Source organism: Papio anubis, chromosome 11 (assembly GCF_008728515.1).
Source record: "Papio anubis isolate 15944 chromosome 11, Panubis1.0, whole genome shotgun sequence".
Taxonomy (NCBI): Eukaryota; Metazoa; Chordata; class Mammalia; order Primates; family Cercopithecidae; genus Papio; species Papio anubis.
The window spans coordinates 25,727,774-25,871,952 of NC_044986.1; the positions used below are offsets into that span (position 1 = coordinate 25,727,774).

General features: G+C 37.1%; 1 long non-coding RNA gene across 6 annotated transcripts; it reads right to left on the bottom strand.

Annotated features, from left to right (window-relative positions):
* Window positions 1–1,836: 1,836 nt before the first annotated feature.
* On the bottom strand, window positions 1,837–66,863 carry LOC110744168. 6 transcript variants are annotated; one of them, XR_004176895.1, is made up of 10 exons: window positions 65,796–66,863; window positions 61,137–61,283; window positions 48,999–49,064; window positions 41,546–41,661; window positions 39,846–39,962; window positions 28,965–29,090; window positions 27,123–27,291; window positions 23,428–23,584; window positions 2,600–2,747; window positions 1,837–2,082 (listed from the first exon to the last, which is right to left on the bottom strand). It is a non-coding gene; the product is annotated as an uncharacterized LOC110744168 (long non-coding RNA). The 6 variants fall into 6 exon arrangements; XR_004176896.1 differs by lacking the exon at window positions 48,999–49,064; XR_004176899.1 differs by lacking the exon at window positions 27,123–27,291.
* Window positions 66,864–144,179: the final 77,316 nt, after the last annotated feature.

Here is a 144,179-nt window from a genome sequence, read left to right on the forward strand (position 1 = left end):
TGTGTGTGTGTGCGCGCGTGTGTGTGTGTGTGTGTGTTTTCTACACAGCTTCAAGCTGGGTTGCCTAGTATAAGGAGATTTAGAGTTGTTTCTCTGAGATTTAGACTAACTAGCAGTGGTCATCAAAGCCTAGGTTTTATTCTGGAGCAATTATCACTGTTACAAGCAGGAAATGTGATTATATGGCTTATTGTTTTCTTCTGATGATTAATTTATTTGGGACATTTGATGCTGCTGCTGATGATGATAATGATAATTTGGCATTATCAATAATAATAATAGTAATTATTATTTGGCCCTGCCAAAAATCTCTAAATTCCTGCTCCTTTTTAAATGGAACACTATGTAGTGAAAAACATGGCATCTGTCATTTTCACTGAAAAAAAATAAAATAAAATAAAAATCTGTCCTTTTAAGTCATCTCAATTGAAGGCAGAATTTAATAATATGCTTTTGCTGACTGCTGTGTAATTGAAAAAGAAATAAAAATAAAAAACTTTAAAAATTCTAACAAATAAGAAAGGCATATTTCTTTATCTCTACCCAGACCCCAACCTTCTCAATGAGATGATCTGAAAACCACTCAGGCCACTATGCTCTAAGATAGCCAAGATAGATGAGAAAAAGAAACCAAGGATGACTCTGAGTCACATTCTAAAATCAAGATTATGATCTGCCTTTAGCACCCTGTTAGCTAATTTCTATGTCTAGGACAAGGCCATTAGAATTGCCTGTATTCCTCTCTCCCAGCACAAACACACAGGCACACATTGTTCCAGTTACCTATCACTGCTACTTGAAATTTTAGTAGTGTAAAATGACAACCACTTCATCAGAGTTCACACCTTTGTGGATCAAGAATTTAGGCAGCATTTGCTGAGAGATTCTTCTGTTCCATGTGGCATTGATAAAAGTCACTTCTGGTATACAGCTGGCAGACAGAGTAGTCTAGAGAGTCCATAATGGCTTCATTCATAGTCCTCACACCTTTCTGAGGATGGCTGGAAGGTTGGGTTCAGCTGCAGCTATGGTCAGGAGACCCTACATGTGACCTTTCCAGCATGGAAGCATCAGAGTAGACAGACTTTTTATGTCGTGGCTTATGGCCCTAAGGATGACTCTGTCAGTGAACAAGGAAGTCATTGTATGTTTTATGTGGCCTACACATGAAAGTTACATAATGCACCTCTGCCATACTTGATTGGTAAAAGCTGATAGAAATATACCCATAGTTCAGGGTATAGGTCTCACCTCTTAATGGAAGGAATATTGACGAATGTGTGTCCATGTTTTGAAATTGCCACAATTAAGTACACACAATCTTTTTTATTTCAAATCCCAAGATCTGGGTATAAGCAGGAAAAATGTCCCAGCAGAAAGGAGTCAAAGTTCGTATCTTTCTCTCTCTTGCCTTCATAATTGACTTCTTTCTATCTGTCTCAGTTTCCATAAAAAACGTACCACATAAAGAATATTTATAACTGAAGATCTAGTCTGGAACTGGCTCTGCTAATTTTGAATTGTATGACATTAGATGAAACATTTGCTGTTTTAGCCTTAATGTCCCCATCATGAGAATGGAGATGAAAATGCTCATCCTCTCACATGGTTTTGTAAGAGCAAAACAGGATAACATATGTCAAAATGCACAACAGACATTAATGTGTTTATTGCTTTTATTCGGTAAAAAATTATATGTTGTATAAATAGTATTTATATAATACTAAATACTAACAATACATTTGAAGTAACTAAAATGTAGAGGAGAGGAGATTTCCCCTTAACCAACTGAGCGACGTCTTGGCTTTCTGGGAAATTAAAGAAGCAACAAACTTACCCTTCTCACATTTACATTTTATTTAGTGGAGGATTTTTTTCACTTTCCCTTTCTCCTTAATGTTTTGTCTTATTTCAAATTTGTCAGGTACTACATGATATCAGGAAATAGTCCTAAGAAGCAGTTTAGCTCTGTTGATGGTGAAGTAAGTTGTTTCTCTTCTCTCACTGTCCCTGTATCCTCTTAAACATTACAAGTTGAAATTTGAACACAGTCTTTTGTGGTAACTCAAAGGGATCTCAGACCTATAGAAAATATATAGGATAGATAGTCAGACCAGTGAAATTTTGATATTCTCCCAAATCTTACTAATAACTAGCTGTTGATTTATTTCTTTTCTGTCATAGAATAGGATACTCCTTTAGCAAAGAAATGAGTTTATGTGGCTCAGGTTCAAGTACACCTCATTATTGTGGGATGGTAGATGAAGGAATTAGCAGGCTTTTGTGTAATGTTAAGATCATGAGTTTTGGCAGAAAACAAACCCAGTCTTAAATTCTGGCTCCACCAATTACTAGTCATACTGCCTTGCACAGTTACTAATTTCCTAAGCTTCAATTTTCTCATCCAAACAAATGATGATGTTAATAGCATCTTTCTCATGAGGTTGTTGCAGGATAAATGAAATATGTCACTGTGGACTGTATCTGGCACTCAGGGAATATGCATTAAATCATGGTTAATACAATGAAATCGCTGAAATCACTGTTATTAATAGTTGTAATTAGTAATAATAACATTCATATGTAATAGTTAAAAAACCTTATCTATCCAGGACTCGTAGGTTACTCTGCTATTTCACTTAGCTCCACATATGCCTTGTCCTCTTTCATTCCATTTTCACCAGGGGCTTCCTGCAGGTCACCTGAAGGCCTTCTTTGAAGACAGCTGTCCTCCTCAGTGAGTCAGGCTGAGCACAAAAGATTGTAATTTCATTAGATTGGTGCCTGGAACAGCGAAGCCAAATCTGATCATCAGATTACTCAGAAAATCTGTCCCTACAGAGATATAGCCTGAATTCTGCCAAGAGAGGACCCATATTGTTTTCTTTAAACAACAGCTTATTCATTATTGATAAGATTCAAGGACATCTCCATCATCCACTACCCTAATTTAATAAAATATCTTGTTCAGTAAAATGGTGATGCACAGAATGGCTATTGATTCCAACTTTCACCTGGGGACAAACTGATTTCCTCTGAATAGGAATTTTACTATGATAAAATGAGATGAATGCTTAAGTATTTCTGTTCCTGGTCCATGGAGTCACAATTGCTTAAAGTCATCAGACATAGAAAATTTAGACACCACTAAACAAAGAAAATATTCTTTATGAAATTTCTGCAAAGGGGAAAATGAGCAAATACCAAGGCCTGTGCCTCCAAATTAGAACCCACATCTTCCTACCATTGCTACCTTTAGTGTATTGCTAAGCAAGAAAAGACAGGGGCACACTGGATCTAACTCTCGCTCAACTCTTGTTAGAAAGACCACTTGGTGGACCTGGGGAGAAGCCAAATGTTTTACCCTAAGTGGACACTTAACCAAGAAAACCAGTGTAATAGTCTATCCTCAATTCATTCAGAATCCAGTAGAACAGCGGGCCGTTGTTTGTTGGGTATCTCAAAATCTCTAAAACATTGTATCTGCTCTTCCTCTATTCTCCTCCAAATTCACTCATTATGGAAAAGTACTCCCACCCCCTACACACCCAAAAATGGCATGTTTCCTTTAATGTACCTGATTCCCCCCATTCACTCTGGTTAAAGAAGCAGCTACTCTATTTGATACCGATACTGATTTTTCCCCTAGCAGGAGAATGTAAACTGGCATCTTTGTCTATAAATCATAACCTCTTTTTCCTCTGCCAACTCTCCCTCCCTGGGCCTGCTGTCCTTGTAATTCCTTTTTCTTTTTTCTGTATCCTAGCATAGATAAGTACATTTGTTCTCCAAGCAGGAAGATGATATTTCACTTCATCAAACCTTACTTTGACCAGAACTTCCTTCATTTGTTATATCAAGGTTGGAGACTCTCAGAGTTCCCCAGCTGACCCTACCCCAGGACATTGTAGGCAGGAGAATCTCTTTCTTTAAGGCCCAGACAAATATATGTCCCTCCACGGAGCATCTGCTTTTCCCTTGAACAATCAGCTCCTTACACTTCTCTGTCAAATCATGCTACTTGCAACTTTTTTGAAAATTTGTAGTGTTCTACTTTTTTTTTTTTTTTTTTTTTTGAGACAGAGTCTCCTCTGTTGCCCAGGCTGAAGTGCAGTGGTGTGATCTCAGCTCACTGCAACCTCCGCCTCCTGGGTTCAAGTGATTCTCCTGCCTCAGCCTCCCAAGTAGCTGGGACTACGGGCACCCGCCACCACTCCTAGCTAATTTTTTGTATTTTTAGTAGAGACAAGTTTTCACCATGTCAGCCGGAATATTCTCGATCTCCTGACCTCATGATCCACCAGCTTTGGTCTCCCAAAGTGCTGGGATTACAGGCGTGAGCCACTCATTCTACTCTTAGTAGTGGTTTATGTTTCTGTTTTTAATTACTAAATTGTGAATTCCTTAACCTCAAGTTATATGTCATGTTTTCCCTTTAATCCCTTGAAAATCTGGTACAATGCCAAGTAGTGTGTGATAAATGTGTATTTCAAGTGAAATTCTTTGGAATCTCTTGTTATTATTTTTAATCATGCAACTAATATATACCACTGTAGAAAATTAAGAAAATATAAGAATGTAAGAAGAAAAAAGTAAAATACCATATTTGTTGTATGTTAACATATTTAAAAATAAGTTGGAAAAACAGAATTTTATACATAAATAACACTTATAACATGAACATTTCCAAATGTTATTTAGACAAGTAAAATACAATAAAGATACTCCAATGGACTTACAAATACTTTAGCACTTTCAGTTTTACTACAGACTACACTGAACGTCTTTATGTACAAAGGCTTTCTGAAGTTCACAATCATTTCCTTAGTATTTATTCCCATGCTAGAATTACTGGATTAAAATTACTAGTAATTGTATAATTATTTTTTACAAACATTTTATACAATGTTTACGTCAACTTCCTTTAATTGCTCTTTGACAATGGTTTTTATCAAATTTCAATATGTTTATCTGTAAAGAATCTTTGTAATGATATAAAATTATACCAATATTTTCAAATTTCAAGGATGCTTGCATAATGAACAGTTTTGGAAGACAGAAATAGCAAACAGCAGCTTGCCTACACCCTTGGACTATGAGAATACTATTTCTCTCTGACACAAAAGGGCCAATTTTCCTACAACACTCTGTTTAAAAATTGCATTATCTAACCTTAGGGATCTTCTGCTGTAGTATACCCCTAAGAATGTCAGGGATTGAGGAACCAGTGTAAATGCTAGTATTCTGGCATCTGCAATTGCTACGAGAAATAAACTGTCCATCGTCTTTGACCCAGACGTTTCCTGTCTTCTACTAGTATCCTAAGTTAAACTCTGGCTGGTTACTTGATAGCTTGCAAGTAGGGTAAAACTTCAGACTCTTTATAGTTCTTGACATTTTTGTGATTTGTGATCACATTTTGTAATCCGGTCACCACAATTATTAATTATCAATGACGTCTTCCTCCTTTGAACATATAATATTTATGGTTTTGACAATTATATTATGTAGCAGTTGGTGCATGGGTTATGAAACCAGATTGTCTTTGTTAAAAAGTGGGCTCCATCTCTTTTTTTTTTTTTTTTTGAGACGGAGTCTCTCTCTGTCGCCCAGGCTGGAGTGCAGTGGTCGGATCTCGGCTCACTGCAAGCTCCGCCTCCCGGGTTCACGCCATTCTCCTGCCTCAGCCTCCCGTGTAGCTGGGACTACAGGCGCCCGCTACCTCGCCCGGCTAGTTTTTTGTATTTTTTAGTAGAGACGGGATTTCACCGTGTTAGACAGGATGGTCTCAATCTCCTGACCTCGTTATCCGCCCGTCTCGGCCTCCCAAAGTGCTGGGATTACAGGCTTGAGCCACCGCGCCCGGCCTGGCTCCATCTCTTATATTGTGAGAGGCCTTAAAGAAGTTTATTAAGCTCTTTTTACCTGTTTCATTATCTCTAAAACTGTAATGACAACAGCATCTATTGCGTAGTCTTACAGTGAGAAAAACAATTAATATGATTACCACTGCAGTGCCTGACAAGTAATTTTGTTATTGTGCTGTTCTGTTGTTGTTTTCTTTGTCTGTTCATTTGCTTGTTTTGTGTGTATAAATTATATCAAATGAACTCTACATTTTATGAGGACAGAAAATTGTTTTAATCTCATCTGTCTCCCTGCTCCTTCCTACTATTATTGTGTGTATGTTTCTTTCTCTTTTTTAATTCTTATAGATATCCACTCAAGGCAAATGCTAAGAATTTTTTCAATGAATAACAATACAAATAGATAAGTAGTGATTTTACTCAACTGCACATTAAGTCTCATTTCATCTTTCCTTCCTTCCTTCTTTTCTTCCTTCTTCCCTTCCTTCAATGGATTAATATTTATTGAGCATCATCTGGGGATACAAGATGAATATGATCTGGATCAGCAGTGGAATCATGTGTAGGTGATTGGAATGTGGTAAGAACAGTGCTACACAGATGATGAAATAACAACTGTTCCCTTGATCTAGCTATGATCTAGCTCATAGCCTCCTGTGAGTACACAGAAGTAAGGCAACTGACCTGGATAAAACCAAGAGAGGCTTATACATATCTAGATAAGGGGACAGTTGTTATTTCATTTCTGACCAGAGCTGCCCTAATTTAGTACTGAGGAATAGATGGCAGGTGAAATTGAATGATTTCGAAACAATTCTCCTCTTGGCAAGAGAACGAAGTCAGCAATGACAGTGTTTCTTGAATGCAAGAGGGCCCAGGCTTACCCAGCTAATTATAGTGATGGTTTTCCTATGCAGATGCATATCATAAAAGGGAAAAACAAAAAGAACAAAGTAATCATTTTATATTATTAATATTCCTATCAGTGTCCACTTACTGAAAATAAAAACTTTGAAAATATATTCACAAATATTTTAGCTGAGTCAAATACTTTTATTTGGTGCCTGTTCAGGCAAAAACAAGGCAGCAAGCCACTTGTGGCTTAATTACTGAATCATATTAAAACAAGGCAATTTAATTGTGATTAGTGTTACAATAATTTATTCATAAAATTCTAGTATATGTATTTATTTCCTAAAATTCATTACTTCCAGCCCAGAACTATATGTGCTCCATTAAATTAAAAAGTACAACAAGGTCATTAACCCACAATTCTGCTTACAATCCTGTTTTTAGATTGCATTCTCTTTGCTCTTTAGTTAGGATTAAATTGTTAAGTCCTCTTAGGTCATTTATCCTTAACTGTTTAATTTCTGTGTGATCACCTAAAGGCTCATATTATTGCTAATAAAACAGGTGTGACCTGCCCAGAAAACAGTTGTCTTTCGCTGAACATCTGGTGGAGATCCAAACTCTGGTCAATCCTCTTTAGCATGCATTTGTCCCCTATGCTTAACTCCAGTCATCAGTGGTTCTGAAATTGTAATACATATCTGCATTTTCACGATTATTAAAGTTGTAGGGACTTTTACCAAGAGCATTTAACACATGAAAAAGTGCACACATATCAGTACTATTTTTTTTTCTGAGTCCAGACTATCTCCTACTTTTGGGTGGGCACAGATGGTTAACTGAACAAAGAGGTAATGAATCTAAAATTGTGGAGTAAGGCTTCCAGGCAAGTGGCTTCATATAGACAAAAACCTATGTTTTACTATCAGAAAATGCATGTACCACACAGTCAAGGCCAGCCATCTATATATCTCTCTGAGTATTTGTTTAGAGGGAGTAGATGGCTCAGTCCAAACCCATCCCCACTGCCGACAGAGTAGCTGCATGATGGTAGAAGCAGGAAAGAAATCCAACTTATTAAGTTTCTCCTACCAGTATAGCAGGAAACTTTGAGACAGAGGTTTGAAGATCTTTGGACGCAGGCAGATTTCCCAATTCTTCAAGAGAGGTATCAGTACAATTATATACAGAGGAAGAAAGTGAGACATGGATATAAAGTTACTTGCCCAAAGTAGCTAGCATGGAATTAAAACTAGCTTTCTAGAATTCAAAACCTCAGTGCACTGTAGCAAATTCTATCTTTCCCTTTATCATTAAGATATGCAGAACAAGCAATCACTATTCTGGAAACTATTCTGGAAAATAGTTAAGCTATTTTAATACTAACCACATTTTGCCTCTTCTTCTCTATTATACCTTCTTGCTATTCTCTAAACATGAAATTTCCTGAGAAGCAGGGAGAGAAAGTGTTAGGTAATCAGTACTATATATTGGTGGTGTATCCCTGAGATGGCCCTTTAGGACTAAGGTATCCACTAATCTAACTGCAGGGAATATTGCTGCTGGTATATCTCAGCTGAATTTCTCCCAATAAACTATCCTTGCCCAGAGAGCTGCTTTACCCATCTTCTCTCCATGGCACCTCCCTCCCACATCTAAGGACAAGTCAATGTAGGGATACAAACATCTGGCTCTTGCCTTAATTAGGGATATCTCTGAAGGGACATCTCAAATTTATAGCACTCCATTTGATTAGCTGAGGCCTCTATTATGAGTGAATTACAGTTCAGCTTTCACCCTTGTCGTTTCCTGCATCCCTTGCTCCCAAATAAAACACCAGCATGCCCATCTGTATCTCAGAGTCTGTTTTCCAGGAAACCTGACTTTGACACTTGGAGATATAAGTGGTCAAAGTGAACATTCTAAAACGGTATTTTGGAGCATGATCACCCACTAGCTGGCAGTAAAAATGCCATCATTGATGAAAGATGGAGCCCCTTCACAGACAGCCCCTTTGCAGTATATGTATTTAATTTTGACCAGTAGTGAAATGGGATGGGATAATTGTGAAAGGAAGTGCACCAACAGGTTCCATATCTCTGGTATTTGAGAGGTACAAGAAAGTAGTCATTATAGGACAATAGAAATACGATGGCTATGTGCAGAGTTGATCATTGTATTGAAGACAGTGAAATGCTAAGGGCTATTAATCACCAGTTTAAAGATAAGGGTGATTAGTTTTGCAATCAGAGGACAGAAAACTATCTGAGGATCAAGTGCCATGCACAGTTATATGGGAAACAGAAGTCCAGAGAGGGTTCTCAAAAATATTAAGTCTGCTCTGTCAGGCAGAGCTCTGACTACAAAGGGGTAGCAAGACCCTAAGAACAAAGATCAGATTATTTGGGTAGAAAAACTCATAAATTGAGGAGTGGTGAGACCCTAAGAATTGGGGTAGGATTTTCTGGGTAGATAAATTATTAAATTTTGAATCCCTACAAATCCCTAAACTGGGCCTGAAGAAGTGGAATATGTCAATAACTAGTGTCCCCATTGTTTGAAGAAAAAGAAGAGTCCTCCAACTTGCAAGACAATGCAAATCTCCTTTAAGCATGTACCCTCACCATCCCTCCTGGCCACAAGACCAATACGTAGGATTAAGTCACAACATAAACTAGTCAGGGAAGCCTTAGCCTATTAAACTAAGCTCTGCCCCACAGAGCTGCAGGAGCTGCTAAACCAAGCCAGATCATACTGGCAGTAGCCAGAAGAGTATGTGAGGCTGGATCCTGAAGATTCTTCACCTAGGGAGAAGAACACACAGGTAGACAAGAATAGGTTACTGACCTATAAGCATTATCCCAAGATACAGGATTTAACAACCAGCAAGGACTCTGGGTGCTAATTTGCTGGTAGAATAGTTCTTGAAAATTTTGATGGGGAGATGACTCATAATAATTGAGGTACAAATGCCAGAGCTATTGAAGTAGGTGTTGGAAGAAAGGATTAAAGGGCTCAGAGAAGTGGAAATATGAGAGTGTATATACTATGAAAGGCCAGTTGGATTTGTTCTGTGAAATGGCCAGAGGACTCTGTTCCAAAGAAATAAGGAATGTGCTAGAGAGACAAGCCCAGAATCTTGAGAAACTCATACTGACTGTCGTCTTTAGGTCACGGCTAATGAAAGGAAGTGCTGTTACAGAACCGGGCTGCCTAATAACAATGCAATGATAGGATACCAAAATTATAGGAGCCAGGTTGCAGTGCTCAAACATCAGTCAGGTAGACACAAAGATCACGATGAATGTCAGAATGACAGCCAGGGCCGGCTCACTCATAGAGAACTGTGCAGATTTAATAGCACAAAGTATTTGCCAGGAGCAAGAGGATGGGCAGGAATAAGCGTATTGTTCAATCTATACAATCAAAAGAAATGAAAAATAAACAAGAGACTAAGGAACATCACCTTAGTAACAAAATCATAGTCCTTTGCTCAATTTAGGGAATGGAGCAAATTTTCAGATACATTATACATTGATTGGTGAAGAGATTGCATCCTCAGGTGAAAGACCACGTAATATTACAAAAAGGAAATAAAGTAATGTTGTCACTTGGTTCTGAAGAGACCTAAGATCACAAACACTGACTGTTTTTCGCTAGGGAAAGGGGGATATAAAGAAATTTTGGGAAGTGTTAAACAGAGAACACAATTTGACATTAAAATCTGGACTTCAGAAACATCATATGGCCCTTGTATTAGAGTATAGTTTGTGGGCTGGGTCAAAAGTAAAGTTCTGGATCAGGTCCAGCTTACGTTGGGTCCATAGACACACCCAGTGATCTTTCCCTTGGTCCTCAAACTTATAGTTGGCAGGTACACTTGTGGTTGTTGGCAGGATGTTCCACTGATTCACTGGCATATGTGGCAAGGACCGTCATAGTAGGGGAAGCCAAGTACACCAAAATTTTAAATTAAAAACAATATTGCATCCTAAGTAAAACCAGTACTATGATGAAGCCAGTGAAGTACCTAGGGCACAACATTTAAGAAAGCATTCACTTTCAAGCTTGTGCACCCTAGTCCTGGCCCTGAATCTGAGGCAAGGAACAGAAATTAGTGGCATATTTAGAATCCTAAAGGATGAAGGGGAGATGATCCCAGTTGTATCCATATTTAATAACCCTACTCCAAAGTCAGATAGACATAGGAAGATGCCAATAAATTATTGCAGCTCCAACATGTAACAGATCCGATTGCTGATACTGTGCAGATGAGGTTTCTTTCCTAAAAGAGATTGAAAAAAGCCTCAGATACATAGTATGAGGTTATTGATCTGGAAAATGTACTCTTTTCCATCCCCACCAAGGATGAGTACCAGAAATATATTGCATTTATGCAGGATAAATAACAGTATACATTTATATTTATCCTCCAGGGCTATGTTTATTCTCTTGTCGACCGGTACAATAAAGTCTCACATGATCCCTACATCATGTTGTTCCACTATATTAATAACATGATGTTAATCACACCAGATAATCAATAAGTAGAAATGAGATTGGAAGCCTTGGTTAGACACATGCCCTCCAGGTTGGGAGGGAAACCCTACAAGAGTTTAGGAACCACACACAAAATTGGAAATTTTAGGAGTCCAATGTTCTGAGTATGACAGAATATCAGCTCCAAAATAAAGTATAAATTATTGCTTCTTGCATCTCATACCACTAAGAAAGAAGCACAACCTGATAGCCCTCTTTGGGTTCTAGAGGCAGTATATTTCACACAGAATACAATCACTTCAGCTTATTTACCAAGTGACACAAAAGGCCACCTATTTTGAGTGGATCCTAGAGCATACAAAGGATGTGGTCCAGGCTCTGTCACATTGCCCTGGATATTCTTTGCTACTACATTTATCTGTGATAGGAAAAAATGTCATGTGGATTTTATGTTCAACCTCAGTAAAATAACTAGAATGTATTTTAGATTCCCTGTATTTCTTGAGCTAAGCCATGACATTGTGTGGCTACATGACCTTAACGACTCAGCATGAGCTGACTTCTCTTTGACACAGCAATTCATGAGCCTGGACATTATTAGGTAAAAACAGTGACTCCCAGATCAGGCAGGAGTAGGGCCCAAGTTAGCTGATCAATTGGGCTGCCCAGAAACCCATATCATCTATCAGTTTTACTATAGTGGCTTACTCTCTGCTAATATCTATGGTAACCAGCCAACAAATACAATGAAATGTTGGACTTGATTCATGGGTGAATTAGCTCAATATGTTCATGCATGCTGAAAATAGATGACAAATGTACTATAGACTTGCAATAGTGGCCCTGAAAGATGGCAGTGAGGGAAAAATTATTCTAACTGGCAGGCCCTCAAGTGCAATGCCTCACAATCTGCTTTTGATGGGAAAATGTGTCCCTAAATATGGATGTATAAACTCTCGAACCAAAGGACTTGACTAGTTAGTCAAGGACCTAGAAAGAGAGAAAGTGGAGGATCAGAGGAAATATAGGAAATAATGTAGGAAAGAGGCCTATATTAGACATCATGGGGTGGGCAAGAAATGTGAAGATCATTGGTGTCACATGCTAATATCAACTGGAATGCATTCACCGTAGAAAAATTACTAAACAATCAAGTAAACAAAACAACTCAGCTGGTTGACCACACTAATGCAGGCATGAAGTCTACAAGGATTGCACAGCTACAATAGCAGGAATGGAGGCTACACACAGGCCCAACAACATGGTCTAGCACTCACCAAAGCTTGTCTAGCTCTTACCGCTGCCAAATATCCACCTCCAACAAAAACAAATGGTGAATTACAATGTGACACCATCTCTCAAAGAGATAAGCTATTCACCTGGTGGCAAATTGATTATATTGGATTCCTTCCATCCTGGAAATTGCATAATTCATCTTGACTGGATTTGATACATATTCTGGGTATGGTTTGTTATTCCCTGCCCACAGAGCATTAGCCAGCAAAATTATCCAAAAGTCTTACAGAAAAGTAACCATTCTATGAAGCTATGGCCCCTAAAGGCTGAACATAATCTAGGAATCAAGGCATGGACATAGAAGTGACTCTGCTTACCGGTAGTCTCAGTGATCCACTTGAGGAATTATTGCTCCCCATTGCCACAACTCTATTTTTACAGATTTAGGGGTCCTCAATAATCTCACTTAATTTCCACTGCTGCAGTAAGCACATGATTAAATGAGGTGATTTCTGAAGAGGAATTTTTTTTTTACAGTGGTCAACATATAGTGAACACTTAATATCATTTATCATTTAGGTATTCTATTAAGCAAGGATAAAATCTCTTTTCACAATTTCAGGTTTATTTTGACATGAAAATTATCTTTTAAAGCTAAAATAGCTCATTTGCTTACATTTGTATTTAAGTGCTTAAATTTAGTGGACTAAAATACACACTAAGATGAAAATGAGTAACAGCTGCATTTGTTGGCATCCTTATACTTTGTAAAAAGGAGAAAGCTATTGTGTGGGCTAAATTGTGCCCCCAAAAAAGTTCATGTTGAAATCCTAACCCCAAATACCTCAGAATTTTACTGAATCTGGAAAGAAGGTATTGATTTATAGAGGCAATTAAATTAAAATAACGTAATTAGGGTGAGCACTAGTCCAGTATGACTGGTGTCCTCATAAGAAGAGAACATTTGGAAAGAATACATTCAGAAGGAAGACAATGTGAAGACACAAGAAAGAAACAGCTGTCTACAAACCAGGGAGAAAGGACTGAAATAAATCCTTCCCTCATAGGCCTCAGAAGGATTCAACTCTGCTGACACCTTGTTCTTGGACTTCCAGCCTCCAGAACTATGAAAACATAAATTTTTGTTTTTTTAAGCCACTCCAACCATGGTACTTTGTTATGGTGTCCTTAGCAAATTTATACAATTAGCAAGGCATTTTGTCTCTTGCGTTTGCTCTTTTCTTTCTTTCTTTCTTTCTTTCTTCCTTCCTTCCTTCCTTCCTTTCTTTCTTTCTTTCTTTCTTTCTTTCTTTCTTTCTTTCTTTCTTTCTTTCTTTCTTTCTTTCTTTCTTTCTTTCTTTCTTTCTTTCTTTCTTTCTTTCTTTCTTTCTTTCTTTCTTTCTTTCTTAACATAGCTTTATTTTCCTTTTTGCCTTCAAAGCAGGGACTCCTACAGGTTATACCTCTTCAGGTACCACAAAGATTTCTCTTGGATGATCAGAGTTAAATATTGAACCAACCAAGAGAAAAAGGAGGAAAAAACTGTTTTCTCAGCAGAGAAAGACACTATCTTCAATCAAATGATCGATACATGGATCTTGTTGATGTATTTATGCTCATGTTTATATTTATACAACACTAAATTGATCTTTTTAGTGTAAAATTCTGGCTTTAAAAATGTTTTCATTTGGTATTCACTTGCTATTATTTATTTAAGTATAATCTTAGTTACTTCCATGGAATTTCAATTAAGCAATATAATCACTGGACATTAAAAAATCAAAATAATCTATTCCTTTCATTTTTATTTCTTTTTTAATTATTATTATTATACTTTGAGTTCTAGGGTACATGTGCATAATGCAGGTTTGCTACATATGGCTACTTGTGCCATGTTGGTGCTGCAGCCATCAACCTGCCTCTGAAGCACCCATCAACCTGCCCACACCATAACTCCCAATGCAATCCTCCCTCCCTCCCCCCATGATAGGTCTCCGCATGCCCTCCAGTCCAGGTGACCATTGTTCAGTTCCCACCTGCGAGTGAGAACATGCAGTGCTTGGTTTTCTGTTCTGCAGGCTTGCTAAGAATGATGGTTTCCAGCTGCATCCAGCGTCCCTACAAAGGACACAAACTCATCCTTTTTATGGCTGCATATATCTCATGGTGTATATAAAGCTACATTTTCTAATCCAGTCTGTCACTGATGGACATTTGGGTCGATTCCAAGTCTTTTTGCTATTGTGAATAGTGCCGCAGCAATAAACATACGCGGTGCATGTGTCTTTATAGCAGCATGATTTATAATCCTTGGGTATATCCCAGTAATGGGATGGCTGGGTCATATGGTACATCTAGTTCTAGATCCTTGAGGAATCGCCATACTGTTTTCCATAATGGTTGAACTAGTTTACAATCCCACCAACAGTGTAAAAAGGTTCTATTTCTCCACATCCTCTCCAGCACCTGTTGTTTCCTGACTTTTAATGATCGCCATTCTAACTGGTGTGAGATGGTAACTTCATTGTGGTTTTGATTTGCATTTCTCTGATGCACAGTGATGATGAGCATTTTTTCATGTGTCTGTTACATGTATGAATGTCTTTTGAGAAATGTCTGTTCATATCCTTTGCCCACTTTTTTTGATGGGTTGTTTTGTTTTTTTTTCTTTGTAAATTTGTGCGAGTCTTTTGTAGGTTCTGGATATAGCCCCTTTGCTCGGGATGAGTAGATTGCAAAAATCTTCTTTCTCCCATTCTGTAGGTTGCCTGTTCACTCTGGATGGTAGTTTCTTTGCTGTGCAGGAAGCCTTGTTTTAATTAGATCCCATTTGTCAATTTTGGCTTTTGTTGCCGTTGCTTTTGGTGTTTTAGACATGAAGTTTTGCCCATGCCTATGTCCTGAATGGTGGTACTACCTAGGTTTTCCTCTCTAGATTTTTATGGTATTAGGTCTAACACTTAAGTCTCTAATCCATCTTTAAATTACACTGCATAAGGAGTAAGGAAAGGATCCAGTTTCAGCTTTCTGCTTATGGCTAGCCAATTTTTCCTTGTGCTAATTATTTATTAAATAGGGAATCCTTTTCCCATTTCTTGTTTCTCTCAGGTTTGTCAAAGATCAGTGGCTGTAGATGTGTGGTATTATTTCTGAGGACTCCTGTTCTGTTCCATTGGTCTATATCTCTGTTTTGGTACCAGTACCATGCTGTTTTGGTTACTTGTAGCCTTGTAGTATAGTTTCGAAGTCAGGTATGTGATGCCTCCAGCTTGTTCTTTGATTTAGGATTGTCTTTGAGATGCGGCTCTTTTTGGTTCCATATGAACTTTAAAGGTGCTTTTTTTCAATTCTGTGAAGAAACTCATTGGTAGCTTGATGGGATGGCATTGAATCTATAACCTTTGGGCAGTAGAGCCATTTTCACGATATTGATTCTTCCTATCCATGAGCATGGTATGTTCTTCCATTTGTTTGTGTCCTCTTTTATTTCACTGAGCAGTGGTTTCAGTCCTGAAGAGGTCCTTTACATCCCTTTGTGTTGGATTCCCTAGGTATTTGCCCTTCTTTGAAGCAATTGTGAATGGAAGTTCATTCCTGATTTGGCTCTCTGTTTGTCTGTTACTGCATAAGAATGCTTGTGATTTTGTAATATTAATTTTGTATCCTGAGACTTTATTTCTAAGTTGCTTATCAGCTTAAGGAGATTTTGGGCTGAGACAATGGGGTTTTCTTAAATATACAATCATGTCATCTGCAAAAGAGGGACACTGACTTTTTCCTAACTGAATACCCCTGATTTCTCTTGCCTGATTGCCCTAGCCAGAACTTCCAACACTATGTTGAATAGGAGGGTGAGAGGGCATCCCTGTCTTGTGCCAAGCCAGCTGAATTTTTCCAGTTTTTACCCATTCAGTATGATATTGGCTGTGGGTTGCTCATGGCAAATAGCTCTTAAGTATTTTGAGGTACGTTCCATCAATACCGAATTTATTTGTTAAGCTTCTAGCATGAAGGGCTATGAATTTGTCAAAAGCCTTTTTCTGCATCTATTGAGATAACGCGGTTCTTTGTCTTGGTTCTGCTTATATGCTGGATTATGTTTATTGATTTGTGAATGTTGAACCAGCCTTTGCATCCCAGGGATGAAGCTTTCTCCACTTGATCATGGTGGATAAGCTTTTTGATGTGTTGTTGAATCTGGTTTGCCAGTATTTTATTGAGGATTTTGCATCGATGTTCACTTTCAGGGATATTGGTCTAAAATTCTCTTTTTTTTGTTGTGTCTCTGCCAGGCTGGTATCAGGATGATGTTGGCCTCATAAAATGAGTTAGGGAGGATTCCTCTCTTTTTCTATTGATTGAATAGTTTCAGAAGGAATGGTACCAGCTCCTCCTTGTACCTCTGGTAGAATTCAGCTGTGAATCCATCTGGTCCTGACTTTTTTATTGGTAGGCTATTAATTATTGCCTCAATTTCAGAGCCTGCTATTGGTCTATTCAGGGATTCAACTTCTTCCTGGTTTAGTCTTGAAGAGGTAAGTGTCCAGGAAATTATCCATTTCCTTCTAGATTTTCCAGTTTATTTGCATAGAGGTGTTTATAGTATTCTGATGGTAGTTTGTATTTCTGTGGGGTTTGTGGTGATATCCTTTATCATTTTTAATTATACATTTGATTCTTTTTCTTTCTTTCTTATTAGTCTTGCTAGTGGTCTGTCAATTTTGTTGGATTTTTTCAAAACCAACTCCTGGATTCACTGATTTTGGAGGGTTTTTGTGTCTCTATCTCCTTCAGTTCTGCTCCTGATCTTAGTTATTTCTGCCTTCTGCCAGCTTTCTAATGTGTTTGTTTTGCTTCTCTAGTTCTTTTAATTGCAATGTTAGAGTGTCAATTTTAGATCTTTCCGCTTCTCTCTTGTGGGCATTTAGTGCTATAAATTTCCTCTACACAATCTTTCTTTAAATGTGTCTCTAGAGATCTTGGTATGTTGTATCTTTTGTTCTCATTGGTTTCAAAGAACATCTTTATTTCTGGGCTCTCATTTTGTTATGTACCCAGTAGTCATTCAGGAGCAGGTTGTTCGGTTTCCATGTAGTTGAGCGGTTTTGATTGAGTTTCTAGTCCTGAGTTCTAGTTTGATTGCACTGGTGGTCTGAGAGACAGTTTGTTATAATTTCTGTTCTTGTACATTTGCTGAGGAGCTTACCAATTACGTGGTCAATTTTGGAGTAAGTACGATGTGGTGCTGGTGAAGAATGTATATTCTGTTGATTTGGGGTAGAGAGTTCTATAGATGTCTATTAGGCCCGTTTCTTGCTGCAGAGATGCGTTCAATTCCTGGATATCCTTTGTGCCAAGTTTCTGTCTCTGTTGATCTGTCTAATGTTGACATTGAGTGTTGAAGTCTCCCATTATTGTATGGGAGTCTAAGTCTCTTTGTAAGTCTCTAAGGACTTGCTTTATGAACCTGGGTGCTCCTGTATTGGGTGCATATATATTTAGGATAGTTACTCTTCCTAAGTTGAATTGATCCCTTGACCATTATGTAATGGCCTTTTGTCTCTTTGGATCTTTGGATGGTTTAAAAGTCTGTTTTATCAGAGACTAGTATTGCAACCCCTGCTTTTTTGTTCTCCATTTGCTTGGTAAATCCCTTATATTTTGAGCCCATGTATGTCTCTCTGCATGTGAGATGGGTCTCTGAATACAGCATCTGGATGGTCTTGGACTTTATCCAGTTTGCCAGTCTGTGTCTTTTCATTGGAGCATTTAGTCCATTTACATTTAAGGTTAATATTGTTATGTGTGAACTTGATCCTGCCATTATGATATTAACTGGTTATTTTGCTGGTTAGTTGATGCAGTTTCTTCCTAGCCTTGATGGTCTTTTTGCATTTTGGCATGTTTTTGCAATGGCTGGTACTGATTGTTCCTTTTCCATGTTTAGTGCTTCCTTCAGGGTCTCTTTTGTAAGGCAGGCCTAGTGGTGACAAAATCTCTAAGCATTTGCTTATCTAAAGGATTTTATTTCTCCTTCACTTATAAAACTTGCTGATATGAAATTTGGCTTTAAAAATTCTTTTTCTTTAAGAATATTGAATATTGGCCCCACTCTCTTCTGCTTGTAGAGTTTCTGCCCAGAGATTCGCCAGTAGTCTGATGGGCTTCCCCTTTGTGGGTAACCCGACCTTCTCTGGCTTTCTGCCCTTAAGATTTTTCCTTCATTTCAACTTTGCAACTGGCAATTATGTGTCTTGAGTTGCTCTTCCTCGAGGAGTATCTTTGTGGCTTCTCTGTATTTCTGGATTTGAATGTTGGCCTGCCCTACTAGGGTTGGGGAAGTTCTCCTGATATCCTGAAGAGTGTTTTCCAACTTGGTTCCATTTTCCCCTCACTTTTAGGCACCCCTAATCAGACGTAGATTTGGTCTTTACATAATCCCATACTCTTGCAGGCTTTGTCTACTTTTTCTTTCTTCTTTTTTTCTTTTGGTTTCTCTTCGCTTCATTTCACTCATATTTGATCCTCAATCGCTGATACTCTTTCTTCCAGTTGATCGAGTCGTTACTGAAGCTTGTTGACGAGCCACGTGATTTTCGGTCATGGTTTTATCTCTTCTATTTCATGAGGACCTTTCTCTGATTTCAATTACTCTAGCCATCAATTCTTCCACTTTTTCAAGATTTTTAGTTTCTTTATATGCTTGGTACGTAATTCCTCCTTTAGCTCTGAGAAGTTTGATGACCGAAGCCTCTCATCCTCGCCAAAGTCATTCTCCTCGGTCCAGTTTGATCAGTTGCTGGCGAGCGAGCCATGCCCTTGCCGGGATGCCTTATTTTGAATCTCCAGCTTTCTCTGCCCCTGCTTTTTCCCCATCTTTGTGGTTTTATTCACCTCTGGTCTTGACATGGTGACGTACTGATGGTTTGGTGTAGGTGTCCTTCCTGTTTGATAGTTTTCCTTCTAACAGTCAGGACCCTCAGCTGTAGGTCTGTTGGAGATTGCTTGAGGTCCACTCCAGACCCTGTTTGCCTGGGTATCAGCAGCAGAGTCTCAGTTGAAATGCAGAAATCACTGTTCTCTGTCAGCTGGGAGTTGGAGACTGAGCTGTTCCTATTCGCCTGTCTCTCATTTTTATTTTCTTACAGATTGGCTTTGCTCACTTCTGACTTAGGGAAAGAGCAGGGAAAATGGAAGATTTATATGTCACATATGTTGAACTAAGTTGGTCAATTAATTTACAATTTAGACAAATGAAGGCATGTGTTGTTATAACCAGTTCAAAGATTATAAAATAGGAGTTCAGTGGCATGTTTAATTTTCCAATGGCCAGGAGCTAGTAGATGATAGAGACCACTGAATTTCAAGCCATGCTCTTCTTCCTGTCTTCTCTCAGTGACAATTAAATGCTACTGCTTCTATTGTAATAGCAAAACTTTAAGCTCCTCCACCAACCAAACTTATTTTCCCTTCTTTATTCAGGCAGACCAGCAAATAAACTTCTTTTTGCCTAGTAAAGAAGCCATTTGCTGAAATTTTTGCTTTCTTCCCAAGCAAAGGAAACAAAGTCATTTCTAACAAAATAATAGCATCCACATTTTCAATTTCTGGGTAGAAACTTTTCTTTTGCTTCATCACTAGGCAAACATGTTTTCCTCATAGATGTCAGTGATCTAATTTTGTGGTTGCCTTTATCAGTAACATTGCAAAATCAATATTTATTCCTTCTTTCACTTATTCATCCCTTTGGAGAACTTGGTATAGGCCTGCTGTCTGTTTGTTTTTCAAGATATAGAGGAGCATTAAACCTGTCTTTGTCCTTGAAGTTTCATATTCCATGAAAAAACAGAAACCAAAAATTGCAATATGAGGAGACACTTTAAAATCGATGCCTCTGTCTGCTGCAGTCAAGCATGATGAGGGCACAGTAAAAGGGACTCATTGGCAGAAGTGAGAAGAAACATGGGACAGCAATTCTAAACAGCTGGGGTATATATGGGGTAGATTCCAGGGGATACAACTGGAGGGAAGAGTAGGGATCACATCATGAAAGCTGAACATCAAAGGTATGGACATTTACCAGTAATCAGCGGGAAATCTTGGAAGCACTTTAACCTCTGTTGCTTGCTTTGAAGTCTCATAATTAGCAGTCAAATAAAATAACAACTTTAGACACTGCCCTGTTTTGATGTCTAAAGGAAAGTCATACTCCTACAATAGGGGGGGGCAAAGAATGATTTACTAGAGATATACGAGTTTGATGATCATGTTTTCAGAGCAATTTTGCATTTATGTCTTACCACAGGCCAGAATTATTTATTTGTTTTTCTTTTCCAGAGTTTCGCTCTATCCCTCAGGCTGGAGTGCAGTAGCGCAATCTCAGCTCACTGCGACCTCTACCTCTTGGGTTTAAGCAATTCTCATGCCTCAGCCTCACTAGTAGCTGAGACTACAGGCACCCACCACCATGCCCGGCTACATTTTGTATTTTTAGTAGAGACAGGGCTTTGCCTTGTTGGCCAGGCTGGTCGCAAACCCTGACCTCAGGTGATCCGCCCACTGCAGGCTCCCAAAGTGCTGGGATTACAGGCGTGAGCCACCATGCCTGGCCTCAGAATATTTTAAATTGAAATGATGGGAAGAAATCTAGGACAATGTACTACTCTTTAGTGCTTTTCAGAGGTAGTGAATTGGAGTACTGTGTCCTTGTCATTCTGTCCAGCAGGTTGTGTCCTATTCAATTTGAATCTGCATCCATCTAGCTTTAAAGTCTGAATGCTTAATAATCCTGCAATTCTGACACGGTTTTTGATATTGTGTGATTTTGTAGGGTTCTTCCTTCCTGGCCTCTATACTCACAGAGTATATGTTTTCATCACCACCATTTTGAAAAATGAAGTCCCTCGGGCTTGTCTGTAATACTAGCTAGACTTCAGAATCACCTGGTAATGGTTAAAAGCCCTGGTGTCCAAGCCAGACACATGGCCAATTAAACAGAATATTTGGAGATGGGACCAAGACATCATTAAGTTTGATTATTTTTAATTTCCCAGGTAATCATTATGAGCAGTTAAAACTGAGAACAACTGCTGTGTGATCATCAGCCATGAATCATTTATTTTGTTTTAAATTCATACACTGTGTGTTCACTGTGTACCTGCTAGGCACCTGCTAGCAAAGTGTTATGCAATGATTGGAACAAAAGAAGAAATAATACAGAGTCTCTGTTCTATGGGAGATGACATTTTAGATTAAGGCCCAAGTCAAATTTTTTTGAAAAGGTTAAAGAAAAATCAAAAGATCATAGTAATAAGTTGCCACATATATGCCCCCAGGAAATATACTTTATGGAAAGACTGATCATATATTTAGATTTGCCCAGTGACAGGCATGGCTTATGCCTGTTCCTTACTCTCAAGTTTTCTAGTTTGGATGATAAATTATATGCACACTTTAAATATTAAATAATAAAGCAATGGGAAATCATAGCATGGGCCATAGATAAAGCAGGCATTAATGGGAAGTTGTGGAGGAATTGGATACGAGAGAAACAGAAAGTGCTAGAAGGATATATGTGAGTAAGTGCTCAGCTGATAGTGCTCATGCCTGGTACAAAGGCAGTGAGCGAAAGTTCTGGCCAGCATGAAGGAGATCTAAAGAAATGAATCCATCACCAAATTAGAAGATTGAACACGTTAGAAGGCAAAGATATTTCTGACAGAGATGAGAGGTAAATTTAATGTCAAATACTCATCCTTTGAAGGGAGTTTTCCTTACAAGGAGAAAGTTAGCAATCAGCTTTGTCCATGTCTACTCTATTGGAACATGGAGTTTCCACAATTAACCTCTTACTGTTCGCTTTTGCTCAGTTCAGTTCAAACATCATTCTGCTGCCTCAACCTCTCAGCTTGGGTTCCTAATCTTCGATTTCCCTTCTCATCTCTTTTCCTGTCTCCCTTTTCAAGGCTATCTTCTATTCTTTCTAATAATATTAATTTAAATGGCATATTTTTAATGAGATGATCCCTAGTTCCCAAACCAGGTTACCCCTTGAGAGGCCAGCACTGAATAAGTCCTAGGGGTTGGCTTGGATCAGTGTCTATGCAATTTGGGATTTACATAGAGTGACTCTCCATTCTCATTTGCCCTCGTGCCTTCCTAATGTGGTTTAAAGTTCTATAACCTTAATTTATGACTAAGTCTCCTTTTCTTTGTAGAGCTTAAGTTACTACTTTGAAAAAAGGCAAGCATTAGAATCACCTTTTATTTTCACAGCAATAAAAACTCATTTTGCACAAACGAAATTGCAGCTCTGGCTTCTGCTTTGATTTTCTTTCCTCTTCCTGCAATAACTGTCTTGTGATGAGGCTGTCACTTTCCTCAGTGCCCACAGCCTACTCTGGATTCCTGTCTTGGTTCGCTCAGCATCGATTAGCCCACCAAGGCTTTTAAAGGATTTTTGTATAATAAGATTGTCGTCCCCAAAGTAAAGTGATTTATTGAGAGATTTGCAGGTCCATCACTGACAATGAAATGGCCACATTGGAAATACAGGGTTATCAAGAAGTACCTTGGAGAAAGTTGCTATTCAACAGGCTGAAGAATAGGTAGGTGAGAGAGTAAAATGTATCTACAGGTGACACTTTTTCAAGAGACAGTACCTCTCCCTTACAGAGTCAAGACAATCATATGAAGTTAATTAATTCTACTTATAACTATTAAATATCAATAATGTGCCCAGTCTGTGCTCAATCCTAAGCATACAACTAGACCTTTAGTCCCTGTTTTCTTAGACGTAATGGTCTTTCTGCCTCATGTTCTGCACAGAAGCCTATATAGAGTTGTCCAATAAATCATGAAACTAAGAAAATTATTTTCTACTCTGCCACAACACATTTCTCCCCACTGGTCCCATGATGTGAGGCAGCTAAAAGATGCTGTATTCAAAGCACCAGATCTATATTATACTTACATATAGAATCCATTTCTCAGCATCTTCCTCAGCCCGTGAGCATGTGGAGCTGTGTGTTCAAGGACAATTTCCATGTTGACATGTTCAAAGAAGCTGAATAAAATCATCAACTTCAACCTGAAATTTCTTCTATGATATTTAAGGCAGCTTGAGAACTCTGTAACCAGATGAAACAAAAAAATAGCTAATGTATCCCCTATCACAAAACCTCTTTCTCAAAAGAGAGTTGTTTCTGAGGTTGGCTAGTCAGGAGTCACTGGAAGATAATTTATCTGATTTCCTCTAAGCCAGTGAGTAAATCATTTGTCTTCAATATGTACATGTGGCCACGCTATATTTAGATGGCAGGGTCAGCTCAATCTTGAAACCTGTTTGGAATTATTTTCCCTTTCTCCTCCCTTGCTCCCTCCTTCCCTCCCTCTCAGCCATCCTCCTTTCTTTCCTTTCTTCCTTTCTCCCCTTCTTGCATGCCTTTCATCATCTCTCTGATTTCAGTTTTGTTTGTACTTTAAACCAAACCATTAGCTGAACAAATAATAGGTGAACTAGCAATTATTGTGGGTTGCCAATACAGATTCACTAAAACATGAGGCATGAAATGCAAATAAAATATTAAGCAAAGCATGTGAAACTAATTGGTTTACTTCCTGGAAATTCTTCCCAACAGTTGGCTGTCCTTGCATTTTGTTGACACAGAGCTGGGCTTAAAGGCCACTCTTGCATTCTAAGTAACAATTGCATCAATAGCAATTTATTTTCTGTTAACACCTATTAAAATGAACAGCATCACAAAGGTGGAGAGTGTGAAGTGCCCCACGCAATCAGAAATTACAGAAATAATAAAGTGGTAAAGGCATAACCTGTTTATTCAACACATATTTATTGTGCCTCTGTATCTTGGGCAGTTGCCTAAGCTTGGGAGATAGATGTGAGACATCACTCTTGTCTCCTCAAGAAGCTCACAGGCTACATGGGAAGAGAAACATACAATTACAAAAGTGATATGAGAGGGAAAGAGGGGTGCGGATGGGGATGTAATCTCATCTAAGGAAATTGGAAAAGCTTTCTGGGAAGGAAAGACCTCAGAGCTCAGACCAGAAAGAAGAACGATGACAACCGAGAGGCGACAAAGGGGTGAAGAGGAGAAAGTGTCCTATGCAGAGACAGAGGCAGAAGAGGTCACAGAGACAGAAGAGATCATGACACAGCGGGAAGCATTAAGTAGTTCAGCATGGCAGGAGCGCAGAGTTCAGGGAGCCGAATGGGACAGATGTGGCGAGAGATCTGGCTAGAGATGTCAGCAGAGCCAGATGACACAGGCCACTAGAGGAAACTCAATGGGAGCTTACTAGTCACAGAACCACAACACCCTGGTCATAAATATTGATAGTCCCACGGATGGCATCATCAGCATTTATTATATCTAGCAGTGCCCATAGGGCACTTCCCTCAATTGATGGGAGTATGGCATTAGAGGTGAGGGTTGCAGAGGTTGATGATACAAGAGGTGCTTTTTACCCAAAACTGTGGGGTTTCATGGCTGTAGAATCAAGAGATAAGCCAGAGAGTGGATCTGATCAGGGAATTATACAACATGGGGTGCTGGATGCAATTAACATTTTAGAGGACACTCCTGGACAATTTTTGACCCATGGGTTAGTGTCTGTGACTCACAATTAGGTCTTCTGCCTTAGAATGACCTGCTAAATGTCAAAAGTTGAAGAGTGAAGGAGACCCTTACACCCCTTAATATTACTTCGTCACATCCTAGAACAGAATTCCCAATATTGTTTCACTTGGACTCTACCCTTTCCATCCACCTTGACTTTCATTTGATTGGCACAGAAACTTACAGATATGTTATTTCCTTATTCTCTATATCCTTCTATGGGTAAACACTATGTTCTTACACAGAAGAGACTGAGCGATACTTCCTTCCTAGAATGTTTCTACCCAGAATGGAAAACTAAATCAATAGCTCTAGTCTTTCCAGCCTGAAAAAGTACTAAATTATAAGCAGGGATACATCTAGCTTGAGTTTAAGGTCCATTCTACATGTATGCCTGACAAGTCATGGCTGGCAATGGGACAGTCCACAATTACATATTTGTATATGGGCACAAGTTACATCACAAGAGAGAACTCATATTTTTGGAGAGGGAGTTGGACTTACAAATAAGTCTCATTCTCAGGGAAGAAGGTTAATTCTGAGAAGAGCATAGTTTTTGCTAGGTAGTTTCCCCCAGTCCAGCCTTCATGGACTCATATCTGGGTCCTGAAGAGAGATGTGCTTTAAGCAAAAATAAAAAGATTTGCTTACATTAAATGGTTTGTAAAACATTGGAGAATAAAGTAAGATCCTACTTGACAATCAGGTGGCAAAATTAACACAAATAAAATCCCTGTAGCCAGGACTCAACCTGCTTTAAGACTTCCAGGATTTCAGGGGCTCCAAGATTGCAGTAGATCACACGTTGGCAGCATAGCCTGACAGGACAAGCCACGCTGTCTGTGACATGAGTTGTAGGAAGAGATCATTAGAGGGTCTCGGAAGCTATGAGCCTAATATACAAAATTGTCCTTGGGGAGAGAGGGGTTTGCACTTAAGCAACTTCTTGGGCATCAGAAATTCAGGTGGAAGATCTGTTGTGGCGTATTTATTAAAGGGCATGTGACGCCCCTGATGGGGACTACACTGTATAAATGAATAAAACTTTGAAGGATACCAAGAGATATAAATGAATAAAACTTCGTTTATATCTTTGGGTGGAAACAAGAGGCAGAAAAAATCATATTGGTTATTATACCTGTTATGTTATTCTTAACTCTATCCTGGTACAAACAAAAGAAACATAGTTTGTACATATCAGAACTATTGAATCCTAAGAAAATCACTGAAATAAAAAAAATGTGCAAGATTTCAAGACAGAATTTAGGTTAGAAATATGTTTCTGTTTCTCTATTTTTTGGAAAAAATAATCATGTTTCAGAAAGTCATGTACTTCTATGCCCCATATATAAACATTTATTCATAAAAACACAAAATATGAGTTAGATATGAAAAGTGCTCTCGGACAAGAGGGTATGATCTTGGTTTGAGGAAATTAGCAGCACTCCAATAACCACTTAGGGAATGACCCTAATTTTTGAAAGAATCAAATATTCCTCCCAAAATATCTAGTACCAAAGATAGGGTAAATTGTTTAATGAAAAGCATAGTAAGATTAATGCCATACTCAAAATATGGAAAGACCAATGAATTATTGGTGATTAGGAAGTAATCAGGCTTCAGAATGCTTCTTTGTTTTCCTCCTAGTTTTATTCAATTTTCATGATACATTTAGAATTGGTTAATGGCTTTTTAAAATTTTTTAATTTTAATTTTTTTGAAACAGGGTCTCGCTCATGTTGCCCTGGATGGAGTGCAGTAGCACAATGACAGTTCACTGCAGCCTCAAACTCCTGGGCTCAAGTGATCCTCTTGCTTCAGCCTACTGAGCAGCTGGGACTACAGACACACATCACCATGCCCAGCTGTTTGTTTGTTTGTTGTTTGTTTTGTAGAGACAGGATTTCACTATGTTGCCCAGACTTGTCTTAAACTCCTGGGCTCCAGCAATATGCCTGCCTTGGAATCTCAAAGTGATAGAATTACAGGAGTGAACTACTGTGCTTGGCTTGATTAATGAGCTTACATTCTGATGTCTTCCTTTGGAGACACGAAGGCAGGCAACCATATGAAGTTTTCAGTTTTTTTTTTTATTATTCATTCATTAAGAATGTATTTATTGAGAGCCCAGTAGTGTCCATGTAGCAGGACAGGTACAGATACAAAGAGTAAACATGGCCTGAATTCTTAGTTTCCTAAAATATAGAAGGAGGATAAAGGGAATTATTAAAATTGTAAAAGAACACAAAATTATTATATTATAGATGTGGTGAGTTGATGAATTATAAATACACTCAATTATAACTATAATAATGTATTATCCTGGAGGGATTTCACTGTGTAGTGTAAGGAGAACTATTTGGAATATTGGGTATTCCCTATGCTTTGAAAATTTTATAGAATCTTAAAATTTAAAGGGTTATGAAACATCATCCAGCTTAACTGTATTTGTAACTGATTTTAGGACATATTTAAATGGGCTTTTTTGTTATTGTTATTTTCTTGTGTTGAGTATATTTACTTTTTAGATGTTTTAGTCCAATATTAATTTCTGAGAAGTGAAGAGAGAAAGCCTGAAGATATTACTTAAATAGATGCACATATGTCTGAAAATATACTTTCCATCTAAGAGTTGTGGGTGAAAATTTGTTTGGGAAAAGGATATTTATATAAAATCAAAAATATCTCCCCACAAATTATTTATTAAACAAAATACAGAAACATATGAACTTTGAAATGGAAAAATGTGGAAACTATGAGAACCAGTTTATCAAAGTTAACATCACCAACAATAGGACAACTCAGTATAAGATGCTTCCTGATAGAGAAGGATAATCACTACTAACATGGTTTTATGGCCCAAGGTACATAATATGAATGTACTTATGGCTGAATTATCAGAAAAACTCAAATGGATAGACATTCTACAGAATAAGCGGACTATTCACTTCAAAAAATGTCAAGTGTGTGAAAGCTGAGTGTAATGTGAAATATTTCCAGAATATAGAAGACTAAAGAGCCATATCAACTAATAGCTATGTGCGATACTGACTTATATGTTGAACCTGGAAACAAACATATAGAAAAAGTTATTAAAAATATTATTGTAGGCCTGGTGCTATGGCTCACACCTGTAATCCCAGAACTTTGGGAGGCCGAGGCAGGCGAATCACGAAGTCAGGAGATAGAGACCATCCTGGCTAACATGGTGAAACCCTGTCTCTCCTAAAAATAAAAAAAATTAGCCAGGTGCTGTGGCAGGCACCTGTAGTCCCAGCTACTGGGGAGCCTGCGACAGGAGAATGGTGTGAACCCGGGAAGGGGAGCTTGCAGTGACCTGAGATCATGCCGCTGCACTCCAGCCTGGACGACAGAGTGAAACTCCGTCTCAAAAAAAAAAAAAAAAAAAAAAATTATTGTAAAACTTGGAGACATTTAAATATGAACTATGTATTACAGATGATTATTAAATGCTATTATCTTTTTGTGATTTTGCTAATTCTACTTTAGTTATATGATATGACTTTGTTTTTAAGAAATATACACTGAGACATTTAAGGGTGAAAGAGTATGTGTCCAAGTTCCTGTTCGGTATTTCAGAAAAGAAAGTATGTGTGCGTGTGTGTATTATACATGTGTAGATAAAAAGACAGAACCAGAGAGACAGAGAGAGAATGATGAAACAAACACATCAAAATGTTAATATTTGATAAATATGGTTAAAGTGTATATGATATTTTATTTTTTATACTTGTTAAGATTTTGTAAGTTTAAAAATATGTCAAAATAAAAAGTCTCAAAATAAAAAGGCCACATTCAACCCATTAAAAAAATATCAGGAAGTCAGTTTTCTCTAAATATTTATTACCTGTACTCAGTTCTCCCAGAAACTGTGCCAAGATCTTGACTCCCTCTGTTTGTTAGTTAGTCAAATTCTCTGTCACAGTGTTGGCTTGATGTCTCAGAATCCTTTGACTTTTCTGTAAGAATGTTTCTGGAAAAACACGTTTAATTAGTATGTCCAGTAGCTTTCTGACATGGTTATATACATTCATTTATTTGTCCACAGAACTTCCTACAGTTCTTGGTCTATATCTTTCTGCCCTAATGCATATCTTTACTGTAGAATATAATAAGACAATATGTAAAGAATATAAAACAACCTGACAACACTTGAGTGTACAGCATCATTTTAAGTAACGTTTTACCTTGATTTGGAATTTTGCTTGTCTACCTTCAGTATACAGTACATGAAAACTCTGGTATGTCACGCTAAATATATTTTATGATTTAATAAATTTGAAATAATATGTTAGATGCAAAATAACTTCCTACTAAACTAAAGAGAGTTCTTTTTATTTTTCTAGTTTTCATTTTATCAATTTAGCACAAAGCTAATCTTAGGTATACTGAATGAGACACTAAATTCATTGTGCTGCTCTTCTTCATGTCTCCTAAGCCTTAACTATATAGACCATATTTTCTACAACAAAATCTATGCTATTTTGTGTGATTTTCCTCCCAGATTGATAAATACATTTAAACAAAAATTTATAAAAATGACAATCTATTGAAATATTTAAACACTTTGTGGAAATATAGTAATTGAAATTACCTTAAATTGGGTTTTCCTTGAGAGTTAATAATTTAGTATAAGCATGGTATATTTCCTTGAAGTTTTTTTCTTTGCATGTATGCTGTAAATATACTTAGCCAACACCATAGTTGAAGAGACTCAATTAACACATGTAAGACAACAGGAGGAATGTAAGATGATTATATCCACAGTAACTGGTAAAATGTATAGTCTTGACACCAGTTCCCTAAGCATGGATTTTCATTACCCTGTGTAGAATTCTTATCCCAAATTAAGATGCGTTTCATTTTACCTTTACTTTGGTCAAGTATGCAGCTTTTATTAGATTCTCAATGGAATTCACAAATAAAAATATTTCATTAAAACTGACAGACTAGTTTCCTCATTTTAAAATTAGCTTTCTTGAAATAAAAAATGGATATAATAAAATACACTCATTTAAAATATACAATATGTTGACTTTTGCGTGGTATATACAACTGTGAAACCATCATCATAGTTGTACACATCACACAACATATTCATTACCCCAAAAATACCTCTTTACACCCCTTTACCTCTAACCTCAGGCAACCATTGATCTCCTTTGCATCACCATACATATATTTTCTTTTTCCAGAATTTATGCAAACTCTGTCGGTACTACTGTGTGTGTGTGTGTGTGTCTGTGTGTGTGTGTGTGTGTGTGTGTGTGTAATTTTAAGGAATTGACTCACACAATTGTAGAGTCTGGCAAGACAAAAATCTGCAAGGTGGGCTGGCAGTGCAAAGATCCACGGAAGAGCCGATATTGTTGTTACAGTCCAAAGTCAGTCTGCCGGCAGAATTTCTTCCTCTAAAAAGATCACCTTTTCTTTTCTTTTTTTTGTTTTTTGGAGACGGAGTCTCACTCTGTTGCCCAGGCTGGAACACAGTGGTACGATCTCGGCTCACTGCAAGCTCCGCCCCACCGGCTTCAGGCCCTTCTCCCACCTCAGCCTCCCGAGTAACTGTGCTTGGCTTCTTTCACTCGACGTAACAATTTTGAGATTAATTCCTCTTATTGACTTTACAGATAGTCCATTAATATTTATTAGTGAATGTTATTCCATGGTACAATTTTTCCACATATTGTTTATTCATTCACCTCTTAATGAGCACTTGGATTATTTGTGGGTTTCGTTATTGAGAATATAGGTGGTATGAACATTCCTATACAAACGCTACTTGAGTAAAAACAGAATTGCAATGGCTGTTATATAATAGGTGCATTTTTATTTTATTTATTTATTTATGTATTTTAAGACGGATTCTTGCTCTGTCGCCCAGGTTGGAGTGCAGTGGCGCGATCTCAGCTCACTGCAAGCTCCACCTCCCGGGTTCACGCCCTTCTCCTGCCTCAGCCTCCCGAGTAGCTGGAACTACAGGCTCCCGCCACTAAACCCGGCTAATATTTTGTATTTTTTAGTAGAGACGGGGTTTCACCGTGTTAGCCAGGATGGTCTGGATCTCCTGACCTCGCGATCCACCCGTCTTGGCCTCCCAAAGTGCTGGGATTACAGTATAACAGGTGCATTTTTAGTTTTTGAAGATGATAACTAAGACTTTTCCGAATCACTCGTATCATTTTACTTTTCTTTTAATAGTTTATAAGAGTTTCGGTTGCTCTACATCCTTGCCAAAATGTCATATTAATGACTAATTTTCACCATTCTAATATTTGTATGGTGATATTTCATTTTGATTTTACTTCTATTAATCTGATAATTTATGAGGTTGAGCATTTTTAAGAGCTTATTGCTCATTCTACATTAGTTTTTGTAAAGTACCTGTTTAAATATGTGTCCATTGTTAAATTAGCTTGTTTTTCTTACCATGGGGTTGAAGGAGGATTTTATATAAATATTAATATGCATATTTGTTGAGATGTATGTATTGCAAATAATTTATTGTATTCTATGGCTTGCTTTTCTATTTAATTAAGGGCTTTTAGAAATTATTTTATTAAGATATAATTCAAATACTATACAATTTGCTCATTGTATTAGTAAGGTTCCTCCAGAAAAATAGAAGCTATAGCGTCGTGTGTGTGTGTGCATGTGTGTAATTTTAAGGAATTGACTCACACAATTGTAGAGTCTGGCGAGACAAAAATCTGCAAGGTGGGCTGGCAGTGCAAAGATCCACGGAAGAGCCGATATTGTTGTTATAGTCCAAAGTCAGTCTGCTTGCAGAATTTCTTCTTCCCCTAAAAAGATAGCCTTTTCTTTTCTTTTCTTTCTTTTTTTTTTTTTTTTTTTTTTTTGGAGACGGAGTCTCGCTCTGTCGTCCAGGCTGGAGTACAGTGGTGCGATCTCGGCTCACTGCAAGCTCCGCTCCCCAGGTTCACGCCATTCTCCTGCCTCAGCCTCCTGAGTAGCTGGGACTACAGGCGCCCGCCACCACGCTCAGCTAATTTTTTGTATTTTTAGTAGAGACGGGGTTTCACTGTGTTAGCCAGGATGGTCTCGATCTGACCTCGTGATCCCCCCACCTTGACCTCCCAACGTGCTGGGATGACAGGGGTGAGCCCCCGCGCCTGGCCGAGATCAGTTTTTCTTTAAGACCTTCAACTGATTGGTTAAAGTCCACTCACATTAAGGATCAAAGGTAATTCACTTTATTCGAAGTCTACTGACTTAACTGTTAATCTTATCTAAAAATTCCTTCACAACAACATCCAGACATGTTTAACTAAGTATCTGGGTACAATGGCCTAACCAAATTGACATACGTAATTAATCATCTAGTCCATTTGAAATGTGCTATTCAAGGTTTTAAAAATATATTCAATAAGTTTTACAACCATCATTACAATCGATTTTACAAAATTTTATTTCATAATCCCCAAAAGAGACCCACCAACAGCCATTCACTGTTTCTCTGGGTCATCCATCTGCCCAGCCCTAAGCAACCATTAATATCTCTGGTTCTGTAGATTTGCCTATTCTGAAATACTTGTATAAATATAATAATGTAATTTGGAGTCTTTTGTGCCTAGTTTCTTTCACCTCACATCGTCTTTTCAAGGACCATTCATGTTTTAGCATGTATATTTTATTTATTTTTATTCCTGAACATTATTGCATTGTATGGACATATTTCATTTATCCGTTCATCGGTTGATAGATGTTATTACCTCTTTATGGCTATTATAAATAGCACTGCTATGATAATGTGTATACAAGTTTGTGTGGGCATGTGTTTTTGTTCTCTTGGGTATTTACCAAAGGAGTGGAATTGCTGGCCCATATGATAACTATGTTGAACTTCCTAGGGAACTGCCAGACTAGGTCGAAAGTGTCTGCCCCATTTTACATTCCCACCAGCTATGTACAAGGGTTTCAATTTCTCTACATACTCATGTTGTTTTTTATCTTGCTTATTACTCTTGCTATTATGTGTATTTTTGGTATAATTGTGTTAGTGAGTATGATGTAATATCCAGTTTTGGTTTTGATTTGCATTTCCTTGATTACTAATGATATTTAGCATCCTTTCATGTGCTTATCAGCCAATTGTATCTTCTCCAGAAAAATGTCTATTCAATTTTCTGTGTTCATTTTATAATCAATTCATGTGTCTTTTTATTATTGAATTATGTGTCATAGGTGTCATTTATTCCTTGAATATTAATACAATTTGCCAGTGAAAATACCATAACCATTAGTAATTTTTTCAGTTTTTATTATATCTTGTATTGACCTTAGTGAGTAACATTATTCAAAGAATTTGCCTGAATCATTGTCTTTAAAATATTTGGCATAAAGGTTTTAATAATTTTTTTTCATTTTTTAATGTCTCTAAGGTATGCATTGTTAACATTTCTTTTAGTCTTGATGATAGTATTTTTGTTCTCTCTCTTTTTTCAGTAGTCTATCTACAGATTTATTACTTTTGTTTATCTTTCCAAGTAATGAGGTTTTGTTTTTGATAATTTTCTGTATTTCTGATTTTATTAATTTCTGCTTAACTTTTTGACAAATTTTACATTTATTTTGCTCATTATTTTATGACTTCTTAAGATGAAACCTTATGTCATTAATTTTAGGTCTTTTTACTTTTCTAACATGAACATTTTTAGTCATAAATTTACCTGTTAGCCAACTCACAGAGATTTTGTTGAATTTTTCATTAGTATCCAATTAAAATATTTTCCTGTGGTTTTTTCTCATATCTTCTTCATTCCATAGTCTTCAAAAATGTGTTATCTAATTTTTAAATATGCTTCCCCAGATTTTTTCATTGTTAATATATTTTATGTAAATCTACTATGATCAGATAACATATTCTGAATGATTTGAATCTTTAAATTTATTTGAAACATATGGCTTATTTGGGTGAATATATATGGGGAATTCCATATCATATTTAGTTTGCCATTATGTGTAGGGTTCTATAAATGTCAATTAGGCAAACAAATTCAGTAAATATATAGGATTTAGCAAAGTTGTAGGATACAAAATTAATATACAAAAGTCAGTAGTATTTCTGTATGCTAGCATCAATCTGAAGATGTAATTAAGAAATCAACCTCATTTGCAATATGTACAAAACATCTAGAAACAAATTTAACCAGAATAAAAGATCTCCATTAAGAAAACTATAAATATGAATGAAAGAAATTCAAGACAATGAACGATCTCTAGAAAAAAACTATAAAGTATAAATGAAAGAAATTAAAGAGAATATACAAAAAGTGAAAAGATATGCTCATGAATTTTAAAAAGTAATATTATTAAAATCTCTACACTAACCAAAGTTGTCTACAAATTCAATGAAATCCCTATCAAAATACCAATGACATTCTTTGCAGAATTTAAAATAAATTCTAAAATGTGTATGGAACTACAAAAGACCCTGCATAGCCAAAGCAATCCTGAGCCAAAAACAACACAGCCGAAGTATTGGACTAATTTCAAACTACACTCTGAAGCTATGCTAACCAAAACAGCATTCTATTGTCATAAAAACAGACGAAAAGACCAGCAGAACAGAATAGAGAACCCATAAATAAATTTGCATATTAGCAGCAGATTAATGTTTGAGAAAGGGGCAAAGCAATACACTGGGGAAAAGACAACCTCCTTTAATAAATGGTCCTGGGAAAACTGGATATCTATATATAAAAGAACAAAGCTAAAACCTCATCTTTCACCATATACAAAAACCAACTTAAAATGGACTAAACATTTAAATGCAAGACTTAAATTATGAAACTACAGAAGCAAATATTGAGAAAATACTATGGGATGTTGGCCTTGGCAAAGATTTTTTGTGCTCAAAAGTACTGGCATTAAAAGCAGAAATAGACAAATTACATCAAGCTAAAACACTTCCGCACAGCAAAGAAAACAATGAAAAAAGTTAAGAGACAACTTACAAAATGGGAGAAAATACATGCAAGGTATGCATTCAACAGGGGATTAATAACCAAAATATATAAGGAGCTCAATAGCAAAAAAAAAAAGAAAAAAAAAAAAAAACCAGTACAATTTAACATTGGGGAAATGACTTCAATAGACATTTCTCAAAAGAAGACATACTAATGGCCACAAGAAGTGAAAAAAATTTTAAAAAGCTCAACATTACTAATCAACAGGGAAATGTAAATTAAAACCACAATAAAATTTCATCTCACTCCAGTGAGGATGGCTATTATCAAAAAGACAGAAGAGACAGGGCACGGTGGCTCACACCTGTAATCCCAGCACTTTGGGAGGCCAAGGAGGGTGGATTACAAGGTCATGAGATCAAGACCATCCTGGCTAACAGGGTGAAAACATGTCTCTACTAAAAATACAAAAAGTTAGCCAGGCCTTAGTGGCAGGCACCTGTAGTTCCAGCTACTCGGGAGGCTGAGGCAGGAGAAGGGCGTGAATCCGGGAGGCGGAGCTTGCAGTGAGCCGAGATCATGCCACTACACTCCAGCCTGGGCGACAGGGCAAGAATCCGTCTCAACAACAACAACAAAAAAGGCCGGGCACGGTGGCTCATGCCTGTAATCCCAGCACTTTGGGAGACCCAGACAGGCGGATCACGAGGTGAGCAGATTGAGACCATCCTGGCTAACACGGTGAAACCCCGTCTCTACTAAAAATACAAAAAATTAGCCGACTGACCCGAGATAGAGCCACTGCAGTCCAGCCTGGGTGACAGAGCGAGACTCCGTCTCAAAAAAATAAAAAAAATAAAAAATAAAGGCAGAAGATAAAAAAAAATGCTGGCAAGAATGCACAGAGAGGGAAACGTTCATATGCTGCTGGCAGGAATGTAAAGTAGTATAGCCATTACAGAAAATAGTACGGAGGTTTCTCAAGTAACTAAAAATAAAACTACTATATGATCCAGCAATTCCACTGCTGGGTATTTGTCCAAAAGAAAGGAAATCAGTATGTTGAAGAGATGTCTACACTCCATGTTTATTGCAGCACTATTCACTATAGTCAAGATATGGAATCAAGTTAAGTGTCCCTCAACAGATGAATGGATAAAGATAATATGGTATATATACACAATAGGATATTATTCAGCCATTAAAAAGAATGAAATCTCGTCATTTGCAGCAACACACATGGAACCTTAGGTCATTGTGTTAAGTGAAATAAGCCAGGCACAGAAAGACAAATTTCACATGTTCTTACTCATATGTGAGAGTTAAAAACATGGATCTCATGGAGGAAGAGAGTAGAATAGTAGTTACCAAAGGCTGGGAGGAGAAGAGGGGGATAAAGAGAACTTGGATAAAAATACAATTAAATAGAAAGAATAAGTTTTAGTATTCAGTAGCGTAATAGAAAATTTTCAGTTAATAATTTGTTGTATAATTTAAAATAACTAGAAGACAGGATTTATAATGTCCTCAACAAAAACAAACAAAAAGAACAAAAAGAAAAGATAAATTTTAGAGGTGATGAATGTCCCAATTACCCTCATGTGATCAATACACACGATATACAGATATCAAAATACCATAGGTGTACCCCCCAAATTTGTATAACTCACATACCAATTTTTAAAAATTTTTTTGACAAAATAAAAATTAATGCCAATTCTCAAACACTTTGAAAGAATTCAGGAAACAATTCCAAACTAATTTTATGAGGCCAGCAATATCCTAATACCAAAGTCATGCAAAGATACCCCAAGAAAATAGAACTACAGGTCAGTAACCCTGAAATATATAGTTGCAAAAATTCTCAGCAAAATGCTAGTAAACCAAATCAAGCAATACATTAAAAGGAACATACACCCCATGGCCAAATGGCATTTACTCCAGGGATACTAGGAACGCACAGTAAAGAGACTTTGTAATATAACAATACTTTTACTGTAGTTCAGATGCCATGTGGAGATCGAAGATGAGTCACCTCTCATCTAGACAGAGCAGCTAGGGTGTAGGTGATTTTGCCACTGCTCAGGCACAGTAAATATTGGGAAAACCACTGTCAAGGGTGTCGAAAACCACCGCTTTTAATGCCCTGCTTGCTTTCTCCTTCCTCTTGCACGTGTTCCTGTAGGGAAGTGCCGCACACATCTTGGTGGGCGTATCAATCAAGAAGCCTGGCCCATCATGGACACAGTGATTGGTTCAGAAACTTGTACATCACTTGAAAGAGCATAATCAGGGTTATTATCTTCATGGTTTTCTGATGGACACCTTTTTGCCTTTTAGAGCATGAGCTGTAAGATACTGGATTTGGAATTTCTAGCAGTTATCTTTCCCTCTGTGTAGAAAAGTTTATCAAAATCAGAAGAGAATAAAGCTGATATGCAGAGAGGAGCAGAAATAATTAGGACAAGGACAGAGATTACATAGATAGATGGATAGATAGATAGATAGATGATTGATAGATGATAGATAGATGATTGACAGATAGATGATTAGATAGATAGATAGATGGATAGATAGATAGATGATTGACAGATAGATGATAGATAATTGATAGATAGATGATAGATAGATAGATAGATAGATAGATAGATAGATAGATAGATAGATAAAACAACAGATAAAACGGATAGTCCTGCTTGTATCAAGCCCATATATGAAACCGTGCCTGAGAACAGATTCACCCTTGGACTATAAAATAAGGAGCTAATGAATTCTTGTTTTTTATTAGACTACCTTGAATCAGATATCAGTCATTTGGAACAAAAAGAAGCCTAATACAATTATACATACCAAGACACTATTTTAAAAATAGATGACATGGAAGTATATTGAGTCACTACCTTGTGTCCGACCTGAAGAAAGAAACAACCAAAGGTGAAAAGAGGCATCAGAGAATGTGAACTCAGGAAGCCTGGGTTTCAATCCTGCTTCACGACTTAGAATTGGTGTCTTGCTAGACAAGCCATTTAACTTCACTAAACTCCCATTTCCCTACAAATTTTTAAAAATAATGAAATGGATAATGATCATGAATGCTATAAAGGCATTATGTCCTAAGATTTTGCAAAACCAAAAAGCCACAAAGGAAAAGATAGGCATATTTGAGTATATAAAGAATAAAATGCTTTGTATATCAAAAAGCATCATAATCAAATCAAATTAAAAGTATAAGCATAATGTGGAGAAAGATTTGAAATACAAAACGTACCAATATGAGCTGAACAAGAGTAGAAGCAGAGAACGTGAGCCACCAATTCTTGAAAAAGAAATCATAATAAGTTATAAACAGATGAAATATTATCAAACTCAGTGGAAATCAGCAGAAGTTAGTAAATAATGAGATCTAGTACTGTGTCATTACACGTTTATTTAATGTAATTCTGACTGTGGAACTTAACATAAATCTTTCCTTCTCATGTTCATCTTCCCTCCAGTACTACTAAAAGTAATAGCTACAAACATGAGGGCAAGAACACTTACTTGGTAACACATGAGGAGATGTCAGTTTTCAAAAAGCACGTTTCTGACTTTTCAAAGAGCAGTAAGAATATGTATCAAATTTGGCACAATTTAGATTCGAAGTCAGAAACAGCTATACAGCACTTCTTAATCTAGATCTCTGATAGGTATTTTATATATTAATAATTTTTGCAAAGATAAAAATGCTTAACATTGAGTAACATTACAGACTTAGTAAACACAAAATAGAATAAACCCTGAAGACAAGTAGAAATAATTTACTTTAGAATTGCATGTCCTGACCCCACTCACCCTAGAATTTGGTAGTTATCTTAAAAGCAGAAGGATCTCCGTTCCTAGACATCTGCAATATAAACTTTCTTTATTTTCTTTCTTTTTTGTGGCTCAGTATTTCTTGTGCTTAGGGTACATAAGAATTACAATGGAGGGTTGTATACCCCCCAAATTACATTTTATTTATGATACTTCAAGCATGATTCATGGAACACCCTAGGACGATTTTGATTATATTTTTCCTTATGTATCAACTCTAGAATATAATTCCACTACAAGATGCAAAACCATTGTACAATTTCTCTTCCAAAAATTGGGAAATTATTTTTTAAACATTATAGTTTCAAAGGTTTGCTAGACGGGGTGTGAGTTTCCAGACACTGGCTCAGATGAACAATTAGTTACCTTTCTGGAGAGTATTTTGTTAATATCTCTGAAAATGTAAAATGTGTGAAGCTGGTAATTCTATTTCTAGCGATTTAACATAAAGAAATACTTGCACACTCATTTAAAGATGTATGTATAGTTATTCAATGCAGCAACAGCGTAAAAAAATACTGGTGTTAATGGACATGCTGCTTAAAACTCATAGATGTCGGCCGGGTGCGGTGGCTCAAGCCTGTAATCCCAGCACTTTGGGAGGCCGAGACGGGCGGATCACGAGGTCACAAGATCAAGACCATCCTGGCTAACACGGTGAAACCCCGTCTCTACTAAAAAATACAAAAAACTAGCCGGGCGAGGTGCGGGCGCCTGTAGTCCCAGCTACTCGGGAGGCTGAGGCAGGAGAATGGCGTGAACCCGGGAGGCGGAGCTTGCAGTGAGCTGAGATCCGGCCACTGCACTCCAGCCTGGGCGACAGAGCGAGACTCCGTCTCAAAAAAAAAAAAAAAAAAAACTCATAGATGTCATCACACTGTATTTAATATGAAATCACAATTTCTTAACATGTGATGAAAGTCCTGCATAATCTGGCTTTTTCTTACCTTGTCAGACTCATCTTCTGCTTCTCACCATATTTCATGCAACCATCAAATCACTGGACAACATCTAGTCATTGAATGTTCATTAATCAGGAAATGGCTAAATACTCATACTGAGGCCTGGAATATGATGCAACACAACATGAGTGTAACACTGACTTGGATGTAAATACTGAAAGATCTCCAAAGAAATGTATAGTAGATCCTCATTTATAAGTGTGTGTGTGTATATCTGTGTGTGTGTGTGTGTGTGTAAGAGTGAGGAATGGAGGGAAGCAGGGAGGGAGGGGGAGAGAGAGAGAGAGAGAGAGAGAGATTACTGTCTCATGGTTCCATGGCTTTGTTAACGGTTGTTCTCAACAGGTCTTGATAGAATACCAAAAGAAATTAAAATCCACTCTGCACATAAATTTTGTACTAAATTTTAACAAAAATATTAATAAAAATATCAAAAAGTTATCAAGTGCATCTTTGTGTAAGACACTATATGAAGCACTTTGTGTGCTTCTCCCCACTTAATCCTCACAATAGTCCCACAAAGTAGGTGGAGTCATTATCCCCAAGTTTTGGTGTGGATTTAAAATTTTAAATCATTATTGGTCGTATGCTAGTAAGTGTCAAAGTTAAGCTACAAACCCAGGTTGTGTTATTCCTGAGTCCACTGTCTTAATCACTAAACTGTCTGATACTAAGAAATGGACCTTGATGCTTGGATCTTAAAGATAGCTCACTGCTCTTTTGGTCTGTCAAAAATGACACACTGCCAGTGGCACATGAGAGAGAAAGCACCAGGCTTCTGGATTGATGTTGGAAATAGAATGATCTTACTGTCCTGCTCTTCCCTGTCAGCAGGACAAGGAACTCGGTGAACTTTCTCAGATGTTGACCACAGACGTGGTACTTTTTCACCTTGACTCCACTTTCAGAGTAGACTCACCCTCCTGAATACTCAGTCACCCTCAGAGTTACCAGAAATGAAATGCACCATAATGCATCTCCTTCCCAGCATCTGAGTTCACAGGGCAGGCCCCTGCCTTGGTCTATGATTATTCTTTGCTTTTTCTCAAGGACACGATGTCTGGAGTAGGTACTACAAACACACAGGCCTATCTGTGAATAATAACCTTATGTCATTCTTGGCTCATAGAAAGAACATGGACTTTGGTCTCACCCACATATAACCTGAATCAAATCAATATCTTTTACTTGGGTAAATTATTTAACCTCACTGATGTATCTCTTTATCTATTTGCAGATTGGAGATACAAATAAAACTCACCTACAAAGGTTGTCAGAAAAATTAGCTATTGCCATTTTTGAGTGTAAGCTGAACTACACATGTAACTGCAAGTACCTGATGATAGGTTCCTTGGATTCAGCCTATATTAAGCATGTGCTTCTAATGTTTTGACAGCTGGGGCCTTGATGAATTTGGAAAGACTGCCCCTCCCAGAGCCAGTCAATTCCTAGAAATAGTAAAAGGCTTACCTTTAAGGGAGTGCACTTTTCAAATACAAAATAACCAATCCAGAACCCACAGAACCCAACACTTTCTCTTTTAGGCTCTTACAGTCAGAGTCATTATCCACCTGCCCAAATCATCCCAGAGGCAGGTACCGTGCAACTAGGAATAACCCCTATGCCCCATGATGTACTAAAATTATTCAAACCAGCCAATCCTAAAGCTGTTTACTATATCTCACCTGTTCCTCACTGCAGAAGCCAAATTAAAGACTCTTGTCCATTTTCCCAGCTCTCTGCCTCTTGACTGACCATGGCAGTTCCCCACATGGCTCTGTGTGTTGCGGCACAGCCGCCCCTTTTGGGAACCGTAAGTAACAGATTATTTTTGCAATTACCATCATTTTCTGATCTTTTGGCTTAACCAGAACTGAATAATGATGAAACCTACATTTTAAAACATATCCTGGGGCTCAGAATCACTCATTTGATTGGTTGTTGGCATTTCACTTTGGTTCCTTACAGAGCCACTTGTTCTTCTGGTGATATACCTAATCATAGTGACTTTTCCAATTATATATCATGGACTTCCCCATTGTCTTTAGAAAACCCTATTCACATTCATAGCATATTTGCAACAGGAGAGGAAAAAAAATTATTAGTTAACAGCATTTTTCTTAACATTCCCTAGGAACAGTTTTCATATAGTCATGTGTTGCTTAACAACAAGAATATGTTGTGAGAAATGTGTCATTAGTCTATTGCATTGTTGTGCAAACATCATAGAATATATTTACATGAACCTAGATAATATAGCTTACTGTGTCCCTAGGCCATATGGTAGAGCCTATTGCTTCTAGGCTACAAACCTGTAGAGCATGTTACTGTACTAAATACTACAGGCAACTGTAACACAATGGTAGTATTTATATATCTAAACATAGAGAAGGTACAGCTAAAATATAGTATAAAAGATAAAAAATGGTATACCTGTACAGGGTACTTACCATGAACAGAGCTTGCAGGAGTGAAAATTGCTCTGGGTGAGTGAGTGAGTGAGTGGGTGAGTGAGTGAGGGCTGAATGAATGTGAAGGCCTAGGATATTACTCTACCCTACCACAGACTTTATAAACACTGTATACTTAGGCTACACTAGTTTATCTGAAAATTTTCTCTTCTTCAACAATAAATTAACTTTGATTGTAAATTTTTACTTTATAAGCTTTAACATTTTAACTTCTTAACTCTTTTGTAATAACATTTAGCATAAAACAGAAACAGTATGTACAGTTGTACAAGAATATAATTTTTCTTTTTTATTTACTTATATATATATATATTTTTGAGACAGAGTCTTGCTCTGTCACCCAGGCTGCAGTGCAGTGGCACTATCTAGGCTCACTGCAACCACCACCTCCCAGGTTCAAGCAATTCTCCTGCTTCAGCCTCCCAAGTACCTGGGACTATAGGCACACACCCCTCGGCAGGCTAATTTTTTTTTTTTTTTTTTTGCATTTTTTAGTAGAGACAGGGTTTCACCATTTTAGCCAGGATGGCCTCAATCTCCTGACCTCATGATTGTCCTGCCTCCGCCTCCCAAAGTGCTGGGATCACAGGAGTGAGTCACCATGCCCGGCCCAAGAATATTATTTTTCTTTATATTCTACTTCCATAAGATTTTTCCTATTTTTTAAGCTTTTTACTTTCAATTTTTTAAATTTGTTAAAAAGTAAGACATAAACACTCATTAGCTTCAGCCTACACTGGGTCAGGATCATCAATATCACTGTCTTCCACCTCCACATCTTGTCGCATTAGAAGGTGTTCAGCAACAATAACACACGGACCTGTCAACTCCGATGATTACAATGCTTTCTTCTGGAATCCCTCCTGAAAGACCTCTCTGGGGCTCTTCTTGAGGAGATGTCAATCTTTTCTGAAGTATGTTCATGTTGGTTTGCTTAGTTTGTTTCTTTTTTAATCATAGATTTGCTTGTAAGCAGCTAATGCACCATGACCTTTCGGTGTTGGTGGTCCATGTTTTTAAACTTTTTAAGGAGCTTGTTGAGGTCTGCAAGAGCTTATACTAAACTCTTCATTGTGGATTTTTTTTTTAAGGGTTATTCTGCTCTTTCTTCTCCTGCACTCTCCTTTCCTCTTGCCTCTTATTCAGCAATGCATTCCTATTCCACTTCCACATTCATGAGTCAGTTCCTTAGGAACCACCTCTAGGAGCTCCTCTATATCATCCTTGTCCACACCCAGGTTAAAGTTACTTGCTATCTCAATCACAGCCTTTTCAATTTTTACAACCCTCTCACTCTTGGCAAATTCTTTGTAGTCATGAGCAAAACTCTTGAATATTTTCTTCCAGATGCCATTCACACATCCCTGGCTGATATCACCCCAAGCCCAAGCAAGATTCTTGATGCAATCATAGATGTTGTAATCCTGCCAGAATTGCATGAGTGTCTTCCTCAGTTGCAGCAACAGCCTTAGCAACAGTCCTACTCGGGCAATAAGCCTTAGAAATCACTATGACTCCTCGACCCACTGTTTGGGTCAAAGAATTGGCATTTGGAGGGAGATATGTCACTTTGGTATGAGGAGGAAGATCACCAATAAAGGAGGATGTGCAGGAGCATTCTCAACAATAAGCAAAATCTTGAAAGTGTGTTATTTTCCAAAGAGGACTTCTCCATTTTGCTGACATAGCAATTCAGGAGGGAATTTTGGAAAAGGAGCTGACTGATCCATCACTTCTTATTGCTCTGGTTGTACACTGGCAATGTGTTCTTACTGATGTGCTTGCAGGCTCTGTAATGCTCACCGTGCCAGACCACAAAGGGCTCAATGTGTAATATACAACACTACCTTCCAAATATGACTGTTATCCTATCCTTAGAGAGCTAGAAATTTGGCATTGACTTGGCCTTATGGATGAAAGTCCCTTCATGCATTCACTTCCAGAATAGAGAGATTTCAGCCATACTCCAGATTTGCTTCGGCAAGTAAATTTTCTCCACGATTAGCTTATCTAGAATTGACCAAAATTTTTCAGCTGCCTTCACATCAGCACTTAGAAACTCACCAGTTACTTTCATATTAGGTAATGAGTAATGATTCTTGAATCATTTAAACCACCCAGACCTAGTAGTAAATTCAACAGCATAGTCAAGTCAAACCTTTTCTTTCATCATTGCAAACAACTTTTTGCTTTGGTCGTGATTATCATGGTGATGAGAGGAGTACACTTCTGTGTCTGGCCTTCAATCTACATCATTAGAAGTTCCTCCATATCTGACATAAATATCAGGCCCTTCCCAAATTTTTGTTAGTCTCGTTGCCTTCAGTGAAGCAGATTGTCTCAGAGCTTCCATCACTTATTTCTTGTACTTTAAGATCATAGTTACAGTGGAATGAGATCTGTCTGATTGGTGAGCAGTAATCATCATTGACGTTCCACCTTTGTAGTTCTTAATCACTTCTCATTTTGTTTTCAGGTCAATCACTTGATGTAGCTTCTTATGGCAATATTAGCAGTGGGCTTTTTATATTCAGAGGCCATGATGAACAAAATAAGATGAGATTAAATCAAGCACAAAAGAAAATGATGTAATTAAGAGACACAGTAAATAGGAGATATATGATCCTGCTGCTAGAATAACACAGCATGCTGTTTTTAAGTAAGCTTTATTTTAATAAGTAGAAGGAGCATATTCTAAAATGACAGAAAAAAGTCCCTACATATATCAGTAACATAGCTGTTTATTATCATTACTTAGTATTATGTACCACACAAAATTGTATGTGCGACATTTTATATGACTGGAGGCGTAGTAGATTTGTTTATGCCAGTATTAGCCACAGATGTGTGACTAATGCATTGCACTACAATATTATAATGGCTAAGACATCACTGATAGAAAGTTTTCAGCTTTGTTATGATCTTATGGTACCGTCATGGTATATCATCAACCAAATCATTGTTATGTGGCACAGGACTGTATATGGAACAAATTCTCCTTGCAATATAGTTTAAAATAACTTCAGAAGAAATTCCTATTATTCAACACTAGTTTGTAACCAATATCGTATTATTTTTACTCGGTAAAGCACATCATGTACATTTTTTTCGTTTAGTCATTGTGGTAACAAGCTTATTATTTCCACTTTCTAGATGGAGGGCATTAAGTTCAGAGAGACTATGACTCACCAGTAGCAAAGCCAACATTAGAACGCTGGTCTACATCGTCTGCCTCTTGTATTCCTTCCTTCCTATAACATTGTGTCCCATGAAAGGCATTACTTTTCATGATGGGGTAGAGATAATAATGATAATGATAATGATGGAATAATGTTTGTTCCAAGTGTTTTATGTCTAACACTTTTATTTTTATTTCTGCAAAAAAGCCTTTACTTTATGCCCAAACATAAATAAGAGGTCATGTTTCATGATCTAGAAAAGAGAAATTGTTATTCCAATATTTGCCTAGGCTATTTTCCTCCACACAATGAAATATTTTTCTATGCTGTTTTCTTAACTGTAAATAAGGTTACAAGAGGGAGTATTCAACCAAAACAATTATAATTGGCTACAAACATAATCCAATAACCTCATTTCACCCATATTGTTAAGAGAGTTAATTGGACCTGCACAGCTACCAGCTAAATGTGTTGCTGTAGGCAAACAGTGAATCCAATTTCCTCCATAAACATAGCTCTGCCAAAGTGGAGTACATGAAGGGCAAAGGAGAGAGGATTCTAGGGTGTAAGCTACAAAGATCATCCATTTGCTTCCAGTTATCTGATCTTACCAGTTCAGAAAGAAGAGAGAGAATATTTATTTATGTATCTATCATCTATATATCTTTTTAATAGAAGCAAATAAACAGAAAGAAATAATAACTTGAGTTACAAACAAGCTTAACTCAAATCAGCAGAAAGGAGCTCCCCTTCTTTCTTCCCCAGACATCTACTAAACATTGCACCTAATATAATATCTTTATGTGTTAATCTAGAGGAGAGGGGTGTTTTTGTCCCCATAATTGCTTTTTTTTTCGGTCTTCTGGGCACATCAACATGTTTTTTTATCTTTAACAACTCAGAATATAGTAAGACTTTTTAAAAACGTCTTGCTGGCTTAGTAGTGTTGCCATTCAGGTCAGTAGTAACCTCATCAGAGGCCTTAGAAAGACATACATGTGTATGGATTTCTGTTCTCACTGAATTCCTCATTCACAATGCAACCTGGGAAAGTTAGGGAGCATTTTTACGTCTTTCTTTGTTTGCCCCAAAAGAGAGTCATAATTGTGTCTTTCTTTTACTCATGGGGCCAAGAAAAGATTAAATGTGAATGGATTCTTAAAGTTTAAAATACACACAGATGTGAGAAAGTATTCAACAAATAAATTCAGCCAACAACAATGTAAATCAGTATAAAAGAGAAAATTTATCTTACTTCCAAATTCAAGTGATTTTTTCAATCTCTTAGGACCTAAGTTATGTCTCAACAGCGAATTTCCAGGAAAGTCTCTCCCCTGAGTGTTTTCTGATGATATTTTAATAATTCAGATTTTAGGTGTTGTGGCTTTTAAATCCCTTTATAATTAGGGCTCTTACCAGATTCAAATGGCCTGTCATTTTAGTTAGTCCAAATTAGTAAGCTTATATGTCAGCCACTTTTATGGTCTGAGTTGACAAGCCTCCAAATTGGAAATTTATGTTCATAAACTCCATTTTCTTTTGGAAAATAACGCATTTTCCTCTGTACATTTTATTAACAACCTCTGCTTTCCAAGATGTTCCTTAAATGAAGAAGAGGAGAAAGAGGATACTGGTCCCTCCAAGCTCTGTGTTAGACCACTTACAAACGCTAAGAGTTTGAGCTTTCCTTTAACATATTATGCAGTGTTCAGTTACCCATTTGTGTCTCAGAAAAGAAACCATCCCCTTGCTTGCTTTGGGGATCTTAAATCTACAATGTACTTTGTAAAATTAGTGTTCAACCTTATATTTGCCAAATCTCTCCCTATTTATGTGTTTCTCAACAGTGCACTCAGCATTATGATATAAGCAGCAGGAGTCAAAACTAAGGTAATCTTAGTTGTTAGTGTACCAATAATTGTCGTTATAAAAGATTTATGGAGCTTAAAGTTCTGTAGGGGAGATGAACCATGAGCCCAAAACAGTTAATGAACAATGCAAAACAGTGTATCATTAAGGAAAGAAATTTGTAAACCTATTTGTCAAACTTATAGTAATGGAGAAAAGATAGAATACAAAATTCAGTAAAAACTTTTTGGAGGTGAGACATGAATTGAGGCTGGTGCTGCAGAAAGAGGGGTGGCTGGGATATAAATAGAATAAAATGTGAGAAAAGAACTTCCAGATTGGGTTTCAATGAGGGACCACAGTGCATAGTTATCGATGCATTTGGGTGAGTATAGCACACAACTCTTTTTTATCTTTTTCTTTAAATGAAGGTAAATTCATGCATGCGAATGATTTGGAATTTTCCTGGTTTATGTACCCTCAATGAACATGTAAGTGTTTTGTCTGAGTTCAATTCTCTTCTTGGCATAGAAATCTACTTCTTGAAGTACTCCTCCCTAGCTCAAGTTATAATGTCTAAGATCTTTTTTTTTTTTTTCCCAAAACCCTACTGAATATATAAAACTGCTGGTGATATTTGATTGGTTCAGGATAGGACTCTGACTTTACCTCAACAAATGAGTCACCTATCAAAGATTTTTTTTAAATCTTGGAACAAGGGAAATCATTAGATCAGTTTCTCCCTATGATCTGTAAGATGTGAAAGGCAGATGCTCTCAAAAATCATGTGTTTGGTCAAGAAGAAAGCTGCTATGACGTAGCAGAGAAAAATGAGGTTGACACAGAGGGAAATGGGGATGAGGATAAAAGAGAGAGAGAGAGACAGAGACAGAGAGATGATCTTAAGCATCTCAATGGTTGTATTCTTTCTATGACCCAACTACAATCTTGTTCTTGGTTGAATTTTTTAGTGCTTACAAGTAAAAATGTCCTAACTTATTAGCAAATAAACAATGATATGGAAACACCAAGTTCAGCCTGTGCTTGTCCACAAAAACCATTGTGCAAAGTGAGGTGACTCAGACACAGAAAGACAAATAACACACGTTCTCACTTGTAAGTGGGAGCTAAATAATGTGTACAAATGGACATAGAGTGTGCAGTGATAGTTAACGGGGACTTAGAAGACAGAGGGGTTGGAGGGGGATAATGAGAAATTACTTCCTGTGTACAATGATCAGTCATCAGGTGATGGATACACTGAAAGCCCTGACTTCACCACTATGTAATATGTCCATGTAACGAAATTACACTTGCAACCCATACATTTATACAAATAAAAAATTAAAAATAAATAAAATAAAGTTAAACCCTCTGGTTGCCTCATAGCCATAGGACTCATCAAATGGAACACATAATGCCTTGCAGCCCCTATTCACCAACCCCTTAACTTACTGTCTTTGTCCAGTAAACAATCTATATAACCAGTCACAGCAACCTTAGAGTTCCAAGATCTTTAAATTTTGTTGTAATGACCATTTTGGTTTAATGATTCCTATTTTCTATTAAATAAAAACTCCACTCACTTATTTGTTACAAAGAAGTCAGAACATCCTGAGGTGTTCACCCGAAATACATACCACTGGTATGAAGCCTTCCAATCCCCAGGAAATGGATTCGCGATCACTTTCTTTCTGTGATACCCCCTGCAATAACACCACAGGACAACATTTCTATTTTTAATGAAGGAAGAAATTAGCAACGGGTATGAGTGAAAAATGTGTGCAAAGAAAAGCCAATCCTACTTGCTTTTAGTCTTATTATTTGAGTAGTCTATGCAGGAAAGTGTAATTTGGTTCCTGAGTTATGAATAATTCTGACAGTTACACTAAGACAGGACACCAAATAATGTTCCTAGACAAATTGAAAATAGTATGTACACATTATATTGCAGCACCAAATGAGGTCATAATGCAAACAGAATGCTCGTTGCAGGAATAGTTATTCCTTAGCAGCTTTGGTCATGCCCTAAGGCCTCTATAAACAGAAGAAGCCCTCCCCAAGTCTTGGGAAAAGGCCAGGGCATTATATTTTGTGTGTAGAGGTGAGAGGCTTATAGTGGTAAATTCTTCAGCATACATTTTTACACGATTCATAAATATTTTTATAAGGAATAATATAATTTAGCTTGTCAGCTCCAAGATAAAAGAAGCCATTTTATCTATAAAGGTGATTCCTGGCAGGCTAGCTGAATATGGAACAAAGAGGGAATTACCTTACCAATAACACAGAAACCTTTCAGCAATAGATTTAAAGATAAAGAAGACAATCTCATTAGGAGGTCTGTAGCTTGTGATTTATGAAGCCAGTCAATCAACCAATAATTATGTGATGAGTAGGAAATGTAGTCAAAGACACAATTTCTGCCTCTAATTTAGCATAATTTCTTGTCATCCTTAGAGAATTTGTTTAGATCTTCATTTTATTTCATCAATATTATAACAATAGCTTTTCTTATCTCTGCTATTAATGTTGTCTCCTTGAACTCTGTAGCCAGAGTTATTTGCTAAGTTGCAAAAGCATTTCTACAATCAGACTTTGTTAGTTCAAATCCTGTCTCTGTTACACTCTAAGTATAAACTTGGTCAAGCTGCCTAACTTCTCAGGATCTTCCTTTCTTCATCTGTGAAATGGAGGTTCAAATAGAATCTACCTGAACTATGTCTAAATTATATGTATATGTCTAAATTATATGTATATGTCTAAATTACTTAGAGTAATGTGTTGCTCTTGGCAAGGGCTCAAGAAATATGAGTTATCTCTATAATGTCAAACCTCCATCCTAAAAACAAACTAGGAATGTCCTACTGCCTATCAAAGCTGGTCTAAATTATTCACCATGACATTGTATAGCATTCAAATCCTGGCTTCAGCATTTTATATCACCTTCTCCTCCCTCATATATTTCTTTTGTCATTTATTCTGAACTCACGGAACTCCATTCTACACAGTCTTTTCATTGTCACTGCTCTCTCTATCCACTATACTCCTCCTTTTCTATTGCATATGGTAAACAGCTGTTCATCCTTCAAGGTGAGTCCCTGAAAGGCAGTGCTCAAGAGTCTTACAAGTGAAATGGTCTGAATTAGAATCTCTTGGCTTCATCACTTACCTCCCAAATGATCTTGGGTAAATTATGTTAATATTTGTGCCTCAGCTTTCTTAGGTGTATTTTTTATGTGCAAATTGTGCTTTAACACTCACAGAGTAGTAGTTATGAAAAGTCAACGAAATAGCACAGCCCCAATACTTAGAACACTGACCGGCATATGGTAGAAGCAGGAATTGTGCCCCAACCCAATTGTTGTCTTCTTTGTGATGTCTTTGCTAATGCTTCAGGACAGAACAAGTCATTTTTTTATGATTTATTTATTAGTCAGGGTTCTCCAGAGAAAACAGAACCCTTAAGATATGTCTCTCTCTCTCTCCCTCTCTAATATAGTTGATAGAGAGAGAGAGAGAGAGAGAGATGATAGAGATAGATAGCTAGATAGATGATAGATAGATAGATGATAGATAGAGATAGATAGATGATAGATAGATGACAGAGATAGATAGATGATAGAGATAGATAGCTAGATAGATGATAGATAGATAGATAGATAGATAGATAAATGGATAGATGATAGATAAATAGATAGATTTTAAGTAACTTGCTCAGTTGATTGACAGTAGGGGAAGGCAAGTCCAAATTCTGCAAAAAATTCTGCAAAAAATGTCTCAGTCTTGAAGCCAAGGCAGTCTGGAGAAGAATTTCTTCCTCTTTGTGGAGACCTCAATCTTATCTCTTAAGACCTTCAACTGACCATCTTCATAATGAAGGGTAATCTGCTTTACTCAAAATCTACTGGTTTAAATGTTAATCACATCTAAAAAGTACCTTCACAACACCTATACTACTGTTTGACCAAACAGCTGGGCACCTTCACCTTGCCATGTTGACACATTAAAAATTAACCATCACAATTCTATAACATTATTCATGCCATTTATTAACTTGAATAGTAACTTTATGAGTATAGGTCTATACTGTAATCTGCTTGAATGGACTGTAATCTGCTTGAATGTTAATAAAAGATCTCCCTTTATTATAGATCTTCATTTTCTTTCATTAAAATTATGACAACAGCTTTCAGTATCTCTGATCTTAATGCTGCCTCCTTGAACTCTGTAGCCAGAGTTATTTTGCTAAATCACAAAAGGATTGTAAGTTCTTTTTGCTAACTCCCAAAAAGAGTGTAAAGATTGTAAACTAACTATGTTAGTTCAAATTCTGGCTCTGTTACTCTCCAAGTATAACCTTGGTCAAGCTGCCTAACTTTTCAGCATTTTGATTTCTACGAAAGGAGACCTTTTATTAGTTATATCTCAAGCACAGTTCCTTAAAAACAGTAGGTTAGGTACATATTGTGGCTCCAAACAAATCAAGATGTAGAAAATTTTCATAATAATACAAATATTCTTACTCCTTAGTCATCCACTGTCCTCCCTACCCCAGGCAATCGCAGATCTGATCTCTATTACTACAGAGTTGTTTCACAAATTCAGGTCTTTATGAGTTATATGGTTTCTTACATTTAGCAAAATATTTGTGAAATTCATTTATTTTCAGTGTATCAGCAGTTTATCCCTTTTTGTATTTGAGTGGTATTCTATTTCATGAATATTTAATATTTTTAATTCATTCATTCATGGACAATTTACAGTTTGGGGCTACTGTGAATAAAATTCTTACGAATATTTGCATTACAAGACTTTTTGTAGATATATGTTTTCATGTCTATTTGTCATGTGATAGGTGGATGGTTAAGTTTACAAGGACTTAATAAATTGTTTATCAGCATAATTGTATCATTTTGTACTTAAACCAGCAATGTATTAGAATTTGAGTTAATTCTGTGTCTCTGCAGAGTTCGGAAAATTTCCGTTTTATTACTTCTAACATTTCAGTGATGGGCAGTGATGCTTTATTGTGTTTTTAATTTACATTTCTTGAATTTTTTTAAAATTATACTTTAAGTTCTAGGGTACATGTGCACAACGTGCAGGTTTGTTACATATGTGTACATATGCCATTTTGGTGTGCTGTACCCATTAACTCGTCATTTACATTAAGTATATCTCCTAATGCTATCCTTCCCCTCCCTCCTCCCCATAATAGGCCCCGGTGTGTGATGATCCCCTTCCTGTGTCCAAGTGATCTCATTGTTCAATTCCCACCTATGAGTGAGAACATGCGGTATTTGGTTTTCTGTTCTTGCAATAGTTTGCTAAGAATGATGGTTTCCAGCTGCATCCGTGTCCCTACAAAGGACACAAACTCATCCTTTTCAATGGCTGCATGGTATTCCATGGTGTATATGTGTCACATTTTCTTAATCCAGTCTGTCACTGATGGACATTTGGGTTGATTCCAAGTCTTTGCTATTGTGAATAGTGCCGCAATAAATATACGTGTGCATGTGTCTTTATAGCAGCATGACTTATAATCCTTTGGGTATATCCCCAGTAATGGGATGGCTGGGTCAAATGGTATTTCTAGTTCTAGATCCTTGAGGAATCACCACACTGTTTTCCACAATGTTGAACTAATTTACAATCCCACCAACAGTGTAAAAGTGTTCCTATTTCTCCACATCCTCTCCAGCACCTGTTGTTTCCTGATTTTTTAATAATTGCCATTCTAACTGGTGTGAGATGGTATCTCATTGTGGTTTTGATTTGCATTTCTCTGATGATGAGTGATGATGAGCATTTTTTCGTGTGTCTGTTGGCTGTATGAATGTCTTCTTTTCAGAAGTGTCTGTTCATATCCTTTGCCCACTTTTTGATGGGGTGGTTTGTTTTTTTCTTGTAAATTTGATTGAGTTCTTTGTAGGTTCTGGATATTAGCCCTTTGTCAGATGAGTAGATTGCAAAAATTTTCTCCCATTCTGCAGGTTGTCTGTTCACTCTGATGGCAGTTTATTTTGCTGTGCAGAAGTTCTTTAGTTTAATTAGATCCCATTTGTCAATTTTGGCTTTTGTTGCTGTTGCTTTTGGTGTTTTAGACATGAAGTCCTTGCCCATACCTATGTCCTGAATGGTATTACCTAGGTTTTCTTCTCTTATTTTTATGGTTTTGGGTCTAACATTTAAGTCTCTAATCCATCTTGAATTAATTTTCGTATAAGGAGTAAGGAAAGGATCCAGTTTCAGCTTTCTACTTACGACATTTCTTGAATATTACTGTGTTATATATTTTTATGTTATCATTGGACTTGTGTCTGTATATATGTGTGTTTGTAACTTTTAAATTATTTGTGTATTTAAAAATTTAAATTTTTATGTAATCACAGCTGTAGCTGTATCTCACAATTTTGATACATCATATTTCATTACCATTCAGTTCAAAATGTTTTCTAATTTCCCTTGTGATTTTCATTTTGACTAATGGGTTATTTAGAAGTGTAACATTTAATGTCCAAATACCTGGGCTTTATTTTCCAATACCTTTAAAAAATTTATTATTAATATAACTACATTTTGACACACAGCATACGCTATATGACCTCAATGTTTCTAAAATTCATTGAAATTTGTTAAATGACACAGTATGTTTTATTTTGGTGCATTTTCTACATATCCTTAAAATAAATGTGTATTATGCAGTTGTTGGGTATAATGTTTTGTAAATGTAATGTCAATCAACTTGGTCGATAGTGCTATTTATCTTCTTAATTTTTTGTCTCCTCTTTTCTCAATATGGACAGAAATATTTTTATTTCTTCTTCTACTTCTATCAGTTATTTTTCATGTATTTTGAGGTTCTGCTATTAAATTCATGTACATTTAGGTATTTGTGTTTTATGTAACAGTTAACTATTTTTCATTATGAATTATCCTTATTTTAATGCCTTTTAATAGTTAACATTCCAAAGCCTTCTTTGATGTTAATATAGCCACTTCAGCTTTCTTTGGATTAGTATTTGGTATATCCTATCTCATCTCTTTTGTTTGTTACCTATCTGTGGTTTTATATTTAGAGATCATTTCTCATAGAATACATGTAGATTTAACTTGCCTTTTTATACAATCTGAAACTATCTGACTTTTAATTACTATGTTTAATTCATTTTCCTTTAATGTAAGTATTGGTACAACTTGCTTTAAGTCCATCTTCTTGATATCATTATTAACCTTTCTATATCTTCTTTACATCATTTTTTTTTGCCTTCCTTTGGAATAATTATTATTTAGAATTCTATATTATGTACTCTATTTTCATGTTACCTATAACCTTGTGTTAATCATTTTTCAGTGATTATTCTAGGGTTTATAATATGCTTCCTTAACTTATCAGAATCCATCTTCAAATAACTATCATGCCCCTTCACATATATTGTAACTCACATTTTTCCCTCAACCTTCTTTTATGTTCCTATGGTCATAATGTTATCATTGCATATGTTATAAACCCCACAATACGTGGTTATTATTTTTTCTTTATAGTCAATTGCCTCTTAAATAAATTAGAAAAATTAGTTTCTTTTATTATATATTTTGTCGAATTTAACATTTATGGCTGTCTTCCTTCTTTTGTTTAGATCTGAGTTGTATCTGATATCATTTTCCTTTCAGCTGAATTGGATATATTTTAATATTTTATGTGCTGTCATTCGACTAGTACTTCATTATTTTTCAATATACCCATTTACAGCTCTCTCTGAGCCGCTGCATCCCATGTTTTGATATATTGTATCCTCATTTTCATTCATCTCAAAGTCTTTTCTGATTTTCCTTTTTTTAAATCATATTGATTACTTAGGAGTGTATTATTTGATTTTACATATTCATAATTTTCTGAATTTCCTTTTGTCATTGATTTCTCATTTCAATGCACTGTGGCTGGAAAACATACTTTACATGATTTTAATTATTGCATATTTATTGAGAATTGTTTTATGGCATAATATATGGTTTATGCTGAAGAATCCTGCTGTTGTTGGGTGGAGCATCCTATAGATATGTTTGTTAATCTAATTGGTGTATAGTGTGAACTCAGTCTTCTTTTTTCCTGATTGATCTTTTTAGGAGTTGTTCTATACATTATTGAAAGTGATGTATTGAAGACTCTAATACTCCTACTAGTTTCTGCCAAGGGCCTCTTTACATGTGTTAGTGCTTGCTATCAATGCTTGGGCAGGAAGTTTATAATTCGGTCTTAGCCTTAACTTCTTGATCGCACAGAGCCTCAAGATCAGAGAGAAGTAAGAGTGTAGAGCCTTCTCGAGGTTTTTCATGGGCATGTGCATAGTTCTGGGCATGAGTACAGCCATATGTATGTGCATGTGGTCTTCTACATTCCCAAAAATATATCAGATTTTCAAAATAGCTCTCTATGAACCTCCATTTCACTAACATTTTCCACTATTATTTTCATAGTTCCTTTTTTATTTTCATATTTCCTTGGAGCTGTTTTGGCCCCAACTTGTACTTCCAACTCAGGTAAATGTGATGATAAACAACTGATACACACACACACACACACTCTCACACAAATACAGACACCCCTGGGTTAAATTGTGCTCACACCATGTGAGCTTGCAGTCAGATCAAATAAAAGACAGTTGAGGTGATTAGTTCAAAGGATACAAAACTTCAATTTTATAGGAGGCATAAGTTCAAGAGATCTATTGTACAATGTGGTGATTATAATTAATAACAATGTATTTCAGTCTTAAAAGTCACTTAGAGCATAGCATTTGATTGTTGCCACCACAAAAAAAATATGTGAAGTAGTACTTATGTTAACTTGATTTAGCCATTCTACAATGTATTTATATTTTAAAACAACATGTTGTACACAAAAATATACAATTTTTGTAGATTTAAAAAAGACAAATGACTGAAGTTTAATAGGAAACTGTCAGACAGACTAAATATAAACAATTTGGGGGAATGGGTTTTTGGAGGAGCTCCCACTAACCCTGTTCTGTCCCTTCTGGGGGCAGATCAGTTCTTAGTTTTCACCATGATTGTGGGACTATTAGTTTTTGAGGCTACCACAGAGCTGGAGAGAGGGAAAGGGGAATACGACAAGTTAAAATACACAATGTTCACCATTCTTACCAATGTTTAGTCATTTATTTTAAATAATTGCTCCACAAATTGATACAAATGTTTGGTTAATTTCTCGAGTTTTGAAAGAATTTGAGTTTGACAATTTTTGCAACTGTACTCATTACTTTATGGAGAAGAGAATTTTCCGATGTCCTTACAACATCATTTGTACTGATGTCACCCAGATGTAATTTTATTTTATTTTTATTCTTTTGTAAGTAATGTTTTTATTCCCCTTCTGGTGCTTTAATTTGTTCATCTTTATCTATCTTTTTAGCAATCTGATTATAATATGCCCTTTCTTGGTGATTTCTTGATTCAGGTTATTTTAGCTTCTTGGCTTTGTAAGCTGATTTATTTTTCCTAAAATTTTAACAGTGTTGGCTTTTTTTTCCCCTAGCAACACCATCTCTTTTTTCCTTCTCTTACTCTAATTATGCATGTGTAGAAAATCTGATAATGCCACTGATCCTTGAGTATTTGTAATCCTTTTATTTTCCTGATTAAGTTGCATAATTTCTATAACTATTTAGTTATATTCATTGTTTCTTTTTCTGCTATATCTAATCTGTTGACATGCCAGTGATTTTTTCTTAAGTTCTAAGATATATTTTTCATCTCTACAAATTCTATTAGGTTACTTTTTAAATTACCCATTTCTGTGTGCATTATCTTTATTTTTCCTTTAATTCATTGAATTTATTTATAATAAATATAGTAACATCCTTCTTTGCAAATCCCATAATACCTCTTATTTTTAGCATGTTTCCAATGATTAATTTCCCTCTTGGCTATGGTAAATATTTTAAATTTCTTCTCATGACTAGTCATTTTTCATTGTTGCAAAATGTGAATTTTCTGAAGTTGTATGCTTGATTTTATGTTCTGTCTAACTTTACAGGTCACTGAACTTTGATGTATCAGGCAATTAAATTACTTATGGAAAAACTTAATTCTTTCAAGATAAATTTTGGCTTCATTGGGATAAGTTTAGAGAAGGCTTTATATGTTAGCTAGTTTGACACTACAAATGCTTCTTGGGTTTCTACTGAATATGCCAGCTGTTCAGAATGACTCTCCGCTCTAGTTGGTTAAAACTTGAAAACCTCCAATCCCTGTGTGAACTCTTGGATTTATTTAGCGTTTAGTTTCTTGGTAATTCTTTGCTCAGTCTCATGGAGTTTCACATGTTTCTAGTAGTTAACCCCAAGGTCACAAGGACTTGAATGTAGATTTCTGATATTCTTCCTGCACTCTAAACTCCAAGTTCAACTCAGCACACCTACTGTTATATTACTCTACTTCTCAAATTGTGATCTAGAAATTATCGCTAGCCAGGATAATTATAGGACTGACATTATACTAATTACCTTGCCATCAGGGATCAGAGTCTTGCATGGCCTGTTGGCTGACAATTGAAAAAAGTTGTTACACTTACTTTGTTGTTTTCTCTTTGTTGGAAGTAGGAGAGTTAAGTCTAGTTTCAGCTATAGAATCAAGGTTGGAAGAAGTTACAAGCTTTCCAGTTTATTTTTAATTCCTTGTTATTTTGGTCTTTTCCTTCCAAAAATTAATTTTTATAAATGGTAATATAAAATTGAACTAAAATATTTATTAACAGTAATAGTGGGAAAGCATAGGTATCTTGCTTAACCCCCTCCCTTGCCCAATAAACCTTCTGAAAGCAATTACTTTTCTTTCTTTTACCTGTTTATTGAAACAGATTAGGCATTAATTCTCCGGATTTTCTTCCCAATGCTGATGCTGATTTGTTACTCTTGGTTAAGAATATTTCTTTTGTGCATTCCTAAGCCAGTCCTACTCTCAATACATTAATGCTAGTATAGTCTTATTTTATTATTATTTTAAAATGTTATTCTTTTCCTTTTTTTCTCAGTTGTTTTGAGATGACATGTCACTCTGTCACCCAGACTGGAGTGCAGTGAGCTGCAATCTCAGCCCCCTGCAACCTCTGCATCCTGGGCTCCAGGGATCCCTCCCACCTCAGCCTCCTGAGTAGCTGGGACCACAGGCATGCACCACCATGTAGCTAATTTTTACTACTATATTCAAGGATGAAACAAGAAGTTAATTAATCACATCAGTTTGTACCAAGATATCTGCATTGACACATTCAGATGAGAAGTGTTATAGAACAGTGATTAAAGCCCCTGTCTTTAGATTTAAACATTCCCATTTCTGGCACTTACAAACTTTGTAGCCTTATGCAAGTTGCAGAACTCACTATATTTCATTTTTATAATGGCTACAGTGAGAGTGCCTACTTCGTAGACATTTTTCCTGAGAAGGAAATAAGATAATGCCAGTATACTGCTTAGCCTAGTATATACCGTATCTGTTCCATGGTAAGCACATTTTTTATCAATATGCTAGAGAAGAAGAAAGAGGCATTAGAGGGAAGAGGAGCAGGAATAGGAAGAAGAAGAGGAAGAGGAAGGAGAAGGGGAAGGGGAAGGGGAAGGGGAAGAAGAAGGAGAAGGAGAAGGAGAAGGAGAAGACTGAAAGAAGTCATAAAGTTCCAAGAATTATCAAGTATTGTAGGAAGCCTTGGGTGGGCTCTTGCAAACTTAATTTTTAATAAGGGAGTTTAGCTCTGCCATTGTGAAGGACAAAATCAGCTCATTAAAAAAAAAATAAGCCCATTACTATTGATAGGTAAGCTATCTAACTTTACTTCTCTACCAGGGGAATATTTGATCTGTCACTTGTTAACTACATTAGTTAAACACCTTGAAAAGTTGTAGTAGTAATTCACTAAGGGCAATACCTACCATATCATTCTAACACTTCTGTGTTACAGCCAGGGACAGTTACACAGCACCACTGTTTCCAGGGCTTCTAGATAACTTCCAGTCAATGCTTCAAACCTCTCCTGACAGAAAGTCAGAGACAGAACCTGCCATGTTCCCAAACACAGGTTGCCCCTAAGTACATACTCAGTAATAGAATTAAGGTTTCATATAGGTGAACAACTATATTATTATATATTAGTCCATCTTTACACTGCTAGAATAAAATTCACCTAGGAAAATAACCTGCTATAAACAAAAATATAAAGCTACATAGAGATCATGTTAGAATTTAACTGTCTCTGCCTTTCACATTGAGTAAAACTGGGCTGCTGCATTACATCTGGCAGATGTGGATATAGTTACTTATACAAAATCAGCATGCTAGCTTAGGAACCACTTTCATAACCAACTTATTTACTTCGGTTTTCATCATATGTAGATATAGATATGCACACACGTATGTGTGTGTGTGTATGTGTGTGTACAACTTCATAGTTTCTGTGGACAAAATAAAATGCAGGACAAGGAAAATACCAGATAGAAGGCCAATTTTATTTGGAATAAGTGTGTTGTTGATCACAAATGTGTGACTTCTATGTGACATAAAGATCATAATACAATATCCACTCCAAGCAGTCCATCTTAACACTGAACCTCTTCTCATTCCAGACAGGCAGTTGCCCATGAGAAAGCACATTTAAAAAAAAAAAAAATAAGTCTCCATTGTCAGCATATGCCTCACTGATTCTACCACAACTGAAAGGTACTTAAGAGTTGCATTTAGAACATGTGCCTTAGGGCACACGACGTATTTGTTGATTAAAAATGGGGACAGGAACTGTTTACTGGTTTGTTTGTGCCAGAAATTTTACATTTATTCTCATAATAACCATGCAAGATAGTTTGTTTTATAAATTAAGAGAGGAAGGCTCAACGATGGTGTCTAAGGATACAGCTGGTATGTTACAAAGCAGAGGCCAGTTCTATATTTATTCAAAGTTTATTCATTCTCTGTTACATCAAGATGAAAATAGAAAGAAAAAGGTAGATGGGATGATCTTTATTGTATATGTCAAACCAAAAGTGAACTGGGCAATATTAGGCAAGAAGGAATTATTAGAGGCTATTGAGATAGAGGAAAATGACCAAAAATAAGTCTGAATTCAACTCACTGAAACAAACAAATAATAACTAAAAAAAGAAGTGGAGTTTTAAGAACTGGGATGAGGGAGAGATCATAGGCTACCTAGGTTTGCTAACTGGCGTTACCCAACGAAAAAGTAAACCTTCTGATATCTTCATTACAGGAGGTAGTTGTACAACTTGGGTTAAAGCCCTCAGCTCCCACAGAAAATGAAAGATACGGTCACTCTCTTCCTTGATGATTATACTTCAAAGAGATGATGCTAGATTTTTGAGGAAGACATTCCTGGATGATAAAACTGGCAAGATGCTTTTTAAATGATCTACGTCTCAAAGGGGCAGAAAAGGGATTTATAAGTAAGAGTTTCTAAAGTAAATGCTCTAAGACAAAGGAAGTCAAGAGTCTAGGGACAGAAGGAATCCCCTCCAATGTTTAATCAAGCTGAGAGAAACATTAAGGCAACGCTGATCAATATGTATACAATAGTCTCCTTTATCCCCAGTTTTGCTTAATGGGATTTCAGTTACCCAAGGTCAACCATAATCCAAAAATGTTAAGTGGAAAATTCCAGAAAACATACAGAGCTTTTAAATTATTCCCAGTAGCATGATGAAATCTCACACTGTCCTGCTCCGGCCCACCCAGGATGTGAATCATACCTTTGTCCAGTGTATCCATGCTGTATACCACACCTGCTCACTAGTCACTTCAGAGTCCTCTTATTTATCACATCATATAAACATAATACATGTGGAGTCCAGGACTATCTGCGAACTCAGGCATCCACTGGAATCTTGGAACATATCCTAGTAGATAAGAGAGGGCTTCTGTATGTCTCTGCCTAGCTTCTTCCCTCTTCGTTGCCTATTGTGTCTTTCTAATATTTCTCTGTCTCCCTATTTATCATCTCATTATTGGCAAAGGATTTTAAAAGTGTAAAATATGAATCTTATGAAAATATAAACACTCCTAATAGCTCACTATTAAAGTAAGCTTTGCCTATGGATAATGGCCCTATTATTCATGAAAGCCTTCCCTCTGGACATTTTTTTCTGTCTTACACCTTTTAAAACCATTTCGGGCCGGGCGCGGTGGCTCAAGCCTGTAATCCCAGCACTTTGGGAGGCCGAGACGGGCGGATCACGAGGTCAGGAGATCGAGACCATCCTGGCTAACACGGTGAAACCCCGTCTCTACTAAAAAATACAAAAAACTAGCCGGGCGAGGTGGCGGGCGCCTGTAGTCCCAGCTACTCGGGAGGCTGAGGCAGGAGAATGGCGGGAACCCGGGAGGCGGAGCTTGCAGTGAGCTGAGATCCGGCCACAGCACTCCAGCCTGGGCGACAGAGCAAGACTCCGTCTCAAAAAAAAAATAAAATAAAATAAAATAAAATAAAACCATTTCTTCCAGTGATTCCTCATGTCCTCCAAGGATCATAGTCTAACATGGGTTGTCTAAAATTATGTGTTGTTGTGCTGTTACTGTTTTCCTTCATTTGTCTTTAGAGTTTTTCTACTGATGCATTTCATTGTCTTTTTTCCCAGTGTTCCCACATATAAATATTAGGTAAATCATGTGTGATATTGTAAGCAGCAGCAAATCCATATGAGTCTGCAGCAATCTAAATTCTTACCTTTCCAGAAGAAAGAAATTGACCAATAGGCATAAGGCAGAGTGAGAGATGGAGGCAAGTTTCAGAGCAAGAGAGAGCATTTATTAAACAGTTTTAGAACAGGAATGATAGGAAGTACACTTGGAAGAAAGCCAAATGGGTGACTTGAAAGATTTAAGTCAGCAGTTTGACCTTAGACTTGGGTCTTATACATTGGCATGCCTCTGGGGTTGTGTTACTTCTCCCTTGATTCTTCCCTTGGGGTGGGCGGTCTGCATGTGCAGTGGCCTATCAGCACTTAGGAGGTGAGCATGCACTGTGTGTGTATTACTGAAGTTGAGCACATGCTCACTTGAGGTGTTTTCCCTTACCAGTTGAGTGTCCTAGAGGAAGGTCATATACCAGTTAGACTCCACCATGTTGCCTCTTAATGCACATGCTTGAGCCCACTTGCCCGACTTCTGAGAACTTACCTGGAAGCAGCTGATCACCAGTTTCAGGTGTTTTCTATCTATTGGGAGGCTGCCTTTCCCTGACACTGGCTGCAACCAATTATTATTTTAGGCAGACTTTTAACAACTGCCTGACCATCACCTTATGGTCGCCTGAACATTCATGGCGGGTGGGGGCCCTCTCCTTCCCTGCTCATATGTGTCTAACAACTTACTGTAACAATATGTGCTTGGATTAATTTTTAGATATTCATCTTGCTTTCTTAACTAGAGAGTTGTGGAAAAAATGAAACAGAGGCTTGGTGAAATGAGAGTCTTAGGAGTGCCTGAAAGCATTGCATTTCCCTAGCTGAGCCTCTCTCGTTTTCTCTTCTGTCTCTCTCTTCCACTCTCTCTCTCTCTCTTTCTCTCCCTCTCCCACTTTCTGTGTCTCTCTGTCTCTCTCCCTCCTTCATTTATAGCTATCTCCTTCATTTATAGCTCTCCCCTTCATTTATCATTCTAAACTCTAGTCTGCTGTATCTGAGTTCTTTCGCCAGCCCTGGTAAACTCACAGAGAGGTCCTACATGACAAAAAGCAAAGTTGAAGGGAAATAACTTGAGAAGGATGCATTTGAAACACAGCTCTGTTCACTCTTCGAATAACTCCTCTGGGTAAATGCTGTTACCCTGAAAATATGATCTTGGAAGACGAATATTTGAAAAATGAGCCCATTATAAGAATATAAACAGTAAAGGGAACTTCACATATAGCAGAAAATTAGAAGGAATATAAAAAATGCCAATAGTAGGAAAGCCTAGGTTGTTATCTATCAAGTGATAATGCTATCCATCCTACTACATTAAGCATAAGTCTAAATTCTGAAACATTCACAAAGAGGATGAAAGCAGGGAAGCTGACTTACAAATTAGAACTCTGGTTTAATAAATGCCATGCTGCCCAGACAAAGGGGGAAGAAATGAACAAAGGTAAATGTCCATCCACAAGTGTTTTTAAAATCTTTTGCTTTTTCGAACATTTCACTTATGAAATGAGAATGAAATATATAAATTTATATTTATATAAATGTAAATATAAACACACACGCTTTGTATAGTATATTGAAACTTTCTGTAGACAGAAAAGAGATAGACTAGATCTTTCCAGGATTTCTGTCTTCCAGGTATATTTAAATATTATATTTTTGTGAAAAATCAATGAGAGTCCTGTTGGTGGTAGACTCAGTGATGGAGGGGACATAGGGTCCTCAAGACTGACCATAGAAGTTAACCTCAGAACAGCCTCATGGTCTGATGACATTAGCTCCTTTGTCATCCACAAGAGCCAGAATTCAATCATCACTACTACACTTAGATAGAAGCCTTCCAATGGAATGAAGGCAAATAAGACACTTGACCCATGGAAGACATGCCAACAATGGCAGGAGAAAGCCTGGGGAATGGGCAGTTTACAGGGGCCTCATTCCTAAGGGCCCTTTATTTATCAAGATTGTAATGACCCTCTGCATTTTTACTACTATTAACACTCAACTAGAAATTTTCTTGTCTCTTTTCCCTTACACCGTATTTCTAAAAAGCAAGCTGAGGAAATAATGACTGTATATGAGACAAGTACACTGATTAAGTATCCAGGAAAACCAGCCAATGGTACCATTGAATTATTTATTATGAACACATATTTTAAACTGGCAACAAATTGTACTGGAGAATATAAATCGCCTGGAGTACTAAAGAGCCTAGTTGCGCATTTACTTAATAAAGGTATGGATGACATGCAAGTGATTTTCCATTAGATATACCTTTCTTTTGTACTCTTAAATGAATATTTTGAATAACCCTCAACAACCTTTATTCAGTGATAGATAATCCAGTTCATGCATATTCTGAAGTCACAAAATATTGAAGCTTCAAATGAAACTCTGTCAAGTACCTTGAGTTAAGAAGAACATTCAGTAAATCGATGAATTAAGGGAAAGAGGGACATTCAGCAAACTAACAAAGTAGGGGTCTACTTATTCTCCTGTGAAAAGAAATTTATTTTTCACATGCTTAAAGTTAATGGTTAATTGTAAAAACAGAAGTTGAAGAAAGTCTTGAAGTGATAAAATATATGAAGTTAAAACAAAAATGTGAAAACAAAAACACATTTTAATGGACACTAATGCCTTAATTAGGCTAGACCATTACATTGTGAACAAATTACTGTCCTTGATGGACAGACATATGAATAATGAATTTGGTGATTTTTTTTTTTTTTTTTACTGCTTCAGATCTGAGATAGTTAATGATCTTTATTTATGATGTATATTTATGAAGCATTTGTCACCGATCTTTGTGTTGTTAAGGAGGCTGGTGGGTGCTCACCTGTTCTTTCTATAGTGTACTTACGTGACTGTCCTTAATTTGTGGTCAGAAGTGCTATTTGGGAGCCTGTGGTTTTAACTGACTTTGATGCACGATTCCTGGTTGGTTCAAAGTACTTGCTCAGAATCAGCTGCCCTTACCTTTCAATTTTATATTGAACAAGCCTGTCTATTGCTACATTTCTGGTTTGTCTCCTGTTCTCCTCCTTCTTTGTCATGCAGACATCAGGATACCTGTAAAGTGGTCCCACTGTTTTTGCTCACTCACTGCAGCTCTTTGCTTCTAGGTGGAGTGAGACTTGTAAGCATAGTACATTGTGCTACTGGGAATTACAGAGATCCCAATTTTTTCTCATTAAATTATCTACAAGGAAATTAAGAACAGAAATTGTATTCTGCCACTTACAAACATGGAGAAATTTATTTCAATCCCATCTGGGATGGGATTTTTATTTAACCCAAAAAGAAGAAAAGAGGGAAAAAAGAATAAAAGAGAGAAAGATGGGGGGCGGTGGGGAAGGGGAAAAGAGAGGGAAAAGCAAAGGCAGGAAGAAGAAAGGAAGGAATCAAATCAAAGGTTGATGTTTTCTATCTATCATTTAAGCTTTTTACTATTGCATATTAATGAGCAATATCCATTCTAGCCTCCCCACCCCCCATTTCCGGCTTATCAAACAACCAACAAGGGCAAAGATGGCAGATATAACAGTTGTGACTTGTTTACTCTGGAGCCAGCCCCTATTTTCAGGTTGAAATTAGATCACATATCATCTTGGTGGTTAAGTACAGGTGTCATTGCTGCTGGCCAGGTTTTTGGGGAAGGCTACAAGATGACTGAGATCCCTGGTGCGGCTCTGAGGCAAGAAATCTGCCTCCCTTCACTCTACTCACCATTTATAATGATCGCACCTTTCTTCCATCATTCCCCTTGATTTCATGAGCTGCGAGTGTTCCGGGAGAACGTGCTTGATTCTCCTCAAGAGTTCTGTGTTCTGGCATTGTTTGCTGGCTTGGTTCCAAATAGCTTAGTCCCCAAAAAATTCAAGGTGGAAGGGTGACATGGATAGTGATATATACTATGATAGCTGATTTGAGTGGTGATGGGGCTTTAAAGTTAACCACTAAGCTATAGGAGATTGGTGAAAACCTTTATGAGAGAGGTTCTCATCCATATCCACCATGCTGCTCACTGGTGGCCGTACGGAGCCATTGTAAACAACAGCACAGCTCACTGGAGATGCCTGCCCCTTGTAGCATTAAAACAGCTACCCCAAACCCATTGAACTCTTCTATAAAACCCCATTAATATGAATCCAAGATTCCATAAAAATTAGCAGAGATATCCTATTGAGAACAAGGAACTTGAACTGATTTCATAGCCTTCAAAACCAAGCACAAGGTTTGTGAAATATGAATTTTTTAAATTTGTCTGTCATCTCTCCCCTCTCTTCCCTGCACCATGTCCCTGTTCTTTCTAATTTACTCTCCTTTAACCCTTCCTGATTTCATGTCTCCAGAACCACCTTTTGCCTCATCTCTGCTGTGAAACATATACCACTACTATTTGGGAAAAAATGACTGGTTTGGGTTTTAAAAGAGTATCTCTACTTGGTCTTTCTAAAAATCTCCTCTTCATCTTCAGCAGAAAATCCATTAGCTCCATGAATCAACACATCCTATCCAGAACTTCTCTCCTCCTTCCAACAATCTCATTCAGTGATCCCAGTACATGGCATCACTATCTTTAGTATCCAAGTACAGAAATTCCTTTAATTTTTTCTCAAATCTCACATCTAATTGTCACCAATAGATGTTGAATTTGCATTAGACATTATTTCTCAAGCTGTCAACTCTTTATTAATCACAGAAGTTGGCCGGGCGCGGTGGCTCAAGCCTGTAATCCCAGCACTTTGGGAGGCCGAGGCGGGTGGATCACAAGGTCAGGAGATCGAGACTATCCTGGCTAACATGGTGAAACCCCGTCTCTACTAAAAATACAAAAAACTAGCCGGGCGCGGTAGCGGGCGCCTGTAGTCCCAGCTACTTGGGAGGCTGAGGCGGGAGAATGGCGTGAACCCGGGGGGCGGAGCTTGCCGTGAGCCGAGATCGCGCCACTGCACTCCAGCCTGGGAGACACAGTGAGACTCCGTCTCAAAAAAAAAAAAAAAAAAAAATCACAGAAGTTACCAATGTATTTTTTCCCCACTGAATTACTGTAAGAACCACAAACCTATTGACTTCAGTCTTGTTTCTTATTATCTATATTTCTGTGTTATCAGTATGATTTTACTAAAATACAAATTAATTGTTTCTTCCCTGTTTAAAATCCCATGATGGCTTCCTAAATCTCAGAGTATGAAAGTCAAAAAGCCTTAGGATTCATACCAGGTTCTTCATGATCTGTCAGCTTTCTGGCATTATATGCTAATTTCCCCCAAGTATATTCTTTGATTCCATGTCCATTTAAAGTGTCATGCTTCCAAGCTGGGTGCAGTGCCATGTGCCTGTAGTCTCAGATACTCAGGAGTCCAAGGCAGGAGAGATACTTGAGGCCAGGAGTTCAAGGATACAGTGTGCTATGATCGTTCCTATGAATAGCCACTGCATTCCAGCCTGGGCAACCTAGCAGGACCCATTTCTAAATTTACAAAGAAGGAACTTAATTTTTTTTAAAGTGTCATGCTTTCAAATGACTCTGCACCTATGCACGTGAGCACACTGTTTCCTCTTAGAATCCATCACTCACATTTATTTCCCTAGACCTCAGAACAGGCTCAAACATCATCTCCTATCACACTCTCCTTATAAAACAATAAATTTTACTTAGTTGTTTATTTTTTTACTCTGTATTACACTATTTTCTAATTCATTTTGTTTTTAGTTTTCCACAGAGCTGTAAGCTTACAATGCCAGGGCTTATATTTCAGTTTTTCTTTATTCTAGGGGACTAGCTTAGTGTGTGAAGTTTCTCTCTCACACTCTCTCTCTCCCCCTCCCCCATCTGTCTGTCTCTCTCTCATCTCTTTCATATGTTTATGAGAGAGAATATATACATGTCTTAGTCCATTTGGGCTATGATAATAAAAATATGATACACTGGAAAGATTATAAAACAACAAAATTTTTTTTATAGTTCTGAAATCCGGGAAGTCCAAGATAAAAGTGCCAGCAGATTTTGTGTCTACTGGGTACCCACACCTGGTTCATAGCCAGCCATCTCTTTGCTGTGTCTTTACATGGCAGAAGGGGGAGAGAGCTCTCTGAAGCACCTTATATAAGGGCATGGATCTCATTCATAAGAGATCCATCCTCATAATCTGATCACCTTCAAAAACCCCCACCTCCAAATACCATCACATTGGGAAATTTGCTTTCAAGAAGTAAATTTGTAAATTTTGGGGGGCAACAAACATGTGGGGTGTGTGTGCATGTGAGAGAGAGACAGACAGAGCGTGTCTCCACCATTCAGTATAGATTTGTTGAGCAAGTGAATCACTAAAATAAATTTAGAAATAAATAAGAAATTTCAGTTCCAGCAAAGAAGGAGAAACTAGAGCTACGTTTGCCTCCCTGCACAAAACAACTTGAAAAATAAAATGCATGAAACAACAGTTTTCAAGACCTTGGACATCAGGCAGCAGAAGACAATGACCCCTGAAAATAAGAACGAACAGAATGAACTCTATGATTAACAGTTTACTGCTGGGAGAGCATATCTAAGTCATGGGATGGCAGGGTCCTCACCCAGTAGAGCCTGGCAGTCTCCTAGAGTTGAGCAGACAGAGCTGAGAGTCAGGGGAAGCAAAGGCAACTAGAGTTCTCAGTGCAGAATACAGGAGAGGAGAGACCTGCACAGAGGAGCACAAACATTCAGATTTGTCGTACGCGTTTAATAAACTGTCATTATCAACGTCATTAGAAAATGGATGTCTTGGCCGGACGCGGTGGCTCACGCCTGTAATCCCAGCACTTTAGGAGACCGAGGCGGGTGGATCACGAGGTCAGGAGATCGAGATCATCCTGGCTAACACGGTGAAACCCCGTCTCTACTTAAAGTACAAAAAATTAGCCGGGCGAGGTGGCCGGCGCCTGTAGTCCCAGCTACTCGGGAGGCTGAGGCAGGAGAAGGGCGTAAACCCGGGAGGCGGAGCTTGCAGTGAGCCGAGATCGCGCCACTGCACTCCAGCCTGGGCGACAGAGAAAGACTGCGTCTCAAAAAAAAAAAAAAAAAAAAAAAAAAGGCTGTCTTTATTCCTGATAATATTATTTGCTCTGAAATCTAGCTTTATGATATTTACATAGCCACGCTAGCTTTGATTTAATTAGTGTTAGAGCGCTCTTCTTTTCCATCCTTTTAACCAATTTCTGTCTTTCTTTATATTTCAAGTGGATTTTATTAAGACCGCAAACACCTGTGTCTTACTTTTTGAGCCAAATTGATAGTCTTTTAATTGGGCTATGTAAACCATTTAATTTTAAGGGATTATTGATAAGGCTGTGTTTTAAATCTACCATCTTAATTGTCTTCTATTTATTCACTTATTCTTGTCCCTTTTTTTTCTGCCTGTTTTTTGGCTTTGTGTATATAAATAGTCTCTATCTACAGTCTAGGTTTACGGCTTGGAAAATGTAATTGTGAACAAAAATAACTGTTTGTATTATGATTATTCCATTGTTAAAAACAATAAGCAAGCACTTGGATACTAAAGAATCATCCAGAAATAAAATACTTGATTTCTCAGGTGAAAAAAAAAAAACAACAAAAAAAAACCCTCTGAGGGCACTCTATGTGCAGCCTGGAAAGGAAGGGATTAAGACTGCAGGAGTGAAAACATAGATGTTACTGATACAGATACAGATATAGACATAGATATAGATATGGATATAATTTTGACATTTGGATCCCAAGGCTGAAGTGTATGCAAGACTATGCCCCAAAAATCTTTCCAGTTTATTTCCTAACATAGCATTACTTTCTCAGAAACATTGTTTTGATTTTAGTACATGATAAGTCATACTGAATTTTTACTTTTTCCTATTCATATTTTTCTTTAAACAGAGATCGTACCCTGTCCTCGCTATGTCTTCTGGGAGGCAATCTTACAAAGTTGTAATTTGGAAAAACAATTACTGATGTTTTTTGTAGATTTTGCCTGACTCTGAAATAAATAATCAGAACAACTAAATTGAAAATGGGTTGGAAGAGAACTCATTGAAACCCAGTGGAATGAGGCAGTATCATACTATTATTGAAGCCAAAGCCATTTGGGTTGCCAGAAATCATAGTAAATACAGTGTTAATGAACCACTTCACATTAGTTATCTACTTCTATTAGGGGCTGAACATCCATGGGGAACTGGAATCTGTGTGCAGAAAAGTAGATGCTACTAAGCCGCTAGTACAGGCTGCTCAGTAGCTGAGAGGGTCAGGGATTACAGAGCTTTTCGTGGGTGAGCTAGGCTGTGTTCAGTCCACCATGATGATTTCTGTAGCCCACTTAGTTTGGAAAAGCTTCCTGATATTGTATCTATCTCGATGATGATGATAATATGATGCTAACTTTCAAAATGGAGTTTATGGGAGGGGAGAGAGATAGAGAAAGAACAAAAATAATAAATAAATCAGAGATGATGCCACATTAAATGAAAGGACAGCCCATGAACTGAGTATACAGGTATCCCCAAGGATGGGAATTAGGCATATCTACATTATGTTATCAAATACATTTTCCATGTTAAAATTAATAATAACCATATCATTATTTATGTTTCCAGATTTAATGGATAATTGACATTCTGTTAGGGAATTCAGATTGCTCCCTCAATGATTATTTCTGCACCTGAAGGTCACACACAATAGAATAATTATTACAAGAATGTTTCTCTCATTGCATTGTTTTCTAGAAACACTTGATAACACTACATGTGCCACAACCACTTAAGAAAATGCCAGCATAAGCACCATGTTTGCTTGTTTTTTAATTTTGAAAAACATCAACTAAGATCCCTGGCCACTATGATTCATGAAACATGCAATAAGTTGTTTTGAGAAAGATTGAAAAATAGAAAATACATGCTCCCAGCAGGCAAAACATTGCTGACATTTTAAATAATAATAAAACCGAAGACCTCAATCCATTTTGCATGTCAAAGAATAGGCATTTAATTTGTTTAGGTTATTTGGTTCAGTTTTGTGTTTCTTACAGAATTAGTTCAAGGATATTAAAAGTAAAATAAAAATCTAGATGATTGTAGAGAGCCAAGTAACTGATAGTTGGTTTTCCAACCAGAATAAAATGTCTAAGAGATTTATGCAACATGTGACTTCTCCTTTGTTTCATCGATACAGCTTTATTTCACTTTCAGAAAGCAGAAAAGAAAAACAAATAATAGCCAACTTGTACTTATGTGATCTATATCCCTCTGGTTTTTCATAGAATTAAGAACTCTATCCCTGTTTCTTACCCTAATAGGTAAGCTTTAACTAATTGTACTATTTCTGAATTTTCCCTAAGAAAAATTCCACCAAACTGAACTACATTTACTTGTATGGAAGTTATCTAATATGTTATAAAATCTCTCTCCCATAGAACGAGGTAGAGATATGACTGCGATTAAAGTAAAATACAGTTCCACACTTTAAGTTTTAGAGTTCACACAATATTTTATTCTTAAAGTTCAGTTACATCAACTTGATGTAATTGAAGTACATGAACTTCAGTTAGCATAAAAATTATTCAATTTAAGGAAATTTTAAACAAACCTTACAATACACTTAAAAAGAATATGCTTGCATTAATATTTAGTTTGTAATTAGTCATTCAGTAAGAAAAATATTCATTTTCATGATTAGACATTTTGTATTGTTAGGTGGGCAAACCTTCTATAGACTTTTGTATTTTAATTAATGCTTTAATCCTTTCTTATTTAAGGAAAGACAAGTGGGGGAAGAGAGAGAGAGGGAGAGAGATTGAAGCTTAAAATATTTTTGGAATAAACCCGAAGCATGAGTTTCTTTGAGAAGAAAAATCATTCGTTTTATAATCTGAGATAATTGAGAGAGAACTAAGTTTTAAAAGAGCTTACACCTCATAGACAAATATGCTCTAACACATGGATTGTCTTGAAATACCCTATAATGATCAGATATTTAGATATCACTTAGGGGTTTCTTAAGTAAAATAAACCTTTTCAAAAATTGTGTTAGTCTAGAATAATTGTTTAACCAATAAATGTAAAATCAATACATAATGTGTCATCATAAGCTATATAGCTTAAATGTTCTGGCTATTATAAAACATAGATGTTTAAATGAATTAATAAAGTAATGAGTGCATGTCCACACATAAGAAGTGTAAGCCTGAGTTTTTGACAGGATCTATACTGATTTTCCAACATGTGATAGCAGTGACTCAGACCGAGTTGCGGGCACGTTTCCTGAGCTTGTCACCTGAGGGCTCTGAAAATCCCACAGGTTGAGGGTTTAGTGTTACAAGACTGCCCCCACATCAGATGCTAATCACAAGTCCAGGTTGTGACCTATACCTCTAACTGACCCGCTGTAAGTCAAGATTCCCATGACCCTTTCTTTGGGTTTGATTAATTTGCTTGAATTCAGGGAAACATTTTACTTATTGTTACTCATTTCTTAAAAAGACTGTTACAAAAGATACAGACAGACAGATGAAAGAAATGTATAGGGCAAGGTATGGAAGAAAGGGTGTGGGTCTTATTTGGCCTCTCTGGGCATGCCACCCTCTAGATACATCCACGTGTTCAGCTAACCAGAAGCTCTCTGGACCTGTCCCTTTTGGGGTTTTATGAAGGATTCATTAAGTAGATATGAACCAAAAATAAAATTCTAAGCCTCACTATTGACTGAATAGACCCCCCCACCTTGGCCAAGGGGATGCCTAAGAACTATTTCAGGGATGACAATCCTGAAAAACTATTTCAGGGATGACAATAAGGAAAGTGGAACATGCCTCATCACCCCCTCCTCCCCTTGGAGTTTAGGCACAAATGACCAGCATTAACATTAAAATAGAGATCAGCGATTTTAAGACTGACAATGGACTCTTTGTAGCAATAAGATACCTAATTCCAGCCTGACCATGGTTTAGCATCATGTAACAGATAGCAGGCCCTGAAAGAAATCAAAGTATTTTACCCCAAAATATATTTCTTTGACATATTTTGAAATGACCATGGAAAGCCCTCTCTTATGGGGGAAGTTTGCTTTTTGTAGAGAATCCCCTTCCCTTTCCAGGTCTTTACCTGATCCAGGAGAGATTTAGCTAAGTCTGACACTTTTTAAGATCCTGTAAGAGACTTTTACCATCTACTCTCTCTGAAGCCTGCTACCTGGGAGCTTCATTTATGTAAAAATAATCTTGGCTTTCTCAACCCCCCTTATCTTAACACATAATTTTTGTAATGCTGATTTCAACTTCTCAGGTTAAGGCAAAGCTTAACTCTTTCAACCAATTACCAATCAAAAGATCTTTGACTCTCTGCACTTCAAGCTATCTCACTTTTCAAGGCTGAACCAGTATATCCCTTTTGTGTCTTAACCTGTGACTTCTGTCTTCCTAAGATGTATAAAACCAAGGGGTAACCCAACTATCTTGGGCACATATTCTCAGGAACTCTTCAGGCTGTAAGATGGGCCATAATCACTCGTATTTGGCTCGCAATAAACCTCTTAAAATATTTTACAGAATTTTCCTTCATTTTTGGCAACATAAGCATAATAGATTAAATCATTGGTCATTGGTGAGCAGCTCAAACGTCAGCCCCTCTCCTTTCCACGGAGGTCAGGATTATGACTGAAAGTTCCAGCCCTCTAATTGTATGGTTGGTTTTGCAGGCAACCAGACTCCAACCCAAGCTATCCAGAAGCCCCAGCCTTCAGTCATCTCATTAACATACAAAAAGACACTTATCACTTTGGAGATTACAAGGGTTTTAGTAGTTACATGCCAGAAAATGGGAACAAAATACATACATATATATATATATATAGTCACACACACACACACACATATATATATATATACACATACACATAGCCAGCCAAGGAATTCTTCCTGACCACTGCATAAAGAAAGACCATGGCATTGTTGTAAGGGAGGAAACCACCCCTCATATTGTCTTATGCTTAATTTCTGCCTCCAAAGAAAGAAGAAGTAAAAACTAAAAGGCAGAAATGAAATCCACAAGCAGACAGTCCGGCACCACACCCTGGACCTGGTAGTTAAAGATCGACCCCTGACCGAATCAGTTATATTATCTATACATTACAGACATTGTAGAGAAAAGCACTGTGGAAATCCCTGTCCTATTCTGTTCCGTTCTAATTACCAGTCCACGCAGCCCCCCATCACATACCCACTGCTTGCTTAATCGATCACGATCCTCTCAAGCAGACCCCCTTAGAGTTGTGAGCCCTTAAAAGGGACAGGAATTGCTCACTCAAGGAGCTCCGCTCTTGAGACAGGAGTCTTGCTGACGCTCCCGGCCAAATAAACCGCTTCCTTTTTAACTTGGTGTCTGAGGGGTTTTGTCTGCAGCTTGTCCTGCTACATTACACAGAAAGAGTTTAATAAGCACTAGGCCAGCCACACTGCATGGAAGATGCAGTTTGTACTCAAATATCTAATTGAAAGCTCATAGGTTAGGGGTTTTTCAAAGGCAGTTTGAGGGAAGGGGTGGAGGCAGTCAGGTAACAAGTGCTTGTTGCTAACTGGTTGGGGTGGAGATGAAATCATGGTGGGGAGTGGTCAGAGCTGTCCTAAGGATTGAATTGCTTCTGATTGAGGCCACTGGAGCTGGACTGGCAGTCAAGGTGGAGCCATGGGTGTCAAACTTGCAAAAAACCTGGAAAGATATCTCAAAAGGCCAACCTACAAGAGTGATGTTATTTGCCAGAGTAATTGGGGAAGTTGTATATCGTAGAACCTCAGGAATAATGGCTGACCATCATTTATGTCTGTGCTTTAGGAGGACTCAGGTTCACCTCCTTCCCCCAGCCTACTGGCCTCCCATTAGCTTTACAAAAGTGGTTGAGTTTTGGGCAAGACCTATTATCATTTAAACTGTAGCCTAAATGTCTTACAAAGTTAGCTTGGCCCAATAGCCCAGGAATAATTAAAGGAAGGGCAAGATGGGGGTTGGGTTAGCTTAGCTTACTGTTAAAGTTTTCTCACTGATATAACTTTTGCAAAGGTGGTTTCATAGGTACATATATATAAAAATTTATTAATTACAGAATCACAGGGCTCATTGCTTGTTCTATAAATAACATTTAGATCTTAATCATGAATTTGAACTGTCCATTATTACATTGATTTAAAATGAGGAACTATCTGTTATTTGTCTTGTGAAATCTGGCAAAGATTTAATTTGTTTTTCATTGTATATATTTAGGTATACAATCTAACGATTTGATATACATACACATTGTGAAAAAATCAACACAAACAAGATCATTAATATGTCCATGTTTGAAATGCTTGTTCTCTGGTGCCATAAAGAAATAGCACTTGCACATAAATTTAATTTCCTCAGCAATGCCATTTTTATACTTTCTGCAGAAAGGGTACACTCTCAGTTTTGCAATGAGAGTACACCAAACAAAAGAGACAGGGTCATTTATAACCTGAAGTGTCCATCCTACTGCTGTGTCCATTTTCCATTGGCTGGAACGGGACCCCATATTCTGTATTTGTCTCAATTGACTAGCAACTTAGAACTTTTTAAAAGAGACAAAGGCAGAGGAGAATAAAGGAAGGAGGAAGTAACTTGTGGAATACTGAGAAAGGTAAAAACACCTTCAAATAAGGAAGAGGAACAGGCTATGACCTAATGCTTGCTTGGAACAGTATAAGCATGCCAGTGCAAATATTTAGGTTAAATTATGGGAGCTAAGAACATAAAGTACATTGATTTCTTTATTATGGCTAGCAGATATTTAAGAATGTTAGCATGGGTCTTTGAATAAATTTTGTTTCTAAGAGATGTTACTATTTATTCCTATTTAGATGGGGAAGAAAGTCTTTGAAGAGGAACTTTTACTTTACTTTTTACACCCATCATTTCACACAGTTACCTTTTTTTTTCATGTTTGTGATGAGAACATTTACAATCAAGTCTCACATGTACAGTACATTTGCTACCTATAGTTAACATGCTACACATTAGATCAGCAGAACATATTCATCTTGTTTTAACTTTGTACCCCTTGACCAAAATCTCCCCATATTCCTTTCCGCCATCCCCCATCATTCTACTTTCTGCTTCTATGAGTTTGACTGTTTTATATACTATGTATAAGTGAGAGAGGAGAAAGGAAGAAACCAGTTAGGCAGGCAGTTAGGGTGTGTCCTTGTTTGAATTATTTCAAGGAAAAGAACAGCCTGCAGGGACAGATAAGGGAACTTGCACAGGAGGTGTTGCCTAAGACATGCCCACAGTTGCACAGATAACAAGGGCCACACAGGTGACTTGCCCAGACATGCTCACAATGGAAAATTCTGTCAGACACATGTGCAGTAAGGGGAACAAAGCAATATGAAGTAACTCAAGCTACAGGCCTTCATGTACACTAGGAGGATGGAGTGAAGTTACCAGAAATTCACATCTTATGCAAATAAGATGCCCAGTCCCCATTGGTTTCTTGTGAAGGCCTTTGCATTCAACTATAGAAAAGCCTTTGCATTCATCTTGTGAAAGCCTTCTGGGTCCCCTCTCCACAGCAAAGAGGTTTGTTCTTTCACTTATGAAACTTTTGCTCCAACCTCACCCTTGGTGTTTACTCTCCTTAACTTTCTTGGTGGTGAGACAAAGGGCTAGGGGTGATACCTCAGGCAATGAGAGACTGCTATATTGTGGTGCATTGGTGAGACTGTAACCTAAGTTAGATAATACAGCATTTGTCTTTCTGTGTATGGCTTATTTCATTTAGCATAATGATCTCCAGGTCCTTTCGTGTTGTTGCAAATGGCAACATTTCATTATCTCTTTTGTTGTTGCAAATGGCAGCAACAAAAAAATGATAAAAATAAAATAAAATGATATTTCCTTATATGTACATACCACATTTTATTTTCTTTTGGATTTTTCTTTTCTTTTTTAAGCACACTGTCTTGCCCTGTCACCTAGGATGCAGGAATCATGGCTCACTGCAGCCTCAACCTCTGGGTTCAAGTGATCCTTGCACCTCAGCCTCCCAAAGTGCTAGAATTTATACCATACTTTGTTTATCAATTCATCTATCCAGTGAACACTTAGGTGTTTCCATACTGCTAATGTGAATATTGCAATGAATATGAGTGTAATTATCTCTTCAAGATCTTGATTTCAGTTCCTTTGGATAAACATTCAGAAGTGAGATTGCTGAGTCATATGAAAGTTCTATTTTTAATTTTTGAAGAATCTTCATATTTTTTCCATAGTGGCTGAACCAGTTTACATTACTCCTACCACTGTGCAAGGCATGACTTTTATACACATCTTCACCAACACTTATCTCTTTTGTCTGTTAGAAAATCCATTTCACAGGTCTAAGGTGATGTCTCATTGTGGTTTTGATTTGCATTTCCCTGATGATTAGTGATTTTGAACACCTTTTTATATACCTGTTTGCCCTTTTTATGTCTTCTTTTGAGAAATGTCTATTGAGGTTGTTAGGCCATTTTAAAATTGAGTTATTTGGTTTTTGTTTGTTTGTTTGCTATTGAGTCATATGAATTCCTTAGATTATTTGAATATTAACTCTTTATCACATATATGGTTTGCAAATATTTCCTCCCATTCTTTAAAGTTGATTTTCCTTCATGTTGATTATTTGTTAATGCAAAATCGTTTTAGTTTCATGTGGTCTCATTTATTTCTTTTTGTTCTTGGTACCTATGCTTTTGGTGTTATATCCAAAAAGTATCTGCTTCATGTATAATTGTGTTATTTGAGTCTTTTCCCTTTTATCTTAGTTAGCTAGAAGTTTGTTCACTTGGTTTATCTCATGATATTGAGCTGTGCTCTCTCGTGAGAAGGATGATGCAAGTTAACTGAAACTATTCTTGTTAGAGTAGGCAGATAGCTAGACATGAGTAGGAAGGGAAGCCCCTAAAAGGAGGAGGTCTGGAAAATGTCACACCCCAGAGAGTACTGGAAACATTAATGCTAAATATGAGAGAGAGGACGGGAAATATTTATGCAGAAAAGATCACCCCCAAAATGCTCCTTAAGATGCCCAGTAATTACTCTCTCTGCAGTTAACCTACCAGAATGCAGCTAGCTGCATGCTGATAAGGAGAGAAAGAGGGCAAAGAAGAAATTCCTAAGACATACACAGGTGCAATAAGTACAGAATTAATGGTTGTATGACGTTCCTGAGGTGGCAGTAATGAGCAGCGCCACCATCAGGCAGGACTGGTATCCAACACCAGGCCTGCACATGTGCATCAGCTGATAGTAAGGGAGAATCCCACAAACCTGGGGCAGTAACTAGATGGGGAAAAGGTGGAGACTAAAGGCAGAAGCAAGGAAACTAGACAAAGACAAAACGGAGACTTAAGACAGAAGCAGGAGCTTAAAGAAAGAGTCTGACATATTAAAAACCGCAATGTTGAGCTCCAGGCTGCCAGCCCATTCTCTTTCAAGCAAACCACTCTGCCTCTTTAAATGAACTCTGCTACCACTTAAGCCTTGCTGCTACTGTTGCTTCTCCGGTTGGTTCAGCCCCCTCCTCTCTGGGAGTGTCTGTCCTTCAATAAACTCTCTGCTCTTTATTTTCCTTCTGTAAACCTTTGCTTACTTTACTAATTGTCTCTTGGCCAAATTCTTTCTCCCAAGTAAGATAAGAGCCAAGAACTCCTACACCCCTCAGTGATATTCTTATTTCTCCTCAAAGTGTCTATTGTGGCCACATGTAGTGGCTCACGCCTGTAATCCAGGCACTTTGGGAGGCTGAGGTGGGCGGATTGTTTGAGCTCAGGAGTTCAAAACCAGCCTGGGAACATGATGAAAGCCTGTCTCTACAAAAAATACAAAAATTAGCTAGGCAAGGTGTTGCATGCCTATAGTCCCAGCTACTTGCAGGGGGCTGAGGTGGGAGGATCACTTAAACCCAGGAGGTCAAGGTTACAGTGAGCCGAGATCATGCCACTGTACTCCAGCCTAGGTGACAAAGTGAGACCCTGTCTTTAAAGAAAAAAAAAAAAAAAGTGTCTCTTGTTCAAGTTTTTGCTAAAATAGGGTGCTATCTTCTGGACTCCTGAGTTCCTATAGGGATATTCCTGCCCATCAGTGTTTGTCAATATCTATGTTTCTTTGAGGATATAATGGTCTTATTCCACCATTTTGCTAATGTCACTATTCAGTAAAAGCAATATAATTTATTGAGTATTTAACAATATGTTGTAAATTTCCATAGGTCTTCTCTGTGGCATTTTTCCAGCTCTAATCTCCTTGCTCCTCTCTGAACTCCTGGTTCTACTTTTCCCTTTACTGGAGACGTTGGAAACATTTCATTTTCCTGTCAAAAGTATAGTAATTTATGAAAGACAGATTCAATACACACCTTAAGTTATAGAAATTAAATGAAATAATGTATGTCTAGTCCTAAAAATAAGACCAGGTACACAGGAACTTGACAATACAGCTGTAATTATTATTACCAATATAGCAAAATACTCGCTGAAAATTATACTTTTTAAAGAGGACAAATGAGTTAACAGTGTAAATGAATCTGTTCCAGTGTGTTCGTCAATCAGTTGTGTACTCTCTTTAGATAACGAAATGCCTAATCTAAGAATGATACCTTATAACCACCTTTTGTAAAATATATTTTGGCATTATAAGAATTGTTATTTATATTAAAAGTCATCTCTTACTGCTGGCTATTTTTCTGTTTTATATGTTAAAAATAATGAAATCTCATAATAGAGAGAAGCAGTAAATTTTGACATAAGCATGTCAAAATAACCCTGAAAAATGCAAAATCTACATCTATTTATTTTAAAGAGTAAATAACGTACAAAACACAACTGATGTGACCCAATATTAGAAAATTTTCATTTTTTTCTTTGAGAACATAATTTTATAAGCAAAAGTCTACTAAAGGGAGTTCTAATCCTTGTAATAAAGGTGTAGATTTTATTAGCATAACACTTCCATAGATAATAAATGTACACAATGATAAATATGTTTTAAAAATCTATTTGAAGGCATGAGCAGGCAAGAAAAAGCTAGCAAAATCTGGAAAGAAGTTGAACCTTAAGGAAATTATAATGGAGATTATTCAGATTGACACAACATTTTACCTTGGGTATCCTCTATGGCTCAGGGCATAGCGTGATTAGAACACAAAACAAGAGTCCTACTGGGTTGAGACATTGGAGGACAGAGTCTGGGGCCAACAGATACACTAAAAATTAAATAAAGTTCCAGAAAACAGAAAGAGTTTGAGGAAGAAGCATGCAAATTTATTTATAAACTCAGCCTGTCTCCATGAGTGACATCAAAATGTTCTTACAAGGAAGAAATTCCAAGGGGTCAGGTGCTATAAGGCAACAGGATGAGGAAATTAAGCAGAAGTTTTAGCAGTTTCCTACTACAGGAGCAATAGAGTTTGCAGTTCAAAACTAGACAAGTCACCTGCCTACTGTAAGATAATTTAACATTCTTTGGAGGAAGACAATTGAGAGATCCAGAATCACTAGTGTATAGAATACACGATATTTGATATGCAATAAAACAATTACTAAACATGCAGGGAACAGAAAAATGTGACTCAAAGCCTAAAGGGGAAAAAAAAGTCAATACAAACTGACCTTAAGATATCCCAGGTGTTGGCATTTGCAGAAAAACATTTTCAAGCACGCATAATAAAAACATCCAAGGACATATAAAAGAGAAACATAGAAAATATGTTTATTATGAAAAAATGTGATATCTCAATGTATAAATAGGGACTGGAAAAGTGGAAATAGAACTGTACAGTTTATCTGACAAATAAAATAAGTTCTTGAGCTCTACTATGCAACACAGTACCTATAGCTAGCACTGCTGTATTGTATACTTAAAACTTGCTAAAAGAGTAGATTTTATGTGAAGTGTTTTTAATCAATACTGTTAATTATGATGATTGTAGAAGCAGCAAGAAACTCTTTAAATTGATGGAAATATCTATGGCCTTGATAGTGGTGATGATTTCATGAGTACATATTTATCTCTACATTCATCTAATGTAAATATTAGCTATGCACAGCTTTTTACAAGTCAGTCATACCTCAACAAAGTGATGTTACCAAAAAAACAGAAGCCTTGATATGTGTGGGTTAGTATAAATCAATATATTTCCTATTTCTCTTCTTCGACAGGACCCGGAAGTAATGACACCACAGTAGCAATGAACATAGCTAGAATCCAGATCTTGATTTCTAAATATCATTCTCCAACAAAAGGAATCAGAGATCCTTGGAGAAATGGCTAATTCTAGAGCTGGAGGAGGGAAAATATACAATAAGCCTACAATATCTCATGAGACCAAAAAGTAAATGGATGCTTTAGGTAAACGAAAGGATGGAGGTATGTCAGAATGACAAAGCTCCATCATATAAACAATCAAATAACAATAGTTGATTACAACACAAGAAATAAAATAAATACACATGCATCAAAATTTATATAAATAAATGATTGAATAAATACATAAATGGTGGAGAAAGAATATCTTTCTTTTATAAGAATTCCAAATAATTTGTAGGAAAAATAAAATATGCATTAAAATGCCTCAGTAATAACTACTTCAGGCAAGATCCACCAAGAAATGCTAAAATTGGTCGGCATATTTTAAGATATAGAATATTTGCATAGCTTGCACAGATCTCTGATAAAATATTAGTTTCTTTGGTGGCTTTAACCTATTTACAAATTATTTGATATTTTTCTCTCCAGAAAGTGAAGCTTAATTCCTTTTCCCTTGAGTATTGGTCAGATTTAATGACTCATTTCTATTAAATATAATACAGGAAGGGAAAATATTACTGTAAAGGAACTGAAGAGAAATTGGGCAGAAGCCAAATGGAAAGAATTTCAAATGACCAAAGTTGGAGCACTATAATAATAAAATAAATAACATAAATTCATGTCATATGTATGTGTTATAATGCACTGATTTGATGGAATGAGAAGGGTTCATTGAGACGTCTCTTCTGTGATCTTTTTTTTTTTTTTTTAATCGAGTTGGAGTCTTGCTCTGTCACCCAGGCTGGAGTGCAATGGCACGATCTTGGCTCACTGCAACCTCCACCTCCTGGGTTCACATGATTCTCCTGTCTCAGCCTCCCGAGTAGCTAGGACTACAGGGGTCCACCACCACACCTGGCTAATTTTTGTATTTTCTGTAGAGATGGGATTTCACCATATTGGCCAGGCTGGTCTCCAACTCCTGACCTTGTGATCCACCCTCCTTGGCCTCCCAAAGTGCTGGGATTACAGGCATGAGCCACCGTGCCTGGACCTATGTGATCTTTTTGAAAATATACATCTCCCCAATCTAATCATGAGATGTCTTCAGATATCTACATTGAAAGATACTCCACAAAACTCTTAATACTCTTAAAAATTGTCAAGATCCTAAAGAACAAGGGAAAACTTAGAGATCATCCCAGATTGAAAAAGTTCATGTGGTCATGATAACTCAATGCAACGTGGAATCCTAGACTGAATTTTAGAGTAGAAAAAGGCCATTAGTGGCAACACTTTTGAAATCCAAATAATTTATAGTTTTAGCTTGGTATCAATGTTAAATTCTTGGTTTTGATACATGCTCTATGGTAATACAAGATGTTAACATTAGGGGAAGCTGGGTAAAAGATGTAGAGGATTTTACTATCTATAACTCTCTGTCATTTAACTTACCTAAAATAAATTAAAATAAAAGTTAAATAAAGAAAGTTACCTCCCCAAAAGAACTTTTAGAACTGAGTGATCTTCTATGAGCCCTTCTCTCTAAACCCTTACTCTGATGGAGTTTGCTAGCATTTTGTTCAAGATTTTTACATGTATATTCTTCAGGGTTATTGGCCTGTAATTTTATTCTAGTGTCACTATCTGACTTTGGTATCAGGTTTATGTCAGCCTCAAAAAATGACTTTGGAAGTGTTCCTTCCTCTTCAGTTTTTTGGAAGAGTTGGAGAAGAATTGATGTTAATTCTTTTTTAGATATTTGGTAGAATTCATTAGTGAAGCCATACCCTGGTATTATTAGTCAGGGTTCTCTAGAGGGACAGAACTAATAGGATGTGTGTGTGTGTGTGTGTGTGTGTGTGTGTGTGTGTGTGTGAGTTTATTGAGGAGTATTAAACTCACACCATTACAAGGTCCCACAATAGGCTGTCTGCAAGCTGAGGAGCAAGGAAGCTAGTCTGAGTCCCAAAACTGAATAACTTGAAGTCCAATGTTTGAAGGCAGGAAACATCCAGCACAGGAGATGTAGGCTGAGAGGCTAAGCCAGTCTAGTCTTTTCACATTCTTCTGCCTGCTTTTATCCTAACTCTGCTGGCAGCTGATTAGATTTTGCCCACCTAGATTAAGGGTGGGTCTACCTTTCCCAGCCCACTGACTCAAATGTTAATCTCCTTTGGCAACGCTCTCACAGACACACCCAGGATTAATACTTTGCATCCTTCAATCCAATCAAATTGACACTCTGTATTAACCATCACACCTGTTACGTTAATAATAACAAATTATGCACTGGGACTTGTGGTCGTATAGCCACATTATATATTTATTCTCAAAGTAGAGCCTATTTCACATGCTTTTTAATGTAATTTGTGTTTCTTAACTATAGCACTATTGAAATTTTGGGATTGATCATTGTTGTGGGAGGCTGTGCTGTGCACTGTAGGATGTTTAGCAGCATCTTTGGTTTCTCCCAAGTGGATGCCAGTAGCATCTCTCCTCCACACTTGTGACAAATCAAAATACCTCCGGACATTGTTTGTCTTGCTAGCAGAGAAAATGTTAAATTGTGGACTTTAAAAAGTTACATAAATGCATGAATAGATAATTTGAAAACTTTACAAACATAAAAGTAGTGAGCTCTCCATTATTACAATTATTTTTCCCCCCCTAAATGATTTCACAATGTGGACCTCATAACAGGGATGCAGGAGTCAAGTAGGGGATGGTCTATATGCTGTAGAAAGCTACATGACTATTGTAAGTAGGATGTTTTAGGATTCTGCTGTTTGAGCACTCAATTTTTCTACTCTTTACACTCTCTTTTCAGATCATTTCACTCAGACTGCACTCCTGTTATATTATGTATGTTTTAGGTACATTGCATTTTAAAATTTGCAGATTTCCCAGACCTGTGGTGGAAACCCCTCTTTCCTAGAGGCTAATTGAAAAAAAAATTATTCCTGCACAGTGGCTGATTATAGGGTTTGGGTGGGGAATATACTATGGAAGCAATGCCATAATCAATGAAACTTAAATTATTAAATGCTCCTGAACTGTTGCACCAAAGTGCCTTGCAAATGTTATGAATTGTGACATGTGTACATTCTCTTCTTTGTGGATGCATTAAAACAGAAAACCAAGATCAATAACAGCAGTATCTTTAGGGCTTTCTAGTGCCTAGAGTACCTTTGTTCTGGGGACACAATCATACCAGTTTAAATTCTTTTTCTGGTGAAAGTATTCTGTTATTGAAAGACATCCCCAGAGCAGCAGCATCTGTCACTACAGAAGAGCATCTTGGTTTTAAAAATAGCACCTGCTGAATCTTTCTTAATCTGCCATGAAATAATTGTGTGCCATTTGGGCATTTGCCTGTTCACTTAATCTCTTAGTGCATATATTGCTCGACAGAAACATAATTTACTGTTTTCATTTTTTCTTAATTTAAAAATATTATCAGCTCTTGAGAGTGAACAGAAATAACAATTAATAGAAAATAATGGTTGCAGAATGCTAAAAGATCTGCAGTGGAGACTGCAGTTGTGTGTCAAAAATTGCCACAATACTTTACAGTACCCCTTATTGAAATATGGGGTTTAAATCTTCCACCCTTTTTGCTATGCTGTGGCATTTTGGCTTGCCTATGGCAAAAGTGACCTTGCTCTGGTTCTCAACCCAGGATTCATGATCTTTTGCAGCTTTGGCTATTGCTGCTTTTGCATTCCTGCACTGTGTGAGGAAGCTGAAGCTTGCAGGCCCATATCTTTGCCACATCTGACAACCTGCCAAATGCTAGACTTGGGAGTGAGTTCATCCTAGGTTATCCAACTGCCAGCCAATCTGTCAGCTACTGCCAGCTGACTGTAGACTCATAATGAGCCCAGCTGAGTTCAACCAGACGAACTGCCCAATAGACCCCCATAATTGTGAGCTAAAAAAGTTTGTTGTTTTAAGCTACCAACTTTGAGTATGGTTTGCTACGTAGCAAAATGTAACTGGTAAGGAAGTTGCTTCATGGAAGCAAGGTGATACAGTAGTAAACTTAGATCTTGCACCTATTTTCTAACTCATCTTCTAGAATGTAAATTTAAAAGAAGCAATTTCATTTTTCTCACTCCTAGTTGTATCCTCTAATACCTGGAACAGTGCATGGGAAAGAGTTAATGAAGTCAACGTAGTGACAAATAGTATTAGCATGGCACTGTTATAATTTTACCAGATTCCATCCTCGCTCCGTATCCAAGTCAAATCAGAAGATCTCAATGGTAGGTGCAATTTGAATCTTCCTCTCATCCTGCGGTACACAATGCTGCACAAGGAATTGTGTCAAGCAGAATTGTCTCAGGCTCTCTCGCTCCTCCCTCTCCCTTTCCTGTCTCTTCTTCCTCTCTCCCTGCCCTCCACCCCTGCTGTCTCCTTCTCCCTTCCCCTCTTTCTGTCTATAAAGTAGAATTTAACATCCAGTGTGCTTTACCTCAATTAGCCAATGGCAACTGGTTCCAAGTGGTTTTATTTTAGAGTTGGGTTGCTATCATCGATTATATCTAGAGGTATTTGTCTTTGAACAGAGAAAAGGGTTTTCCCACAGATGAAAATATGATGGTAATATAAGACACACAGCTCTCAATCATGGTTTAAAATAACTGTGCTTATGAACAAGAATAATATCAGGCCCACTTCAGGGGCTAAACTGTCCTTGAGTGGGCTGTGGTTTGGAGAAAGAGAGAAGATAGACATAGCAATTCCTTGATTAGGTTTGGCAGAAAGGAAACAATTGTTCTAACACATGCATGAAAGGCAACAGCAATCTTATAAACTATATAAACACAGACGACCCTGACAAGTCTCAAGCTGACATCAGATAGCGAATGTCATTGTATACTCAGGGGAATAAAAACAAAGCAAATCCAAACAAAAACAACCCACAGTCTATATCAAGAGAGAAAGAGTGTAACTTAGATCTTAACAAAATACTGAATTTCTTGAATGTTATTAATTGCATGCCACAGTTAACTAATTTACTTTGTAGATACAATGTTTATATGTAAGAAAGGGAATAATTCATGTTTGATTTAATTAATACATTGACATGACAGCATTACTTGAAGAGATTGGTTGATTAACTTCTACCATTTTCCTAGAAAACCATTTGAATTTCAAAATGTTTCTGATATTTGCTGATGCTGATAGTAAGTGCTACCTTTATATCACACTTATCTAAATTTTAATTAGCATGCATTAGAAAGGAAGGAATTTTAAATCAAAACTTATTGTTTTACTAATATAGCAAATACATGTGTAAGCAGATTTAGAAAAAGATCACCACTTGTTTTTTAGCTTGTTCATTTAGCACTTGTTTTATGACTGATACTATTTAATCACAGTAAGGAGGGTAGGAAGAGGGGGAACAATTAAGGAAGTAGAAAAAAAGAAGCCACTGAATTTCTCCTCCCATTTCTCAACTGATTTTAGTACTGGCAACCCTAGCTGGTATTTAAATATATATTTTAATGTATATCAATGCACATTAAATAAAGTTCCTCAGTTTCAGTAACCACATTCAAAGGCTCAGTACCTACATGTGACTAGTACCTGCCAACTTAAGACAATGCAGAAACAGAACATTTCCATCATCTCAGAAAATTCTTTTGGACAGCGCTGTTGTAGAATATGGTTTCTCCCATCTCAGATCCCATTCGAATGAGAAACTATACCACCGTAATCAAGTATAGATGCATTTTGTTTCATATAAAGATTTGAATCTATATTATTAATACAAGTGAGCATTTCCCAAGTATTATTTGATAATAAGATTTATAGTTTCCTAATATTTTGTAAATCTTCAAAGACATGTTAGCATTTTATTCTGAATACAGTTAACAAATTAATTCACCAATGAAAACTACAATATTTTCTGAATTGAATGTGTTTTTAGTGATTGATGCTACTGTATCTTTAAAAGATTGGTCATCTAAGCACAAAATCCTTCTTTTTCCCCCAGATTAATTAACTTTCAATAAAATTATATTGAAGTTCCAGTTATTAAATTGTACCATGTTAGGTCAATATTGTTTGGGGGATTTTTTTTTAACAATTATATTAATTATATTAAGATATAATTTAGGTATCATTACCCTTTTTAAATGTACAATTTAATATCTTTAGTATATTCACAGAGTTTTAGTATATTCACAGAGTTTGTTATTGCAAAAATGTTTATAACATTTTATCATCGTCCAAATAAATCTATTAGGGTCTGTCTCTATTTATCTCTATTTTGGAGCCTGAAAACCATTAATCTACACTCTGTATCTATCGGTTTGTCCATTCTGGACATTAATATTATAAATGGAATCACATAATATCTTGTCTTTTGTCACTGGCTTTTTTCATTGAGCATAATGTTTTCAATGTTCATCCATGTTGCAGCATCCGTCAGTATGTTATTTCATTTTGTAGCTTAATAACACTCCACAGTATAAAGATAGCACATTTTTTACTTTTTTTTTTTTTTTTTTTTTTTTTTTTTTTGAGACGGAGTCTCGCTCTGTCGCCCAGGCTGGAGTGCGGTGGCGCGATCTCGGCTCACTGCAAGCTCCACCTCCCGGGTTCACGCCATTCTCCCGCCTCAGCCTCCGAGTAGCTGGGACTACAGGCGCCCGCCACCACGCCCGGCTAGTTTTTTGTATTTTTAGTAGAGACGGGGTTTCACCATGTTAGCCAGGATGGTCTCGATCTCCTGACCTCGTGATCCACCCGCCTCGGCCTCCCAAAGTGCTGGGATTACAGGCTTGAGCCACCGCGCCCGGCCTTTACTTTTTAAATAATTAATTTACTTTATTTTTTGAGTAATTTTAGGTTTATAGAAACATTTAGCATAAAGTGCAGAGTTCCCACATGCACCACTCCCCTCCCTCCAGTTTCTCTCATTATTAATATCTTGCATTAGTGTGATATATTTGTTACATTTGATGAGTCAATATTGACCTTGTTGACAATACCAATACTGACATTATTATTAACTAAAGTCCATAGCTTAAATTCATTTTTTTCTTTGTGTTGTATGGTCTATGTGGTTTGAAAAAATGTATCTATCTGGTGTTACAGTATCATACAAAATAGTTCCTCTATCTTTTTTTTTTTTTTTTAATTTATTTATTATTATTATACTTTAAGTTGTAGGGTACATGTGCATAACATGCAGGTTTGTTACATATGTATACTTGTGCCATGTTAGTCTGCTGCACCCATCAACTCGTCATTTACATCAGGTATAACTCCCAATGCAATCCCTCCCCCCTCCCCCCTCCCCATGATAGGCCCCGGTTGTGATGTTCCCCTTCCTGAGTCCAAGTGATCTCGTTGTTCAGTTCCCACCTATGAGTGAGAACATGCGGTGTTTGGTTTTCTGTTCTTGTGATAGTTTGCTAAGAATGATGGTTTCCAGCTGCATCCATGTCCCTACAAAGGACGCAAACTCATCCTTTTTTATGGCTGCATAGTATTCCATGGTGTATATGTGCCACATTTTCTTAATCCAATCTGTCACTGATGGACATTTGGGTTGATTCCAAGTCTTTGCTATTGTGAATAGTGCTGCAATAAACATACGTGTGCATGTGTCTTTATAGCAGCATAATTTATAATCCTTTGGGTATATCCCCAGTAATGGGATGGCTGGGTCATATGGTACATCTAGTTCTAGATCCTTGAGGAATCGCCATACTGTTTTCCATAATGGTTGAACTAGTTTACAATCCCACCAACAGTGTAAAAGTGTTCCTATTTCTCCACATCCTCTCCAGCACCTGTTGTTTCCTGACTTTTTAATGATCGCCATTCTAACTGGTGTGAGATGGTATCTCATTGTGGTTTTGATTTGCATTTCTCTGATGGCCAGTGATGATGAGCATTTTTTCATATGTCTGTTGGCTGTATGAATGTCCTCTTTTGAGAAATGTCTGTTCATATCCTTTGCCCACTTTTTGATGGGGTTGTTTGTTTTTTTCTTGTAAATTTGTTGGAGTTCTTTGTAGGTTCTGGATATTAGCCCTTTGTCAGATGAGTAGATTGCAAAAATTTTCTCCCATTCTGTAGGTTGCCTGTTCACTCTGATGGTAGTTTCTTTTGCTGTGCAGAAGCTCTTTAGTTTAATTAGATCCCATTTGTCAATTTTAGCTTTTGCTGCCGTTGCTTTTGGTGTTTTAGACATGAAGTCTTTGCCCATGCCTATGTCCTGAATGGTACTACCTAGGTTTTCCTCTAGGATTTTTATGGTATTAGGTCTAACATTTAAGTCTCTAATCCATCTTGAATTAATTTTCGTATAAGGAGTAAGGAAAGGATCCAGTTTCAGCTTTCTACTGATGGCTAGCCAATTTTCCCAGCACCATTTATTAAATAGGGAATCCTTTCCCCATTTCTTGTTTTTCTCAGGTTTGTCAAAGATCAGATGGCTGTAGATGTGTGGTATTATTTCTGAGGACTCTGTTCTGTTCCATTGGTCTATATCTCTGTTTTGGTACCAGTACCATGCTGTTTTGGTTACTGTAGCCTTGTAGTATAGTTTGAAGTCAGGTAGCGTGATGCCTCCAGCTTTGTTCTTTTGACTTAGGATTGTCTTGGAGATGCGGGCTCTTTTTTGGTTCCATATGAACTTTAAAGCAGTTTTTTCCAATTCTGTGAAGAAACTCATTGGTAGCTTGATGGGGATGGCATTGAATCTATAAATTACCTTGGGCAGTATGGCCATTTTCACAATATTGATTCTTCCTATCCATGAGCATGGTATGTTCTTCCATTTGTTTGTGTCCTCTTTTATTTCACTGAGCAGTGGTTTGTAGTTCTCCTTGAAGAGGTCCTTTACATCCCTTGTAAGTTGGATTCCTAGGTATTTGATTCTCTTTGAAGCAATTGTGAATGGAAGTTCATTCATGATTTGGCTCTGTGTTTGTCTGTTATTGGTGTATAAGAATGCTTGTGATTTTTGCACATTAATTTTGTATCCTGAGACTTTGCTGAAGTTGCTTATCAGCTTAAGGAGATTTTGGGCTGAGACAATGGGGTTTTCTAAATATACAATCATGTCATCTGCAAACAGGGACAATTTGACTTCTTCTTTTCCTAACTGAATACCCCTGATTTCTTTCTCTTGCCTAATTGCCCTAGCCAGAACTTCCAACACTATGTTGAATAGGAGTGGTGAGAGAGGGCATCCCTGTCTTGTGCCAGTTTTCAAAGGGAATTTTTCCAGTTTTTGCCCATTCAGTATGATATTGGCTGTGGGTTTGTCATAAATAGCTCTTATGATTTTGAGGTACGTTCCATCAATACCGAATTTATTGAGCGTTTTTAGCATGAAGGGCTGTTGAATTTTGTCAAAAGCCTTTTCTGCATCTATTGAGATAATCATGTGGTTCTTGTCTTTGGTTCTGTTTATATGCTGGATTATGTTTATTGATTTGCGAATGTTGAACCAGCCTTGCATCCCAGGGATGAAGCCCACTTGATCATGGTGGATAAGCTTTTTGATGTGTTGTTGAATCCGGTTTGCCAGTATTTTATTGAGGATTTTTGCATCGATGTTCATCAGGGATATTGGTCTAAAATTCTCTTTTTTTGTTGTGTCTCTGCCAGGCTTTGGTATCAGGATGATGTTGGCCTCATAAAATGAGTTAGGGAGGATTCCCTCTTTTTCTATTGATTGGAATAGTTTCAGAAGGAATGGTACCAACTCCTCCTTGTACCTCTGGTAGAATTCAGCTGTGAATCCATCTGGTCCTGGACTTTTTTTGGTTGGTAGGCTATTAATTATTGCCTCAATTTCAGAGCCTACTACTGGTCTATTCAGGGATTCAACTTCTTCCTGGTTTAGTCTTGGAAGAGTGTAAGTGTCCAGGAAATTATCCATTTCTTCTAGGTTTTCCAGTTTATTTGCGTAGAGGTGTTTATAGTATTCTCTGATGGTAGTTTGTATTTCTGTGGGGTCGGTGGTGATATCCCCTTTATCATTTTTAATTGCGTCGATTTGATTCTTCTCTCTTTTCTTCTTTATTAGTCTTGCTAGTGGTCAAAGATACAACATACCAGAATCTCTGGGACACATTTAAAGCAGTGTGCAGAGGGAAATTTATAGCACTAAATGCCCACAAGAGAAAGCAGGAAAGATCAAAAATTGACACTCTAACATCGCAATTAAAAGAACTAGAGAAGCAAGAGCAAACACATTCCAAAGCTAGCAGAAGGCAAGAAATAACTAAGATCAGAGCAGAACTGAAGGAGATAGAGACACAAAAAACCCTCCAAAAAATCAATGAATCCAGGAGTTGGTTTTTTAGTTCCTCTATCTTAAAAATCCCCTATGCTCTAACTATATATTTCTTTCTCCTCCATCCACGTCCATGGCAACCACTTATCTTCTTACTGTCTCCATAGTTTTGCCTTTTCTGGAAGTATATATAGTTGAACTAATACAGAATGTACCTTTTCAGATTGGCCCCGGTCACTTACCAATATACATGTCTGATTACTCTGTGATTTTTTGTGGCTTGATGGCTCATTGCTTTTTATTGTTGAATAGTATTCCATCATACAGATGTACCAAGATGTTTAGAAATTCACCTACTAAAGGACATCTTGGTTGCTTCTAGATTTTGATACTTATCAGTAAAGCTGCTATGCACATTCATATGCAAATTTTTATGTCCACATAAATTTTCAACACATTTGGGTAAATGCTAAGAGGAAGATAGATACATCATATGGATTGAGTATGGTTATTTTATAAAATACTGTCAAATTAAAGTGTAAAGTGATCTTACTATTTTGTATTCCCATCAACAATGAATGAGAGCTCCTGTTGTTCCGTATCCTCACCAGTATTTGGTGGTGTCCATGCCTTGGGTTTCAGTGATCTAGCAGGTTTGCAGTAGTACCTCATTTTCATTTGCAATTAATTCTCTAATGATATATAATGTTGAGCGTCTTTTCATATGCTTAATTGACATCTGTCTATCTTCTTTGGTAAACTGAGTTCAGATGCTTTGCCCATTTTTCAATTTTGTTGTTTGCTTTCTTATTAAGTTTTTTGTTTTATTTGCTTATAGTTAAGTTTTAAGAGTTCTTTCTTTATTTTGAATATTATTCTTTTATCAGATATGCATTTTGCAAATATTTTCTTCTAACTGTGGTTTATCTTTTCATTCTCTGAGAAATGCCTTTCACAGAGCAGAAGTTATATTTTTAATGAAGTCCAACTTACTAATTTTTTTCTATGGATCATGTTTTTGTTATTATATCTAAAAAGTTGTCACCAAATTCAAGGACATCCGTATTTTCTTCTTTGTTGTATTCTAGGAGTTGAATAGCTTCTCATTTTATATTTGGGTTTATGATTTATTTTGAATTGACTTTTGTGAAAGGTAGAAAGTCTGTACCTAGATTCACTTTTTTGAATGTGGATGTCCAATTGTTCCAGCATTACTCATTGAACAGTCTAGTCTTTTTCCCTTGAAATGCCTTTACTCCTTTGTCAAATATCTATTGACTGTATGGGTTTATTTCCAGGATCTCTACTCTGTTCCACTGATGTGTTTGTTGACCCCTTTACCAATGCCACACTGTCTTGATTACTGCAGCTTTATTGTAAGTTGTGAAGTTAGGCAGTGTCTGTCTTCTAAGCATATGCCACATTTTTAATCCATCATCAGCTCTGAGATACTGGATTGTTTACATAGTTTGGCTATTATGAATAATGCTGCTATGAACATTTGTGGTGACATTTTTATTTTATATAGACATGAAATATGTAGATGCACATATTGTATACACATGTGTGTATACATATATATGGTATACACACATATATATAAAATAAAGTTGCATATATACATATACAAAATTCCTGAGTCACAGGGTAAGTCTGTTTAACATTTTGAGGAATTACCAAATTGTTTTTCAAAATAGCTGCACTATCTTACATTCCAGCAATGTATTGGGGTTCCAATTTCTCCCACTCCTCACCAAAACTTTTATTATCTTTTTAATTGTAGCCTTCTTAGTGGGCTTGAAGTGGTATCTCATTATGATTTTGATTTGAATTGGATTTGTCTATTCATTTTCTTAATGCTGTCTTTTGAAGAACAGAGGATTTAAATTTTGATGAAGTTTAATTTATATTTTCTTTTGTTGCTTGTGATTTTGGTGTCAGATCTAAAAATCATTGCCAATGCAAGATCACAAAGATTTCCCCTCATAATTGCCTTAACATATTTTTTTAATTTCTGTAGGTTACCAGGGAACAGGTGGTGTTTGGTTACATGAGTCAGTTCTTTAGTGGTGGTTTGTGAGATTTTGATGCACCCATCACCTGAGCAGTATACAGTGCACCCTATTTGTAGTCTTTTATCCTGCCCCCTTCCCACCCTTACCCCTGAATGCCTGAAGTCCATTGTGCCATTCTTATGCCTTTGAATCTTCATAGCTTAGCTCTCATTTATGAATGAGAACATATGATGTTTGGTTTTCCATTCCTGAGTCACTTCACTTAGAGTAATAGTCTCCAATTTTATCCAGGTCGCTTCAAATGCCATTAACTCATTCCTTTTTATGGCTGAGTAGTATTCCATCATAAATATGTATATATGTATATATATGTATATACATGAAGAACATATGTACGTATATACATATATATGTATGTACGTATATACATATATATGTGTATGTGTATATGTATATCCCAGTTTCTTTATCCACTCATCGGTTGATGGGCATTTGGGTTGGTTCCATGTTTTTGCAATTGCAAATTGTGCTTCTATAAACATGTGTCAGAGTATCTTTTTCATGTAATGACTTCTTTTCCTCTGGGTAGTTATCCAGTAGCGGGATTGCTGGATCGAATAGTAGTTCTACTTTTAGTTCTTTAAGGAATCTCCTTAATGTATTTTACGTTTTCAAGCACTTACATTTAGTCCTATGATTCAATCTGAAGTAATTTTTATGAATGGTTTAAGGAGAAGGAAATTTAACTTCATTCTTTTGAATGTCATATCCAGATATACAGGAACAATTTGTTGAAAATACTATTCTTTGCCACTGAATTGTCTTGGCATCCTTGTTAAAAACCAGTTGCCTACAAATTTAAGGATTTATTGATAGCTAATCAGATTTATATGTCCATCTTTACATCAGTACCACACTGTTTCAAATACTGTAGCTTTAAAATCAATTTTGAAATTGACAAATAGTCTTCTAACTTTGTTCTTCATTTTCAAGGTTGTTTTGGCAGTTTTGAATCCTTTGCATTTTTGTATGAATTCTAGGAACAACTTACCAATTTCTGTAAATATTTAACTAGAATATTGATAGGTATTGCTATGAATCTATAGATCAATTGAAGGAGTAATGTGGAGACAACAATATAAAGTCTCAATTCATGTATTTTAAAACATCTTTCTGTTTGTGGTAATTTAAAATTTTTTCAGCCATGTTTTGTACTTTTTAGTGTACAAATCTAGCACTTCTTTTACTAAATTTATTCATAAATTTTTATTCTCTATGATGCTATTATAAGTATACTTCTTTTTAAATCTCACTTCCAGGTTTTGAATTGCTAATGTATAGAAATACAATCGACTTTTGTAACTTGCCTTTCATACTGAAAACTTGGTAATTACTTATCATTATACTTTTGTGTGTGTGTACATGTGCATGTTTGTGTATATGTATGCATGTATGCGGTTTACTTGGAATTTTTTATATACAATATAATATTATCTGAGAGTATAGTTTTACTTCTTTCTTTCTATACTGGATGTATTCATTTACTTTTCTAGTCTAATTGACCTACAATCTCCAGTAAAATGTTGAATCGAAACGGTGGGTCCAGAAAGCCTTGTTTTGACTGAGCTCTTAGAGGAAGAGTATTCAGTGTTATTCCATTGGATATGATGTTAGCACTGGAATTTTCATACACATCCTTCATCTTGTTGAGAAGTTTCCCTCTTTTACAGACATTTAGAGCTACAAATTACCCTCCATGCACTTCTTATCTACATCCTCTAAGTTTGATATGTGATTTTGTTTTATTCATCTGAAACTATTTTCTAATTAATTGTGTTTTTCTTTAATTTATTGATTAGGAGAATATTTTTTAAAAATTCTTTATATTTGTAATTTACCAAATTTCACTTTCCTTTTGACTCCTAATTTTATTTCATTATGGTCATATACTATATTTTGTATGATTTTTGACTATTTTACATTTATAGATGCCTCTTTGTGGCCTCACATGTAGTCTTTCCTGGCAGTTGTTCCGTGTATATTGACAAGATTCTGTGTTTTGCTGTCGTTAGGTGAATTTTTCTGTAGTTGTCTGTTATGTCTAGTTGACTCACCCAGGGGCTCAGGTTTTCTATTTCCTTTTTAGCCTTCTGCCTAGTTGTTCTTTACATCATTTAAAATATCTAGATTTCTGACTTTTTACTTCAACATGTAAAGAACTTGGAAGTGATTGCTGTCATCCTACAATAAGAAAAAAACTGAACACACAGAAAATCAGCAACCGATTAGATCCATCAGAGAACTGAAGTCATAGGACAAAATAATTTCCTGAAAATGGAAGAAATAGGCAAACACAGACAAATATAGTTTACAAGGATCTAAAGATGCTGGAGACAGAAACTGTTAGAAAAAGTAACAAAAAAACAAAACATAATTGACGAATTTTTAAAGAATGACTGTCAATTAGCTTGAGAGTTAAAAAATCCTGGGACCTAATCTCAGGGGCCTTCTTCTCAAAGTGAAGATCAGAAAATAATACTCTTATGCTTTTAGCAGGGAGATATTGAAAGTAACCATTTTGGAATATCCCCAGAGAGTTTTCTTCTCAACTTCTTTCAAATGAAACTACTTTATCAGAACCTAATTGATATGCATGGAGGGTAATATTTGACTCCACACTCTAGCCTTTCACTCTCACTTAGGGTGAGACATTTGTGATGGTCACAAGCCAGGGACAGAGGGACACAAGCTCACTGAAAGGCTGAGAAATAATTATAAGACCGTAGAACCACTTTTCTTTCCTGATAAGTTTCGCTGTGTGACCACTCAAATCTCATCTTAAATTGTACCTCCCACAATTCCCATGTGTTGTGGGAGGAACCGATGGGAGGTGATTGATTTATGGGGCATATCTTTCCTGTACTGTTCTTGTGATAGTGAATGAGTCTCGAGAGATCTGATGGTTTTAAAAAGGGGAGCTTCCTTGCACAAGCTCTGTTCTCTTGTCTGCAGCCACATGAGACATGATTTCACCTTGCACCATGATTGTGAGGCCTCCCCAGCCACGTGGAACTGTAAGTCCAATTAAACCTCTTTCTTTTGTAAATTGCCCAGTCTCAGGTATGTCTTTATCAGCAGCATGAAAATGGACTAATACAGTAAATTGGTACCAACAGAGTGGAGCACTGCTGAAAAGATACCCAAAAATGTGGAAGTGACTTCAGAACTGCATAACAGGTTGAGACTGAAACAGTTTGGAGGGCTCAGAAGAAGACAGGAAAATGTGGGAAAGTTTGTAACTTCCTGGAGACTTCTGAAATGGCTTTGCCCAAGATACCGATAGCAATATGAACAATAAGGCCCAGGCTGAGGTGGTCTCAGATGGAGATGAGGAATTTGTTGGGAACTGGAGCAAACATGACTATTGCTATGTTTTAGCAAGGAGACTGGTGACATTTTGCCCCCACCTTAGATATTTGTGGAACTTTGAACTTAAGAGAGATGATTTAGGGTATCTGGTGGAAGAAATTTCTAAGCAGCAAAGCATTCAAGAGGTGACTTGGGTGCTGTTAAAGGCATTCAGTTTTAAAAGGGAAGCAGAGCATAAAAGTTTGGAAAATTTGCAGGCTGAAAATGCAAAAGAAAAGAAAATCCCATTTTCTGTAGTGAAATTCAAACCAGCTGCAGAAATTTGTGTAAGTAACGAGGAGCCGACTATTAATCCTCAATACAATTGGGAAAATGTCTCCAGGGAATGTCAGAGGTCTTCCTGGCAGTCCCATCACTGGCTCAGAGGCCTAGGAAGAAAGAGTGGTTTTTTGGCCTGGGCCTGGGGTACCCGTGTGTGTACAGCCTAGGGACTTAATGCCCTGTGTCATGGCTGCTCCAGCTGTGGTTGAAAGGAGCCAACATAGAGCTTGGACCCTGGCTTCAGAGGGTACCATCCCCAAGCCTTGGCAGCTTCCATGTGGTGTTGAGCCTGTGAGCACCCAGAAGTCAAGAACTGGGGTTTGGGAACCTCCTCCTAGATTTCAGAAGATATATGGAAATGCCAGGATGCCCAGGCTGGTTTGCCACATGGGCGGAGCTTTCATGGAGAACCTCTGCTAGGGCAGTGCAGAAGGAAATGTGGATTTGGAACCCCCACACAGAGTCTCTACTGGGGCACCACCTAGTGGAGCTGTGAGAAGAGGGCCACTATCCTCTAGACCCTAGAATGGTAGATCCTCTGACAGCTTGCACTGTGTGCCTGGAAAAGTCACAAGCACTCAACATCAGCCTGTGAAAGCAGCCGGGAGGGGGACTGTACCCTGCAGAGCCATGGAGCGGAATTGTCCAAGACCATGGGAACCCACGTTTTGCATCAATGTGACCTGGATCCAAGACATGGAGTGAAAGGAGATCATGTTGGAGCTTTAAGATTTGACTTCCCTGCTGGATATGGTACTTGCATAAGGCTTGTAGCCCCTTCGTTTTGGCCAATTTCCCCTGTTTGGAATGGGTGTATTTACCTGATGTCTGTACCCTCATTGTACTTAGGAAGTAAGTAACTTGCTTTTGATTTTACAGGCTCATAGGTGGAAGGGTCTTGACTTATCTCAGATGAGATGTTGGACTATGGACTTTTGAGTTAATACTGAAATGAGTTATGACTTTGGGGGACTGTTGGAACGGCATGATTGGTTTTGAAATGTAAGGACATGAGATTTGGGAGGGGCCAGGAGTGGAATGATATGGTTTGGTTGTGTCCCCACCCAAATCTAATGTTGATGTATATCTCCCACAATTCCCACATGTCATGGGAGGAACCTGGTGGGAGGTGATTGAATTATGGGGGTGGGTCTTTCCTGCATAGTTCTTGTGAGAGTAAATGAGTCTCACAAGATCTGATGGTTTTAAAAAGGGGAGTTTCCCTGCACAAGATCTCTTCTCTTGTCTGCTGCCACATGAGACATGCCTTTCACATTCTGCCATGATTGTGAGGCCTCTCCAGCCAGGTGCAACTGTAAGCCCAATAATTCTCTTTCTTTTGTAAATTGCCCAGGCTTGGATATGTTTTTATCAGCAGCATGAAAACTGACTAGTACATTCTCCAACACCTTACTACCACATCAACAATTCTTTTGCATATAACAACAGAGGATTATAACAAAATGAACTGCAAATCTAAGACTTTAATAAACATTTCCTAGGGAAACTTAGAAATAACAGAGGAGACAAAAATAAGGATGCCAGAGGAAATTCAAGCCTCAGCCTAGCCACTGCTATAGCAGCCACTGCTATAGCAAACAATAAACACAATGTAAATACTAGCCAGATAAACATAAATCCTCATCCTATGGGCCTATTTACCTCCATTTCTATTACCTAATACATCATTTCTAACTCTCAACAAAAAGTTGCAAGACATACTAAAAGGCATTGAAAATAATCTCAGGAGATAAAGCAAGTAAAAGAAAAGAAAAGAATAGCAGAGATGTAGAACTTATCAGATTGAGAATTTAAATAACTGTAATTAGCATGCTTATGCTGCAAAGAAAAAAGTGGGCAACATAGAAGAATATATGGATAATAAAAGCAGAGAGAAAAAACTCTAGAAGAAAAGTAGAAATGAATGCTAGAAATCAGAAACACTAAAACAAATAAAGAACACCATTGATGGGCTTACTAAGGGAAGAATCAATGAACATAAAGGTATAGCAATAAAAACTTTGGAAATTGAAATATATGATTCTAAGTTGAATATTAGTTTCCAAAACTATTGTTGAATTTTCCTTCCTCATCGTATTATGCCAATTTTTATTTCATTAATTTTGAGGGTCTTTTAATAGGTGCATGTATGTTTATGAGTGTTTAAGTTTTCCTGATAGATTTACCCCTTTATCATTAAAAAGTTGCCTTTTTAATTTAGCAATATTTTATTTAATATCTATTTATACCAATTATACTAAAGCCTGTCTAATTTTCTTTGGTTAGCATAGTACGTTATTTTTCATTAATGTCCATTCACCTTATTTGTGTCTTTGAGTTAATGTGTGTCCCCATACACAGCAAGGTTGAATCTGCTTCTTGAATGAAGTGTTTTATTCATTTATATTTAATGTAATTAATGCTAATGTAGGCTCTACGATTGCCATTTTGTTACTTGTTTTTTACTTTTTTATACCTTTTGTTGTTTTTTCCTCTATTGCTGCCTTTTATGTTGTTAAAAAGAGATTGTCTAGTATACCATTTTAATCCACTTTTTATTTATTTTACTCTATTTCAAACTGTTTTTGTTTTTGCCCTATGGTTACAATTGACATCTTAATTTCAAATAATGTCATTTGTATTATTAATGCCAACTTAATTTCAATAGTATACAAAAAAATGTTGTCTCAATATAGGTTCATACCCATTTCCCCACTTTGCTGTATTATTTATATATGTCATCTCTTTATTCATTATAATCCATTAACACACATACATAACTATTGTTTTATTAAGTTTAAATTTCTAAAATAATGATGAAAAATGAAACAAACTAAATTATACATAATGTTTTATATTGGTTTATGTAGTTACTGGTACCTTTACTGGTACTATTTATTTCTTTGTGTTGATTAGAGTTACTTTCTACTATAATTATATCTCAGCCTAACGGACTCTTTTTAAATAGTTTTTATATAATGGTTTTACCGGTGATAAATTCTTTTCATTTTTTATTTTCTGGGAATGTCATTTTTGAAGGCTTGTTTCACTGGATATAGAATTATTGGTTGACAATAGTTTTTGTCAGCACATTGTTTCCTCTATCTTCCGTAGTTTCTCATAAGAAGTCAGTTGTTAATCTTACTGAAGACATTTTATGTTTGATGAGTCATGTTTCTGTTGCTGCTTTCAGTACTTCTTCTTTGTCTTTGAATAGCAAGAGTTTAACTAGGATGTATCTAGGTTGAATCTCTGTTTATCCAACTAAACTTATCGAATATTCAGATTAATGTTTTTCATCGCATTTGAGAATTTGGGGTCATTATTAATTTTACGTGTACTTTCCCCCATTTCTCTCTTTTTTTTTTTTTTTTTTTTTTTAGACGGAGTCTCGCTCTTCGCCCAAACTGGAGTGCAGTAGCCAGATCTCAGCTCACTGCAAGCTCCGCCTTTCAGGTTCACGCCATTCTCCTGCCTCAGCCTCCTGAGTAGCTGGGACTATAGGCGCCCGCCACCTCACCCGGCTAGTTTTTTGTATTTTTTTAGTAGAGACGGGCTTTCACTGGGTTAGCCAGGATGGTCTTGATCTCCTGACCTTGTGATCCGCCCGTCTCGGCCTCCCAAAGTGCTGGGATTACAGGCTTGAGCCACCGCGCCCGGCCTCCCCCATTTCTCTCTAACTTATTCTTCTGGATCTCCTGCTATGCATGTGCTAGTATGCTTGATGACATCCCACAGGATTCTGAGGTGGTCCTCATTTTCTTTCATTCCTTTTGCATCCTGTTTCTCAGACAAGAACAATCTTGTTCCTCAGACTGAATTGTCTGAAGTGCTGAAGTCACCTATTTTCAAATTTTCTGTTTATTTATTTTGTCAGGTCATATCTTCTGTTGAAATCTTCTAGAGAATTTTTTATTTCTAATATTGTACCTTTAATCTCCAGAATTTCACTTTGGTTATTTTATTTTAATATAATTTCAATCTGTATATTTATTTTCTCTAATAGGTCACACTTTCACATTTTCTTTTTAATTTTGTACTTTTTTTTCTTCTAGTTCGTTGAAAAAAATGCATATGCTGGTTAAAATTTTCTTCTAGTAACTTCAATGTTGGAGAATCATCAGAAATAGTTTATTTTTGCTGATTTCTTTTTCTGTTTATACAGTATACTTTTTGGTATGTTTTATAATTTTGGTTAAGTATGACAACTGTGAAATCAGATTTCTTCCTCAGTGTCTATTGTTCTTATATCTATGTATTAGGTTAGTAATGGTCCTGGACTGATTCTGTAAAGTCTGCATGCTTTGTCATGTACGGCCATTGAAGTCTTTGCTTGGTAAGTTTAGTGGTCAGCTAATTATTACATTATTGTATTAAAGTTTTGTACCACACTTTGCTGAGAAGCTTTCTGTGTATTGAGGCATATCTTCAACACCATGCAGTAATTTACATAGCTTCATTAGTCTTCACTTCTTTCTTGTACAGAGCCTCAAGATTATCCACAGGTGAAAGATAAAAACCTTCTCGAATTTTTCCTAGGCATGAGCACAGCTCTCTATATATCTCTGGCCTTCCGGATTCTTTTATCTCTATGAGAGCTTTTTAAAAACTCCCTATAGTCATTTTATTTTCCAGATTTTTAGCTTAAGTTTATTGTCTAGCTTCTTGTTTGACCCGACTCACTCATAAATTCAAGTAGCTAAAATGTTAAATAGTTGCTACTGGTAATTTTAAACAAACACACTGGGGATAAGACTTTCCTCTGTGAGTTAGCTCTGATTTAGGATAAATAAAACAAACTTTGTGGGTGGTATTTTTCCCGTGAGCTCCCAGAAAGGTCAGTGACAATTCTCTGGGGATGACAATTTTTTTTTAGTAAAAGGAACTCACCAAACTCATTCTGATCCATCCTATGAGTGTCAGATTACTGGTTTTCACAGATTACATGGTTCTGAGACTACCGGTTTTTCAGGTAACCTCAAACCTGGAGTGAGGGGCATGGAAGTAAGACAAATTAAGACATTGCAAAACTTATTGTTCTTACTGAGATTTAGTCGTTTTTTTTCTTGAATAAGGGCTTCTGAAAGTTTTGTGAGCCTTAAGTTAATATCCAGAGTTCTGAAAAAGCAGATTTTTATAAATTTTGCCAATGCTCTCATTGCTATTATGGTGGAGTAGATTTTTGGCAGTCTTTACTCCACTATTCGGGGTGTGTGTCTCCTATTAATAGATTCTTATTGACAAAAAAATCCAGAATTAAATAGTACGTTTAGTGTGTATTAAGTGAAAATTAAGTGGTTGTGGCCCATAGCACAGTCTTTTATATATTCAAGTGCAATGAGACTCTCTGTGTAAGGAATAGTATAAGGAAATCTACCCAAAATTATTTGATTACAAGTACCTTTTGTTAGATGAGTTTTATTTGTTGGTTTGTTGTTTTGGCTTTGTTTCATTTTGTTTTAAATGGGACATACTTTTCAAAATGTATTTTGAGAAATGATGGGATAGGTAAATTTGGGCTAGTCTCACTAGATATTTATAGCCAGATTAGCAAAAAGTCACCATATAATCAAAGAGAAATTTCAGCCACCCTGTCAACAGGCCATGTATCTTCTATATGGCAAGTAGAAGTTTCCTGCCCTTGCACAAGAGGATGGTTTTATGTAATGGAGAGTCTGATTTTCTTCTCAACTCATCTCCTAGGGGTATGGTAGGTTGCTAAACAGTAAATCTCACAATAATTGGAAAGCTTTATATAATCACACCAACTAATTGGAATGATGATTAAATCACTAAACTCACTAATATTGTAATAAATTACAAACGCCTTTAAAGAGGTTTTAAATCTCATAAAAAAGATGGAGGTAATAAGCATTCAAAGAGTTATTTATGTTGCTAAAGGATAATTAGAGCATGTTAATAATCTATCCTCTGATCTATGCTAATATTTGTGGAACACCTACTGTGTGACAAACATTAGGCTAGCAGGACCAGCTAAATAATTTAAAGGGTGAAAATTTAAAATGTGAACTCTTGCTCAAAATTATCAAAAATTTCAAGACAGCAACATCAGAGCTTCAAACTCATGTGGAGACCTTCTAAGCATGGTCCCAGATAAAAGGCAGTGATTGGGCAAAATGCCTGATATGTACCTGGCATAAGACAGGCATTTGGAAAGGTGTTTTCACAAGTTATTGTGCCATTTACTTCACACGGTGACCCTATTATCAAGTTACAATTATTATCAACCTCAATGTACAAATGAGTTGACTGAGGCTTATGAAGAATAAATTACATATCTAAGATCACAGAGCTTGGGACTGAAATATGAACAGCCTAATTCTAAGGCTTTTAGCAACAAACCGCTACATGATATTCTCCTTGGCCAGAGTTAGGAGGTCAAACTCCTATTTCTGGCTCTGCCAAGGACTCAAGTTGGGGACTTTGGACAAACCACTGACCCTTATTTGTGTATTCTTTTCTTGTTTCACATTAAATAGATGATGTTCAGATCCTGTCCCCTTCTGACAGGCCCTGCTTCTATGAAAGCTAAGGAAGTAAGATAGGGAGCCAAACAATATCCCAAATTTTCTTAAAGGGTGTTTTATTTTTTCTCCTGTGGTTGGTTACCCCAGTTGAAATAAAACCATTTTGTATAACCAAGCACAGATGCATTTTTTTTATATCTGAGTCTTTACTCTGTACAATAGGTGTAGATTTGATCTTGCAAGAGTTTATCCTGTGTACTAATTCCTCAGAATATTATTATATATTACTTATTAAAAGGTTTCCAGCATTAATCTTTTCCAGGTTCTATTTAAGTTAATTAAAGTGTATATAGCAAGATTTCTCATTATATTTAAAATGTGCATGCTCATTATGGCTCTTCAAGAAGGAGACTAGTATATGCACTGATTCATAAAGTTATTTAACACAAGAAAGCTATTTTTAAAGTGTTTCACTGGGAGATTTTTATTCAGAGCCCTCAGTTCTGTTGGCAACCATCAGCTTGCTTTACCAAAAAGTACCAGCTACCAACACATAAATTCCAGTAACCTTCCTCAGTAGACCACAAGTATTATCTGCTAAGGAAAGGTGTCCATCCAAAAAAAGCTGTGTTTTTATTAATGGTAGGGCCTGCCTGTTCTTTCAACTTCTATCCTCTCTTACGGGTTTAGTAGGTTGTTAATATTAAACTTCTCAGAAATAGGCAAGCTTTCTCTAGTCATCCCAACTAAATAAGAGGAGCCATTGGGTCACTCTATATTGTCGGACTTTCAGCTACAGAAAACAACAACAACAAAAAACACCTTGGCTGGCAGAACAAATTTACTGACCCAAGTAATGGAAGAGACTAATGCTGGTTCACTTCATGTCGTTAAATTGAGGGGTCATATGATATTGCCAAGTCTCAGCGTCTCCACCTTCTAACTCCATGTTGACTCAGTCTCAGATCTATGTGATGGCAAAATGTCTGTATGTTCTTTAGGCCTACATAATCTCCATTTCATATCCAGTGGCAAAGATGTCTATTTTCTCAGTAATTCAAACAAGAGCCTCGATGATAGCTCTGATTGGACTTGAACTAACTGTTACGGACAAGAAAATAGAAGGATAAGCCTAAATTATGTGCCTATGATTACACACACTCCAAGGACTAGGGTGTGTATGAAGTCATCTAGACTGAAAAAGCATGAAAATGTAGGACAGATGCCTCTACAGATAACAATTGGGGAATTCTTACTCAGAAAAAAGTGACCAGAAACCAAGAGGCAGATACAACAACTATCCATCTCCCTCATGCCCTTCCTCCCTCTCACAAGCTAAGCCTCATCATCTTCATCTGTTGAATTTGACCAAACCTTCCAGGTCTGTCTAAAATGCCACTTCATCTATGAAGCCTATCTTGACTCCTTCACTCTTCTCTTCCCTAAATTAGATGTCTTCCTCAAGTTAGGCCCATTTAAATATTTAACTTTATTCTGTGGCTTTGTATAATATGCTTGTTTTATAGCTCTTTTCTTCATTTCTTTCAGATTCTCCAAAAGGATGTAAAACTATAGCAGAAACCGTGTTTCAGTCATCTTTGAAGGCTTTGCAGATCTATATCAGCAACTTACAATTAGAGTGACACTATGATTAAAAGAAAGCAATTGTGCTTCCAGTATATATATATATATTCATATATTTATATTTTATTTGCCTGAGAGTCTTATATAGATCTATACAACTAATCCAAGGTGTAGTGTAATAAACAGTTATTTACCTACCCTAAAGCCAGTCTGGGTGTTAATTCATTCACATGCGACTTAGGGAATACATATTGCTGACATTAACTTAAGCCATTTGATTTTTTGTTTGTTTGTTTGTTTCCTTTTCTTTCTCTTTTTTCTTTCCACTTGTGATTGGTTTTAGGCTACCCATGTGACTGATGAAAAGAGTGTGAGGGTAGATCTTCTGGTGGAGTCTCTGGTAAAATGCCTTTCCTCTTAAAAAGAAACACATGAGAAGAGACAGTTCCACACCTTGGTGAGATGTTGTCATATGAGTATGACACTCGGAGCTGTAGTACATAATTTCTGATCATGAGGGAGGCTAGCTTGATGTGTAACACAAACACAATGAGGCTGAAAAGGCGTAGATGGAAAGAGCACATGCTGGGATGCTGTTGCTAAGCTTCTGCTTAATGATCCTTGAACTGGCAAACTTCACATGAAAAGGTGTTCATTGTTTAAGCCAGTTGACATTGGGTTTTCTAATGTTAGTAGCACAAAGCATCCTTATGAATGACCACAGAGTTAGTTTAAAAATGTGGGTTTTTTTACATTTAAACTTTTATTTGTGATTGATGAATAATAATTGTATTTATGGGGTACAATGTGATGTTTTCATACACGTACACATTGTGGCACGAATTATATCAAGCTAACGTAACATATCCATCTCCTCATATATTTATTATTTTCTTGTAGTGAGAATACTTAGAATCTATCTTTTTAGCAATGTTGAAATATACATTATTATTAACTATGGCTAATCATCATCATCATCATACTATGCAATAGATTTTGAGAACTTACTCCTCCTGTCTAACTGAAACTTTGTATTCTTTGGTCAAAATTTTTCCATTCCCCATTCCACCTCCTCACTTCCCGTCAAACCCAAGCCTCCAGTAACCAGCATTCTATTCTCTGCTTTTATATTTTTAGGTTCTACACATAAGTGAGATCATGCAATATTTGTCTTTGTGTGCCTGCTTTATTTTCATTTAATATAATGTCCTTTAGGTTCATGCAAGTTCTTGCAAATGACAACATTTTCTACTTTCTAAAGGCGAGTGGTATTCTATTATGTACATAAGCACTTTTTTGTCAATTTATCTGTTCATAGACACTTCAGTTTATTCCATTTGTTGCCTATTGTTAATAATGCTCCAATGAACACAGAAGTGCAGATATTGCTTCAACATATCGATTTAAATTTTTTTGGATATATACCCAGAAGTGAGATTGCTAGATCATATGATAATTCTAACTCTATTTTTAGTTTTGAGAAACCTCTGTACTGTTTTCCATAATGGCTGTACTAATTTTCATTCCTACCAACAGTGTACAAGGGTTATCTTTTCTCCACTTCCTTGCCAACACTTGTTATCTTTTATTTTTTTGATAATAGCCATTCTAATGTGGGTTTCTTGACTCTCGGCCCAGAGATTTTCCCAAGAGATGTTTACATTTAGTGAGAAAGAAGAACTTTGCCTAAAACATTGAAACAGTGGGACTTGTGAATTCAGCCTGAACCAATGGAGAACCCTGGTCATCTGGACAGCATCTTATGGACTTTAATGCTTAGGAAAGGAAACGTTGAAGTCTTTAGATATTATTTGAGCAATAGAGCAGCATTCAAGACATAGTTTCCATCCCTAAGTATTTTCATTCTTACCATAAGCTGGAGAACTTAGCTGTCCAGGCTCTTAATGCATGTCATGGCAGATTTTTCTGTTTTTTGTATGAGCAGTGCTGAGTAAGAGGTAGCTAGTAGGCATTTAGTCAGTCACTTGATATATACAAATTGATTGACTGATTGTGTGACTCCATGGAAAGTAAATCCCGAGACACATAGAAGGAGAAGGAAAAATGCAAGAGCAAACAAAAAAAAATTGGTCTATTCCATTTCTTTGATGAAAATGTTGTCCTTATTTTTACTTTGCAATGCTATCAGGCCTTGTCTCAGAAATTGGCAGTGTCTTGCACTTAGAGTGCTGGGTTCCCACATAGATGAATGAGGAACAGCTCTTCAATTACAAGACCGGAGCTCTTCCATGTAACTCTCTAAATTACCGTATTAACATGGTGAATATCGTGTGCGTGTGTGTGTGTGTGTGTGTGTGTGTACCATGAACAGATTTTTAAATCCAGAAGCAGAGAAGGTAATTGGAAGAGTCATGTGGCTGAATGACAATATTTCCTTATGCAGGTTTTAGTTCCCTGGAAATGAGTTGTGTTTCATAAACATAGCATAGAATTCAACTGACACATTTGCCTAGGAATTTGTGGTGCCATTAAAACAAAACAAAAAAAAAATCATCACTTTCTTCTCTTTTGGCATAACTTATTTTTTCCTGTCTTAGAATGATAAACCACAGTAGAATCTACCCTGACCTCTAATAGAGATGGGTAGATGAGACTCAGTGTTTTATTTCCTGGGAGAATAATATAGCTATGAAATTAGAATTTTCTTATTTTTCTTGAGAGTTGATTAAGATCTTTTCAAATGATATTACTTAATGAACTCTTTTCATTGCTTTTGATATGTTTCCAATTAATTTACTCATCAAATATGTATTTATTTAACAACTGCAGTAGTCAAATACTGCTATTGCGTGGTTGTATTAGTCAGTTTTCACACTGCTATAAAGAAATACCTGAGACTCACTAATTTATAAAGGAAAGAGGTTTAATTGACTCACAGTTCTGCATGGCTGGGGAGGCCTAAGGAAACTTACAATCATGGCGGAAAGGGAAGCAAACACGTCCTTCTTGACAAGGTAGCAGGAGAAAGAAGTACAGAGTAAAGTGGGAAGAACCCCTTACAAAACTATCAGATCTCCTCAGAACTCACTCACTATCATGAGAACAGAATGGGGGAACCGCCTCGGTGATCCAGTCACCTCCCACGAAGTCCCTCCACAACATGTGGGGATTATAATTCAAGATGAGATTTGAGTGGGGACACAGAGCCAGACCATATCAGTGGTGTATTAGTTTCTTGCCATTGCTATAACAAATTGCCATAAACTTAATGGCTTAAAATAAGACAAATTAATTTTATTATACTTCCAGATTAGAAGTCTGACATGAGTTTTACCAGTATAAAGTCAAGGTTTCGGCAAGGTCCATTCCTTTTGGGGGCTTTGGGGAGAAAGTATTTCTTGCCTTTTTACTTCAAGAGGCTGCTGGCATTTCTTGGTTTATGGCTGCATTTCTCCAATCTCTTGCTTCTGTCATTAGTCTCCTACTACTTACTCTGATCTCCTGACACCTGTTTATAAAGATGCTTATAATTATACCAGGTCAAACTGGATAATCCAGAATGGTCTTCCCATGTCAAGATTTTTAATTTAATAGTATCTGCAAAATCTTTTTTTTCATATAAGGTAACTAGCATAGTTTCTGAGAATTAGAAAGTAGACACCTTTTACTTAAATATAAAACCCCAAACCGTAAAAACCTTAGAAGAAAACCTAGGCAGTACCATTCAGGACATAGACATGGGCAAAGGCTTCATGACAAAGACACCAAAATCAATAACAACAAAAGCCAAAATTGACTAATGGGATCTAATAAAATAACTTCTGCACAGCAAAAGAAAAGATCATCAGAGTGAACAGGCAACCTACAGAATGGGAGAAAATTTTTGCAATCTACCCATCTGACTAAGGTCTAATTTCCAGAATTTATAAGGAATTTAAACATATTTACAAGAAAAAAACGACCCCATCAAAAAGTGGGCAAAGGATATGAACACACACTTCTCAAAAGAAGATATTTATGTGTTCAAAAAAACGTATTTTAAAAAGACATGGAAACAACCCAAATGTCCATCAATGATAGACTGGATATGTGTCCTGTAATATACACCTTGGAATACTATGCAACCACAAAAAGGTATGAGATCATGTCCTTTGCAGGGTCATGGATGAAGCTGGAAGCCATTATCTTCAGTGAGCTAACACAGGAACAGAAAAACAAACACAGCATGTTTTCACTCAAGTGATAGTTGAACATTGCGAATACATGAACACAGGGGAGAGAACAACACACACCAGGGCCTATCGGCAGGGGATGGAGATGGCGAGGGGAGGGAGAGCATCAGGACAAATAGCTAATGCATGTGGAGATTAGAACCTAGGTGACCAGTTGATAGGTGCAGCAAACCACCATGGCACACGTATACCTATGTAGCAAACCTGCACATTCTGCACATGCATCCCAGAACTTAAAGTAAAAAAAAAAAAAGAAAGTAGACATCTATTTTTATGGAGAGTAGTGTTATTCAACCAATCCTAACAGAAAGAAAGAGATAGCTTCTTTAGCATTATATAGTCTAGTTAGGAAAAGTAATATGTTTAATTAAAATGCTTTGTAAAAATAAATGCCAGTGGCAAAATACCAAGAAAATGTGAGGTCAGGAGAGAGAATGTTCAAATCCAGCTGAGGGCACAAGGAATGTTTCCTGAAGGAGATGGTTGAACTTGAAGTAGAATTTGAAGGATAGGATGGTTGGGGGCTGCGGTAATGAAAGCTGGCATGTTTTGAGTACTCCCTAAGAGGCAGGACACTTTTGATAAGTGCTTTATGATTTAATTTTCACAAATATGTTATAACGTAGGGACTACTATTTTCCTATTACAACAAATGGCTAAAAGGAGATCAAAATGAAGTTAAATTACCTGCCCCAAATCACATAACTTATGAGAGGAAAGCTCTGTTACAGGACCTACCAAGCTGAAGTAATAGAAGAACTGTAAGAGCAGGGATGGTAATATGGAGAGGCCATAGGAACAACAGGGGCTCAATCTGACTTTCAAAGAAATGGGTGCACTGTAGGGTGGGGTGGGCACAGACATGAGAAATGATGCATATCACAGCTCTTAGCTATAAGAGCTAAGAAGCATGGGTTTCACTCTGCAGCAGTGGAGAGTAATGAGCAGAGTTTGACTCAAGGTGTCCTCTTAGATTGGGTTCCCCAGAAACAGGTCCAAAGACAAGGATCTGAATGCAATTAGTCTCTTTGGAAATAAATAAACTAGAAAAATGAGAAAGACAGACAGGGAAAAGAAGGAAAATATTTTTTAAAAAAAAGGAGAAACATATTCAGAAGCAAAAAGAATGGATATTATTGATCAGCCTTATTTGGCAAGCAAAGAGTGCATGTGCCTTCTTGACCCTCTGCACAGAAGGTTATTAACCACTGTGGCAAATAATCTAATCTACTGTCTTGTCTAGCATTTGTATCTTGGCAAGCACTATGCTGAGATATAAAAAGACACACAGAGGGGGTTGGGAGGAGAGAGAGAGAGAGAAGAAAGAGAAAGAAATTAGAAAAAAAGATGTCTCAGAAATATAACCTCTCTACCATATCCCTAGAAATGAATCGAAACTCTATTTTATAAGGCTGTTTTTTTTCCTCCCAAGCCATCTAATTACAGGAAATATAAAAGACTTGTGGTTGAACTTCACACTGTGTGAAGAGTCAGCTACAGAGAGGAAGATGCACAGTGGTATATGGTATATAGAAAGGGGTTTTACTTCCTGCACCCCTATATGCACCACAGTGAGCACCATCATAGAAGTCTCAAGTCCCTGTCCTGGCAGGGAGGTTGGCTTGTATGACAATGGGAAATGCAGAGGCAGGAAACATGAATAAAAGCATTTGGCCTCAAACTCTTAACAATATCTGCCTTTCATCTTTACCATTATTTTAAAAAAGTAACTTCTAAGAGTGGGTGGAAGAATTCATGTTACTAAGCCACAGAATCTCTAGCAAATGGGTCAAAGCATCTCCATGTTACAAGGAAGTATAATAGCAATCCTTTTACTAAACTTTAGGAGTGTAATCAGAAAAAAACTGAACCAAATATTGGCAATATTCACATAGCCTAAGTACAGCAATAGGAAGCTGACAACATAACTTTTATCTATGCGACCATTAAAATGATGTTGTGAATCAATATAGACATGAAAAGATACACTCTTATTAATTGAGAAAAATAAGTTAGAAAACAGCCTCATAGTATCTCAACTTTGTTTTTTAAAATTTCTGTACAAATAAATAGATAAATGCTGTTAGAAAAGACAACAAAATGTTAGCAGTGGTGTATTTGCTGGGATAGTGTACATATGATTCCTACTTTTTTCTTTTTGATTTTGTAGATTTTCTATTTCTTTTTCTTTAACAGTTAACAAGGACTTCATTTGCCATAAAAAATAATACCAATAAATACATTTTGAAAGACTGCTTTATATTTCTATCTTCTCGCCAGACCTCATGGCAAATGCTGCAAATATTTTAATAGGGCTGTCGCAGGGATGTCCCTGGGGGTTTAAGAAAACAAACAAAAGTTCCAGAGCAGAGAAGCATGAACATGAAAGCATGTGAGAAGCAAAGAAGTTATTGCTGCTTTCCCAGCTCTGATGTGTGGTTTCTCAGTGAGATAATTATAACAATGAAGTTTTTAAAAATGGTACAATTATATTTAATTAGTTCCAGTTGCTGTTGGCTATTTTAATCCTCACCTCTGAATACTATTAGAAGTCAGATTGAATCTTGTGTTATAACCTGCATGAAATAGATTTTTTTGTTCACTTGCACATTTTGTTTTTATTTCATTTGTTTACTTTCCTTTATTTTTGGCAAACACCACCACGGTAATAGATTAGATTACTGTTAAACCTATTATATGATATATTATTTTAGCAGTGCCTATAAGACACTAATAAAGAGAAAATGAAATAGTATTGGCATGATTAAGTGAAAACTATTAATAAAAGAAAGAGTTCATCATAGTCATTGGATTTGAATGTATTAGAAAGAAGCACAGTATGTTGGGGATGGCAAAATTGTGTTACAAAGTCATTCAAATTCTATATGGATTTTTTAAGTGAGTAATTAGTTTTTAAAACCATGGATACTGACAAAAATAAAGGAGTAGATGATGGGAAGCAGATGGATCATTTAATTTATTTCTCAATTACAGTTGACACGTTGGGCACAGAAATCTGCAAGTCATCTATTTCTTTATGGTCCATTTTGCAGCTGTGTTTATTGTCATAATAAATAAATACATTATCTCATTAATGGAGCAATGATTTTTATTTTCCAAAAAACACACTCACACCCAATGTCCATGCTGCAAAGAGAATACAAAAAGGGGAGAATGTTCACCCAACTGATGCAGCAGAATAGGGTCCATGTGGGGTAGATACTTTGGGAAATGAGAGTCGGTCACAACAAAACATAACCTGTTAGTTTTTAGATATAGTCTATTGGTGATTGAGACAGTTTTCCTCCCCGAGAGCCACACTAGCAAATACAGTCACACTTGGACATCCATGTGCATTTCCTAGTTAATGTATATTGCATTTGAGATGCAGATGGGTGATAAAGTTTATTACACTCCATTTTAGGTTCTCCCTTTCACTAGAAATGCCAGAAAGACTTGGGGAAACATCAGAACTAACCTCTGATGTTGTATTCAAAGTTGTAAAAGCAATACACATTGGATTAGGAGCAGAGTGGTCCTTTATTTTCAAGTGAACAGATGGACTTTTATATATTAACAGCTTCCCCACAAAAGTAGTGTGGTTGGTGGTGAAACTGGGGGTAGGGTATTGCTGAATATTAGGTCTAACCAAGAAGCATGTAAGTATTGATCACCTGTTATTTCTTCACAACTCATCTGGCTTATGAGTTCCCAATGTTCTCAAGGATTTATAGAACTTGACATGCTACTTGGAAACATACTCCCTAGCTTGGTTTGACCCTATAATCCATATATTAACCCCATTTACTAAATCACTGGGCCATGTTTATGCAATAGCTATATTCATGAAAATTTTATGCAAACTGAATTTTAGGAATGTTGGAAGTAGGCTACAGATTCACTCAGATCTACATTTTTAAATCTCAGTTGTGCACATTTTAGTTTGATGAGTTTTTATTATTAACCTAATCTCTCTGAGTCTTAGATTCTTTATCTGAAGCATCGGGATGATGAGAATATCTATTTCATTGAATTGTGAAATTGGATGAAGTAATTTCTGTGAATGCTAAGGAAAATGCCTGGTACAGACTAGTGCTAAAATTATTTTATATTACCAGAAATATGGCTACATTATTACATATTCACATAACATATTGCTGTAATCTTTAATATATAGTAAAAAGCATCAAATACTCTTGTAAAGAGAAAATATATATTATATATATTGGGTATCAGCTTCCTCAGTGGTATAAGCTTAGGGAGTTGGGGTGAGGATTTTCTTAAAGCAGACTATTTTTACACTGGGTTAAGATATGGAAAAGTGACTTAAGTTGCAATAATTCATGCTACTTAAGTAAGTGATGACTTCAAATCCTTTGTATCTCCATTTTAGGCTGGGGTGGGGTGCTATACAAACATTCACGTTTCAGAAAGGTGGCCAGTGGTTGGAGTAGTGTAAAACCTTTTGTCTGATGATTGATTCTGAGGCCATTCAAGAGGTAAATCTAGAAAATGTGGTTTGGATATAGCATATTAGAATGTCTAGAACTTTGTGTTCATAATTTCTAAAGCTCACAGTCTATTCTGAACAGAGGGATCCTTACTGACACATCCAACAACACACAGATGCACATACACACACAGAAATCCAGAATTTGGGGGTCTGTATGATTTCAAGGATCTGGTGATGCACAGCTGCAGTGGTCTCGCCCGACAATACTCCCTGATTAGCTTCTGGTGGTGAGTCTAGAGCAAAGAAGGATGCTGACTAGATAAGAAAATGAGAAATTAGCAAAGAAGAGAAGATTGGGCCTGGATACTGAGTTATAGAGTGCTAAAAAGTCCTTCGGGAGGAAAAGTGTCTAATAAAGACTAAGACGTTGATTACTGTACGATTTCCATATGTGATATTTTGTTCATGATCTTTAAGTCTTCACTGATGTAAAATGAGTGAATTAAGTATGCAGTTGGGGCATTGACAGGTAAAGCATTAAAGGACTAAGCGTTGTTCTGGATCAGAATCCAAGAAAAAAGAAAAAATTACCAGCCCCACAAAGCAGGGGAAATCAAGCAGCTGAAGCCTACATGGAAATTCACAGAAATCTTATGGTAGAGCTGTGGACTCCCAAAGGCCATGAAATTATGTGTGTCCTACATTCAAGGCAATCTTGCCTAGAACTTAAGAGTCAGCAGCTCTGACAACCATCTCGTCTACAGATACAATTTTTGAGACATTTACCATTGAGAGTTTATTGCCTACACATGCCTTGTGGTTAAAAGCACGAACTCTCCACACAGTGATGGGGAAGAAGCCTTGTTCGGTTCTAAAGGTCCCCAGGGAAAAGTGGCCATAGGTGCTATGCCTCTGTGGAGACAACTTCACAAAAGGTGTTTCTTTCACTAAATGAGGAACAAAGAAAATGCAGTTTACTCCATGTCTCTTCAGAAGCACAGCCTATCAAAACTCTGGGCTCTCCATCCTTGTTAAGCTCAAATTTCCTGAGTTTACAGCTCAACTTACTGGTGAGCAAACTCAATCTCTCTCTCCATCTCTGCTCGGTGGGGGCGTTGCATGAATAATGGTGACAGCTATAGACAGGCAGTCCTGGAGAACAATTGTGAGAAAGCAGGGGTGGTTGGCAGTGGTTTTCAGGAGTGTGAAGGGATGTGTGGGTTTCTTTAAGATGCTAATTCCATGAGTCTCAGTAGGCTGCACTTGGAAGGGTAAATGGGGAAACAGTCAAAAGAGTTTTAATTTCAGGCTTTGGTCACAATTGCGGTAGAAAATTGATGACAGGTGGTTGCAGCTTCCCTGCCGTGATTTTAAACTCATTAAAAAAATTATATAACTTGACCATCAGGTGGCAAAAGAGTGAGGCTGAAATAGAAAACTTCTCATTTTTAGTTCAGTGTTGACTTCTTCTACACATATTATCTATATCTCAAGTCAGAACTGGGATTGAGCATGAATTTGTGCATGTTTAAAAGACACAGTCTTGGAGAGAGTATTATAATAGAAGAATCTGGCATAGCAGTCCACGGCACTTCTGCATTATAGAACTTAACACAAAGGATCACTGAATCCCAGCAAGGTACAGGATACAATCATCATTTTTACCTAGAAATAGATCTTGAATCCTGTAGCCATTAAGTTTGGGGACCAAAGCAGAAAATTTCCTCTTCATTACCATAGTTATATACCTATTCATTTGTTCTATCCAAGACAATTAGTTCAAGCAATCTTTTAAGTGCTATCAGTTATGGATTTTGTTAGGCTGTATGTAAAAGAAACCCTATTATAATGGCTTGCTCAAAAGGAGGACTAGGTAATTCTGGCTGCTCCATTTTTAATCATGCAAGCCTAAGTCATCCTGGCTGCTCAAAGAACCAGGTTCCTTCTATCTCCCTGTACCTTAGCACATGGATTTCTCTCTTATCTTGCAGAAAGACTTCTTTGCTTGCCCTATGTCAGCATTATAGGCAGAAAAAAAGAGGGAAGCAACAAGAAGTGATAATGCTTGCATTAAAAAAGCAACACATTTCCCAAAATTTCCAACACACATTTGCTTATATTCATTGGCAAGTACTGCCATTTAAACTTTCTAGTCTTTAAAAAATACATAGAAAATGAATATTTTATTTGGAACTACCATTGACTGAAATATAATCAAAAGGGAAGAAGAATAGAAGAGATATTGGAAAGTCAGCCAGTCATACCTGCCACACCTGTGATGATCTCATGCAGGTAAGCTTCTGCCATGGAGGAATCCAGGCCATGAAGCAAATAACACTAATTTGTTCATACACTCATTTACTCATTGAGCAAATGCTTATTGAGGTATTATAGTCGTGGTTTTGAAGGTACGAAAAATAGATACAATCCCTTCCTTCAAGTGTCTTATCATCTAGTGAGAGGAGAGAGACAGATGTTTGCCCTGCAGTATGATACCGCCTGAGAGGAGAGTCACGGTGCCACTAAGAAAGCACAAAGAAAGGGCAACGGGACCCTCCAGGAAGGAAGTAAGAGAAGATTTCTCAGATGAGTTGCTTTATAAAGATACTGATACAAATCGAATTTTCATTGGGCTAAATGAAGTAAGCCAGACACAAAAAGAAAAATATTATATGATCTCACTTATATGTAAACTCTATTTTTTAAAAAGTCAAATGATATAAAGATAGAAAATAAAACGGTGGTGATCAGGGTCAGGATAGGGTGGGGGTGAGATGAGGTGATGTAGCTTCAGGGATACAAAGTAGCAAATATGTAGGATAAACAGGTGGAAAAATCAAATGTACAACATGAGAACTAGAGTTAATAGTGTATTGTGTTCAGGACTTTTGCTAAATGAGTAGATTATAGTTCCTTTTGTCACAGGGGATAAAATAGGTAATTGTGTGAGATGTAGATATGTAGATATGTTTGTGCCACTAACGTGACTATTTTTTATATCTATATATATATCTCATAGCATTATGTTGTACACCTTAAATATACAGTAGTCTCCCCTTATCTGTGGTTGCATTTTCCAAGGTTTCAATTACTCATAATCAACAGTACTCTGAGAATATTAAACAGAACAGGACGGAAATAAACAATTCATAAATTTTAAATTGTGTGCTGTTCTGAATAGCATGATGAAATTTCATGCCTTCTGGCTCTTTCCTGCCCAGGATGTGAATCATACCTTTGTGTAGCCTATTCATCCTGCCTCTGTTCCCCACCCATTAGTCACTTAGCAGCTGTCTCAATTATCTGATCAACTGTCATGGGATTGCAGTACTTGTGTTAGAGTAAACGTTATTTTACTTAATTTTAGCTTATCTGCATGAGACCATCATAGGTGTGGCAGACATGGCTGACTGACTTCCCATTATCTCCTCTATTGTTCTTCCTTTTTAATAAAACTCTCATTTAATTTCAGTCAGTGACATTCCCGAAAGCGCAAGTGTTGCTGGCAATTCGGATATGGCAAAGAGAAGCCCTAAAGCGCTCTGTCACAGGATCCTTGGGGTGTCACTTTGCCAGCCGGGAACCTCTGTGGCTGGTGGCACCTCCTGCGTAAGTGTTGCTTGTGCCCGCTGGCCTCTACTGCCCACTCGGCTTGGCAGTCTGCACTCAGTCCGTGTAATTGGCCTGGATGCCACGACTACCAAGGGCGAGCCAGGTGCAGAGCAGCGAGGAGTATGCAGGCGAGCGCGTGCAGGGTTCGGCCATTGCGCATAGCCAGGCACACTGGCTGCTGTGGCAGGACAGGCAGCTTTAGGCACTGGCACAGGCGCCGGCTCCATGTGATGCTGCAGCTGGACAAGACATACTGCAGGCGGCTTTCTGCAGGCACAGGCGTCAAAGATGGGGAAATGCAGTGGCACCCAAAAGCTTCGAGATGCCAAAAACCACAGAGCCCCCAAAAGGGTGTTACATCCCTGGCTTGGGGAGCCCCTAGGTCTGAGTTTCCTAAAAAGCCACAACTCTTCTCTCCTTCTTGTCTCACACAGCGTAAGGTGGACACGGGAGTGTTTCAGCCCTGTTTATGTTACAGCTCTTTCAGTCCCACCATTCAGCAGGTCCCAAGTTCTTGTCGCACATCCAGGAAGGAGGTACACACACCTGGAGGGCAAGCTAGGCATAGAGGAGCTTCATTGAGCTGCGGAACAGCTCTTAGGAGACCTGAAGTGGTAGCTCATTTCCACAGACAGATCATCCTGAGGAGTATCCAGCTTTCAGAGGAGAGGAGACCTGTAGTCAGTAGCCCCTTTCAGCAGACAGGTGGTCCCATGGAGGAGACAGGAAGTGGATAGCTCCCTCGCCCTTGCTGGTAATCCTACTGTCTGTCTGAATCTGGCAGAGCCTCGGGGTTTTTATGGGCTCAGAAAGGAGGAAGTGCATGCTGATTGGTCTGTGGGTGGCCATGAGCACGCGCAGAAAAAGCACAATAAGTTCTCACTCTCTGAGGCAGACTCCACCCGGAACTGGAAGCTCAGCCTCCAGGCTTCAGGCTATCCCTGGCTTGAAGGTGGGGCTTCGCTAGACCCGCCCTTTCAGCTCCGGAACCTTTCTGCTTCCCACCGTCAACCAGCGGTTCACGGGACCCAGGCTGTTCTTTCCAAGGGGGCTTGCAGGCCCTCGCTGAGCTACTCTCAGCCCCTTGGCCTCCCTCCCATGCTCATCGGTGCCCGAAGTCCAGAGGGAGCTGAGGCGGCAGGGGCCTGGCATGCCAGCACCACCCCAAGCGTGCACACACCCAGCTGGGTGGTGACAGCACCCGGGCTCAGCCACAACATTGCTCCAGAATCGGAGTAGGCACTGGGAGCAGGGAGAGGCCGGGAGTGGGAGTAGGCATTTCCAAGCCTGCTGTGGGGGGTAGTTTCCTGGGGCCCTGAGAGCACAAGGATGCCTGGATCCGGAGCCGCGACTGGACAGATGCAGCTGTGCCTGGGAGCGCAGGGCTCTCTTCCCACCAACACAGTAAGGGGTGAGTCTCCTGCCTGTTCCTGGCTCCTTCTGGGTGGAGTGCGCAACCCTAGCTGTGCCTCTCCTGCCGTGACTGGCATCTTCGCAGGGGCCGCCCCAAATGGCTGCCGCTGCCATCAGTTCCTTTAAGTGAAAAGGTGAAAGTTCTTGACTTAATAAGGAAAGGATAAAAATTGTATGCTTCAGGAGTTTGAGACCAGCCTGACCAACACAGAAAAACCCCATCTCTACTAACGAGACAAAACTAACTGGGTGTGGTGGCGCAGGCTTGTAATTCCAGCTATTCAGGGGGCTGAGGCAGGAGAATCTCTTGAACCCAGGAGGCGGAGGTTGCAGTGAGCTGAGATCGCGCCATTGCACTCCAGCCTGGGGAGTAAGAGTGAAACTCCGTCGCAAAACATAAAAATAAAAAATTGTATGCTGAGGTATCCAGATGAGCCTTTTTGAGAGCATATTGTATTCTGTTGCTCTGGAAAAGCAAGGATTTGGAATTGTGTTAATTCTTTTACATCAACAGGGCTTTGGCATTAGTTGTGACTTTTCAGGCAGCTCTCTGCAGAGATAGCCCAGTCAATTGCCAGAGAAAGGACTGGATCCTTCAGCTTTGCCTTAATTGACACAATATTATCTTCAAACACCTTTTCCCAGTGTCCCTGGATATTTAAGAAACAATGTTTGTTTTATGTCAGTTTAATTGAAGTGAAGCAAGAAGAAACATACTGAAACCTATGATAAATTATTAGGTCACAATTATTTTCAAATAGTGCTTAATTTTATTCTTTTTTCATTGGCATGCCTATCATTTTAAGGTTCATATTTATTAATTTTATTCTGATTTCTAGGTGGTTGACTGCCAAGTACCTTCAAGGGAGCTAAAAGTCCCTCTCCATGCATTGATTAAACCAACACTAATGATTACTGTTACCTGAACACTGCTATTTCCTTAGACTACATTAATTCATAAACTACACAAAGCCCCTGCCTGCCTTAAACTGATACTCTAATGAAGGGACAATCATCAAATAGGCAATCAAGGTAATAATGCAATATAGAATTCTTATAAAGAAGTAATCCAGGCTACTATAAAAGAAAATAGCATGAGGACTTAATTTATATTAGACTCCTAGGATATCTTGACTGGAGATGCAGATTTTACTCTGAATAATGGGAATAAATATAGTGGTTGGGGAGAAAAACATTTGGAAAGGGAGAAATGAGTTTGGTACACTTAAGAAACAGAAAGAAGATGAATGTGACTAGCGTATGTGCTAGGAGAGAGATAGTGTCATGTAAGTTAAGAGAAGGGTGGTAGTCAGGGGTTTTACATAGGAAATAGAACTTGAAACTTGACAAGTTTCTGGCAATTATTTTTCCTATGATGTGGTGAACAAGCTTGCCCTTCTCTTACCCATGGCTTCCCTTGAGGCAACACAAGGCCAAGCAACAGTCTGCAGTTCCAAGGAATGGCATCAGTTATCTTCATTCTTCCTGAAGTTTTCAAAGTCCCTTGGAAAAGCAAAATATGAAATAGATTAAATTATAAAGTATCTTGGAGAAGGCCAGCTGTTTGCTTATAAATATTCCTTTGCATTCCACGTGAAATAATATTTCAGCTATTTCTCTTTGAATGCTCTTGTTCGCTTTAGTATTTGTGCTTGGCTGAAAGGCCTGTGGGGTTTGTGGAAGTTGACATTCACAATATCCAATTTTTAAAGCTCTGTGTAAAAATGCCACTAAATTGATTCAAACCTACTTTTACTGATCACCTGCACTGGTAAATAAGCAAAGAGTTTTGCATATGCAAATTTTTTAGAGTTCCCTCCAGAGAAGACCAAACACACATCTTAGTATATGCATCTTGAGAGTGCTCTTCCTGGAGCTTTTGCAAGGATCGTTATTATTTAGGGTGCAACAGTCTCTTCAACCTTCCTGGAAATGAAAGGTTTCACATCCAAAACATCTACTAGAATGGTCTTCAAGATTTCATTTACAAGCAGAATTTGCAGATTTGCCATTAGGACTATTTTGGCTTTGAGGACACAAGATGTCATATGCCATGCCCTTGAAATAGCCTGCGTTATTTCTAAACTGAATCAAGAATAAAGAAGAGCCAAGATTCACCCCTTATTGACAAAACATACATACATATACATATGAATGTATACATATTTGGGTATATACATATACATGTATGTATACATCATTTTAAAATTATATATATTATATAATTACGTAAGATATTATAATTATATATTTAATTTAAAAGACTATAGGCCAAACATAGTTATAATTATACTCCCAGGGATAACTGGCATTCAGAAATGATTACTCCCACTTGATATTCACATGACTCACATCATACATGACAACCCCTTCCACTTACAAGGACATTTCAAATGCAGACACTGTTTGCTCTTAGATTTTCAAATCATCTTCTTCAAGAGAAAGGGACATAATAATAGCTATCATTTACTGAGCATGTACTGATGTCAGACACTGAGCTAAGCATTATACAACCATTATTTCAATTAATATTTAGAGCAACTCCATAACAAAGATGTATAATACTATTATCTCTATTTTTCATGTATATGAATTGAGGCATATATAGGTTACCTAGTTTGCTTAAGAATGAATATGTGCAATAAAATCAGTATTAGAAACCAGACTAGGATGACCTACAGAGCATAAGCTTTTGAAATATCTTTGAAATAGATGGTGATGGATAAAGAAACAGCCCTGTATCTGGAGCCAGGAGGACTGAGTTTAAATTCTAACTACCCAATTATCATTTGTCCCTCTGAATAAGCCATCCCATTTATTCACAGGTGAAATATTCTGAGGAATTTTTTTTTTCTGGGAAAAGTGCATGTGCATTGCCTATTATTAAGCTAAGAAATCATTGTTTTCTGGAACTTTAGCGTTGTACTGAAAATCAGACAAAAGTCATAACTTTTGCTCTTTTTTTTTTTTTTTGCAATTGTGAAATCTTTGATGATGCTTGTCTCCATTAACTTCCAGTATATTAGATGGTTAGAACTATATATTAAAAAATAATCACATGAAATTTGGAGAAAGTTTATAGATGGCTTAAAACCTATTAGTAATGTTCTATTTCTGTAACTGGCAGGTAGGTATATGTGAATCCATTAAATTATTTGTTATATACTTTGCCTGTGGAAATAATAATAAATCAAAAGTTTACTGCAGACAAAAATAAATCCTCAAAATGCCTATGATTTCCAGATAAGATACCCTTATATTTTGTATTTCTTCTGTTCTCTTCTCCCAGAAACCTCCCAGAAGCAGATGCCTCACCTCTTTTGCCAATAATCCCTCTCTGAATTATTGTGCTGAGCATCTTATGTGACTCATGATAAACTGTTTCATGTGCAATTGTGTATCTTCAGGTGGAATATATGCACCCTGAGAACAGGTGCTGCATCTTCCAATCTAGTGTTTATTTCCCTGTGGCATGAATGTAACTGTAAAACTAATGACTGAAGGAGCCAGCTTTCTTTTTAAACTTAAAAAAAATTTTTATTTTTTTAAATAAAATACATTGGAATTTATTTAATGTATTTAAATAAATACATTATTTAAATGTATTTAATCATTAAATTTAATGATACATTGGAATTCTACACATTTATAAGATACAATTTGGTGTTTTGATACATATATATGTTATATAATAACATGAACAAATCAGGAGAGTTAGCGTATCCATCACCTTCATGCATTTATCCTTTTTTTGTGGTGAGAACATTCAAAAGCTTCACTTCTAGCTATTTTGTAATATACAATATCTTACTGTTAACCATAGTGATTCTACTGTACAACAGAGCAGGAGAACTTACTTCTATACAATTGTAACTGCATGCCTATTTGGCCAATCTGTCCCCATTCTCCCCTTTTCCATACCCTCTCATTCTCCAGTAACTACTATTCTGCTTTCCGATTCTGTTATATACTCTTTGTTTTTGACAGATTCTACACATGAGTGAGATCACGTGATACTTGTCTTTCTGTATCTGGTGATTCCACTTGACATGATGTCCTCCAGGTCCATGCATGTTGTTGCAAATGACAGGGTTTCATAATTTTTATGACTGACTAGTATTTTATTGTGTATACATACCACATTTTAAAATCTATTCATTCATTGTTAGACACTTAGGTTGATTCCATACCTTGGCTATTATAAGTAATGCTGCAATAAACATGGGAATGCAGATATCTCTTTCACACACAGATTTTACTTCCTTTGGATATATACCAAAGGAAGGGTTCACTGTATCATATGATAATTCTGTTTTTAAGTTTTGGAGAAACTCTCATACTTGTGTTCATAATGGCTGTACTAATGTACAATCAACAGTTTGTAAGTATTCTCTTTTTCTCCACATCCTTGCCAACAATTGTTTTCTTTGTCTTTTTGGTAATAGCCATTTTAACTGTAATGATGTTATATCTCAAGGTGATTTTGATGGGCATTTCTTTGATAAGTAGTGATGTGTAGCATTTTTTCATATAACTATTGGCTATTTGTATGTCTTCTTTTGAGAAATGTCTATTCAGGTCTTCTGAACATTTTTGAATGTGGTTGTTTTTTAGTTTTTTGGGGTTTTTTTTTTTTGGCTGAGTTGTTTAAGCTCCTTATATGTTCTGAATGCTCATCCTTTATCAGATGTTTACAACTAAATTCTCCTGTTCTGTAGGTTGTCTCTTCATTATATTAATGGTTTCCTTTTTTGTGCAAATATTTTTTAGTTTGATGTAATCCCTTTTGTCTATTTTTGCTTTTGATGCCTGTGTTTTTGAGGTCTTATTTTAAAAATGCTTGTTCAGCCTGATGTCATGACACATTCCTTTGTTTTCTTGTAGTACTCTTGTGATTTCGGGTTTTACATTTGAGTCTACAGTTTATTTTGAGTTGATTTTTGTATATCGTGAGAGATAGGGATCTAGACTCATTCTTCTACATAATGGATATCCAATTTTCCAAGCACAATTTATTGAAGAAACATCTTTTCCCCAATGTATGTTTTTGGCTCCTTCATCCAAAATCAGTTAATTGTAAAGGTATGAATTTTGTACTGGTGCTGTCTGTACTGCTCCATTTGTCTATTTGTCTGTTTTTATGTTACTACCAGGCTGTTTCAGTAGTATATTGAAATCTGGTAGTATAATGCCTCCAGCTTTTTTCTTGTTGCTCAGCATTGTTTTGGCTATTAGGAGTCTGTTGTGGTTCCATATAATTTTAGAATCTTTTTTCTATTTCTTTGAAGAATGTCATTGGTATTTTGATAAGAATTGTATTAAATCTGTAGATTGCTTTTGGTGGTATGGCCACTTTAACAAAATTAAAATTTCTCATCCATGAACATGTATTCTAATGGACTGTCTTTTCGTTTATTTATGCTCTCTCTAACTTCTTTCATCAATGTTTTTCATCAGTGGTTTTCAGCTTACAGATGTTTTACCTCTTTGCTGAAGTTTATTCCTAGGTGTCCTTTTTTGTAGCTGTTATTAAAATAATTGTTTTCTTAATGCTTTTCAGATTGTTTAATATTAATGTACAGAAATACTGATTTTTTGTATGTTGATTTTGTATCTTGCAAATTGGCTGAATTTCTTAGTTCTACCAGTTTTTAGTGGAATATTTAAGATTTTCTCTATATAAGATAGAGACATCTATATACCCTATCATCTGCAAACAGGGACAGTTTATGTTTTTCCTTTTCAATTTGGAGAGCTTTTATTTCTTTATCTTGCCTAATTTCTCTGGCTAGGGCTTCCAGTATTATGTGGACTAGACATGGTGAAAGTGAGCATCCTTGTCTTTTTCCTGATCTTAGAGGAAAAACACTCAGGTTTTTCACAGTAAGTATAATGTGAGCTGTGGTTTTTTTCATATGCAGCGTTTATTGTGTTGAAGTACATGCATTCTACTCTTAATTTGTAGTGAATTTTTATCAGGAGGGGATATTGAATTTTGTCAAATGCTTTTTCTGGATGTATTGAAATGATCGTATGTTTTTCATCTTTCTTTCTGTTGATGTGGTGTAGCATATTTATTTATGTGTGTATGTTGAACCGTCTTTGCATTCCTGGGATAACTCCCACTTGATCATAGTGAATGATCCTCAGATAACATATAGTGAGTCACTGCATTTCTCTGGGCTTATGTGTCCTCTTCTGAGAAACGGAAGTGTTGGGTTTAAATACTACTTTCTCTTCTAAATGATATTCTATGATTCTGTGAATTCTTATGTAAAAATACCTATGAGTAATCTCCAGAAAAGAACAGCTCTCAAACTCTAAGATGCCTCCCAAATCTTAGTGTAAGCAAAAACGTCTTAAAGATAGATATGCAGTTATCGGGATGAAACCATACATTTTTGAAAACAAAACTTCTGAGTTTGAAGGAAATAAGTGGCAATCTTTCAAAAAATCACATCTGTTTTTAAAGGCTACATTTTTTTCTTCCCATATTCTGACCATTTAAATGCCAAAACTCAAAGCCTCTTTTTGGATGTCCTATGTGTGACACCCACAATACAAGCACGTGGGTTCCTGAAACACTTGTCTGCCAAGTAGCCATGCAGTTTCTGAACTGCATTTTGAAGCATCTTTCAAAGAAGAGCATCTTATATGATTTCTCAAACAAATAAAATTCTTAGGTTTGGTCATTGGTTAATTTTCTCTGACTGATGTCCATTGATAAATTTTAGATATGAGAAAAGCCTGTTTTAAGGGTCCCTCCATGTCTTTCCCGTTTTGAATTTTTCTCTTTTCTTCCCACTCCTCCTACTTCAACATAAGGACAGGATCCTCTGTATATACTGCTGGAGTTTGAATGTTTAAGGCTCAGAGATTATATCACTTGTACTAATGTGGTTTATTACCTTTTATCTCTGTGTGCTCCCATTATTACTTGCAAAGGCTGAAAATTTCAAATAGAGTACTTAATTTATAGCCTACTTTGGGATTAGCTGGGACGTAACAGACCATTGGGACCTCAAAGAGGCAAGAGAATATGCATCAAGAGAAATCAAGTGTGGGGGGAGGTAAGATGGGAGAGATAAGCAAGGGACTTACAGAAAGATGTAGGGAACATATTCTTTTTCTGCCTTTGGGTGTGGACATCTGTGAGCTTGTTATCTGTGGTAGTGGCAGCCAGCGTATGATCTAGAGAGCATAGACCTGAGTATTGAGGCCAGCAAGCTGGACACAGCTAAGGAGAATGATGGAAGCACTTGAATCATTGATGGTGCCATTGTTAATGTTTAATGAATAGACCCTGGGACACTCTATATCTTGCTTCGTGGCAAAAGAAACAAGCATATTCTAAGTTGTTTTAATTCTGCTAAATGCAGCTAACATCTTTCTGATTTAAGTCCAATGTATACTTGGTGAGAATTTTCACCCTCTGCCTCTTGCACCATGTTTAGTTCACAACCACACTAGAAGGAAGGTAATACATTCTCCCTAATTTCTAACAATTGGGGGAAATTTTTGATATAGTGAATAAAATTTAACTGTGAAAAGTACATGGAATAACTATTTATATTTTGAAGCATAAGCCAAAATTTATTTACTTTGCAATTGTAAAAAAAAAAAAAAATCACAATTTTGGTTAAGGTAAACATAAAATTAAGGAAAATTTGAGCACTTGGTGGGGTCAAACAGGAAACACTTTGTCTCAGGGCTAAGGGATGTAAACATACTTTATTACAAATAATGTTTAAAAACCAAGGCTTGTAATACCCAAGGCATCTGAGTTATAAAGCCTGTCCTTCGTCTATTGGATGGGCTGAGGGGAATGTAATGCAGATAAATGCACACTTATTTCTTCCTGGCTTTCATCTGAAGTGTTCTAATATCTAGAGACCATAACTAAGCAATAATAGTCACATATCTTAATTATGGCCTTTGTATTGCTTTAGTTACCTGCTTGGCCTCAAATCATCGCTTTCAAAAAGTATTGTAACTAGCTAAAAGATGGCAAATACTTTTCTTAGTTTCCTGTGATAAACAAGTGTCTTCCTCAAATCTTGTAAGCAGCTTCAGTACTATTTGAGAGAATTGGGGGAATTTAAAAATGGCATTTTAGTTATCACTAGTTAATATTTTGTTCAGTAGAGAAATATTAATTTGCTTAATTTGTTGGGGGTGTTATTTGTCCCACACTAACTGACCTCTGTGATCTGCTGGGATCTACTCATCAGCTCTGGCTCACCATGTTGAATATATTGCTCTAGATTATTACTTTCCTACTAAAAATACAGAGAGAGAGAAGGAGTTTAATTATTGAAATAAAATTTAAAAGTATATTTTATTTCTGAGACATAGCCTAGTTAAATGGAAATTAGAGTAACATTCATTACTGAATTGTTGTCCACAAATGCATTGTATCCCCTGGGCTAGGCTGCTTTTCTTGGTAGCAGAACTCATTGCTAATTGCTTTCATCAACATGTCAGACTGAGGCTGAAAAACAAACAGTGTATTTCAAAATGTCTTCTCTCTTAATTAATTATGACAGACTAATTTGATTCAAGCTTAAGGCCAAGTCGGAACGTGGCAATATTTTTTTAAGATGTTAAGAGGAGCGAGTTTATAAAGGCATGGAATGAAAGTGCATGTCCTTGCAGAGTTTTTTTTTTTTTTTTTTTAAATAAGGTGTCCAAACAATTTTCCCATATTTGCTGAACTAGCTGTTATAAATACTAACTTTTTTTAACTGACACGATCCTTCTGCTATCATTAGTGAACTATGGAAAATTTGGTCCAGATGCGGAAATCATTTGGCGGTTGGAGTGTTTTTCCCAGGAAGAATGATAAAAAGTGAAGTGTCAATGTTGGATGGGTGCATATTTTATACATTTATCAGTAATTGGGTAAAGAGTGAGCTTCTTTCTGATACTGAGTGTGCTAAGGGTTCTTTACAGAGAATATTGAGTGAAGTCATTCAGTTCAACTAGTATTTATTATATCATTACTATATTTATGGGAACCACCCCTTCTGTCTCACCCACACTCAGTCAACCAGCTAGAAAAGTGAGATTACAGATAGTTTCACACTCAAGAATAAACACATCTGCCATTTATTAAAAGCTCTTGGATGCAATGCTTGAACTCTTGAAAAATCAGGCCCAGGGAATTTATAAATTATGCCCAGGAAGGAATTGAATCAGGATTCAGACAGTGGCTATTTTGTTATTCCATAACTGTGCTCTTAACATTCCCTATAACTCAATGCACGCGCGCACACACACACACACGTGCACAGCACAAGGAAGGTTGCTGTAGTGCTGACACTAACTGCATTGAAGGGAGAAAAGAAAAATACATTCTATAGGAGAAACTAATGAGGGTCAAAGCCAGTGGGTCTGAAAGCTTCTTCCATCAAATCCTCAAAGGTTTTGGTGACTGTCACAAAGAAAAATTATGAGACAAAACTGTGGGCTCCAAATTCAAAGTGTGAAGACAAAGTCGTGATGAACTTCCTGTATCTCTTCCTGTGAAAATGTATTAGACACTAACTGAATAAATCCAGTACAGGTAGGACCAGAGCATAATCCTATTTTATTTTCTTTAAAATACATATTTACTTAAAAAATGTAAGAAATAATTTTAGATACACACTTTGTAGTATACATGGGTCTTATTTCCCATTTTATTTTTAGAACAAATATGGCTAAACCAGGAAACATATCATGCCATGCTCAACTAAAGGATTTTCAAAACTCAAACATCCAGAAAACTATAGTATCTTCTTTTTATTATTTAACTATTATTCAATGATATCATAAAGTTGGTTGAAAGTGAGGTAAATTATACAAGATTTGAAATGGACAATTGTAGAAGTAAAAGGACAGTAGATATAAACAGTACTGAGAATGATGCCTAGCACATAGTAGGTGACAACTAAATATTTGATAGATTATTAAATAAATGGCAATGGCTGTGTATTAAACTATTGCTTTTAGAGTATATGAACATTTACTATAGTATAACATTTTATTGGTCATTGACCAAATGTCAATGTCTTGAAATTTTATTTAAGTTATAACACCTGAAAATATTCATTCTGAAGAATATACAGGAGAAAAAATTCCAGCATTTGAATCATATACTAACATGCTAATTTTTATAAATAATATTAAAAATATTCCCAGTAGCTTGTTTCATTTTATATAAGATTTTGAACAAATAATCATGAGGAAATTCTTCAAAAATATTAATTATTCCCTCTTTTATAGAGAGGATATTCATGAGGTCAGAGAAACGCTTTCCTTTTTTCAAAATGCTTGGTAGTTTTTAAAAATTAAAAAATTATTTTAGAAAAAACTCTCTTCAATGTTTCAGAAATGAGTGATTTTTATAAGAGTCTAAATCTCTTCTGGTGAAAAATAATTTTAAGTGGAATTTCACAAGACTGATTAAAAAAATTTAAAACAAAAAGGAGTTTCTTAAGAGAGGTTCAGATTCAATTTTATTTTAGTGGTGGTTGCTCAGTGACTTGCATAAAATAAATTAGCCTTGTTTAGAACAACAGAAAGTACATAATAGAAAATGTAGTTAAGATTGATTTTAAAGTAAGACAGCATGGTTGCTTATCTGGCAAAATAACAGAAGAAAATATTCAGCTCATCTTTGTTAAATTATTAATCTAGTTCCCTTTTACAAAATGGTTAATATCTGTGGCTGAAAAGGGGAGGGTATGTAAAAGCCAAACTTATCTAGTCAGCAGCCTGGTTGAAGAAGAAAATTATGTTTACTCACACACATTATATTTTCATTAGGCTTATTGCAGTCCAAATAAAAGATGTATTTCTCATTATTGATTATTTTTATATGAAGTATATAACAAATTCTTAGTTAACTTTTTTCTTTTTAAACTATTCTCATGTATTTTTCTGGATGAATCAAAATAATCTAATGAATATATTCCATTTGCATCAATGTTAACAACAGATGAAGTGCTGATTTTATGCAAGGCACTGTGTGTGCTAGGAATTGGAGCTATATGGTGACTCGGTACTCCAGAGGCTGCTGACCTATCTAATAAGAGGGGAATGAAGAATGCAGTCATTTATGAGATTTAACAGAGGAAAAGCTCTCTCACCTCTGTTCCACACAACTGAGGCTCATCCACTGACAGAGTCTGCAGCCTTCTCAGAACTCCCTTAGCATTCTCTCATGCTTTCTTGTTGTATGAGGAAGATTATAGTGTCCCTTGTTCCTGAATATTTATTTTTCAAGTTGTTTTCAGAAGGTAGTTTTCATCTTATGGAATCTCCTTCAGTAATCAGGAGTTTTGATTTTTTTTTCTGGATTTTTCTTTCAGGGATACTTAAGGCAGGTTGAACACATAACCCATATTAGCATGTATCCACATGAGCACAGTTCCCATGTTAGCACATGCCTGATATCAGTTAATGACCAATGTCAGCTCATCCCAAGTTAACTGGCGTTCCGTTTTAGAGCACGTCCCATGATCATGGGACGTCCCAAGTTAGCACATGTCCACAATCGTACAGACCTTGCATTAGCCAACGCCCAAGGTAACACACACCACATATTAACACATATTACTTAATAAATGTAAAATAATTTTAGATACACACTTGGGAGTACATATGGGTCTTATTTCCCATTTTATTTTCAGAAAAATATAATCTCTTTTTATTATTTAAGTATTGTTCAGTGATATCATAAAGCTGGTTGGAAGTGAGATAAAGTATATGAGATTTGAAAGAGACAATTATAGAAGTAAACAGGACAGTAGATATAAACAGTACTGAGAATGGTGCCTAGCACATAGTAGGCACATCCCAAGTTAATGCACAGCTTAGGTTAGTGTATATCCCATATTAGAGCATGTCGCATATCAATGCATGTTCTCGTTAATGCACATCCCATTTTAGCCAATCTTCTGTGTTCACGCACACTCCGTATTTGCCCATATGCCCTGCCAGTGTGTATCCCATTTTGACAAACACCCAATATGAGCACATGTACCGAGTGAGCATACAACACATGTTAACGCCCACCCCCTGCTAGGGCTCATCCCATGTAATGCATGCCCCATATTAGTGCATGCCCCAGGTTAGTACCTGTCCCACATACAGCATATCCCATGCCAGCACATGTTCTGTGTCACTGCACATCCATGTGAGTGCATGTCCATGTTAGCGTACATTCCATATTAGTGCATAACTCATATTTCCTCACATTAATGGAATCCAGATCTAGGGAATCTCGAGCTGTGCAACTTCTATGTGATGGCATCTGCAATGCAGGCCCATGATATCTTTCCTCCTGCCTTCCTTGGTGCATGTTTCTGCACAACTGTCACCTTGCGATTTGACAAAGGCCTCTGTGCTCTGGTCCTCCAGTCTGCATTCTGGCAGGAAGGGAGATAATGGGAGAGATGTGGAAACAGCAACATCTGTGTGTATGCTTTTGGTCAGCACTGTGTCTTATGGCCTATTTCTAAGTACAAAAGAGCTTAGTAATTGGATATTTTACCTTCTACAGACTCTACAATAAGGAGAGGTAAGGGGTAAATGGATGAAGAAATGGAGATCATTTCACCAACATACAGTGTCAGCAGTAGTGGAAATGTATGTGTATCTCTACACTTTACCTGAATGTTAATAAGAGTTATCACTAAAAGCTCTTGGAAGTTCTGTAGAAATTGGGAATTTTCTCTCCCTTAATATTAATTAAAGGCAGTGTTTTCTTCCTAACAAGTGGAGATAATTTTTTAAATTAAGAAATCTAAATCTTCTGAGAATTATATCCGGTTGTCAAAGAATCTGCAATCACTCACTGACTATGACATCTCCCAAGTAAAGAAATTCTAAAGACCTTGGTTATGTCCTTTTCTCACTTGCTTTCACATTTGCTTACTTCATTTCTCTGGATCTAAAGGTTGATTCAATCAGTTTTGGAAACGTCATTACAACTAACTCTTCAAAATGTCCTGGGTTTTATATACTTCACTGATAGACTATCTGATGTCTGTTTTTCTCTCTGATTTTTTTATTTGGTGTCTCTAAGTGTCCTGCTCTGGGAAGAAAAATAGCTATTGACCTGAGGCTGACTCTAAGATTGGTATCACTCAAGAAAAGCAACTGTCCTTTATTTATTGAATTATTTTCTTGACGTGGCTCTATCTCAACATTTAAGATACAAGACATCTGTAGCTACCACCCAAGCTCTCCACTTGGTGCAGTTTCAAGGATGAATCCAGTCCCTGACACGTCCCAATATGGTTTCTTTCCCCACCTCCAGCTTTTTTGTTCTGCATGTGTGCTTGTGCATGTGGGCTCTGATTAAAAGTGGCTTCCTCCTGTTCTCTCCTATCTGAATGTGAATATCAACAGGCATCTGAGGGTGCTAAGAAAGTAACAACAGCAGGGTTTCTTTTATTGGCTTTGTCCTCTAATGTTATAGACTTTCCTCATGTCAAAGACACAAAGGGAAAGCAGTGATGACTCTTTAAAAACAGCATTAATAACATGGAAAAAATATTTCAATTTTTTCCATGTTAAGAGCCCAGGAATAAGCACAGAGTTCATTTAAAGAGCTGAAAGATGGAACTGTAGTGAAACTGGCTTTTTTTTTTTTTTTTTTTTTAAAAGACATCATCAGAAGTTAAGGGCTAGGACCAGAATCGGTCAGCTCTATAGGTTTGTGCAATTCATGCCTATGGGAAGCAAAAGAGGTGAATCAAAATAATCAACATACAGGCAAAGTCAGTCAGCTGGTTCTGCTGATTCTTTAATCCTCAGTCATCCAGTCTTTCATTCTCACCCACTATTATATTTTGCTCATTTTGCAAGGCTCCAGCTCAAAGAGGCCATGTGTGTAAGAAGGACATGTTTGAGGATCCCAGAGGAAGAATCTAGAACCTAAGAATCAGAAGTATTGATGTTTTGCAGAAAAGCAAGTGGCCTAAGAAGAGGTAGCAGGAGAAGGTAGAAAAAGCAAAGTGTTTGGCCTCCAGGTGACCAAGGTTCAAATCCTGACTCAACCACTTTCCCCTGTGAAACTCTAGGCAATCATTGCACCTCCGTGAGACTCAGTTTCCTCATCTCCAAATTGGTGGAAATAACACTTACCCTACAGAGTTCTTGTGAGGATTGAATTTGATAAGATGATGTGTATAAAGAACACAGAGTAGTGTTCAGCAAATTAGGGAAATTATTAAGAATAACTCAAACTACGTCAACAGGAAGCTCAGGATTCTGGAGTGTTACATAATGCTGCGATGGGGACAGGTGTAATTTTAATCGTGTTTATTATTTTCTATAAATAATTATCTGTGCTGAGTGTCATGTGCGTCCCTGTGAAAAGACCACCAAACAGGCTTTGTGTGAGCAATAAAGCTTTTTAATCACCTGGGTGCAGGCGGGCTGAGTCCGAAAAGAGAGTCAGCAAAGGGAGATAAGGTTGGGGCCGTTTTATAGGATTTGGGTAGGTAAAAGGAAAATTACAGTCAAAGCGGGGGTTGTTCTCTGGCCGGCAGGAGTGGGGGTCACAAAGTGCTCAGTGGGGGAGCTTTTTGAGCCAGGATGAGCCAGGAAGAGGAATTTCACAAGGTAATGTCATCCCTTAAGGCAAGGACCGGCCATTTTCACTTCTTTTGTGGTGGAATGTCATCAGTTAAGGCAGGGCAGGGCATTTGCACTTCTTTTGTGATTCTTCAGTTACTTCGGGCCATCTGGGTGTATATGTGCAAGTCACAGGGGGTGTGATGGCTTGGCTTGGGCTCAGAGGCCTGACACTGAGAGTGGAAGCACTTGCTTTATAGCTCTATGTTAAAAGCTCATCTTTCTTCCTGTAATGAAAGGTAGCAGTACAGAGATTTTCTTTGATGTCCATCGTTTTAAGTCTTTTTGATTAATTATTCCATAGACAACATTTTAACTGCTGAATTTTGGATCTTGTTTCCTTCATCTCCTTTTTACCTATAAAGTTCATTGCAGGAATTTAATTATAATCACATTAAAATTACTGTATTACATCATTAATTGATGTCACATCAAGCCTTTAACAATATTATTTAATATAAACCTCATCAAGTCTCAATGATAACCCGTGATGTCTCTGTAGTGACTAATCTCTTCTTGGGCTGTTTTGCTTTCCCAACCCCAATACATTTGAAAGTGCTTTTGGGTGATAGTTGGTCTTCAGTCCTACCCTGGTCATAATCCACAACACCCACAAATGTCTTGTAGAACCTCCTTTCTCAGTCACAGCTTTCTTTCCCTCCACAGACAATTACTTTCTTCCTCTCCCCTACAACTAACTTGAACTCTTCTTTCTTTTCTTTTCTTTTCTTTTCTTTTTTTTTTTTTTTTGTGAAAGGACATCAAAAAGTAAATAACAGTTTCAGAAACAGTGCTGCTTTGTGACCTCCCTCAGTGCTGGCCTGTTATCATGCAATGCCAATCCAATGCCTGTTATTCCATTATCATGGCTTTGCGACCTGTGTCTAGACAGTTTTGTGTATTCTGGACCAGACCCGCAAACCCATTAGAGGAAAACTATGTAAAAGAGAACAGGACTCTTTCCAAGAAGATTTCTATTTTATTTCTACCTAAGCTCTATGTGAGATTCTCAGTAAGTTACGTCGCCGTTTTTGGGCTTTAAGCTTCTCATCTATGATATGTGAAAACTGGATGGGATAGTGGTGAAAATTCATTACTGCTCTATGTTTTAAATATGTATTTAGTTCAATTTATATTCTAATTGTTTACAAGCTAATGGAATCCCATCACTAGCTTTTATGTGAAAAAGAAAATTCTCTTTATCATTTGTTGAAAATTACTGTATATATAAATTTTATTAATATATAAATATTAATATAAAATTAATTTTTAATGTTAATAAAGAAGTGTTCACTGTCCCTTGACACTTCTCAGTAAGGCATGTACCCAATTTGACTCTATATAAGATATTCTTCTGAGGAGTTGATATTTGTGGTAGAGTGTACTGGGGTGAGTAATACAATTCACAGGTTATTATTTACCTCATTTCACCTTATTCTTATAGACATATGTCTATATTGATTTTTAATGTAAATGAGACTCCATTAGAGTTGTTCAGTACACAACCAAAACAATTATATCCCAGCCCTTTGGGAGGCCAAGGTGGGTAGATCACTTGAGGCCAGGAGTTCAAGACCAGCCTGGCCAACATGGTGAAACCCCATCTCTAGTAAAAATGCAAACATTAGCCAGGTGTGGTGGCAGATGCCTGTAATCCCAGCTACTTAGGAGGCTGAGGCAGGAGAGTTGCTTGAACCTGGGAGGTGGAGGTTGCAGTGAGCTGAGATAGCACCACTGCACTCCAGTCTGTGTGATGGAGAGAGACTCTGTCTCAAAAAAAAAAAATTGTATACAGTAGTCCATTAAAAAAAAATTTTATGTGGTGGTCCTATTAAAAAGCAAAGAAACAAACAAATGAAATAAAATAGTCAACACCTAAGCATTAATTACTAGGTATAAGATAAGTATCAATGTGGTGAAGATAAAAAAGATATTTTCGGGTAGATGAATACAGTTGCTGATGTACTGATGGGACATGTGGCAAGAGGTCAAATGTATCCCAGAGCAGAGATGGCAGCAGGTTGCATCTGTCATGCCACTCCCATTTATAGTGACTGGATATTGTTTTCAGGAGGATGCTGAGGTTGCACGCTGACAACATAAGAGCATTCTAAGTCTTTAATGATGGGTGAGAGGAAGTGTAGAGGGTATGTATTTGCCACCCCTGTCCTAGAGATAGTTCACTGTCCATGGATGCTTCTCAGTAAGGCATGTACCCAATTTGACTCAGTATAAGATATTCTGCTAAGGAGTTGATATTTGTGATAGAGAGTGTACAAGGGTGAGTAATGCAATTCAAAGTTTCTTATAATTGACCTCATTTCACTTTCTAATACTTGTTTGTCTGTTCTCACATTTGAGTAATTCTACAAAATTATAAAACACTCAGAACCAGTCTTGATCTTGGAACCTATTGGTTCTGCTTGAGGATCTCTAGGGATAGAGAGATCACAATCTTCTTATGCAGACATTTTAAATCAGAGAGTATCTCTTCTTTATGAAGAAACTCCATCAACTTGTGCTAGTTCTACTCTTTCACACAACAAAATAACAACAACTACAGCAGCGAGACTGGTCTCATTCTTTCCCTGAAGGGCAGCTTTTTCAGGTATTAAAACCCAGTCTTCATGTTCCACCAAAGCTTCATCTCCAGCTGAGGCAGTCTTCATGCCCTGCACTGTCCCTTCTGTTGGTAGAGTGGAGACATGCCAGTCTCTCTACTCCAAGTTTACTACTGTATATCTCAGTCTACTAAATGGTTGACTCTAAAGTTCGAACTTTAGCTGTAATGTGAATAGCAACAAGAAAGAGGACAGAAAATGCTATTACTATTTGCTAAGATCCCATTAGCCGGGCGTGGTGGCTCATGCCTGTAATCCCAGAACTTTGGGAGACCTAGGTAGGCAGATCATGAAGTCAGGAGTTCGAGACCAGCCTGACCAACATGGTGAAACCCCGTCTCTACTAAAAATACAAAAGTTATCTGGGTGTGGTGGCAGGCACCTGTAGTCCCAGCTACTCAGGGGGCTGAGGCAGGAGAATCGCTTGAACATGGGAGGCGGAGGTTGCGCCCCTGCACTCCAGCCTGGGCGATAGAGCAAGACTGTCTCAAAAATAAAAAAAAATTTAAAAAGATCCCATCAACAGTTTTGAAGACCATATTACACTGAAAACTCATATTTGAGTTTACTGTCAATCCAACTTTCTAGGTTATTTACAAGTAGTCATCCACTAACAAAATGTATGCCTTTCCATAAAGAACAATTTAAACGTACCTAATATTATTTATTAAGTCTCAGTTCCTACAGTGGACTAAAGATTCATCCAGTAGGGAAAATGGCACAAAAGTGATTGAAATACCCAGGAAAGTAAACCCAAGAAAGGCCAGCTTTGCCTCAGGAGGGTCTGAGGAACCATGATTACCAAGGAGGCCTGGATCAGACCTGTTCTGAGCCTCTAGTACACAGCACAAGCATAAGAATACCTGGGAAATAACTCCAGATACAGTAGAAAGTTCAGTGAAGACCTTCTAAAAATCTTAGTTTGAATAAGGATATATTTTTGTACCAATTTTGCTGAGTATCTTCCAATTGGCCTGGCTGGAACCAACTAAATAAAGCATTCTAATTTGGTAAAAAGAATTCCTCCCATTAGCACATTTGTTTGGATAAGACCACAAATTAAGTCATTGTGTGATAATTTTTAGCAAATCCTAACTGTTCTTTACATTGTAGTATTTTTAGTCTTTGGGAGATCATTTGATCTAGTTCAGAGCAGAGGATCATTCATACATTTTTGGAAGCTCTCACTGATCATAGAACTCTTAATGTTCCTCATTTTCAATTTATGTTTTTAAATGTTTTTTTAATTTTAAAGTTAACATTCAAATATAGGCCAGGCGTACTGGCTCACACCTACAATCCCAACACTTTTGGAGGCCAAGATGGGCAGATTACTTGAGCTCAGGAGTTCTAGACCTGCCTGGGCAACATGGCATATCCCATCTCTACAAAAAACATGAAAAATTAGCCAGGTGTGGTGGCGCACACCTGTAGTCCTAGCTAATCAGGAGCCAGATGATTGGAGAATCATTTGAGCTCTGGAGGTCAAGGCTGCAGTGAGCCATGATCAGGTCATTGCACTTCGACCTGGGAAACAGAGTAAGACCCTGTCTCAAAAAAATAAATAAATAAATAAAACCAAATATAAAAATGAACAAAACACAGAAATTTCTGCTCTAATATTTTATGATCTCCAAATCTGCTCCCTGGGAGAAACTCCTATTTAATGATTTAGATATATTTACCTTGGCATTTCTAAATAATATATTTATGATTTTTCCTCAATATTATTGAAGTTACAGTTTTGCTGTCTTTGGCACCCGAGGCTTCTATTGAGATGTCTGATAGCGTTCTGAACTCCATACATTTTTGCCACTGTAGAACCTTTTAGGGAATTCTCTTTATATTTGGAATTCTGAAATTCCACAGATATGCCCCTAGCTTTGGATCTATTTTCATTTATTGTGCTGAGCCAATAGCAAACTATTTCAGTCTGATAATTAATGTCATTTAGTTTTCAGAAATTGCAAGGTATGGTAAAGGCACTTATTCTCATTAAGTTCATTGGAAAAAAATTTCTATTTATTCACAGCAATTCTGGATTCTTTGAGGCTTCAGAGATGCTGTTTTGCGTAGTCACAATGGATTCTTTTTTTTTTTTTTTCTTTTTCAACGTTTATTTTAGATTAAGAGGGTACATGTGTAGGTTTGTTACCTGATTATATTGCATAATGCTGAGGCTCAAGGTAGAAATGATCCTGTCAGTCAGGTACTGAGCATAGTATTGTCAGGCCTCTGAGCCCAAGCCAAGCCATCGCATCCCCTGTGACTTGCACGTCTACGCCCAGATGGCCTGAAGTAACTGAAGAACCACAAAAGAAGTGCAAATGCCCTGCCTTGCCTTAACTGATGACATTCCACCACAAAAGAAGTGAAAATGGCCAGTCCTTGCCTTAAGCCATGATATCATCTTGTGAAATTCCTCTTCCTGGCTCATCCTGGCTCAAAAAGCTCCCCCATTGAGCACCTTGTGACCCCTACTCCTGCCCGCCAGAGAACAACCCCCCTTTGACTGGAATTTTCCTTTACCTACCCAAATCCTATAAAATGGCCCCATACTTATCTCCCTTTGCTGACTCTCTTTTCGGACTCAGCCCGCCTGCATCCAGGTGAAATAAACAGCCATGTTGCTCACACAAAGCCTGTTTGGTGGTCTCTTCACACGGATGCGCATGACAAGTATCTAGCAGTTTTTCAACCCTGGCCTATTCCTTCCCTCCTCCCTCTAGGAGTTCCCAGTGTCTATTGTTTTGTTTCATTTAATTTAATTTAGGAGAGCTAAATAATTAAACATGAGGCCAAAGTACATAAGAAAGTGGCAGTCTTTTATTGCAAATATGCACACACTCTCGGGCGAGGTTCTCTGGTCCTCAGGTGTGGGGGGCCAGGGAAGTCGCACCGGCGCTCTCGGGTGATGTTCTCCGGTCCACAAATGCGGGGGCCGAAGAAGTCACGCTGGCTCCTGCCAGTGGCAGACTTTTATGCATTGGTACTGGAAGGGGGAGGGCAGTGGGTGGGATAAGGGTGTGATAGGGGCGTCTCCATAGGCGTGGCCGGGTAAGTTTCGATCTCTTTGGATTGACATCACCTGGCGCATGCTCGGTTGATCTGCATCTTCCCGGGGCGGGCTGCATTTTCCCCGTGCGCGGGAAAGTTTGTGAGGAAGAACCCGGAAGCAACATGGATTATGCCTTCTTGTTCACCTTCCTCCATCTTGTCCTTTCTCCTTCACCCAAACATCTATTGTGGTCAAGTCATAATGGCTTCTAAACTCAAAGCTCACCCCCTTCCACTACATACCATGCTCAGTTCACACTTCATATATTTTTTCAAGCCCCCTTCCCTTTTCCCTCATGCTCACTCAAATCCTATTAGTCACCAGAGTTGGACTCAAGAGCTATAGGCTCTAGGAAGGCCTCTGACAATTCTAATTCTTATTTCTGTGTTATTTTCGGAATCCTGTTGTCAATATTTTATAGTTTAACATCAAATTATTCACATGGTAATAGGCATGAAGAGCTGTAAACGTATTAGCTTTTCCTAAGCTATGCTAATTAATCAAAATATTTCAGGTGTCTTAAATAGCATACTATGTTGATAATAATTATAATAGACTACAACTTTAGCTTCATAGATAATTTAATCTTTTTCAATAGCTTTCACTTGAAATCTTCCTCCACCATTACAACTCCAAGATAAAATGCACAAATTACTTCAGCTTTCCAAAGAAAAAAGTTACACCATTATAAATCACATTATAAATAAGAAAACTTGAATGTTATTTAAAAATTAAATTTAGAATTTTAAGCCTTTACTTTCTCATGGTGATTGAAATAAAGATATGCTCTGATGAAAAAAACCTAAATCAATTTTGGTGTTCTCATTGAGTTGCAAACTTTGTTATTGTCCCTCTAGCACAATATAGATGCCATAAACTATGTCTAAGTAGATAAAAGAAATTACTTCCATTGGATGTTTTAAGTTGGATGAGAGTTTTAAGTCCTCGTGTTCTATCTTATGAGTGCATTTTAATTTAAATGTATTCTTAATCATAGTTTAAGAAAATTCATCTTCTCATGAACTAAACAAAATGCATTAATTTCTAAAGTAAAGGCATATTTTAAAAATTCATCCAAAATGTTCTTAGTTGAGGTATTTAAACATTCTACTTGTATTATTTTTTAAACATATTCAATTGCATTGCAATTATAGAGAGGCTTTTTTAGTATTGGAACACATGAGGTGATTGTAAATTGCTCAGCTTCCATTTCCAGGCACATTACTAGAAGAATCCATGTAACAGAGTTCACCCAAAACAGGAGCCTTCAGAAATCCACTTGATGAAGAGCGTGGAGACACAAACTTCTGAAGGTTAAGTCAGACAAAGATAAATTTAATTAAGTATAAAAAAGTGGGGGTTTGAGATGGAAAAGAAAAGAAATTTTAATTTACACACAGTACTTTGTAGGATAAATGATCTGCTGAGATAAAATGCCAACTTTATAATTTTCATATTCATGGCAAATCCTCACTTTCAAAGCCTTCATTTTGAAGGACTGGGGAATCTGCCAGGCAAGAGGGAGGGGGTTATTTCTGGTATATGAGTGACAAAATTGAAGTGTCAGATTTCTGAACATATATCATCTTAAGAACAAAATCTATTGATTCCTTCAAAAGAGTATGCTGAGCAGAGATGAGATCAGCATTCCACAGGAGACAAATCTTCCATTGGGATATTTCTTACAGAAAGATCAGGCCCTTCTGTCTCTCACGTCTCTTGAGAAATATGTTCAAGATACCCTAGAAAAGGCGTTGAAAAAATAATCCTAGAAAGGGGCTGGTTACTCATGGCCACTGACCTAGAATGAGTCTTGAACCCAGATTAGGCCTAAAGAAAGTCAGAGATGAGTAATTATCTTATGTGACACTCACTATGTGCTAGGTACTGTTTTAGATGACATATAGATGGATAGATAATTAAAAGGTGGATAGATAGATAGATAGACAGATAGATCCTTATTTAGTTTCAGAACACTCCTGAAAGGAGTTAGGTAATCTTATTAAGAGCCTCCTGCAGATCCCCATGGGGACCTACATCTGAAAATCTTTGTTAACTAAATGACTGCATCAGTAAGCACTCAATCAGAGAAGCAGAACCAATAAGAAATATATACTTATATATAGTGTGTACCTATCACTAGTACTAAAAAACCTCTATATAATAGCAATGCAATTGAATATATATGTATATAAAGTTGCCTTTAACAGACATTGGACCACACTCAATTGTGGAAACTGGTAAAGCAATTTCTATAAGAATATGACCTTTGCATTGTGATGCTAGAATTTGAAGTCCATGAGTCAGAAAGTTGAGAAGAGATTATACATGTCGAGGGGGTGGGGGAGATTAAGAATAAGTTGGAACCCACAGGCACAATTTGGAGTCCCAGGAGTAAAAAAAAAAACATGTGTCACTTCTTGTTGCTTCTGATCTTAGGGGTGTAGGTATCCTGCAGAAGCTGGGCCCCTTTGCTGTGGAGCAAAACACGCACATCTGGCCCAGAGGTCAGAAAAGTTACAAGAGGATCCAGAAAAGGTGGAGCACTTGCAGATCTAGCAGCTGTCTCCCACCAATGAGGTAAATCAGCAGGTCCCTCACAATAAAGCTGCTCAGTGACTACCGCTCCCCTCCTATCCTCCAAATCTCACACAGTAATGTCTTCTGTAGCTCCCCCTAACTGGAAATGGATCTCTGGGAACTGTAGTTGACACCTTACACATTTCCAAGGTGACACAATGCTACCACAATGACATTTCTGACCAGGAAGTGTTACCGCAAAAAATCTCATTCTTAACCCCTCAAAACATTTAATTCACTACAGGGAAATTGTCTACTTAATTATCTTTCTATTTCTAGAATAGAATGCATTTGAGGGCAAATATGTGTGTCTATCAGTGTTATATCTCTAATGCTATAGAACTGTAGACATAATGGGCAATTTAGTAGCTATTTTGATAATAAATGAGTAGGTGAATAAGAGGAAAAAATCACAACAACATTATTTCAGATAATACAAAATATTTTCAGATGGCTTAGGCTCAGGACTCTTAAATGCCTCACTCAGTTGAATATTTACAGACAAAAAGAACAAATGCATAAATAAATAAAGGAAGCCAAAACTTGCCATTGAAGTTCACAGAAACTTACTGCAGGCAAAAGTAGTCACAGGAATAGCAGCCATGGTAAATGACCCCTAAGTCTTGTTTTATCAGTGAGATGTTGATAGCTCAGAGGCAGATATTGTGTCCATTCTCTTTTTTAATTATCTAGTGTACCTTGCTTTCAAAAGAGATGATTACTGATTGACGATCATGAAAGGAAACACATTCCCAGTTTGATGCTTTTGGTGTGATTTAGTGTTTCTCTCTCTCTCTCTGAGATACATTTTCATTGTTTTGTAGTATGTTTGAATTCCTTATCTTGATAAGCAACAGTAGGACTTTCTCTTTGGGTTTTAGCATTTCAAGGAGAGGTTGCCATACTTTTTAATTGATTCTGTTATTTTTGTCAAAGAAGAGTTGATGCCTATTAAACGGTTTTCCTTTCCCTTAGTATTACCAAATCTCATTTGGGGCATGGGTTCTACAGCTCTCAAGACTGTTCTTTTTATCGAAGCAAAACTAAATTTTTCTTTGCAATATCTTGAACCAAAAATGGAGATGTTATTAGTTCCACACATGCAGTGGTATTATACTCTTGGAAACTACCAGCCATGCTTCTGACAGTCAATGTTGCCATCTTCATTAGCCGAATATAATGACCTTTAAAAACAGCGTTCAAATTTTTGGAGCAAGCTTAAAAGTGATTCATCCAAAGATGTAGCAGACAATAAGGATGAGGTGCCTCTCTGGAGACAAGCATTTTTGTTTTGCATCTTTAAGGAATTTTACTAGGCATTACTCTAGGTGGTGATTCTTCAGTGTGTCCATATAAATGTGTGTGTGTGTGTGCGTGTGTGTACGCGTGTTGCTAAAGCCTGAATATTTGTGTTCCCCTTAATTTCAGTGGTTGAAATGTAATCTCTAATGTAAGTGTGTGTGGAGTGGAGGCAGGGCATTTGGAAGGTGATTAGGTCATGACATAGAGGCCTGTGGAACTAGAGCCCCTCTTAAAGAAATCACAGAGACCTCCCTCACGCCTTTAGCCATATGAGGACACAGTGAGAAGAAGGCCAGCTATCTATGAGCCAGGAAGTGGGCCCTTACCAGTCACTCAATCTGCCATTGCTTTGAGTTATTTCTATCCTTCAGAACTGTGAGAAATAATGTCTTTTGTTTATAAGCCACCCAGTTTATTTATTTATTTGTTATGGCAACCCAGACTAATACAGACACACACACACACACACACACACACACATTTGTCAACAGAACCTATGGTTTTCCCAGAAGAAAGTGGTTTTTCTTTACCTTTTTTAGTTTCTCCCCACAAAATCTATTGGTTTTTTTTTATTTTGATGTTTTATTCACATCTCTGAATGACAGTTTTGAGCAAAGACTGGAAATGTAGTGTATTGAAAAAAACATATAGGTATAACCTAGGCCAGGAAGGAGGCTCCCAGTGGCTAAAAGGGGTTAGACTTTCTTCAAAAGCAAGTCAGAACCACAGTGTGTGAAGCCCAGTTGCATCTGGAGTATACTACTATGCTGTGATCTCAGGGCACTGCCATCGTTACATCATCACTTGTCTACTGAGCACCTTGCTCATGCCAGGCAATGTGACAAGTGCTGAACACAGAAGGCAGAGCTGGACATCTAACATCTATGGAGCTTCCAAG